Here is a 144,179-nt window from a genome sequence, read left to right as displayed (position 1 = left end):
GAGAATAAGGCAAAATTAAAGGTTAAAGCCAGGTTAAAGGTTAAAGTTACGTCACATTCTCAAAAATGAGAGTTAGAGTGGTGAAACGGAATTACTAGGTATATCAACAAACAGATGAGAGTTAGGGTGATGACAAAGGAACTACTAGGTATATCAACAAACAGATGAGAGCTAGGATGGTGACAAAGGAACTACTGGGTATATCAACAAACAGATGAGTGTTAGGGTGGTGACAAAGGAACTACTGGGTATATCAACAAACAGATGAGAGTTAGGGCGGTGACAAAGGAACTACTGGGTATATCAACAAACAGATGAGAGTTAGGGTGGTGACAAAGGAACTACTGGGTATATCAACAAACAGATGAGAGTTAGGGCGGTGACAAGGGAACTACTGGGTATATCCACAAATAGATGAGAGTTCGGGTGGTGACAAAGGAACTACTGGGTATATCAACAAACAGATGAGAGTTAGGGTGGTGACAAAGGAACTACTGGGTATATCAACAAACAGATGAGAGTTAGGGTGGTGACAAAGTTGTACATCCATGACGTAACAACTGAGATAATACTAAAATAACCGATGCAATATATTGTACAGGCTTTAAATAAAGGCTCTAAATAATAAGCTTCGCGTCTGCATTATAAACGAGTTACTCCAAATGTTGTTCAGTATTATAAATGTCAACTCCAACAGGTTATTCACAGAATTAGCCCTGTCGACTCCATCAAGTTGTACACAGAATTAACCCTGTCAACTCCAGCAGGGTTGTACACAGAATTAGCCCTGTCAACTCGAACAAGTTGTACACAGAATTAGCTTACCAGCTCGAGATGTTGTACACAGAACTGACCTACCAACTCGAGATGTTGTACACAGAACTGACCTACCAACTCGAGATGTTGAACACAGAACTGACCTACCAACTCGAGATGTTGAACACAGAACTGACCTACCAACTCGAGATGTTGTACACAGAACTGACCTACCAACTCGAGATGTTGAACACAGAACTGACCTACCAACTCGAACAAGTTTTACACAGAACTGACCTACCAACTCGAGATGTTGTACACAGAACTGACCTACCAACTCGAGATGTTGTACACAGAACTGACCTACCAACTCGAGATGTTGTACACAGAACTAACCTACCAACTCGAGATGTTGTACACACAACTGACCTACCAACTCGAGATGTTGTACACAGAACTGACCTACCAACTCGAGATGTTGTACACAGAACTGACCTACCAACTCGAGATGTTGTACACAGAACTAACCTACCAACTCGAGATGTTGTACACAGAACTGACCTACCAACTCGAGATGTTGTACACAGAACTGACCTACCAACTCGAGATGTTGTACACAGAACTAACCTACCAACTCGAACAAGTTGTACACAGAACTGACCTACCAACTCGAGATGTTGAACACAGAACTGACCTACCAACTCGAGATGTTGAACACAGAACTGACCTACCAACTCGAACAAGTTGTACACAGAACTGACCTACCAACTCGAGATGTTGTACACAGAACTGACCTACCAACTCGAGAAGTTGTACACAGAACTGACCTACCAACTCGAACAAGTTGTACACAGAACTGACCTACCAACTCGAGATGTTGTACACAGAACTGACCTACCAACTCGAGATGTTGTACACAGAACTGACCTACCAACTCGAGATGTTGTACACAGAACTGACCTACCAACTCGAGATGTTGTACACTACTTGACTCCGTTTGCTTCAAATGTTGCTCACAATTTTAATTTAACTGCTACAAATATGTTTTTTTCACAATTTAAACAAAACCAAATAAAAAGAAAGCCGGCTAGGCTATAAATTAGCAAAATCGTTCCGTGGCCTGATTAAACCGAGAGCAATCGCATGTCAGGAACTGTTTTCATGTTTATCTTATATTGAATCATTCGGTGGACGCACTTTGGAAATATTGAGAAACTTCCCGAATAAAATCCCTCTATGTTCTCCCGTGTGGTAAAAATGATCATAGAAATCGCCTCATTGTTCCCGCAAGAATGTTTCCCTTTTTTCAAGATGTGTCATTAATGTAGAGACGCCTGTTTAATGGGCGAGCTGTTAGAACAAAAGCACGGGCAATACAACAATTCACTTTAACATTGATGATCGAATACAAAAGTTTTGGTTTTTTTAGTTATATTCTCTTTGCATTTTTAGAGATGCTTCTAATATTTGTCTTCGTGTTCGAGAAATATGGATGATACAGGTTAATATAGCAGTGTTCTAAAACTCGTTATAAATATATATATTTGTGAAAAAATGTACGATTCTAACGTGGAACTGACAATGTATATAATATAACATGTCATTCACTTCAATGAGTGGTTTACTGATTGTCGATTATTACTGACTATGTGAATTTCCTCGAAAATATAACGGCTTCCCATGGAGGATGATGTAACGCTTCCTTGTCTATAAAATATAACGGCTTCCCATGGAGGAGGATGCGTTTCAGTTGTAACACTTCCTTGTCTATAATATATAATGGCTGACGACCCGATTGGTTCATCTGCTTCATCAGACTGTTCCTGACTGATTTACCTTACCACCCTAACTCTCACAAGGTCGTGTCAAAGAAGTTTCTAGATCCAAATGTGGTTGAATCTGTGACTTATTAATATGATAGAGTACTCTCTGAGTATGTACACACTTAAACAACAGTTTAAACATAAACTGATGTCCACAGTTGGAATAATTGACAACCCATATGTATGCTGATGTGTTTTTGATGGTATCTCGGAACATGTCCTTATCGGGATTTCCAAGATCTGGGAATGTGATTTTTTTTTTAGGCCTGGCCCTGTGCAGCTCTAAGTTGTTTTTGCAAAATATTAAGTATTTTTTCATTGTAGTGTTGGTATTGCGGTATATACGGGGTTTTTTGTTTGGTTTTTTTTTTTCTGTTTTTTTTTTTTTTTTTTTTTCGCTTGACCCTCCCAGATCTTATCTGGGGACTGTTTCCTTAATACCTTAAAACCTTGTTCTCAATGGTACTATTAGAGTCTATAATTGTTTTCAATCGGTTGCCATGTTGTCTGGTGTACAGGAAAATATGGAGGTATGTGCTGCATGGTGGTAGATAACTTTGTTGGATTTCAGCACGATACAGCTTAGTTAAAATGTCTCTGCAATAATAACACTTTCTACTGTTGCGCTACATTTCAAGTTGGTACGAGTATTAAATCATAAAACATCTTTCAACTTGATTATCATATACTTATTATCAAGTAAACTAAACCTGCGTGTTATTGTAGCTATGGCAATATAAACTACGGGGTTTTATCGGGAGCATTGGATAAGTGACACCACCTTACGAGCTACTGTTGATCACTGTTCATAATGTCCGTTTCTATGTGTAAAACACAGCTACTAAAATAGTATCGTTCGTTTGTCGTAGTCTGCTTCCTTATAGAGCAGCTTCCTCTAACATATATTCTGGGTAATCACGTGTCATGGTGGTATTTCTCGACAATCGGGCGGTGTCGTGGGTGGGTTATTACCTACCATTTACTTGTACTGATTTAATAACAGTCTATTAATGTTCATGATTTATCGTCTGTTTGTGTGGATGAGGTTCTTTCGTCATCACTCTTAAATGGTTATCTAACACGTTCACCGACTGAACAGCAGACGTGGAATATCGGTTCCTTATTCTCTCGTCATTATGTCGGTATTAAACAGCACACGTGGAATAGCGGGTCCATTTTCCTTCGTGCCGGTATTAAAATTCTATGTCGTTTAGTACTTTGTCTGTGGTGAACTTCCAAACTGATATATGTTACTATAACGCTGATCCTATATATTTATAATTACTGTGGTGCTGATAAACTGGGGCTTTAACACATCATTAAACTCATTAATGATCATTATTGTTTTCCACGAATTGCAAACAATCGTAATTTGCGAGATGTAAAGCACATGCTGTCTACCAAATAGGATACAATCACTGTCGTGTACTCGTTAAGGAATCTTTTTAAGATGGCGGACCATCATGATTACAGAAGATAGCAGTGCACTATAACCTACAAAATCACATATTTATAATTACAATCTCACAGACAAGTACAAAGTCTAACCCAGAAATAATATTTGGCTGTTTTGATCATTTAATATGAGCAAAATCTCACGGCGAATCACGACTCGATGCCGAGCTTTGCAGTACGCCCAACTTTGTGAAGGATTCACATTTGTTTATGAACTAAACAACATCCAGTGAATGTTGTAATATAGAATTTTAACTAGTTCTGAGTTAAATGGAGCTCATGTTTTTGGCTCAGTCAGATTGTTCGTATAGATAAGTGAATCTGTAGTTTAAGGTGCATTTGTATCTTCTGTAATCACTTTGCCCCGCCACCCCCCCCCCCCCCCCCCCCCCCCCCCCCCCCCCCCCATCTTGATCAGACCAATCCACAATAAATATCCGAATCAGAAAAAGGCTAATGTTCAGATAAATACATAAAGCGTTAGAAATGGGTTAAAACATTTATGAAATTTCACAATTAACGGATGTTTCAATAGTAAATTAGAGGAGAAGACTAGCTGAGTATCCGGTGATACACAATTTATGTGTCATCTTTTGAGAAACGATATTCTTAAAGAAATGGCAATAACAGACCGTGCACGTGCAAGTGTTCGGGTGTTTTTACCTGAAATTATCAGATCGAAATTTATCGAGTGGACGAGAACGTCACCTGAACGAGAGACACAGAGGTCACCTCAAAGGGAGACACACAGGAGACTCATGGGAGTCACAGAGGAGATCACCTCAAAAGGAGGCACAGAGGAGCTCACCTCAAAGGGAGACACAGCTAGAGGAGACACAGAGGAGCTCACCTCAAAGGGAGACACAGCTAGAGGAGACACAGAGGAGCTCACCTCAAAGGGAGACACAGCTAGAGGAGCTCACCTCAAAGGGAGACAAAGCTAGAGGAGACACAGAGGAGACACAGAGGAGCTCGCCTCAAAGGGAGACACAGCTAGAGGAGCTCACCTCAAAGGGAGACACAGCTAGAGGAGACACAGATGAGCTCACCTCAAAGGGAGACACAGAGGAGCTCACCTTAAATGGAGACACAGAGGAGCTCACCTTAAATGGAGACACAGAGGAGATCACCTTAAAGGGAGACACAGGGGAGATCACCTCAAAGGGAGACACAAGCGGAGCTCACCTCAGAGGCGCGCGTTTGCCTTTCCTGTGGCTGAAGCGCTAAGTGACTATGATGTAAGCCAATCCCTTTTACATAGTGTGAGTGGATGTCAACTATATGAATTAAAGTAAGAGAGCTGTTATATTACATCATGGGTGACGTTAAAATTCCCAGAGGTTTGTACACTCAGAATTGTATTTAAATGGTTTCTCATGTTTCCGAGTACAACGAATCAGGTACTTAAAGCACTTGTACGAGATTGAAAGGACACTTCGTCGAGCTGAAGAAGAATTTTATCAAAGACAAGCACGTAGATACCACCATTATATAAGGGTTTAACAACAAATAATTCATATAAAATTACACCATAACAACTACCTTCCAGGACTAATCAGTGATGCAAAGGAGGACCAAAGTCCAGAAAGGAAGTCGGGGGAAAAGTGGACCAATATAGTAAAGGAAGTGCATTAACCCCATGATTTAATCCATTTTACATCTTTATATTGCATACATTTGTATTTCGTAAAAGCATGCAAGAAGTGCTGATGTTCTGAACCGTTGCCACAGTTTATAAGAATTAAAATCGTAACATATAATGAAACGACAAACCTTGAAGACTTAAATTCCAGTAGCAGAGCGTGCCGTCCTAGAGCGGTCCGTCCTAGAGCGGTCCGTCCTAGAGCGTACCGTCCTAGAGCGTGCCAACCTAGAGCGTGCCGTCCTAGAGGGTGCCGTCCTAGAGCGTGCCGTACTAGAGGGTGCCGTTCTAGAGCGTACCGTCCTAGAGCGTGCCAACCTAGAGCGTACCGTCCTAGAGCGTGCCTTACTAGAGCGTGCCGTCCTAGAGCGTGCCTTACTAGAGCGTGCCGTACTAGAGTGTACCGTCCTAGAGCGTGCCGTCCTAGAGCGTGCCAACCTAGAGTGTACCGTCCTAGAGCGTGCCTTACTAGAGCGTGCCGTACTAGAGTGTACCGTCCTAGAGCGTGCCAACCTAGAGCGTGCCGTCATAGAGCGTGTCGTACTAGATTGTACCTTCCTAGAGCGTGCCGTCCTAGAGTGTACCGTCCTAGAGCGTGCCGTCCTAGAGCGTGCCAACCTAGAGCGTACCGTCCTAGAGCGTGCCAACCTAGAGCGTACCGTCCTAGAGCGTGCCTTACTAGAGCGTGCCGTACTAGAGTGTACCGTCCTAGAGCGTACCGTCCTAGAGCGTGCCAACCTAGAGCGTGCCGTCCTAGAGCGTGCCGTACTAGAGTGTACCGTCCTAGAGCGTGCCGTCCTAGACGGTGCCGTCCTAGAGCGTGCCGTACTAGAGCGGTCCGTCCTAGAGCGTGCCGTACTAGAGCGTGCCAACCTAGAGCGTGCTAGAGCGTGCCGCACTAGAGTGTACCGTCCTAGAGCGTGCCGTACTAGAGTGTACCGTCCTAGAGCGTGCCGTACTAGAGCGGTCCGTCCTAGAGCGTACCGTCCTAGAGCGTGCCAACCTAGAGCGTGCCGTCCGAGAGGGTGCCGTCCTAGAGCGTGCCGTCCTAGAGCGTGCCGTACTAGAGTGTACCGTCCTAGAGCGTGCCGTACTAGAGTGTACCGTCCTAGAGCGTGCCGTACTAGAGCCTACCGTCCGAGAGGGTGCCGTCCTAGAGCGTGCCGTACTAGAGCGTGCCGTAATAGAGTTTGCCGTCCTAGAGCGTGCCGTCCTAGAGTGTGCCGTAATAGAGCGTGCCGTAATAGAGTTTGCCGTAATAGAGCGTGCCGTCCTAGAGTGTGCCGTACTAGAGTGTACCTTCCTAGAGCGTGCCGTCCTAGAGCCTACCGTACTAGAGTGTACCTTCCTACAGCGTGCCGTCCTAGAGGGTGCCGTCCTAGAGCGTGCTGTCCTAGAGCGTACCAACCTAGAGCGTGCCGTCCTAGAGCGTGCCAATCTAGAGCCGTGCCGTCCTAGAGGGTGCCGTCCTAGAGCGTGCCGTCCTGGAGCGTGCTGTCCTAGAGCCTGCCAACCTAGAGCCGTGCCGTCCTAAAGGGTACCGTCCTGCAATTGCCTGAAAGTCATTCTGTTTTGCGGTAAGTATTAAATTCATTATGAAATAAAAACCGCGAGAAAACTTCATTTGAAGCTTTGCAAAGATTCCAACTGTTATACCAAAGTGGGAAAGATTTCAGCAGTACTACCAAAGTGGGAAAGATTTCAGCAGTACTAGTACTACCAAGGTGGGAGATTTCAAGCAGTACTACCAAAGTTTCGAATAAATCGTTCTTTAGGACGTTAACATCCAGATTATCTGATCATACACAAAGAAATAGGATTTTTTACAAACTAACCGTGTGATAATCTTTGATAAGCGGTCCTTAAAAACTCAATGATTTAACGAGATGGTCGCTGTCAGCTACTTTTCTTACGGTCCACCTTAACATCAAAAAACAAGGGTCAACTGAGGCGAAATCCATAGTAGTAAGTTGTGAGTGCACGTCCTGAGAAAAGGTGTGCCAAGATACGATCTCGGATATTTTTGAAACCATTTGTGTTTACTGATCAGGTGTGCCAGGTACGTCTAGGGACTCAAGTGGGCATGCCTAGATGGTGCCTTAGAGAACGGTGTTAGACGGAATTAGCAGTAAAGGTAAAATGTAGGAATTAGAGGTAAGGTCCTAGAGGGTGACCGTCCTAGAGAAAGTACTAGGTTGGACTTTATAGGATGAGCAAAGCTGAGAGCGAGATGCCGTCCTAAAGGGTTCCGTCCTGCAATTGCCTGAAAGTCATTCTGTTTTGCGGTAAGTATTAAATTCATTATGAAATAAAAACCGCGAGAAAACTTCATTTGAAGCTTTGCAAAGATTCCAACTGTTATACCAAAATGGGAAAGATTTCAGCAGTACTACCAAAGTGGGAAAGATTTCAGCAGTACTATCAAAGTGGGAAAGATTTCAGCAGTACTACCAAAGTGGGAAAGATTTCAGCAGTACTATCAAAGTGGGAAAGATTTCAGCAGTACTACCAAAGTGGGAAAGATTTCAGCAGTACTATCAAAGTGGGAAAGATTTCAGCAGTACTACCAAAGTGGGAAAGATTTCAGCAGTACTATCAAAGTGGGAAAGATTTCAGCAGTACTACCAAAGTGGGAAAGATTTCAGCAGTACTACCAAGTGGGAAAGATTTCAGCAGTACTACCAAAGTGGGAAAGATTTCAGCAGTACTATCAAAGTGGGAAAGATTTCAGCAGTACTACCAAAGTGGGAAAGATTTCAGCAGTACTACCAAAGTGGGAAAGATTTCAGCAGTACTACCAAAGTGGGAAAGATTTCAGCAGTACTACCAAAGTATTTGAATAGAAATAAGTTCTTTAGGAAACGTTAACATCCAGATTATCATATCATACACAAAGAAATAGGATTTTTTTTACAAAATAACCGTGTGATAATTTTTGATAACAGGTCTTAAAAAAATCAAATGATTTAATCGAAGATGGGCGCCTGTCAGCTACTTTTTTCGGTCAACCTTAATATAAAAAACAAGGGGTCAATGGGGAAATACCAATAGTAGTAAGTTGTGAGGCACGTCCTGGAAAAAGATGTCCAAGATACCGGATCTCGGATATTTTTGAAAACCATTTTGTTTTACTGATCAGTGTGTGCATGTACAGCTAGGACTCAAGTGGGAAATGCATGGAATTAGAGAAAGGTAAACGGAATTAGAGAAAGGTAAATGGAATTAGAGTAAGGTAAACGGAATTAGAGAAAGGTATACGGAATTAGAGAAAGGTATACGGAATTAGAGAAATTTATACGGAATTAGAGAAAGGTAAATGGAATTAGAGAAAGGTAAACGGAATTAGAGAAAGGTATACGGAATTAGAGAAAGGTATACGGAATTAGAGAAAGGTATACGGAATTAGAGAAATTTATACGGAATTAGAGAAAGGTAAACGGAAGTAGAGAAAGGTATTCCGAATTAGAGAAAGGTATACAGAATTAGAGAAAGGTATACGGAATTAGAGAAAGGTATACAGAATTAAAGAAAGGTATACGGAATTAGAGAAAGGTATACGGAATTAGAGAAAGGTATACAGAATTAGAGAAAGGTAAACAGAATTAGAGAAAGGTAAACAGAATTAGAGAAAGGTAAACGGAATTAGAGAAAGGTATACAGAATTAGAGAAAGGTATACGGAATTAGAGAAAGGTAAACGGAATTAGAGAAAGGTATATGGAATTAGAGAAAGGTATACGGAATTAGAGAAAGGTATACGGAATGAGAGAAAGGTAAACGGAATTAGAGAAAGGTATACGGAATTAGAGAAAGGTAAACGGAATTAGAGAAAGGTAAACGGAATTAGAGAAAGGTATACGGAATTAGAGAAAGGTATACGGAATCAGAGAAAGGTATACGGAATTAGAGAAAGGTAAACGGAATGAGAGAAAGGTATACAGAATTAGAGAAAGTTCCGTGATATATCTGCTGAGAAAAAGTGATGACAATCTCCTCTGAAAAACAAAGATAGCGTCATATTCTAATGGAGTATAAGGCACTAGGGACCAACCGTGGGCGGTCGATAGGAGAGTGTCGTGTATCACACTCCGGAAACACAACAGACCTGTATCTAATATAGAATACAGACACACCTTAACTTAGATATATACCATCACTCTCTCACAACAGACCTGTATCTGATATAGAATCTGTACAGACGCACCTTAACTTGAATACTGTCTCTCGCATTGCACCTACGTAAGCAAGAGACCAAAAGGGCCTTAATGGTACTATAGTTATAATAATAATATTACTGGACGCAGGCAATATAAGTCTATATAGCCAGATCGAAGTTACAATGAGTTTTTTCCCGAATATAGATCAGTTGGTTATTGTCTATCTTATGATTATACAATCATTCAGTTTGCCCCAAAGGCTTATCCAATCGGGATTCAAACGTTTTGATCTTTGGTGACGTAACAACAGAACATAGAGTTCCAATGGTTAACAACCCGCTGACTGAAAGAATGTTTTCTAATATTTAGTCTTCTTCTTTTTAGTAGTGGCAGACTATGTCCTCTTGTTATCTTATTATTGTTTGGAAATAACAAACCCTCAGTGACAGCTTTATCGTATCCTCCATTTGTTAGTTTGTATACTTAGCTCATATCTCCTCTCAGTCTTAACTTAGATCTTTCATCCCCGGTATCTGCTTCGTTGCTCTCCTTTCCACGTTTTCTATCTCATTTATATCTTTTTGGAGATAAGGATTCCATACACAAACCCCATTTTCAAGATGTGGTCCCACAAGCGCCTTGAATGAAGGCAGAATGAAGTGCTATCTAAGTATGTGTACGTTCTTCGGATAGTTCCCATTATTCTATTAACTCTAATGACCGCATCGTGAATATGATCATTGAAATTTAGGTTGTTGTCAGTTATAATTCCCAGGCCTTTTTCTTTTGTCACGTGGTCTAATGTGACCTGGACTCTTTCATTTTCCTCATCTTTATATAAATGTAACGCCATATTCTTTTAGTTTTCTTCCCCGCGTGTATAACTTTGAATTTGTCCGGATAAAACTTCAGGAGCCATTTATCTGACCATTTTTGGTGCTTATCTAGATCTGCTTGTAAATGAGATTTACCATTATTTGTTTAAACCTTTGTGTCATCCGCGAATAGGTATGTTTTTGCGTTAAGAGTTGTCGGAAGGTCGTTGATGTAAAGTACAAAAAGGCACGGCCCTAAGACGCTTGAGGGATTCCACTTGTTACTGTCGCCCAATTTGACATCTTCCCGTTTACTGCTACGCTCTGTGTCCAGGTGGTTAAAAAACTTTGAATCCATTTGATTATTTCTGCTGATATTCTGTATGCCTTTAATTTTCTTATAAGCCGTATAGATGTGGGACAGTGTCAAAGGCTTTCATGAAGTATAGGTAAACTGTTTGGATTGATCCTCCCTTATCGATAATCTCTGTCCAATCATCAATAACTTTTAGCAACTGTAAAATAGTTGACCTTCGGCTAGCGAATCCATATTGCTGTTTACTTAAGAGATTATCATTTTCGAGATGGGTCATTGTTCTTTCCCTAACAATATTCTCCATAGTTTTGCATAGTACACTTGTCAAAATAACTGGCCTATAATTCACTGGCGTTTTCTTGTCCCCCTTTTTGTGTATTGCATTACCTGACCCTCCTTCCAGCTGTCAGGAAGATTTCCGAATTTTAAAGAACAGTTAAAGAGTTCCCCTTAAAGGGGTTTTCAGGATATCAACAGTTTGCTTAAGTACTTTTGAGTGAATATTATCCGGTCTAGGACACTTGGAGGGATTCAATGTCTTTAAGATATAAGAACTTGTAGCTCTGATATTTCATCAGTAATGCATGGACTCTTTATAGTAAAATCATTCAAAATTGGGATGCAACCTGGTGGTTCGACCGTGAAAACTATGTGTTCGTGTATATCTAAAACACGAACAAAAATATTCAAAGTGACAAAACAATACAGAAATTACGCACTACGTGTCCCGCTTTGTCTCTTAAATTCACTAAAATTTCTGTCTTCATCTTTAAAAACCTCTTCATTAATCCAATGATAAATTTGATCCACCCTTCTAGACATGTGTGTAAATATTGATGCATTTTGTGAATAATCACTAAATATCAAACTTTACCTAAACATGACATTGTCTTCCCCAAAAAGTTCTCTTCCCGTTTAGAAGAATACCACTCATATTTTTGAGAAACTGAGAGAAGCACAAAACTTCAAACTAAACTCCAGAGTCACTGGACCATACCTTCTCGGTGATATTCTGTAAATGAAGGGTGTGTTGAGATGTCCACAATGTGATATAAATATATATAGATTAATAAAAGTTGAAGTTATGTTTTAAGCAACGGATCTAAACATCAAACTTGAAAATGCGTGAAATGCTGACGACAAAAAAGCAAAATGCATAGTCTCGTGTTTGCGGCTTTCTTTGCAGTCGAGACACAAACCGCCTTATCTATTATACAGACTAGCAACCGTTGGTCTAAAAATAAAGATAAAGCCAACATTTTAGCTCATCTGCCTACTTTGTGCTGTTGTGATATTATAACAGAGGTCAGTCATATCATAATATTTTAACAAGTGTTTATTGACAAGTGATTGTTTACAAGACGTGTGTTAGTGAATTCCAGAAAATAGATGTTTGGATAATGTACTTGAAAGATTTGGCAAGATACAGTCAAACCTGCTCTAACGGCCACCTTGAATAAGTAGTATAAATACCACCAGAGACTGTTTTTCAGAACTGGTTTATAAAAGAGAGCTATATGAATTACATTTGATTATTAATACCTGGAACGGTGAACTGTTAGATTCATAAAACATTCTTTATTCTGGAGACACGGATAGGAAATGGTTACTCAAGGACAGATGTTATGAGATATCAAGCAATTAACAGTGTTGATTTAATATACCACCTTGTACACCACTTAATTGTGAATTATCTCTGTAACTTGCTGAGTTATATATATATCATTAAATTGTGTTTTTAACTTAGTTGCTGGGTTTCATCTTTCTGTTGTTATCACATAACAAAATCAACAGTATCAGTAAATCGTTCTTCTTCAGAAAATACAAAACATTCTCAGTGGAATTCCTCAAGGTAGCAGGACCAATTTTGATTGTTATAAACATTGATGACACGCTCAAAAACACGGTATCTCCGTGTCCACTATTTACATACGATACACAATCATATCGGAAGGTCAGAAACGACAAGAATAGAGAAATTCAGAAAGCAGATTTAATTAACGTCAAAAGTGGTCAGATGACTGTCTATTGAAATTCCATCCTAATAAAGCAAAGCACTGCAATTTATTCGTCTGTGAGAAGGACCTCATATCCCGAACTCTTTACATGAAACCAAGTCGCCTGAATCTTTTCCATATTTGGTAGAGACAATGTTTCAAACAGTTATAAAACCACCTTAAGAACCTACCACCTATGAAAAGCAATTAGCTCTAACATATATGGGTCTTGAGAAGGAGATGGAAGGTTCTGAAATTGGTTCATGGGTTTCTGAGAAGAAGTTTAAAATGTGAATAGTTTATGGACGCACGACAACAGACACAATGCGATTAGATTAGGATGACCTAAAATGACGGCAAAAACAGTTAGTACGGCGGGGACTGGTATTTTGGTTGATAACGTGAAGGAGAAAGGACAATTATCTCCGTCTACAACCCCTTGTTCTATAAAACTCTCGCAGGCTGAATGATATTTTAAAACAATTTAGATGAATGCCTCCACGAATCGAAAATATGAGAAACTTTGTAAATCCAGTCACTTCAGCAAAATTGATTAATACTACCAAATACCCTATTCAACAAAGTCTATTTTGTACCTTTAGGGATAGCTTTTCGTGCGTTATGGACAGACTTTTTCGACAATGGCTTAATTTTCAGCGAGACATGGTAAGATAGCATAGGTTGTGTACGTGATAAAACTGCTGAAAAGTGTATACTTAGTGAGAACAAACGTATTCTATATTGACCACATCTTTGTGATAAATGGGAACCACAAACACACTCGATTTATTTTTCTTGTAATGAATGAAACGAAAAAAAAACAATACAGAAACATTACAGCCAAAACAACGACCAACCACCAAACTAGAATTTTAGTAAACCAATCTGTCCTCGATTAGATGCCAGTAGTACGGCAATTAGGATAGTTATTCGTTAAAACAAGAGCCCAATAGACCTTAACGGTCATCTGACTCAAAGACCCTTGTATTATGCAGTATTCATACTCAGTAACAAGTATGGTGATTTCAGACAAACCCAGAAAATAAGTACACTTGGTCAGAACCATCTCAGGATCATAAGTGACAACTTTGTGCTGAATCTAACTGCTGGAACTTGAGAAGAAGTTTGAAATGTGTTTTTAAAAGTGACGGCTATGGCGGCCTTGGTGGCCATCTTGGATTTCTAACCGATCTGAAGCATCATTTCATGCTTTTAGCTGGATCCTATAGGAGAAAACCATGATTGCGCAATCATATTATCATACTAACGTCACAGGACCCCATTTGGTACAATTTTTACACATTTATTCTAATATAGAAAATACTCACGTGAGAATTTCAAATTAATGTTGATATTTTACTAAGACAACCTTTAGTACTTCCAACTGTATGATAAAAAAATAAATAGTACGTGATAGCTATTTATAGATCCGCGTTACAGATTCTTCAAAATGACCGCCAAAGCCGAGTGTAGAAGTTTTCTCTAGGCCGAAATGTAGCAGCACTTTGTTGGCTACCCACCAAATGACACCGTTAGAACTAGAAAAGGAGTTTAGAATGAGGTTTTTCTCCAAGATAAAGAGGCCATCTTGGATTTCGGCACGACCTGACCCGAAAAATAACTGCTAACAGGAAGCATTTTAAAATGAACATCAAACAACACTAATACATACATATTGACCATGTTTATTGGATATACCATGTAGAACTTGAAATCAATAACACTACAGACTCTACAGTGGTGAGTTGGCACAGTGAATCAATAACACTACAGACTCTACAGTGGCGAGTTGGCACAGTGAATCAATAACACTACAGACTCTACAGTGGCGAGTTGGCACAGTGAATCAATAACACTACAGACTCTACAGTGGCGAGTTGGCACAGTGAATCAATAACACTACAGACTCTACAGTGGCGAGTTGGCACAGTGAATCAATAACACTACAGACTCTACAGTGGTGAGTCGGCACAGTGAATCAATAACACTACATACTCTACAGTGGCGAGTTGGCACAGTGAATCAATAACACTACATACTCTACAGTGGCGAGTTGGCACAGTGAATCAATAACACTACAGACTCTACAGTGGTGAGTCGGCACAGTGAATCAATAACACTACAGACTCTACAGTGGCGAGTTGGCACAGTGAATCAATAACACTACATACTCTACAGTGGCGAGTTGGCACAGTGAATCAATAACACTACAGACTCTACAGTGGTGAGTTGGCACAGTGATAACACACTTGCCTTCCAACTAGGCGACCAGTTTTCGATTCCCCGATCGGACGTGAAAAGGTGTGGCCTTTACAACGTAACACAGAAGGACAGCTTACAACTAAGATTATGAAAAGAGTAATTATTTCAATTGCCTAATTGCTAATTTCCCATTTCTAGATTTTAACGTCCCTGCTTCCCCTACCTACTATTTAAGTTGATTCAGAGACTTTATCCTATTTTCACAATTTCCGGAACAGATGTCGACTGCTGACGGGACATTTACAACGTCAGGTTTCAGGTCGATTAAGACCATGAGAAAATATTATGGTCGACGTTATGGTACTTGTTGATACATAGTCTACCACCCTAACTCTCCTTTTGAAAATGTTTCTTAACCCGGATTTGACCTATATATGGATGGCGGGTGTCGTCGTGACCTAGGATTGTGTGGCGGGTGTCATCGTGATCTAGACTTGTATGGTGGGTGTCTCGCTGTAACATAGATTTGTATGGTGGATATCGTGGTGACCTAGATGTTATGGCGGCTGTCGCCGTGTCCTAGATTTTATGGCGGATGTCGTCGTGACCTAGATTAGTATGGCGGGTGTCGCCGTGACCTAGATTAGTATGACCGGCTGTCGTCGTGACCTAGATTTGTATGGTGGGGGTCGTAGTGACATAGATTAGTATGACGGGTGTCGCCGTGACCGAGATTAGTATCGCGGGTGTCGCTGTGACCTAGATATGTATGGCGGGTGTCGTCGTGACCTAGATTAGTATGGCAGGTGTCGCCGTGACCGAGATTAGTATCGCGGGTGTCGCTGTGACCTAGATATGTATGGTGGATGTCGTCATGACCTAGATTTCATGGCGGGTGTCGTAGTGACATAGATTATTATGGCGGGTGTCGCCGTGACCGATATTTATATGGCGGGTGTCGCCGTGACCTAGATTTCTATGCCGTGTGTCGCCGTGACCTAGATTTTTATGCCGGGTGTCGTCGATGAAGCAGAAGTCGCTTACCCTTCTATACCACCTGGTCTTATTCTTTACGTTTGTTATCATGGGTCTCATTTATTTTTGTTATACATATTCTATCCTCGTTTTATTGATTTTTACAATTATAGTTTCCTTATTATATCGGTATTGTCTGGCTATTATAGTCAATTTATTTTTTTAAAAGTTTGAACTGTAGTTTCGTTATTATAATATAATATACAGGATACTCATTAGTAATAACATATTCAGGATACTGGTCAGTAATTACATATACAGGATACTCGTAAGTAATAAACAGGATACTCGTCAGTAATTACATATAAAGGATACTCGTCAGTAATATACAGGATACTCGTCAGTAATATACAGGATACTCGTCAGTAATTACATATACAGGATACTCGTAAGTAATAAACATGATACTCGTCAGTAATATACAGGATACTCGTCAGTAATTATATATAAAGGATACTAGGCAGTAATATACAGGATACTCGTAAGTAATTATATATAAAGGATATTCGTAAGTTATAAACAGGATACTCGTCAGTAATAACATATAAAGGATACTCGGCAGTAATAACATATACAGGATACTCGTCTGTAATATACAGGATACTCGTCAGTAATATACAGGATACTCGTCAGTAATAACATATACAGGATACTCGTCAGTAATATACAGGATACTCGTCAGTAATATATAGAAAGGATACTCGGCAGTAATAACATATACAGGATACTCGGCAGTAATATACAGGATACTCGTCAGTAATATATAGAAAGGATACTCGTCAGTAATTACATATACAGGATACTCGTCAGTAATTACATATACATGATACTCGGCAGTAATAACATATACAGGATACTCGTCTGTAATATATAGAAAGGATACTCGGCAGTAATAACATATACAGGATACTCGTCTGTAATATACAGGATACTCGTCAGTAATATATAGGATACTCGTCAGTAATAACATATACAGGATACTCGTCAGTAATATACATGATACTCGTCAGTAATTATATATAAAAGATACTCGTAAGTTATAAACAGGATACTCGTCAGTAATAACATATAAAGGATACTCGTCAGTAATATACAGGATACTCGTCAGTAATTACATATACAGGATACTCGTCAGTAATACACAGGATACTCGTCAGTAATTACATATACAGGATACTCGTCAGTAATACACAGGATACTCGTCAGTAATTACATATAACTGATACTCGGCAGTAATTACATATACAGGATACTCGTCAGTAATAACTCGTCAGTAATTACATATACAGGATACCCGTCAGTAATTACATATAAAGGATACTCGGCAGTAATTACATATACAGGATACTCGTAATTAATTAAATATACAGGATACTCGTCAGTAATATACAGGATACTCGTCAGTAATAACATATAAAGAATACTCGTCAGTAATATACAGGATACTCGTCAGTAATATACAGGATACTCGTCAGTAATATACAGGATACTCGTCAGTAATTACATATAAAGAATACTCGTCAGTAATATACAGGATACTCGTCAGTAATATACAGGATACTCGTCAGTAATAACAATAACAGTAATTGATGTCTTTTATTGGAAGGGCTTATAAAGTCTCTTTCGTGTAGATATTCTTGTTATTTGACCAATATGTTTCAGTTTAACCCAGATTGACATAAAGTGTGAATGGGAGACGGAAAGATAATGCGTAAACTTGACGAAATGGAATTCAACACGAACAGAAAGCAATGCTGTAACATACCGCGTTACGTTTTGTGTCGAGATTAGAGCTAGGACAGGCTATCTATGATTAGGGTCAACAGTAAACAACCGGTTATCCCTTGGTCACGGGCGAGCCACTCATGGTCGGGAAGTACTCTTCATTTTAAGGTCGCCCTCAAGTCAAACTGTTCAGTGACAGATGGCGGTGCTCTCTTTCGTTTATCAAACTATTGACTAGACACAAATATAACAGCGACTCTAAAATTGCTAAATGGGGTTAGGTATCGGTAAACGTATCGAATCACAGGTACCTGGCTCGTTTTATATAATAATAACATGTAAGAGTACATATAAATGAGATGCTATTATTATATAAAACGGGTCAGGCACCTGTGATCGAATACAATGTATCGAGGGTCCCCTGTAGCTCGCTGTATTGTTCCCTGTATATCGCTGTACTGTTCCCCTATATATCGCTGTAGTGTTCCCTGTAGATTATTTTGGTGTTCCTCTGTAGTGTCGCTGTAGTGTTCCCCTATATATCGCTGTAGTGTTCCCCTATATATCGCTGTAGTGTTTCCCCATATCGCAGTAGTATCCTCCTGTGGATCGCTGGAGTGTTCCCTCCTCTATATCGTTGTAGTGTTCCCTCCTCTATATCGTTGTAGTGTTCCCTCCTCTATATATCGTTGTAGTGTTCCCATGAATATCGATATAGTGTTCCACTGTATATCACCGTTATATTCCCCTGTAGATCGCTGTAGTGTTTCCTGTAGATCGCTGGAGTGTTCCCTCCTCTATATCGTTGTAGTGTTCCCATGAATATCGATATAGTGTTCCACTGTATATCACCGTTATATTCCCCTGTAGATCGCTATATTTTCCTTCTACATTCTTCAGTTTTCCCCTCTATATCTCTGGAGTGTTTCTCTCTATATCTCTGGAGTGTTTTTCTCTATATCTCTGGAGTGTTTCTCTCTAGATCGCTGTGGTATTCCCCTCAATATCGCTGTAGTTTCCCCCTCTATATCGCTGTAGTTTCCCCCTCTATATCGCTGTAGTTTCCCCCTCTAGATCGCTGTAGTTTCCCCCTCTATATCGCTGTAGTTTCCCCCTCTATATCGCTGTAGCCCCCCCCCCTCTATATCGCTGTAGTTTCCCCCCTCTATATCGCTGTAGTTTCCCCCTCTATATCGCTGTAGTCCCCCCCCCCCCCCCTCTCTATATCGCTGTAGTTTCCCCCTCTTGATCGCTGTAGTTTTCCCCCCTATATCGCTGTAGTTCCCCCCCCCCCCCTCTATATCGCTGTAGTCCCCCCCTCTATATCGCTGTAGTTTCCCCCTCTATATCGCTGTAGTTTCCCCCTCTATATCGCTGTAGTTTCCCCCCTCTTGATCGCTGTTGTCCCCCTCTATAAACGCTTAGTTTTCCTCCCCCCCTATATCGCTGTAGTTCCTCCCCCTCTATAAACGCTGTAGTTTCCCCCTCTTGATCGCTGTTGTCCCCCTCTATATCGCTGTAGTTCCCCCCTCTATATCGCTGTAGTTTCCTCCCCCTCTGGTCGCTGTAGTTTCCCCCTCTAGATCGTTGTAGTTTCCCCCTCTAGGTCGCTGTAGTTTCCCCCTCTATATCGCTGTAGTCCCCCCCTCTATATCGCTGTAGTTTCCCCCTCTATATCGCTGTAGTTTCCCCCTCTAGGTCGTTGTAGTTTCCCCCTCTATATCGCTGTAGTTTCCCCCTCTTGATCGCTGTTGTCCCCCCCCCCTCTAGATCGCTGTAGTTGCCCCCTCTAGATCGCTGTAGTTTCCCCCTCTATATCGCTGTAGTTTTCCCCCTCTATATCGCTGTAGTTTCCCCTCTAGATCGCTGTAGTTTCCCCCTCTAGGTCGCTGTAGTTTCCCCCTCTATATCGCTGTAGTCCCCCCCCCCCCCTCTATATCGCTGTAGTTTCCCCCTCTATATCGCTGTAGTTTCCCCTCTAGATCGCTGTAGTTTCCCCCTCTAGATCGCTGTAGTTTCCCCCTCTAGGTCGCTGTAGTTTCCCCCTCTATATCGCTGTAGTCCCCCCCCCCCCCCTCTATATCGCTGTAGTTCCCCCTCTATATCGCTGTAGTTTCCCCCTCTAGATCGCTGTAGTTTCCCCCTCTAGATCGCTGTAGTTTCCCCCATCTATATCGCTGTAGTCCCCCCCCCCTTTAGATCGCTGTAGTTCCCCCCCCCCCCCTCTAGACCGCTGTAGTTTCCCCCTCTAGATCGCTGTAGTTTCCCCCCCTCTAGATCGCTGTAGTTTCCCACTGTAGACCGCTGTAGTTTCCCCCTCTAGATCGCTGTAGTTTCCCCCCTCTAGGTCGCTGTAGTTTCCCCCTCTAGATCGCTGTAGCGTCCCCCCCCCTAGATCGCTGTAGCCCCCCCCCCCCCCTCTATATCGCTGTAGTTTCCCCCCTCTATATCGCTGTAGTTTCCCCCTCTTGATCGCTGTAGTTTCCCCCCTCTATATCGCTGTAGTTTCCCCCTCTAGATCGCTGTAGTTTCCCCCCTCTAGATCGCTGTAGTCCCCCCCCCCTTTAGATCGCTGTAGTCCCCCCCCCCCTTTAGATCGCTGTAGTCCCCCCCCCCCTCTAGACCGCTGTAGTTTCCCCCTCTAGATCGCTGTAGTTTCCCCCCTCTAGATCGCTGTAGTTTCCCACTGTAGACCGCTGTAGTTTCCCCCTCTAGATCGCTGTAGTTTCCCCCCTCTAGGTCGCTGTAGTTTCCCCCTCTAGATCGCTGTAGTGTCCCCCCTCTAGATCGCTGTAGTCCCCCCCCCCCCCCCCCCCTCAAGACCGCTGTAGTTTTCCCCTCTAGATCGCTGTAGTGTACCCCTGTAGATCGCTGTAGTTTTCCCCCTGTAGATCGATGTAGTTTCCCCCCTCTAGATCGCTGTAGTTTCCCCCCTCTAGATCGCTTTAGTTTCCCCCTCTAGATCGCTATAGTTTCCCCCTCTAGATCGCTATAGTTTCCCCTTCTAGATCGCTGTAGTTTCCCCCTGTAGTGGCGCTGTAGTGTTCCCCCTCTAGATCGCTATAGTTTCCCCCTCTAGATCGCTATAGTTTCCCCTTCTAGATCGCTGTAGTTTCCCCCTCTATATCTCTGTATTTCCCCCTCTAGATCGCTGTAGTGTCCCCCTGTAGACCGCTGTAGTTTCCCCCTCTAGATCGCTATAGTTTCCCCTGTAGATCGCTGTAGTTTCCCCCTGTAGATCGCTGTAGTTTCCCCCTGTAGATCGCTGTAGTTTCCCCCTGTAGACCGCTGTAGTGTACCCCTGTAGTGGCGCTGTAGTGTTCCCCTCTATATCTCTGTATTTCCCCCTCTAGATCGCTGTAGTGTCCCCCTGTAGACCGCTGTAGTTTCCCCCTCTAGATCGCTGTAGTTTCCCCCTCTAGATCGCTGTAGTTTCCCCCTCTAGATCGCTGTAGTGTCCCCCTCTATATCGCTGTAGTCCCCCCCCCCCCCTCTATATCGCTGTAGTTTCCCCCTCTATATCGCTGTAGTCCCCCCCCCCCTCTAGATCGCTGTAGTTCCCCCCTCTATATCGCTGTAGTTTCCCCCTCTATATCGCTGTAGTTTTCCCCTCTATATCGCTGTAGTCCCCCCCCCCCTCTATATCGCTGTAGTCCCCCCCCTCTATATCGCTAAAGTTTCCCCCTCTATATCGCTGTAGTTCCCCCCTCTATAAACGCTTTTAGTTTCCCCCTCTATATCGCTGTAGTTTCCCCCTCTATATCGCTGTAGTTTCCCCCTCTTGATCGCTGTTGTCCCCCTCTATATCGCTGTAGTTTCCCCCTCTATATCGCTGTAGTTTCCCCCTCTATATCGCTGTAGTTTCCCCCTCTTGATCGCTGTTGTCCCCCTCTATATCGCTGTAGTTCCCCCCTCTATATCGCTGTAGTTTCCCCCCCTGGGTCGCTGTAGTTTCCCCCCTCTAGATCGTTGTAGTTTCCCCCTCTAGGTCGCTGTAGTTTCTCCCCTCTATATCGCTGTAGTCCCCCCCCTCTATATCGCTGTAGTTTCCCCCTCTATATCGCTGTAGTTTCCCCCTCTAGGTCGTTGTAGTTTCCCCCTCTATATCGCTGTAGTTTCCCCCTCTTGATCGCTGTTGTCCCCCCCCCCCTCTAGATCGCTGTAGTTGCCCCCTCTAGATCGCTGTAGTTTCCCCTCTATATCGCTGTAGTTTCCCCCTCTATATCGCTGTAGTTTCCCCCTCTAGATCGCTGTAGTTTCCCCCCTCTAGGTCGCTGTAGTTTCCCCCTCTATATCGCTGTAGTCCCCCCCCCTCTATATCGCTGTAGTTTCCCCCTCTATATCGCTGTAGTTTCCCCCTCTAGATCGCTGTAGTTTCCCCCCTCTAGATCGCTGTAGTTTTCCCTCTCGATCGCTGTAGTTTCCCCTCTATATCGCTGTAGTCCCCCCCCCCCTCTATAATCGCTGTAGTTTCCCCCTCTATATCGCTGTAGTTTCCCCCTCTAGATCGCTGTAGTTTCCCCCTCTAGATCGCTGTAGTTTCCCCCATCTATATCGCTGTAGTCCCCCCCCCCCCTTTAGATCGCTGTAGTTCCCCCCCCCCCCCCCCCTCTAGACCGCTGTAGTTTCCTCCCCCTCTAGATCGCTGTAGTTTCCCCCCCTCTAGATCGCTGTAGTTTCCCACTGTAGACCGCTGTAGTTTCCCCCCTCTAGATCGCTGTAGTTTCCCCCCTCTAGGTCGCTGTAGTTTCCCCCTCTAGATCGCTGTAGCGTCCCCCCCCCCTAGATCGCTGTAGCCCCCCCCCCCCCCCTCTATATCGCTGTAGTTTCCCCCTCTATATCGCTGTAGTTTCCCCCTCTTGATCGCTGTAGTTTCTCCCTCTATATCGCTGTAGTTTCCCCCTCTAGATCGCTGTAGTTTCCCCCCTCTAGATCGCTGTAGTCCCCCCCCCCTTTAGATCGCTGTAGTCCCCCCCCCTTTAGATCGCTGTAGTCCCCCCCCCCCCTCTAGACCGCTGTAGTTTCCCCCTCTAGATCGCTGTAGTTTCCCCCCTCTAGATCGCTGTAGTTTCCCACTGTAGACCGCTGTAGTTTCCCCCTCTAGATCGCTGTAGTTCCCCCCTCTAGGTCGCTGTAGTTTCCCCCCCTCTAGATCGCTGTAGTGTCCCCCCTCTAGATCGCTGTAGTCCCCCCCCCCCCCCCCCCCTCAAGACCGCTGTAGTTTTCCCCTCTAGATCGCTGTAGTGTACCCCTGTAGATCGCTGTAGTTTTCCCCCTGTAGATCGATGTAGTTTCCCCCTCTAGATCGCTGTAGTTTCCCCCTCTAGATCGCTTTAGTTTCCCCCTCTAGATCGCTATAGTTTCCCCCTCTAGATCGCTATAGTTTCCCCTTCTAGATCGCTGTAGTTTCCCCCTGTAGTGGCGCTGTAGTGTTCCCCCTCTAGATCGCTATAGTTTCCCCCTCTAGATCGCTATAGTTTCCCCTTCTAGATCGCTGTAGTTTCCCCCTCTATATCTCTGTATTTCCCCCTCTAGATCGCTGTAGTGTCCCCCTGTAGACCGCTGTAGTTTCCCCCTCTAGATCGCTATAGTTTCCCCTGTAGATCGCTGTAGTTTCCCCCTGTAGATCGCTGTAGTTTCCCCCTGTAGATCGCTGTAGTTTCCCCCTGTAGACCGCTGTAGTGTACCCCTGTAGTGGCGCTGTAGTTTTCCCCTCTATATCTCTGTATTTCCCCCTCTAGATCGCTGTAGTGTCCCCCCTGTAGACCGCTGTAGTTTCCCCCTCTAGATCGCTGTAGTTTCCCCCCTCTAGGTCGCTGTAGTTTCCCCCTCTAGATCGCTGTAGTGTCCCCCTCTATATCGCTGTAGTCCCCCCCCCCCCCCCTCTATATCGCTGTAGTTTCCCCCTCTATATCGCTGTAGTCCCCCCCCCCCTCTAGATCGCTGTAGTTCCCCCCTCTATATCGCTGTAGTTTCCCCCTCTATATCGCTGTAGTTTTCCCCCTCTATATCGCTGTAGTCTCCCCCCCCCCTCTATATCGCTGTAGTCCCCCCCCTCTATATCGCTAAAGTTTCCCCCTCTATATCGCTGTAGTTCCCCCTCTATATCGCTGTAGTTTCCCCCTCTATATCGCTGTAGTTTCCCCCTCTATATCGCTGTAGTTTCCCCCCTTGATCGCTGTTGTCCCCCTCTATATCGCTGTAGTTCCCCCCTCTATATCGCTGTAGTTTCCCCCTCTGGGTCGCTGTAGTTTCCCCCTCTAGATCGTTGTAGTTTCCCCCTCTAGGTCGCTGTAGTTTCCCCCTCTATATCGCTGTAGTCCCCCCCTCTATATCGCTGTAGTTTCCCCCTCTATATCGCTGTAGTTTCCCCCTCTAGGTCGTTGTAGTTTCCCCCTCTATATCGCTGTAGTTTTCCCCCTCTTGATCGCTGTTGTCCCCCCCCCCCCTCTAGATCGCTGTAGTTGCCCCCTCTAGATCGCTGTAGTTTCCCCTCTAGATCGCTGTAGTGTTCCCCCTCTAGATCGCTGTAGTGTTCCCCCTCTATATCGCTGTAGTGTTCTCATCTATATCGCTGTAGTTTCCCCCTCTAGATCGCTGTAGTTTCCCCCTCTAGGTCGCTGTAGTTTCCCCCTCTATATCGCTGTAGTTTCCCCCTGTAGACCGCTGTAGTGTACCCCTGTAGTGGCGCTGTAGTTTTCCCCTCTATATCTCTGTATTTCCCCCTCTAGATCGCTGTAGTGTCCCCCTGTAGACCGCTGTAGTTTCCCCCCTCTAGATCGCTGTAGTTTCCCCCCCCCCTAGGTCGCTGTATTTCCCCCTCTAGATCGCTGTAGGTCCCCCCTCTAACGCTGTGCCCCCCCCCCCCCCCCCCCCCCCCCCCCCCCTCAAGACCGCTGTAGTTTTCCCCTCTAGATCGCTGTAGTGTACCCCTGTAGATCGCTGTAGTCTTCCCTCTAGATCGCTGTAGTTTGCCCTCTTGATCTCTGTAGTTTCCCCCTCTAGATCGCTGTAGTTTCCCCCTCTAGATCGCTGTAGTTTCCCCCTCTAGTCGCTGTAGTGTTCCCCAGTATATCGCTGTAGTCTTCCCTCTAGATCGCTGTAGTTTCCCCCTCTAGATCGCTGTAGTTTTCCCCTCTAGATCACTGTAGTTTTCCCCTCTAGATCGCTGTAGTTTCCCCCTCTAGATCGCTGTAGTTTCCCCCTCTATATCTCTGTAGTTTCCCCCTCTAGATCGCTGTAGTGTTCCCTTGTATATCACGGTAGTGTTTCCGGAAACAAACGTCAATTTAATGAATGGTCATCATTATATGTACTACCAAATGAGTATTACTTTTTTCCCATTACATCAGATGAATCAAGTAATAATAGTATGTGACGCTATAGAAACAATAAAGACGGCGGCGCGCTCCTCTGTCTGGTAGTTACTATGTAACGTGATAATAACAGAGAGATGAAACCAAGCAGCTAAACACAATCTAATGATATATATAAAACTCAGCAAGTTACAGAGATAATTCACAATTAAAATTAAAATGGTGTACAAGGTGGTGTATTAAATCAACACTGTTAATTACTTATCTTATAACAGCTGCCCTTGAGTAATACTTTCCTATCTGTTTCTCCAAAATTTAAAATGTTTATAAAACCCACAATTCAAAGTTCCAGGCAATTGATAATCTCCAAAATTTAAAATGTTTATAAAACCCACAATTCAAAGTTCCAGGCAATTGATAATCTAACAGAATTTACAAAGCTCTCCTTAACAGTTGTAAATCATTTCTCAGTATCAGGCAATTAATAATTCAACAGCATTCATATGGTTCTCCTTGACAGTTGTAAATCAGTTATCAGTAGCAGGCAATTAATAATCCAACAGAATTCATATGGCTCTCCTTCTTGACAATTGTAAACCAGTTCTGAATAACAATTTTTCTCTCCTGTTATTTACACCATATTGCCAAATCTTCAAGTACATTCTCCAACCATGTCTTTACTAGAATACTTTGAACACACTTTTTGTAAACAACCACTTGTCAATAAATATTTGTAAACAAACAATTATGACACATCTCTCTTCCAGAACTTTCCAGAAAAATCTATTTACTTATAGGGTTGCAAGAGTTATATATGTCTGTAAGGATTGACTTATTTTAATCAGTGGTATATTAACTGTACCCCTCCTAAAAGAAAAGAAAGATTTCTTGAAAAGGACATTTTCTTTAATTATCAAATCACATCCTATGTATGAAGCATCAGCAAAAATATTGTCTTTATCTTTGATGTGTTTAATGTCAAGAACATAATCTTGCAATGCAAAACTCCACCTAAGAATTTTCTGATTTTTATTTTTATTTTCTCAATGAATGTCAAAGGGTTGTTGTCTGTTTAAACTACCACGGGCTTGATAGTAGTGCACATATAGAAATCAAATTTAGTCAGAGCTAAAATTAATACCAAACATTCCTTCTCAATGGTGGATTAACTTATTTGGTGTTCGTCAAACTTTTTTTGAGAAATAACAAATGGGGTGGTCAATTTGTTCACCATCTTCTTGCATCAAAACAGCACCAACACCAATATCGCTGGCGTCAACAAAACGTTTGAACTCCCTACCGAAATATCGAGCAGTTAGAACTGCCGAGCTTGATAGTATGGCTTTCGGTTTTTCGAATACAGACTAACATTTGTCTGTACAGATGAATTTTATATTTTTCTTTAGCTAACCAATAAGCGGAGCTGCTATAACAGAAATGCTTTAACAGAATTTTCGATAATATTCAGCCATATCAAGAAATCTCATCTGCTCTTTCTAATTTCCAGGAGTTGGGAAATCTAAGATTGCTATTACTTTGGCCTTGACAGGTTTTACCTTCCCTTTTCCTACGACATGCTAAACATTCTACTCTACAGGTGCTTGACAAAATGCACATTTAAGAAAATTCACAGTCCATTACATGATGGTGAGTATTCCGAAGAAATCGCGAGTTCCACGCAGATGTTCTTCCAAGGTGTCCTGGTAGATAATGAAATCATCAATGTATTTATCACAGCCTTCAAGACCTAATATCACGCTGTTCAGAAGACGTGGAATGTACACTTCCTTTGCTCTTTCTGTGAGAGGAACCTGCCAATATCCTTTCAACAGATCAGATTTACTCACATACTTGGCTTTGCCGACTTTATCAATACACGAGTCAATCCTAGGAATTCGATCTGAGTCTGTTTTACTGACAGAGCTCACGTTTCTATAGTCCGTACAGAATCGGTAGGACTTGTCTGGCTCGGGCACCAGAACACATGGAGAGCTCCATTATTGGAGTGTGTCCGAATACAAGTTCAAAGGGACTGAAACCAAGAGTTTCTTGGACAGACTCTGTAACACCAAACAACATGACGATGATTGGGTATACCTTCGTCCCAATATCTCCTGTTCTCAAAACAATCTCATCATGCTTTTCAAGGTCTGATGAAAACGATCTAAAGCACCCTGAGACTCTGGATAATATGCACTAGAGTTATAATGCTTGATCTGAAGCTGGTACATGAAAATACTAGACATTAAATTTGACCCTTGGTCAGATTGAATTAGGTGTCTACCTCGATTATATAGACTAGAAACCGTGACGAAAACACTATAGATCGTGGATATAGATAACAATAGGTGTCTACCTCGATTATATAGACTCGAAACCGTCACGAAAACACTATAGATCGTGGATATAGATAACAATAGGTGTCTACCTCGATTATATAAACTACAAACCGTCACGAAAACACTATAGATCGTGGATATAGATAACAATAGGTGTCTACCTCGATTATATAGACTAGAAACCGTGACGAAAACACTATAGATCGTAGATAACAATAGGTGTCTACCTCGATTATATAGACTAGAAACCGTGACGAAAACACTATAGATCGTAGATAACAATAGGTGTCTACCTCGATTATAAACTACAAACCATCACGAAAACACTATAGATCGTAGATAACAATAGGTATTGTGCCAGGGGAGGGCGAAGGCCGGGCCCTACTGATTAGGTTTGACCCCCTGATTATGTTTCATTCGACTGCAAAAACTAATACGTCGTATCTCAACACATCCCAGACTCATTCAGTTTTTGCAATATTAATCTCACAATCGTTTTCCAAACGTTTTAGTGGTGTAAAAATGTTTTTAACCTGTGACTATAAGCCCGTAATTATCAATGTCATTAAAAGTTGAAGTTTCAAAGCTAATCCATTGTATCTTTGTGCCAACGTCTTTGTTCGTAAATTCGTTTTCCATTTGTGTTAATACTCCTTGCTATTAAGCTTTCCCATTACTGCTCATGAACAATTACTCCGACGTTGCTACTCTTGATTAAGCACTGGGAGAAATTAGCAGCAAAGTTTTTGACATGTTGGTTTTCTTTGTTTTGTTTTAATTTCCCGGGCGTGTTATTTTGAAGAGTGCTGCCAAGGTTGGAGCCCGGGTTAACCATTATTACAAATTCATTTGGCACTTTTTTTCGATTCTTTTAACTTTCCAATGTATTTTTATGTTCGTGCTACTACCAATCGCTGGAATTCAAATCAGCATATCGTATTTGTATAATTCACCAAGCACTTAAATGCATCACAAAAACTTGGTTCTCAGCGGGGCATCACAAAATTGTACATTTCATTTTACGGAACATTCAATGAATAGTATGACCCTGCACGAGCTTATTTGTGGTTAGATTTCTTCAACATCTATCACAGAATAAAATATTCGATGTTACATAATGATGTCGTCATATCTATTAATAGATAAATATGGTCCCTAGTACCTGGTAACTCGTTACACAGAGGTTACACAACGAGTTGTTGTTGTATCACATTATACCAAAACATCTTACATGAATTTAACAATCATTTATTGATTGATTTTGTCCTTAATGGATGCGACCACTGCTGAAAAATAAAAACAAATACCGACTTCTTGCTTTATCGAATTTTGTTATTGTTTTAAACAGATTATGAGTTAAAATAAGTGTGTGCGTGCGTGTGTGCGTGTAATTAAATGTTTACTTTAGTATGTATAAGATAGTAACAGAAGTATAAGTATGTCAACATGTACCACTCGGTACATATTATATGTATAATTATCTTTATTAATGTCACTGTGGATATGGTCAAAAGAACAAAATCTTTTTAACTGGAAGGCATGTTCTTCTATACAAACTACTTCATAGATTAACACATGTACATTTATAAAGATAATATAATATTGGAACAGTACTTCAATCAAGGAAACTACATCAAATATTTACAAATGGTCCGTTTTTATATGCATATATTTCTTTGTTAAAATAGCTAAGAAGAGCCACTAGTGTAACAGTTTGTATAGGTGTTTACCCACAGGCCTCTTTACAATGGATTCTATTGTTATTTATTGTTGCCGATGTTTATGTTGATGTTGAATGTACTTTGCCTTGTACCACTGTGTTGTTGTTCTAGAGATGACTTGAATAAGACGTATCCGTTTCTACTACAATAGAAAAACTATCCTGAGAATGTATCGACCTCTTTAAGGTTAACTTTTTATTCGCGATATAAATCCTAGTGTAAGGGCCTAGAATGAAATGCCGCTAATTAATATACAAAACAGACAATTTCGAAAATGGTTAGAAAAATCACAATAAATCATAACTAATTACCAAGTTATAGATTTATAGAAAACCATATATTATACATAAAAATAATCACAAAATCAATTGCGAACTACTTTCTGTGTGTTATCATTTCCTTCAAGTGGTAGCCAATCAAAAAGCATTAAACAACATGATACAAAATTGCCCCGGTCAAAGGTCACTATATCAACTAATCAAAATTTAGTTCACGTGTGGTATAAACTGAACAATATTCAACAGTTGTAATGATCATTTGATGTCCCGGGAGTTTAATAGTATCCACTTATTGTGGTAGAAATTATGATTAATAATATGCTAAGGACTGAGATATACAGCCGAGTAGTGTGGGGAAGATAACTCTTCCTGTTGACAGTGGTATCCGAGTAGTGTGGGGAAGATAACTCTTCCTGTTGACAGTGGTATCCGAGTAGTGTGGGGAAGATAACTCTTCCTGTTGACAGTGGTATCCGAGTAGCGTGGGGAAGATAACTCTTCCTGTTGACAGTGGTATCCGAGTAGTGTGGGGAAGATAACTCTTCCTGTTGACAGTGGTATCCGAGTAGTGTGGGGAAGATAACTCTTCCTGTTGACAGTGGTATCCGAGTAGTGTGGGGAAGATAACTCTTCCTGTTGACAGTGGTATCCGAGTAGTGTGGGGAAGATAACTCTTCCTGTTGACAGTGGTATCCGAGTAGTGTGGGGAAGATAACTCTTCCTGTTGACAGTGGTATCAGAGTAGCGTGGGGAAGATAACTCTTCCTGTTGACAGTGGTATCCGAGTAGTGTGGGGAAGATAACTCTTCCTGTTGACAGTGGTATCCGAGTAGTGTGGGGAAGATAACTCTTCCTGTTGACAGTGGCATCCGAGTAGTGTGGGGAAGATAACTCTTCCTGTTGACAGTGGCATCCGAGTAGTGTGGGGAAGATAACTCTTCCTGTTGACAGTGGTATCCGAGTAGTGTGGGGAAGATCACTCTTACTGTTGATAGTGGTATCCGAGTAGTGTGGGGAAGATAACTCTTCCTGTTGACAGTGGTATCAGAGTAGTGTGGGGAAGATAACTCTTCCTGTTGACAGTGGTATCCGAGTAGTGTGGGGAAGATAACTCTTCCTGTTGAAAATGGTATCCGAGTAGTGTGGGGAAGATAACTCTTCCTGTTGACAGTGGTATCAGAGTAGTGTGGGGAAGATAACTCTTCCTGTTGACAGTGGTATCCGAGTAGCGTGGGGAAGATAACTCTTCCTGTTGACAGTGGTATCCGACAAGTGTGGCGAAGATAACTCTTCCTGTTGACAGTGGTATCCGAATAGTGTGGCGAAGATAACTCTTCCCGTTGACAGTGGTATCCGAGTAGTGTGGGGAAGATAACTCTTCCTGTTGACAGTGGTATCCCAATAGTGTGGGGAAGATAACTCTTCCTTCCTTTAGGAGTAAGTGACGTTATATACATATTTTCTTAATACAGATCAAAACAACTGAAGAATGTTTTACTCTTCGGTAAATGTGAGTAGACAATCGATGTGTGGCAAGTGTCTTGCCAAATGTTAGTAATGCCGTAAAGATGATGGTAAAATGATGTCCTCTAATTAATAACGTGTCTCCATTCATAATGCTGGGGATGAAGTTAGAATTGTCCTCGTCTTTTTGCATGAATGGCACGACGAATACCAATTCGTTTGGTTATTATGTGTTGGTCCAATTTTAGATACTGGTCGTCAGTATAGTTCCCGACTCCTTGTGGTATGGGAGAGGATGTATTCCAGTGAGGATATCAGAGAAGGCTAGTGTAATGTGATCCCTTCAGTATTTCACTGTTGTTTGATTTTCACTGCTGCCCTATGTAGTAGATCTTTGTTACATATTATCGCTATTGGAACGAACGAAGTGTTATACGCTTTCAGCCAGACGAGTCAATATTAGGACGATTGGGCAATTGTAGCAGTTCATTGTCAAGTCGCTATTTGAAATGCAAGTGATTTTTTCCTGTCTACTCTTTCCTTTGCACGTTTTATTTCCTTCCGATGGCTTCTCCTTTGACACCCTTTCTCATATGGCTGGCTGTTACGAGAGCGCTACTCATCGACCAGAATAAAACCCAACAGATGCCGAATCTGTGTAAAGATAATGCTTTCGCACCCCGTCATGATATTTTGAGACTTAGGATACGACAATCAAAAGTGTCTTTTTTTGTGACAAACCTGTTAGATCCCTCATCAAATACGATGTGAGTTTTGGATTCCGTGTAGGTAAATATCTCCTCCATAATACGACTTTCGTATAGGGTCATATAAATGTATATCGATAGGATTGTCTTGTTCAATAGGCCATACCTGCATGTTTATCCTACACGACTTTGGATAGTATCGTTGTATTTCGTAGAGCTTGGGATATCACATGTGGTGATGTGTGTATTTACAGAGGATTGGATACATCTGGCTTATTCTCTTTTCGGTTTTTTCTATACTTTCTGGGCGGTAATTCTTCACTGATTAGGAGTTCGGTTGTCACTCAAAGGATGGATGATAAAAGTGACCTGTCTTCCAGTCGTGACGTAACTTGAAATCGATGAAACAATGGTAATTAACAAAGAAAAAACGTAAAAGGAAAAGTGCTCCCGAAAGTGTTGGCATTCCGCGTCGTCGACTACACCCGTACATGTAGTTTAACGTTCTCGGTATGATAACGGGTTAAATAGATCTGAACCACCATAGTATTTTGAGAAAACTAGTTGATAGTTGCTTACGTTCATATCGATAGCTTTGAATAACGTGAGATGTGTCCAGAATGCCTTATTGTCTCTTGTATTATCTCTTCGGTCCTTTTCAGATTTTTGTTTTGATTTTTTACTTTTTCACTATTTATACAAATGTAGGTAGCTTCTCAACACAGCTGACGTGGGAATAAATTATCGCACTGAACTCACCGATTTCAAGTTATGGAAAACGTATATATCTTACAGACGGGTCGTCCTATCTATCATATTTCAATATTCGCATCATCTTGATTTATGACCAAGATACTGCTCTGTTACTATACAAATACACTTTGCAAAACTTGGCTTTTTGGTGCCATGTTAAAAACAAGCGGACCATCATCTTGATTTGTAGTTACGGCCTCTGCTTCTCGATCCTGCATTCATGCGTGTGTAAATAAAAAATAAGATGCTGAACATCATTTATATTTTTAATAATCAATGAAATAATTTTATAGAGGTTTACAATACTGGTGTATCCGTGTAAACATGGCACCCTGTGTTGGCGACTAGAAATTAATGTTCGGTTTTTGATAGAACCGTTGATAATTAAGGTAAAGGTTGCAGAAAAGACTTCCTACATGCACACGTTCGATACGTTCTTGTAACTTACATACCCGGTCTGGTGTCTCTCTCTTACAGTTATATATTTTATGTATTTAAGCATTGATGTCATTTTTTTTAGTTTCATGGGGGTATGAAAAACATTTTTTTTGCAAACTGTATGAATCCGCGTACAGAAGTTTGCAAACACATTTTTTTTATACCCCTATGAAACTAAAGATAATTGACATCAACGCTTATAATTAATTTTTGAAAATAATTTTCTAATTTAAAACATGTTTTATGTACAATTTTACTGGTTTTCTATGGGATTCTTTTTCTCAAATCAATACGAAACGTCAATTTTCGTATTGTGAGGTCACATTTTTCGCGCCATTCTCGGAATTTTTTTCATAGTTGTATATTTACACATGCTCCGCATTTCCCCTGGACACAATGCTAAGAGGCAGTTGCCACCATACGCCTATAACACCCAGTGCTTCAGGCTATAACACCCAGTGGGTCATGTGACATTAAAAAAGGCGGGATTTTTGGTTCCCATGCTACATTTGCCCACCATACATCTTGCTGCCATATCGACAATTACAACATTAAAACCAATGTTCATTGCTTAAATGAAAAAAAAAATCTCAACCAATCAGAAAGCCGCATTCTGCTTACAAACAATGGAAAATTAATTATATTATACATAATACTCAATGTTGATAAAACTTTACACCCTCTACATCAAGGGGTAAAACGCAATACATTACCAATTTATATGTATAATTAAAACAGGCAAAAACGCCTGTATGGAATGATATCCAAATTTTAATAAGTATACTCTATAGGAACAAGGCACAAATTCCTAAACCACAGTCCACAGACATATTCTATATGTACATATATTTGGACTGTGGACACTTCTCTGTTTAGTATAATAGGATAAATCATAATATAATCATCTTGTGTTTTTTTTTAAACTAACAAATATTATACTGGGATATCAAAAACACATTTTGAACAATATAAGACATCTATGGATGCTTATTGAGAAATTAATATATGTATAGACATATGTACCATGATTGTTTTTAAATATGCATTTAATTTATTTAAAAGTTCAAGTTGAAGTAAAAACTCCAATATGCAATATACAAGAACAAAGGTCAATGGTTCTGCTAGGACAAAGGCAGTCGCCTTAAGATTAATGTATGTAGCTAGTTAAATTGTACCGATCACATTTACAGGGTACTGATATAGTACTGAGAAGGCCAATGACAACTCACATGTCAATAATAAATAAAATATTTGACCTCAGTTAAATTACCTGGTTACATAATTTGATCCCCAGTTAGATGTTGCCTTGTTTGATTACTTCAGAATGCCATAATATTATATATGTGTACATTTGTATATGTATTTACCAGTTAAATGAACTAAAATTTGACCTCATTTATCTTTACCTTTGACTCCACGATTTTATTTACATAAAAATGTTATTTGAGAAAAGATACAATGTTTTAGCATATAATTGTGTCCAGCATCAAGACTGTAGAGCAATGACAAGCCAAATTCTAAAATATATATTCTAAACTATTTTGTGCATGTGACCTTGAACTTGTTCAAAGATATTTATCTTCTTAACACCTATACAATGACAGATAACAGACAGACGGAATAAATCTTACCATAACACTGCCTTTCAAGACAGACAATCCATTGGTCATTGTGCACTTATTGCCTGTTTGCTAATCACTGATAACCTTAATTTTCTTTCTGAAGTACCAAGCACCTCCAATTATGATCACAATTCCTAAGGTCCATTTGAGTGCTTTCTTACATGTTCTTTTCTTTGAGACTGGAAGATTTGGTTTGTCTGGACCATACACAGTGTCACAGAGGTCCAAGGCCGACACTGACTGTGGGCGGAGGTGGTATAGGACCTCGTTAGCTGCACGAAGTCCTGCCTGTACAGCCCCATTCATAAAACCACACCAAACAGTGGCGGACTCTGTCCCGGCAAAGTGAAGTCTACAACAGTCATTTTTAATGGTCAGATTATTTATACATGTTTTAAACATAGATTTAAGTTACTCTTGACAATTCTCACCTGGGTTTGTGTAATTACATTTGTAGTATCATCTGCAGTCTCAGTAAAAGGTGCCATACGCTGAAGTCATACCAGAGACGACCTCCAAGTCATTAACTAGTTTGTCAGCAGAAAGAAGTGGTTCGGTTTACTGGACTGACTGTGTTTGGTGCTAGCTGTTCCTTTATTGTTACTATAACTACCTTGTGATGTAACTATTTTGTAACCAAAATTAATGTATTCTGGTACTAAAGGTCATTTGAGCTATCTTGAGAATTAGATACAAAAATGTTATTGTTTTTTTCTTACACATAAAAGTTCTAAGCATTTTATACAATTTTAAAGTATTGCTGAACATATATTTGAAAACTGAGAAGCCTTATTTTAAAATACTAATTTTAAAAATTGAAGAAAAAATATGATGTCTTTTGATCAGACTCTTACACTGTCACTTCTGCTAGTCAAACACACAGAAGAACTGTGCTATCTAGTTATTTCTATTTATAACTTTATATACATTGTATGTCAAGATCACCTAAACACAGTAAAAAAAAATACTTGTCCTTATATAGTCGCTGTGTGATAATCTAACAAGCTGACAATAAGTTTTATAATCATTATGTGTTATCTAACAAGCTGACAATAAGTTTTATAATCATTGTGTGATAATCTAACAAGCTGACAATAAGTTTTATAATCACTGTGATAATCTAACAAGCTGACAATAAGTTTTATAATCACTGTGTAATAATCTAACAAGCTGACAATAAGTTTTATAATCATTGTGTGATAATCTAACAAGCTGACAATGAGTTTTATTATCACTGTGTGATAATCTAACAAGCTGACAATCAGTTTTATAATCATTATGTGATAATCTAACAAGCTGACAATAAGTTATATAATCACTGTGTGATAATCTAACAAGCTGACAATGAGTTTTATAATCACTGTGTAATAATCTAACAAGCTGACAATAAGTTTTATAATCATTGTGTGATAATCTAACAAGCTGACAATAAGTTTTATAATCACTGTGTGATAATCTAACAAGCTGACAATAAGTTTTATAATCATTGTGTGATAATCTAACAAGCTGACAATTAGTTTTATAATCATTGTGTGATAATCTAACAAGCTGACAATAAGTTTTATAAACATTGTGTGATAATCTAACAAGCTGACAATGAGTAATATAATCATTGTGTGATAATCTAACAAGCTGACAATAAGTTTTATAATCATTGTGTGATAATCTAACAAGCTGACAATCAGTTTTATAATCATTGTGTGATAATCTAACAAGCTGACAATAAGTTTTATAAGCACTGTGTGATAATCTAACAAGCTGACAATGAGTAATATAATCATTGTGTGATAATCTAACAAGCTGACAATGAGTAATATAATCATTGTGTGATAATCTAACAAGCTGACAATAAGTTTTATAATCACTGTGTGATAATCTAACAAGCTGACAATAAGTTTTATAATCATTGTGTGATAATCTAACAAGCTGACGATGAGTTTTATAATCATTGTGTGATAATCTAACAAACTGACAATAAGTTTTATAATCACTGTGTGATCATCTAACAAGCTGACAATAAGTTTTATAAACATTGTGTGATAATCTAACAAGCTGACAATGAGTAATATAATCATTGTGTGATAATCTAACAAGCTGACAATAAGTTTTATAATCACTGTGTGATCATCTAACAAGCTGACAATAAGTTTTATAAACATTGTGTGATAATCTAACAAGCTGACAATGAGTAATATAATCATTGTGTGATAATCTAACGAGCTGACAATAAGTTTTATAATCATTGTGTGATAATCTAACAAGCTGACAATAAGTTTTATAATCATTATGTGATAATCTAACAAGCTGACAATAAGTTTTATAATCATTGTGTGATAATCTAACAAGCTGACAATAAGTTTTATAATCATTGTGTGATAATCTAACAAGCTGACAATAAGTTTTATAATCATTATGTGATAATCTAACAAGCTGACAATAAGTTTTATAATCATTGTGTGATAATCTAACAAGCTGACAATCAGTTTTATAATCATTATGTGATAATCTAACAAGCTGGCAATAAGTTTTATAATCATTATGTGATAATCTAACAAGCTGAGAATGAGTTTTATATTCACCATAACATATCATACTTTTCTAAATATAATGTGCATTAAATTGCTTTTATATTTTGATTTTAATGTACATATTTTCTCTTCATAAGACTAAAATTAGATCAATATATATCCAAGTCATCTACATATGTGCTTGGTTCCTTGCTTACTTGAGGTAAGGATGTCGGAGCCCTTTGACAAGATAAGCCATAGCTCCTGGAGCTGCCGAGCTTGTGGGAGCCCCCTCAATGTAGGGCTCCGTTCCCCAGTCCTTCTCTATGTAGTCTACATAGGACCACACTTTGGGGCCAAAAAACTCTGACAGGGATTTTAACACTGCAGACTTTTCTCTCCAAGTCCTGGAAAATAAATATACCACTGATAATATCTATGAAGACTATTCCTTCTTGCTAAGAGTAGAATTTCATCATGTTAACAACTGAACTCATTGGTATTGAGATGTGAATTTTGTAATATCTAATTCATATGATACAATACTTGAACTTACTAACAGTAATTAAAATGTCCACTCATTCATATTATTAGAGATTGAGGTCATTCATGGAGAAATCAGAGCTTGTTATTTGTGACATTTTAATTAATTAATAGCCAGTTCCTTCACGACAAGCCAGATCCGATACCATTGGTTTAAACATATTTTATTGCTTTAGAATATCAAAGAGGATCAGACACAAGTTCTTTCAAATTAGTTAGCCATCTCCTAATTTCAATACATTTTACATACATCATGGATGTAGTTTTGAAATAAGTTTTACATACATCAGATAAGCTATCCTATATTTGGTCTGCCTATCAATTTCAATTTAAACAATTTTATTGTTATAAAACATGACGAAATGATTGGCCATCCAGCAGAGCTACAACACAGTGGTACAATAAGAATGTAGTGGAAGGGAGGCAACACCTATACAAACAGTATAAATATTGTTATAGAACAAAATATATGTGTAAAGTAGATCAATCATAACTATCTGGTATACTTGAATTCCCCACAGATAAAGGATACATCAATATATCCATTTCAAATTCTATAAGCATCCAAAATTCAGGATAAGAAATTCAATCACATCAAATAGTTTTCCTGAATTACAGAATAAAAATATTTTTGTATATGATTATGTGTAAACTAGTTTGTATAGAAGTTGATGCCTCTCAGACGTGTATCTAGAATGAGAAGGTGAAGTAACTTAATTAACTTCAACACCAGATTACATATCAACAACAGTAGAATAAGTTAGATACATGTTACATGTGATAACATTAACGTATAAGATATAAAACATCATACTCCACATTAACGTATAAGATATAAAACATCATACTCCACATTAACGTATAAGATATAAAACATCATACTCCACATTAACGTATAAGATATAAAACATCATAGCCTCTCCACATTAACGTATAAGATATAAAACATCACAGACTCTCCACATTAACGTATAAGATATAAAACATCATACTCCACATTAACGTATAAGATATAAAACATAGATTCTCCACATTAACGTATAAGATATAAAACATCATACTCCACATTAACATATCAGATATAAAACATCATAGACTCTCCACATTAACGTATAAGATATAAAACCTCATACTCCACATTAACGTATAAGATATAAAACATCATACTCCACATTAACGTATAAGATATAAAACATAGATTCTCCACATTAACGTATAAGATATAAAACATCATACTCCACATTAACATATCAGATATAAAACATCATAGACTCTCCACATTAACGTATAAGATATAAAACCTCATACTCCACATTAACGTATAAGATATAAAACATCATACTCCACATTAACATATAAGATATAAAACATCATACCCCACATTAACGTATAAGATATAAAACATCATACTCCACATTAACATATAAGATATAAAACATCATACCCCACATTAACGTATAAGATATAAAACATCATACTCCACATTAACGTATAAGATATAAAACATCATACTCCACATTAACGTATAAGATATAAAACATCATACTCCACATTAACGTATAAGATATAAAACCTCATACTCCACATTAACATATAAGATATAAAACATCATACTCCACATTAACGTATAAGATATAAAACATCATAGACTCTCCACATTAACGTATAAGATATAAAACATCATACTCCACATTAATGTATAAGATATAAAACATCATACTCCACATTAACGTATAAGATATAAAACATCATACTCCACATTAACGTATAAGATATAAAACATCATACTCCACATTAACGTATAAGATATAAAACATCATACTCCACATTAACGTATAAGATATAAAACATCATACTCCACATTAACGTATAAGATATAAAACACCATAGCCTCTCCACATTAACATATAAGATATAAAACATCATACTCCACATTAACGTATAAGATATAAAACATCATACTCCACATTAACGTATAAGATATAAAACATCATACTCCACATTAACGTATAAGATATAAAACATCATACTCCACATTAACGTATAAGATATAAAACATCATACTCCACATTAACGTATAAGATATAAAACATCATACTCCACATTAACGTATAAGATATAAAACATCATACTCCACATTAACGTATAAGATATAAAACACCATAGCCTCTCCACATTAACATATAAGATATAAAACATCATACTCCACATTAACGTATAAGATATAAAACATCATACTCCACATTAACGTATAAGATATAAAACATCATACTCCACATTAACGTATAAGATATAAAACCTCATACTCCACATTAACATATAAGATATAAAACATCATACTCCACATTAACGTATAAGATATAAAACATCATAGACTCTCCACATTAACTTATAAGATATAAAACATCATACTCCACATTAACGTATAAGATATAAAACATCATACTCCACATTAACGTATAAGATATAAAACATCATACTCCACATTAGCGTATAAGATATAAAACATCATACTCCACATTAACGTATAAGATATAAAACATCATACTCCACATTAACGTATAAGATATAAAACATCATACTCCACATTAACGTATAAGATATAAAACATCATACTCCACATTAACGTATAAGATATAAAACATCATAGACTCTCCACATTAACGTATCAGATATAAAACATCATACTCCACATTAACGTATAAGATATAAAACATCATACTCCACATTAACCAGCTTCACAGGTAGATGTTTACTTCTATGGTCCTACCTAAAATATGATCATACTATCTTATGATCCTACCTATGTATATTGGACCAGCGCCCCCACCCCTTTCAATGATTAATTTGCCACTTTTTTCCTAGAGCCCGTGCATCTTTGGAATCCACCAGATGAGTATTCTGAGTATGTCTCATGGACTGTCTAGCTAAGTTGCCTAACATTATAACAACCATATCATAGGCATTTAATTTTATAATACCTGAAGGAATCAACACAAATCAACAAAAACCGAGGAATAACAACCTCGAGGAAGAAAACGTAAACATTCCAGCAGATATTGTACCTTAGAAAGTAGACTATACAAACTTTTGATTTAAACACCTGAAAATTGTTGTATCTTTGCTCCGAAGAGTTGTAACTGGCGAAACTGGTTAGCATGTAATAAATTTACTTAACATGAGAAGTGGGACTTGATTATGAGAACACTCCTACCTACAATATTTAATTTTTCCTGTTGAGTAACTCCCTGTGTACCAATCAGGTATCCATTCTCCAGTGATCATACTACCTTAAGGTTTCAACTATATTCAACCAGCATTATAGCCCTTCATGTCCCCAACCTCACTTACAATATATTAGATTTTATATGATATATATGTAATACATGACTTCAATTCTGTTTGATATTCTGTTTGAAATAATAACAAAACTGGAAACAGCAAGAAAAAATCTTTTGTTTTCATTTCCATTACAATCTTCCCAACCATTAAGGAAAATATCTACCAAAACATGGTTGTATGTTTCGTGTATGATATTTTGGTATACTATGATATCTGTTGAGTAAAAACAATCAAAAAGGAAATGTTATGCTGTCCAAAGCCACGCGAGTATAAAACAAGAAATGTGATACTGTCCAAATCCATGTCAGTATAAAAAAAGAAATGTGATGCTGTCCAAAGTTAAGCGAGTATAAAACAGACTCTGCCAGGTGATCCCTATGGAGGTCATCATTTAAACTATAATTTCTTATGTGGCATATCATAATATTGATATCTTTAAACTTAAAAGACATCCTACAAAAGTTGTTTTATTTGAGTATTGGATTGGGGAATTTCTCAAATTGATAAACAGAGCAAACATTTAGTAGTTCTGAAAAAAATATATTGTTGAATTCATTAAACATTGTTGTGAAGAAACTATTGAAGAAGCTGACAGGTCGACAAAGTGGGAGATCAAATATGACAGTACCTATCTCATAGTTTGATCATGGAGATGTGCCTCAATAATTCCTTTCATAGCTTTGATATGTATCTAACTATAATGACACTTCTGCTGAATCAAAACTCCAGACAAAGGGGCATAACTCCCGAAGACCTGGCAATTCTGGATCATTATATAAGTAAGGCAATAATAATAGGGACCCATAAAAAAATAAACTTCACCCCCTCCAGCTCCAATGTTAGCCTGACAGAACAACTACACCCCCTCCAGCTCCAATGTTAGCCTGACAGAACAACTACACTCCCTCCAGCTCCAATGTTAGTCTGACAGAACAACTACATCCCCTCCAGCTCCAATGTTAGTCTGACAGAACAACTACACCCCTCCAGCTCCAATGTTAGCCTGACAGAACAACTACACCCCCTCCAGCTCCAATGTTAGTCAGACAGAACAACTACACCCCCTCCAGCTCCAATGTTAGCCTGACAGTACAACTACACACACCCTCCAGGTCCAATGTTAGTCTGACAGTACAACTGCAACCCCTCCAGCTCCAATGTTAGTCTGACAGTACAACTACACCCCCTCCAGCTCCAATGTTACCTGACAGAACAACTACACACCCCCTCCAGCTCCAATGTTAGTCAGACAGAACAACTACACCCCCTCCAGCTCCAATGCTAGCCTGACAGAACAACTACACCCCCTCCAGCTCCAATGTTAGCCTGACAGAACAACTACACCCCGTCCAGCTCCAATGTTAGCCTGACAGAACAACTACACACACCCTCCAGCTCCAATGTTAGCCTGACAGAACAACTACACCCCCTCAAGCTCCAATGTTAGCCTGACAGAACAACTACACCCCCTCCAGCTCCAATGTTAGTCCGACAGAACAACTACACCCCCTCCAGCTCCAATGTTAGCCTGACAGTACAACTACAACCCCTCCAACTCAAATGTTAGTCTGACAGAACAACTACACCCCCTCCAGCTCCAATGTTAGTCTGACACACCCTCCAGCTCCAATGTTAGTCAGACAGAACAACTACACCCCCTCCAGCTCCAATGTTAGCCTGACAGTACAACTACAACCCCTCCAACTCAAATGTTAGTCCGACAGAACAACTACACCCCCTCCAGCTCCAATGTTAGTCCGACGGAACAACTACACCCCCTCCAGCTCCAATGTTAGCCTGACAGTACAACTACACCCCCTCCAGCTCCAATGTTAGTCTGACAGAACAACTACACACCCCCTCCAGCTCCAATGTTAGTCTGACAGAACAACTACACCCCTCCAGCTCCAATGTTAGTCTGACAGTACAACTACACCCCCTCCAGCTCCAATGTTAGTCTGACAGAACAACTACACCCCCTCCAGCTCCAATGTTAGTCTGACAGTACAACTACACCCCCTCCAGCTCCAATGTTAGTCTGACAGTACAACTACAACCCCTCCAACTCAAATGTTAGTCCGACAGAACAACTACACCCCCTCCAGCTCCAATGTTAGTCCGACGGAACAACTACACCCCCTCCAGCTCCAATGGTAGCCTGACAGTATTACTGGGGTGAAATGGACTTTGCCTCTTTTCAGAGTAAATTCCATCAGATTACAAAAGAGGTTAAACACAAATGACTAAACAAAGTGTGATGGAGAGATGCTGACTAGGAACAGATGAATGGACTACAGTCCTAACTAGTCCCAAAGTGTGATGGAGAGATGCTGACTAGGAACAGATGAATGGAGAGATGCTGACTAGGAACAGATGAATGGAGAGATGCTGACTAGAAACAGATGAATGGAGAGATGCTCACTAGAAACAGATGAATGGAGAGATGCTCACTAGAAACAGATGAATGGACTACAGTCCCAACTAGTCCCAAAGTGTGATGGAGAGATGCTGACTAGAAACAGAATTTATGGACAGACTAGATATAGATAGTCTGTACATAAATGGTTTCCAGTTCCCTTCTTTTAACTTCCTTTCCCATATTTTCTGCCTCTTATTGTCTGCCTTTTTATGTCGAGTACACAAACTGGTCACCTTTTTTTTGGGCAACCTTTGGGATGTTGAACATCAACTTGTATTTTCAATGAGACCCACTTTTTATTAATTTTCATTTCTTTCAATTTTCCCAACCAAATGTTTCTTAAGAGATAGCACTCAGATGAAGTATGTTTTAGTAGACATTTTCCAAATGATGTGTATAATGTGGCTTTAATTAAGAATTTCACAAAATCAGGTGCCTTAATTAATTACCTCCTGGCTTCGCCACTGGATGGCTGCCTTGCCACCTATAAAGGCAAGGAGAGCAGGACTTCCTCTGCTGGAGGTGTTATCATACACAACACACAGGGGTCCTCGATCACATCCTAACACTCGGGTTGGCCCACCATCAGTCACTGCCTCTCCAGACTGACCTGCTAACCTCCAGAATACCTGTCAAATATGTTCATTTTAAACATCTTCATGTGTAACTGAAGCAGTTTTCTTTTTTATTTCAGAAAACCAGAACTGAAAGGAGTTTTCTTTGTAATTTCAGAAAACTAGAACTGAAAGGAGTTTTCTTTGTAATTTCAGAAAACTAGAACTGAAAGGAATTTTCTTTGTAATTTCAGAAAACTAGAACTGAAAGGAGTTTTCTTTGTAATTTCATAAAACCAGAACTGAAAGGAGTTTTCTTTGTAATTTCAGAAAACTAGAACTGAAAGGAGTTTTCTTTGTAATTTCAGAAAACTAGAACTGAAAGGAGTTTTCTTTGTAATTTCAGAAAACTAGAACTGAAAGGAGTTTTCTTTGTAATTTCAGAAAACTAGAACTGAAAGGAATTTTCTTTGTAATTTCAGAAAACTAGAACTGAAAGGAGTTTTCTTTGTAATTTCATAAAACCAGAACTGAAAGGAGTTTTCTTTGTAATTTCAGAAAACTAGAACTGAAAAGAGTTTTCTTTGTAATTTCAGAAAACTAGAATTGAAAGGAATTTTCTTTGTAATTTCAGAAAACTAGAACTTAAATGAGTTTTCTTTGTAATTTCATAAAACCAGAACTGAAAGGAGTTTTCTTTGTAATTTCAGAAAACTAGAACTGAAAGGAATTTTCTTTGTAATTTCAGAAAACTAGAACTGAAAGGAGTTTTCTTTGTAATTTCAGAAAACTAGAACTGAATAGAGTTTTCTTTGTAATTTCAGAAAACTAGAATTGAAAGGATTTTCTTTGTAATTTCAGAAAACTAGAACCGAAAGGAGTTTTCTTTGTAATTTCAGAAAACCAGAACTAAAAGGAGTTTTCTTTGTAATTTCAGAAAACTAGAACTGAAAGGAGTTTTCTTTGTAATTTCATAAAACCAGAACTGAAAGGAGTTTTCTTTGTAATTTCATAAAACCAGAACTGAAAGGAGTTTTCTTTTTTATTTCAATAAATCAGAACTGAAACACTTGTAACTGAGGTATATAAATCAACAATGTGACAGAACAAGGAAAATTACATTTCTGACCCGACAGGAATCGAACCTGGGCGTCCCATGTGATAACAACTAAGCCAGAAGCATGCTCAATCAGAGCATATGTAACACTATGTACAAGTCACACAGTTCCTTTTACAATACATCAGAACATCAGTGTTCAGAGTTATCACATAATATATGCATCAAATACATCCTAAATGTATCAACAGTAACCAAAATATTACTAACATTAAAATCAATTAATTCATTAATATGATAGCATAAAAAAAATATATAATTTACTGACCTATGACCTTGACATCATGGACACTGAACTAACTTCTATGTACTGCCTCTTTTGGAACAGAACAGTATCATATAAAGACAAGTACTTTCACTGGGAAGTATGTTAAGATGATCGTAAAATTTCAATAAGTATCATATAAAAAAACTACTTTCACTGGGAAGTATGTTACGATGATCGTAAAATTTCAATCCTACGTCCAGTACAGTCAGTTTCGTTTAGTATCTTACCTCCTTGTAAGTTACAATAACTTTGATTATGTCCCCCATTGGCATTCTCTTCATCATTTGCTGTTTTTCAGCGGGTAATGGTGGAGTGAATGTTATTTTTCCTATAAATATTAAAAACAAGAATATCAGTAGAATATATATATATGTACACCAAGTTTCATTACCTAGTTTATATATGTATACCAAGTTTCATTACCTAGTTTATATATATATATATGTACACCAAGTTTCATTACCTAGTTTATATATATATATATGTACACCAAGTTTAATTACCTGGTTTATATATCTATATGTATACCAAGTTTCATTACCTGGTTTATATATATATATGTATACCAAGTTTCATTACCTGGTTTATATATCTATATGTATACCAAGTTTCATTACCTGGTTTATATATCTGTATGTATACCAAGTTTCATTACCTAGTTTATATACATCTATATATATATATGTATACCAAGTTTCATTACCTAGTTTATATATCTGTATGTATACCAAGTTTCATTACCTGGTTTATATATCTATATGTATACCAAGTTTCATTACCAAGTTTATATATATCTATAGGTATACCAAGTTTCATTACCAAGTTTATATATATATATATCTATATGTATACCAAGTTTCATTACCTGGTTTATATATCTGTATGTATACCAAGTTTCCTTACCTAGTTTATATATGTACACCAAGTTTCATTACCTGGTTTATATATCTATATGTATACCAAGTTTCATTACCTAATTTAAATGTAAGCAAAGATATGATCCAGACACAAGATTTCACCAAGGGCAAAAACTGACCTTGCTAGAAAATGTTGGCAAAGTTATGTTCCAGACAACAGGGACTTAAGAATTTGTTACAGTCTACATGTATTTGGACCTTCCCTAGTGTGTATAGTACATTTTGAGACGTTTTGGAGGGCTAGATTAAAATTTTGGTTAAAATGACACCCCCAGTGTTCATATATACATATGAAAAGGGAGGAAAGCTCTCTGTGACAAAAAATCGACACCGCCTACATTTCTCGATGAAAAAAACATGTTTCTGCTGTGTGTAGAGAAATATGTTTATGATTGTTAAAAAGGTGGATATTTTTTCTTTCAATAACATCCCATATACATGTATTCTCGTTCCAATGCATGTACTTCTGTTTCCTCCAAAAACCACACCATTTCCGCGACTTGGAAAAACTCTGACCCATGATGGCACGGTTAACATGCATGAGTTAAAGCTGCAATGTCATTGGCGGGCTATTTTGAGGCCCTTCATTTTAATACTCTAGGGACACCTCGGGACTTACTGTCGAAGTCATCCACAAGCCAGAGGCACATCGAACGAAGGGAAATTTAGGAATCTATATATAGTTTCAGCGTACGGGAGGGAGGACGGACTGACGGATTAACGGACCATGGATGCAGGGTGATTTGAATAGTCCACCATCTGATGATGGTGGTCTAATAAAAAAAATCTCAGTTCGGTACAACAAAACAGTCAAAGCATGGAACTTTCAGGACAAAGCTTTTGTTCCCTCTAACAAAGTGAATAGACCTGAGGCCTCGTGTAAGAAGAGGCTAGTTATATCCCTCTCTATACTGTGTACTATTTCCCTGTTTCTGAAACAAGCTTCAAACCTGTATGTTTACTGTAATGCTTAGAAAAGTAACAGTACAGACTCGAGGAATACACAATATTGTTTAATGACTAAGATGATATTTGATGATTTCTACTTATGTGTGACCTTGTGACCTACCTGTAAGTTGTGGTGGAGTTGCCATGACAACTCGCTTAGCTTTCACACGGACTCCATTTTTACAAGAGATGAGAACACCATTCTCATCCTGAAATAGACAATACACAGTTTTGTAATAGTGTTTTATACCAAATTTTTGTTTTTGATTGATCTTGGAATGTTGGTGCTGTAGTTCTTAAAAGAATCAGGGTACTGAAATGGTGATTATAAAAAGTGTGCCAATTAAATTCTAAGTTGTAACATTGACCTTGACCTTTGGCAGATAGTACCTGTTTTCAAAGTTTTCTTTAGGATATGTCCAATGCAAGCCTGTGAAGATTTACCTGTCAATAGATATGCTAGAGTGATGATGAATAGTGTAGGACACTTCTGGAACTGGCACCTTGACCTTGACAATTCAAAACATCCTGTCCAAGGTAATCCAGTGTAAACATTGAGTGACAGTAAACTTCTAGACAGGGAAAATAGTGGGAAGACAAAGTTCTTTTTTGACAGCTATACCAATATCCCAACATGACATCAAACTCCATTAGTAAACACAAAGAGTGATGACAACAAAAATGTGTGACAGACAAACAAACAAATAGAGGAATATAGGAACATAAAAACATCCGCTGGAGACGTTTAACAGACATCATGTTTTTTTTCTTTTTGCATTTTATTCCTTGTCCAAGATATTAAAGTAACTCCATCAAAATTATAGTTTATTCCTTCCTCACACGTATAAATATTGATAGTTTATTCCTTCCTCACGTGTATAAATATTGATAGTTTATTCCTTCCTCACATGTATAAATATTGATCAATGAGAAATTTGTCCTAGTTGGGACTAATATTTTCAAAATATTAATGAATGAGAGTGTGCTGTCCACAGAAACTTGTCCCAGTTCTGACTCTTTCCTCACAGGCCCACATGCTAAACTGCACAAATATGTATAATAGTACATACCTGTGTGATAGTCCATACCTGTAATAGTACATACCTGTGTGACAGTACATACCTGTAACAGTACATACCTGTGATAGTACATACCTGTGTGATAGTACATACCTGTAATAGTACATACCTGTGATAGTACATACCTGTGTGATAGTACATACCTGTGTGATAGTACATACCTGTGTGATAGTACATACCTGTAATAGTACATACCTGTGTGGTAGTACATACCTGTGTGATAGTACATACCTGTAATAGTACATACCTGTAATAGTACATACCTGTGTGATAGTACATACCTGTAATAATACGTACCTGTGTGGTAGTACATACCTGTGTGATAGTACATACCTGTAATAGTACATACCTGTGTGATAGTACATACCTGTAATAATACGTACCTGTGTGGTAGTACATACCTGTGTGATAGTGCATACCTGTAATAGTACATACCTGTAATAGTACATACCTGTGTGATAATACATACCTGTGTGGTAGTACATACCTGTAATAGTACATACCTGTGTGGTAGTACATACCTGTGTGATAGTACATACCTGTGTGATAGTACATACCTGTGATAGTACATACCTGTGATAGTACATACCTGTGATAGTACATACCTGTGTGATAGTACATACCTGTGTGGTAGTACATACCTGTGTAATAGTACATACCTGTGCAATAGTACATACCTATGTGATAGTACATACCTGTGTAATAGTACATACCTGTGATAGTACATACCTGTGTGATAGTACATATCTGTGATAGTACATACCTGTGTAATAGTACATACCTGTGTAATAGAACATACCTGTGATAGTACATACCTGTGATAGTACATATCTGTGATAGTACATACCTGTGTGATAGTACATACCTGTGATAGTACATACCTGTAATAGTACATACCTGTGATAGTACATACCTGTGATAGTACATACCTGTAATAGTACATACCTGTGTGATAGTACATACCTGTGTAATAGTACATACCTGTGTGATAGTACATACCTGTGTGATAGTACATACCTGTGTAATGGTATCAACTGGATGCTCCAATAAAACATGCCTTTTTCCAACCTTCTCTGCCAACATATTTGATATTTGTTGAGAGCCTCCCTATTATAGGAATAAAATATCATATGTTATATGTCTGAATAAACTATAACAAACATTGTATGTCTGACTCAACATGGACCCTTCTGTTAGGAATACTATATGATATACCATACATCTGAATTGACATGAACCTCTCTGTTAGGAATACAATATTATAGAAAACATGTTTAAATCAATGTGAACTTCAAAGTTATTAATACAATATATATTGTATCTAAAAAAACTGCCCTCAAAATGTACAAATACTATACCTTAGTCCACTCAGTGACCTGATATATCATGTAAATCCCTATACCTTAGTCCACTCAGTGACCTGATATATCATGTATATCCCTATACTCTAGTCCACTCAGTGACCTGATATATCATGTATATCCCTATACCCTAGTCCACTCAGTGACCTGATATATCATGTATATCCCTATACTCTAGTCCACTCAGTGACCTGATATATCATGTATATCCCTATACCTAGTCTACTCAGTGACCTGATATATCATGTATATCCCTATACCCTAGTCCACTCAGTGACCTGATATATCATGTATATCCCTATACCCTAGTCTACTCAGTGACCGGATATATCATGTATATCCCTATACCCTACTCCATGGTGTTTTCTGATCGCGGATGACTTACTATCACTTTAGGCTCCTGTCCGGGTTTTTTGATCGCAGATGTCTAACTATAATTTTTGACTCCGTTTCAGTGTTTTTTTATCGCGGATGACTTACTATAATTTTAGACTCCTGTCTAGTGTTTTCTGATAGTGGGCGATTAACTATAATTTTAGACTCCGGTCCGTTTTTTTTTATCGCGGGTGACTTACTATAATTTTAGACTCCTGTCCGGTGTTTTCTGATTGCAGATGACTTACTATAATTTTAGACTCCTGTCTGTGTTTTTTTTATCGCAGGTGACTTACTATAATTTTAGACTCCTGTCCGGGTTTTTTGATCGCGGGCGACTTACTATAATTTAAGACTCCTATCCGGTTTTTTTTTATCGCGGGTGACTTACTATAATTTTAGACTCATGTCCAGTGTTTTCTGATCGCGGGTGACTTACTATAATTTTAGACTCCTGTCCGGTGTTTTCTGATCGCGAGTGACTTACTATCATTTTAGGCTCCTGTCCGATGTTTTCTAATCGTGGTTGACTTACTATAATTTTAGACTCCTGTCCAGGTTTTTTTATTGCGGGTGACTTACTATAATTTTAGATTCCTGTCCGGGTTTTTTTTATCGCGGGTGACTTACTATAATTTTAGATTCCTGTCCGGGTTTTTTTTATCGTGGGTGACTTACTATAATTTTAGACTCCTGTCCGATGTTTTCTGATCGCGGATGACTTACTATAATTTTAGACTCCTATCCGGGTTTTTTTGATCGCGGATGACTTACTATAATTTTAGACTCCTGTCCAGTGTTTTCTGATGCCTCCACTAAGGGTTGAATACCCCCTGCAGCAGACACATACATGAGATAGAAAAGTACAGAGACCTGTGATGCCTCCACTCCCAAAACTGTTCGGTTGGCAGCATCAATACAATCCTTAGCACCTGAAATATAAAGTGTCAATAACAGTATGTACTTCTATAACTATTTAACAAGAAATCTGCACTGTTATATGTCTTGAGTCCTTGCTTTCCCTCTATCAAAGTTGCAAACCACACAACAATTCATCAAACCAAAAAATTGATAAGCCTAAAAACACATATCATATGTTTAAGTTGATAATCTCAAAATTAAACATGGACTAAGGACCAAAGAGAACCTGAAAAATGTCATTAGAAATACCTACTGTGCTTTCTGAAAAATGTCACATGTCAGAAATTCAACATGGCTGCCTAATGGTCATCTTATTTTCCAAATAAGCTTCACATTAAACATTTACAACAGAGAGAGATCGAGAGATGAACTCACAGTCAACAACAGAGAGAGAACCAGAGATATTCTCCAGTCTTAGTCACTATTCTGTTTTCTAAAGATATATCCAACCTTAGTCACCATTCTGTTTTCTAGAGATATATCCAACCTTAGTCACCATTCTGTTTTCTAGAGATATATCCAACCTTAGTCACCATTCTGTTTTCTAGAGATACATCTAGTCTTAGTCACCATTCTGTTTTCTAAAGATATATCCAACATTAGTCACCATTCTGTTTTCTAGAGATACATCTAGTCTTAGTCACCATTCTGTTTTCTAGAGATACATCTAGTCTTAGTCACCATTCTGTTTCCTAAAGATATATCCAACATTAGTCACCATTCTGTTTTCTAGAGATACATCTAGTCTTAGTCACCATTCTGTTTTCTAGAGATACATCTAGTCTTAGTCACCATTCTGTTTTCCAAAGCTATCTCCAGTTCTATATTACAAAATATGGAACAAGGGGAACATGCAACCATGTTCCACCACTGACCACTCCCCTTTCAGTGTTTTCAGAGAATTAGCAGTAATCTAGTATAGCAATTTTACAATGGACGAAAAATCTGAGGGACAGACACACTTTGAGCAGCCAATCATCTACTGATGGTGTGATTAGTCACAGGTGTCTGCATCTGGTTAGTATTTACAGAAAAAAATATTAACTCCTACTATATCAGCAAGTGTAACACTTGAAAATCAGACGATGCATCGATTGTGTAATGGAAGTAGGCTATCTCTGTTGGAGATGTGTTAAAACAAGGAGTCTGATTGGTCAATAATCATAATTAGTATTGTTTACAGAGCTGCTGAATAATCAGATTGACCATTACAAAATTGCTCTGAAATGGACACCCTGCTTCCGTTCCACACCCAGCCGATGCATCGACCGCTGGCTCGACCACTCTTGGTCCATTTTCTCATCTTTAAATCATTGTCAAATGACAAAAGGATAACTATTCATATTTAAGGGTTCTTATCCAAAGTACGTTACTGAAGTTTGTGACCATTTGATACTTTAAGTCAGATTTAACTGAAATTCAAAGTGAATCAAAGCTCACCCCCACTTCCAACTTGATTTAGTAGTAGGGGCTAATATTTTTTCTATGAATACAAACCGGATGCAGACACCTGTGGATTAGTAGACTGAACATGTAGTAAGCATATACAAAACTTATTTTTGCGTCCACATGTAAGTAGACTGAACGTGTAGTAAGTATATACGAGACTTACTTTTCGTCCACTTGTAAGTAGACTGAACGTGTAGTAAGTATATACGAGACTTATTTTTCGTCCACTTGTAAGTAGACTGAACGTGTAGTAAGTATATACGAGACTTACTCTTCGTCCACTTGTAAGTAGACTGAACGTGTAGTAAGTATATACGAGACTTACTCTTCGTCCACTTGTAAGTAGACTGAACGTGTAGTAAGTATATACGAGACTTACTCTTCGTCCACTTGTAAGTAGACTAACATGTAGTAAGAATATACGAGACTTACTCTTCCTCCACATGTAAGTAGACTGAACGTGTAGTAAGTATATACGAGACTTACTCTTCGTCCACTTGTAAGTAGACTGAACGTGTAGTAAGTATATACGAGACTTACTCTTCGTCCACATGTAAGTAGACTGAACGTGTAGTAAGTATATACGAGACTTACTCTTCGTCCACTTGTAAGTAGACTGAACGTGTAGTAAGTATATACGAGACTTACTCTTCGTCCACATGTAAGTAGACTGAACGTGTAGTAAGTATATACGAGACTTACTCTTCGTCCACATGTAAGTAGACTGAACGTGTAGTAAGTATATACGAGACTTACTCTTCGTCCACATGTAAGTAGACTGAACGTGTAGTAAGTATATACGAGACTTACTCTTCGTCCACATGTAAGTAGACTGAACGTGTAGTAAGTATATACGAGACTTACTCTTCGTCCACTTGTAAGTAGACTGAACGTGTAGTAAGTATATACGAGACTTACTCTTCCTCCACATGTAAGTAGACTGAACATGTAGTAAGAATATACGAGACTTACTCTTCGTCCACTTGTAAGTAGACTGAACGTGTAGTAAGTATATACGAGACTTACTCTTCGTCCACTTGTAAGTAGACTGAACGTGTAGTAAGTATATACGAGACTTACTCTTCGTCCACATGTAAGTAGACTGAACGTGTAGTAAGTATATACGAGACTTACTCTTCGTCCACTTGTAAGTAGACTGAACGTGTAGTAAGTATATACGAGACTTACTCTTCGTCCACTTGTAAGTAGACTGAACGTGTAGTAAGTATATACGAGACTTACTCTTCGTCCACTTGTAAGTAGACTGAACGTGTAGTAAGTATATACGAGACTTACTCTTCGTCCACTTGTAAGTAGACTGAATGTGTAGTAAGTATATACGAGACTTATTCTTCGTCCACATGTAAGTAGACTGAACGTGTAGTAAGTATATACGAGACTTACTCTTCGTCCACATGTAAGTAGACTGAACGTGTAGTAAGTATATACGAGACTTACTTTTCGTCCACATGTAAGTAGACTGAACGTGTAGTAAGTATATACGAGACTTACTCTTCGTCCACATGTAAGTAGACTGAATGTGTAGTAAGTATATATGAGACTTACTCTTCGTCCACATGTAAGTAGACTGATCATGTAGTAAGTATATATACGAGACTTACTCTTCGTCCACATGTAAGTAGACTGAACGTGTAGTAAGTATATACGAGACTTACTCTTCGTCCAGTTGTAAGTAGACTGAACGTGTAGTAAGTATATATACGAGACTTACTTTTCGTCCACATGTAAGTAGACTGATCATGTAGTAAGTATATATACGAGACTTACTTTTCGTCCACATGTAAGTAGACTGAACATGTAGTAAGTATATACGAGACTTACTCTTCGTCCAGTTGTAAGTAGACTGAATGTGTAGTAAGTATATACGAGACTTACTTTTCGTCCACATGTAAGTAGACTGAACGTGTAGTAAGTATATACGAGACTTACTCTTCGTCCACATGTAAGTAGACTGAACGTGTAGTAAGTATATACGAGACTTACTCTTCGTCCACATGTAAGTAGACTGAACGTGTAGTAAGTATATACGAGACTTACTCTTCATCCACATGTAAGTAGACTGAACGTGTAGTAAGTATATACGAGACTTACTCTTCGTCCACATGTAAGTAGACTGAACGTGTAGTAAGTATATACGAGACTTACTCTTCGTCCACATGTAAGTAGACTGATCATGTAGTAAGTATATATACGAGACTTACTCTTCGTCCACTTGTAAGTAGACTGAACGTGTAGTAAGTATATACGAGACTTACTCTTCGTCCACATGTAAGTAGACTGAACGTGTAGTAAGTATATACGAGACTTACTCTTCGTCCACTTGTAAGTAGACTGAACGTGTAGTAAGTATATACGAGACTTACTTTTCGTCCACTTGTAAGTAGACTGATCATGTAGTAAGTATATATAAGACTTACTTTTCGTCCACATGTACTTTCTCATAAAGCTCTCCAGTGACATGCCATCCAACTCAGCAGCATAGTTATTAAGTTTGTATGGAGCACTGACATCCACCATTTTCCTCAGCTTCTCTAACTTGGACACAAAATCAACAATATCAAATAAACTACAGCTTTTAACAAGAAATTCCTGGGAGATCTTGGCACTCACTACCATCAGATTAGCAGTAGTTTGTTTCTGCATCTTTCTCTAAGATTCTATTAATTATTTGTGCTTTATACACATCTTCATCAAAAGTAAATCAATTGTGCAAATTCAAAAGTCTTATACTGCTGAGATTTAAATTATGTTGTATAAAAGTGAGGGCCAGTTTACTAAAAGAGCAAAGCCGATGTTATCTTCTGGTCAGTCTGAAGATTGCCTGGCAATCTGGCAGGCATTTTGTTCTTCTGATCAGCTAATCTCAAAATTCAGCATGCACAACAATAAAGGGAACCTTACATGAAATTTAGGAAAGATGCATCCACTTATTCTTGGGAAATGGTGTCGACAAATTTTAGATGCCAAAAAATTTCAAATAATGCTCCAAATCAAATCAAAGATGGCCACCTTTGGAGACCAAATATTGGTGAAGGGCGAGTTAACCAGTATTGGGTGGGTATTCAAACTCAATAAGCATTAACTTGATCAACAAGGCTTGAACATACAGCAAATTCTCACCCAATTTATCATACACTGTAAATTCTCACCCAATTTATCATGCACTTTAAATTCTCAACTAATTTATCATGCACTGTAAATTCTCACCCGATTTATCATACACTGTAAATTCTCACCCAATTTATCATACACTGTAAATTCTCACCCAATTCATCATGCACTGTAAATTATCACCCAATTTATCATGCACGGTAAATTCTCACCCAATTTATCATACACTGTAAATTCTCACCCGATTTATAATGCACTGTAAATTCTCACCCAATTTATCATGCACGGTAAATTCTCACCCAATTTATCATACACTGTAAATTCTCACCCGATTTATCATACACTGTAAATTCTCACCCAATTCATCATGCACTGTAAATTATCACCCAATTTATCATGCACGGTAAATTCTCACCCAATTTATCATACACTGTAAATTCTCACCCGATTTATAATGCACTGTAAATTCTCACACAATTTATCATGCACGGTAAATTCTCACCCAATTTATCATACACTGTAAATTCTCACCCGATTTATCATACACTGTAAATTCTCACCCGATTTATCATACTCTATAAATTCTCACCCAATTTATCAGGCACTGTAAATTCTCACCCAATTTATCATACACTGTAAATTCTCACCCAATTTATCATACACTGTAAATTCTCACCCAATTTATCATACACTGTAAATTCTCACCCAATTTATAATGTACTGTAAATTCTCACCCGATTTATCATACACTGTAAATTCTCACCCGATTTATCATACACTGTAAATTCTCACCTGATTTATAATGTACTGTAAATTCTCACCCGATTTATAATGCACTGTAAATTCTCACCCAATTTATCATGCACTGTAAATTCTCACCCTATTTATCATACACTGTAAATTCTCACCCGATTTATCATACACTGTAAATTCTCACCCAATTTATCATACACTGTAAATTCTCACCCGATTTATCATGAACTGTAAATTCTCACCCGATTTATAATGTACTGTAAATTCTCACCCAATTTATCATGCACTGTAAATTCTCACCTGATTTATAATGTACTGTAAATTCTGACCCGATTTATCATGCACTGTAAATTCTCACCCAATTTATCATGCACTGTAAATTCTCACCCTATTTATCATACACTGTAAATTCTCACCTGATTTATAATGTACTGTAAATTCTGACCCGATTTATCATGCACTGTAAATTCTCACCCAATTTATCATGCACTGTAAATTCTCACCCTATTTATCATACACTGTAAATTCTCACCCTATTTATCATACACTGTAAATTCTCACCCGATTTATCATACACTGTAAATTCTCACCTGATTTATCATGCACTGTAAATTCTCACCCAATTTATCATGCACTGTAAATTCTCACCCGATTTATCATACACTATAAATTCTCACCCGATTTATCATGCACTGTAAATTCTCACCTGATTTATCATGCACTGTAAATTCTCACCCGATTTATCATACACTGTAAATTCTCACCCGATTTATCATACACTGTAAATCAAGGAGAGCCAGTCCAGATAGAGATGGTATATCAGAGGTATAACTTGTAACTGTGTCTCCTCCAAACTGCATGAATTTTCTTCCCTGTATGTACTGTGGGTAAGTTTCCAGACCCAGCTCGGCCAACAGTTTTGTAATGTGAGGTTGACACCTGAATCAAGAGTACAGGATATAGATCTGGAGCACTGTGACAAGTAGATTTACATCAGAATCATATCTTTCATTTCACTTAAATATATCATAGGTAACGTATGAATTTATTCAAATGACTCAATATAATGCAGAAAAAATATTGTACTAAATACCAACCCATTGTCCTACACCTTTACTAATAATATACCAGCTCACCCATTCTCCTTCTACAGCATGTACCTGTACTATTATTATACCTGCTGACCCATTGTCTCCTACAGCATGTACCTGTACTATTATTATACCTGCTGACCCATTGTCTCCTACAACATGTACCTGTACTATTATTATACCTGCTGACCCATTGTCTCCTACAGCATGTACCTGTACTATTATTATACCTGCTGACCCATTGTCTACTACAGCATGTACCTGTATTATTATTATACCTGCTGACCCATTGTCTCCTACAACATGTACCTGTACTATTATTATACCTGCTGACCCATTGTCTCCTACAACATGTACCTGTACTATTATTATACCTGCTGACCCATTGTCTCCTACAGCATGTACCTGTACTATTGTTATACCTGCTGACCCATTGTCTCCTACAGCATGTACCTGTACTATTATTATACCTGCTGACCCATTGTCTCCTACAACATGTACCTGTACTATTATTATACCTGCTGACCCATTGTCTTCTACAGCATGTACCTGTACTATTAATATACCTGCTGACCCATTGCCCTCCAAGGTCCCATTTGTCTGTACTGTTACCATTGTCTAGTTCAACGGTTAGTGTTCTTCCTCCAACTCGATCTGTAATACAAAAAAATCATCTATCTAGATAATCAATCTAATACATTTTTTGTTCGACCATCTACCAAAATTTATCAAATCAACACCTTAAGTTTTTTGCTTTATCGTTTTTATTATTATTGCGTTATGATGTAATAGTTACTACAGTTATAGGAGTGAAAGTGCATCTGTATAACACATCACAATTTTAGATTTTAGCAGATTTGATTGATATCTTCACCTCTTGGTTCTTGTAACAACTTTTGTGTGCACATTTTTTTACAACTGTTGAGTGGTTTCATAATGACTATAATATAGGGTTCCATACTTTGACCCAGTTTTGAATATAGGATCACGTGATTATTGACGGTAGTTTGCTATATTGGTCTGTATTATTGTATTACCTTTGGCTTCCAGTACAACAACACTCAGGCCTGGATCTTTTCTGTGTAGATGATAAGCTGCTGTCAGTCCAGAAAGGCCACCGCCCACTATCGCGACGTCCACTTCCTGACCTTCTGCCATAGTTGTAGCGTAGATTCACCCGCTGACTTGTCGAGGCACCGCACTTTATGGAGTGCGTATCGAAGACATATCAGAAAAGCGTTCATAAATTGCGATATCCCCGAACAAAATGTTGTTTCTTTTGGATACCTGACGTTTTTCTAGCTCTTTTTATCTAAACAGTTTTGGTAATATGGGAAAAATTGATTTGCACAGCATAGCAGGACCTGGAGTTCTTATAGCTGTTGTGTGTCTCTGGTGCTATTATCGGAAAACAGAGAGTCACAGGAGGAAAGAAAGCAGGCATCGCATCACATTATACACTTATCCAAACTACAGATCTATGCGGTGCATTTGGTTAGCTACAGGTAAGTGTTCCGGTGAAGAGTGGGAAAAGTATACACAAAATAGTTCCGAAGTAAACATGTTACTTTGTTTAGTTGTCATAATTGTCTTTTAAAAGTTCATACTTCATTGGATGGACTTATTCCAAAGTAAATATTGTTTAGCTGTATTTATAGTTTTAAGGCATTCTGCTTTATCAAAATGGCCTCTGTTATATAACTCGAGTTTGTACAAGTTGAGGTATCTTCACTTGACGACCTGTTATTACAGATTACGGCATTTTAGCTGACGATAGTACAGCTTTTCAGTCCACACATTACACGTGTTGGGAAGTTCACACAAAGAATAGTCAACTCAACTAATAGGAGGACATGCCATGTTTGGTGCAAACTCTTCAAGCAGCATTTTTTTAATCAAGGGGGGCCGCGGTGGCCGAGTGGTTAAGGTGTACCGACACTTTATCACTAGCCCTCCACCACTGGGTTGCGAGTTCGAAACCTACGTGGGGCAGTTGCCAGGTACTGACCGTAGACCGGTGGTTTTTCTCCGGGTACTCCGGCTTTCCTCCACCTCCAAACCTGGCACGTCCTTAAATGACCCTCGCTGTTAATAGGACGTTAAACAAAAACAAACAAACATTTAATCAAGGCTAATTATATTTCATTAGTGGTGATAGATTATGGAATAAAAGTTATAGTGTTGCTTCACTCTGGTACGTTTAATTCAATTCAATCAATATAATTAATTTTCTTTGTTTTCATGGTAAATACTCAAATGTCATTGGTCGAAAAATTCTTTTCATTCTTCTATGAAAGAAATTCCGAGAATGGCGCGAAAAATGTGACGTCACAATACGACAATTGACGCTGCGTATTGATTTGAGAAAAAGAATCCCATTTAAAACCAGTAAAATTGTACATAAAACATGTTTTAAATTAGAAAATCATTTTCAAAAATTAATTATAAGCGTTGATGTCAATTTTTTTTTAGTTTCATCGGGGTATGAAACAAATTTTTTTTGCAAACTGTATGAATCCGCTACTAGGTGATAGACTATGGAATGAAAATGATGTCTCTCAGGGACGTACATAGACCTGTATATACGTCCCCGCTTCTCTGTAGCTGTGCACAAAATATGACATATCAAAATTGGTAATTGAATATTAATCATGTCAAATTAACATAAATGATGCGTCATCGACACACCCAGAATACCTTGAAATGGCTTTTTGTCTGATATTAGTATGATTTGGTCACATAGCTAGATTTTCAGTGCCATGATCGTATCACTTCTCTGTTTGATCTGCTTTTAGAGCTTGGGATTGACAACAATATAAAAATGATAGAAATGGATCCACACGACAAAAGAAAGTGCGAGTCCTACAAGACAGCGGTTCACCCTCACTGTACCATTCCCGCCCTGGTGCTGGAGGACGGCAACACCATTATCGAGTCCGGGGCTATCTGTTTGTACATGGCAGACTTCCATAAAAGCCTTGTTCCGGAGACACAATGGATTGCTGACTACTATAAGTATGCCCCGTTGACGTATAGGTTCACATTATCATTATCAAGTCCTAAATTCCGAATTGTATATGACTGTTGGGTGTTGCACTACACAAGTCACATGACAAAAGACTACACATACCCACTAGTCGAACTCGTCCGTATTTACGCCCGTCCGTCGTCCGGTAACGCTTCCTTTAAACGACTTCTTCCAAAGAACGGAAGGCCTTAGAGCCATGATGGCAGCTTCCTGAGTTTCATTACAGGTCACAGCTAGGGTCAAAGTTGAAACACTTAAATATCTTCATTTCTATAACCAAAAGGGCTAGGATCAAAATGTTTGGCAGTTAACTTTCTGCGATGAGCCCAAAAAAACAAATTGCAAAAAGAAATTTCCTCGACACATATTCAAGTTCACATGGGGCAAATTAATTGAAACACTTCAAGAACCCTTTCTTAATGATCAAGAATTTTTGTCTAGTAAGTTACTTGGGTCATGCCCAACAAAATTTGCGACAAAATTTGCGACAAGAAACGACATTGACCGGTATTCACATTGGTCTTTTATTTCAAACATTGCAATGCGTTCTTCTGGTTAACTGAAGACTTAGAATCAAGATGAGTAACTATTAGGTTCACGGGATTACGCCCGACAAAGTTTGCGAAAAGAAATGACATCGACCCATATTAAAGTCATAGGGGTCACATGTGCTGACATATTTAAACCATCTCTTTGCGTCCCAGTAACCAAGAGGCCCAGAGACCTGATGTTTGGCCTGAACGATGTGGCATCTTTTTAAATCTTATATGCCTTCTTAATAACAGAATCACGATATTGGACAAGTAGTACCTCGAGATAAAGGAGTGCCAAGTTTGTTCAAACAAACAACTTTGACTTACTTTATCAGGCAACAGTTGTCAAGTGCGTTTAATGTGTTGTAAGTAGGGTGGACGTGTACTTTTACGGGCGATAACCGCCCTTACACGTAACTCGTTCCCCCTATCTAAGTATTCGCGAAAGTTCCCAAAGTTTTTATATTTAATTACTTCAACAGATCCCACACTGGAATAGTTACACAAATCCCAAATAAAGTATTGATATGTCAATGTATAATCTCACTCCAGCTGGATAGTGTACGCCTGCAGCACCCTGGATGACATGATGGAAACCATCTATTTACAGTGGTATTTGACGGATTCAGAGGATCAAAATGAACAACTTGTTAAAAGGATGACCGACAAATTTCAGGTTTTTGCCGACTACTTTAATAACTACCTCAAAGGAAAATCGTTTATTTGTGGAGACAAGTAAGTACCCCTAAAATAAACTTGATATAATAGGTACAGTATATATCGGTATAGCCCCAGACTCATGGTGTCAGGGCCAGAGGAAACTCGGGCTACTATCGGTAATGCTCTATCGGTATAGCCCCAGACTTATGGTGTCAGGGCCAGAGGAAACTCGGGCTAATATCGGTAATGTGAATACCACTCTATCGTCCTTCTAGGACACGTCAGTGACACCAGTAGGGACTAAATATATAGATATCTAGGAGGGATTTTATCCTCGTCAGTGACACCAGTAGGGACTAAATATATAGATATCTAGGAGGGATTTTATCCTCGTCAGTGACACCAGTGGGGACTAAATATATAGATATCTAGGAGGGATTTTATCCTCGTCAGTGACACCAGTAGGGACTAATTAAATGTGTAGTAAACAAATTGATTAGAGAATGGGAGGTGCATTAACTCCTCTCACCATATTTTTGACAATCCACACTCTGATCTGTCGTTTGCTTTTTAGATACTTTTCAAAAAATAAAAAATGCGTATCTATATTCTGAATCAGTGCCCCTGTTCATAAGGTTTTTAACCTGGTGTTCTCGGAGAGTTAAATACTGGACACTATTATCTTTGAAGGGTTTAACGTCCAGTATTTCGGCCTGTAAGTGGGTAAGCTTTCACACAAAATTACAGGTCATATAAATCCTATATATAGACATACACCACACGGTCTATTATACAATCCCGAGTTATCACAAGAGAGATAGCTCGTGAGGTTATCATCTTTATGCGCAGTTTAACATATAATCCCGAGTTATCACGAGAGATAAATCAGAGAGATAAGCAGTGGCGTCCTCGTTTAAGCTTGTGAAGAATAGAACTCGTGGTAAAATGTTTAAAATGGTCAAACCTGTCATCTGATGTCATTGTTAAAGGTGTGTCACTGAAAATTTGATTGGTTACTATACCCACTTGACAACGTCGGGTCGCTTCGCGGGCTTTATAGTAAAGATGCACATTAAAACAAGGCTGGTTTCGCCAGTGATAAGACAAATTATCATTTATGTAGCCTGTAGCTTGTTTTGCTACTGCCACGGAATAGCCTACCTGCAATCAGAAGTCAACATCGCATAATTTAATTTAAATCTAAACGTAACTACATACAATGTATTGAGCTCTTGCCGTCCCCAATCCAAATCAGGATGATGACGCCCCTAATCATACAAAATATTTTATGTATTAGGGAAAGAAATAGCTGTTTACACGTCTGCTTTTTACAGATTCACCGCTGCTGACTGTATTATGGGATACAACATTTGGTGGGCATCAGGAATGAGAGAAGGATGTCTAATTGACCAGTACCCTGAAATCATCAGCTATCTCAGCAGATTACAGAGCAGGTACGCCTTCCAGAACACATTTCCTTCGTAGCCACTCTGTACCCTGAAATCATCAGTTATCTCAGCAGATTACAGAGCAGGTACGCCTTCCAGAACACATTTCCTTCGTAGCCACTCTGTACCCTGAAATCATCAGCTATCTCAGCAGATTACAGAACAGGTACGCCTTCCAGAACACATTTCCTTCGTAGCCGCTCTGTACCCTGAAATCATCAGTTATCTCAGCAGATTACAGAGCAGGTACGCCTTCAAGAACACATTTCCTTCGTAGTCGCTCCGTATTCTGAAAAAGTTCACTACCTCGACAGATTACAAACCAGAAACTCATTCAAACAAACATTTCCTTCATAACCGCTCTGCACCCTTTCATAGCCACCGCGTCCTTTTTCGTTATCTATTACTAATCATTATTTTTAAATTTTCGTTATCTCGGCAGTTTAAGAGCACAAAACCCTTACAGCAAACATTTCCTCCATAGCAAGGACGTATCTCCAACATGGATTGGTTAGAAGTAAAGGGTCGGATCTCAAATTTATCAATTTTTAGATTTTAATAAATCATAACTACGAGTGAGATTTTCTTATAGAATTTGTACATTATATCAATTGAAATGGTCTTATTCTGTTAAAATACTATGTGATTTAAAAGAATTAGACAATTTCCATTGATATAAAGCACATATTCTTTACGAAATGCTCAGTCGGAATTGTAATCTATCAAAATAAAAAAATTGATAAATTTGATATACGATCCCTTTACTCCTAAGCACTCCATGTTGGAGATATGTCCCTGTTCCTCTAAACAATCGCCATGTCAATCACTGACGCAAACCCATTACAGCCATGTCAATCACTTGACGCAAACCCCTTACAGCCATGTCAATTACCGATACAAACCCATTACAGCCATGTCAATTACTTGACACAACCCCATTACAGACATGTCAATCACTGACGCAAACCCATCACAGACATGTGAATCACCTGATACAAACCCATTACAGCCATGTCAATCACTGACGCAAACCCATTTCAGCCATGTCAATCACTGACACACATCCATTACAGCCATGTCAATCATCCGATACAAACCGCTTAAAGCCATGTCAATCACTTGACACCAACCACTTACAACCATGTCAATCACTGACGCAAACCCATTACAGCCATGTCAATCACTGACGCAAACCCATTACAGCCATGTCAATCACTTGATACAAACCCATTACAGCCATGTCAATCACTTGATACAAACCCATTACAACCATGTCAATCACTTGATACAAACCCATCACAGACATGTCAATCACTGACGCAAACCCATCACAGATATGTGAATCACCTGATACAAACCCATTACAGTCCATGTGAATCACTTGACATAAACCCATTACAGCCATGTCAATCACTTGACATAAACCCATTACAGCCATGTCAATCACTGACGCAAACCCATTACAGCCATGTCAATCACTTGATACAAACCTATTACAGCCATGTCAATCACTGACGCAAACCCATTACAGCCATGTCAATCACTTAACATCAATTACAGCCATGTCAATCACTTGATACAACGTAACGTAACGTTAAGGACACTCTTCCATATTTTACATGTTAGGTAGCAGTGTACAGTAAAAATGCCAAATTCTGAAAAATATGGCACATGTTTTAGATATGTAAACATTGCCAGTTAACCTTACACATAACCTCTAATACAGTATATATATTTGAAATCTGTACAACATTTGCAATTTTAATAGAGCTCTGAAGGATAAGTAAACTGATATTTTCTGTGATTTTTAGAGCTGTGAATACCATGGTAACAGCTTAAAAAATTCTCAAAAATTGCAAAATATTATGATATTTGACCCAAAATGGCCCAATTCTCTACACAATTTTTTTTCTGAAACCTATTTAAAATTAAATATCTCTATCCCAAAGACAGAATTAATCTTGTTTGGACATATGTTGTAAATTAAGTTTTTCCGCTATCTTACCTTTTCTGTGGGCTTCCATTTTGCGCTATAGGCAAAACTAAATTTCCTGTGTAAACACACGTTCGGAAAATCCGGATATTTAAAATCCGGAACCAATTTATTGATTTTTGTTTTAATAAATGTGAAGCCTGTATGTACTACTTCATACTGAATATACCAATTATAGTGTACATTTATTTTTTCATTTTTTATGCATATCATAATACAGGAGTTATTTGCTTAACAAAAAAATTGCCCATGGCCAGGCTGTCTTACTGTGGTGTGCTACCTTACTTTCATAGTAGACTGTTCCATATTTGTATGTAACGTTTAGTACATTGTTCCATATTTTGTATATAACTTTTAGTACACTCTTCCATATTTTGTATGTAACTTTTAGTACACTCTTCCATATTTTGTATGTAACTTTTAGTACACTCTTCCATATTTTGTATGTAACGCTAAGTGCATTGTTCCATATTTTGTATATAACTTTTAGTACACTCTTCCATATTTTGTATGTAACTTTTAGTACACTCTTCCATATTTTGTATGTAACGCTAAGTGCATTGTTCCATATTTTGTATGTAACTTTTAGTACACTCTCCCATATTTTGTATGTAACTTTTAGTACACTCTTCCATATTTTGTATGTAACTTTTAGTACACTCTTCCATATTTTGTATGTAACTTTTAGTACACTCTTCCATATTTTGTATGTAACTTTTAGTACACTCTCCCATATTTTGTATGTAACTTTTAGTACACTCTCCCATATTTTGTATATAACTTTTAGTACACTCTTCCATATTTTGTATATAACTTTTAGTACACTCTTCCATATTTTGTATGTAACGCTAAGTGCATTGTTCCATATTTTGTATGTAACTTTTAGTACACTCTTCCATATTTTGTATGTAACGCTAAGTACATTGTTCCATATTTTGTATATAACTTTTAGTACACTCTTCCATATTTTGTATGTAACTTTTAGTACACTCTTCCATATTTTGTATGTAACTTTTAGTACACTCTCCCATATTTTGTATGTAACTTTTAGTACACTCTCCCATATTTTGTATGTAACTTTTAGTACACTCTTCCATATTTTGTATGTAACTTTTAGTACACTCTCCCATATTTTGTATGTAATGCTAAGTGTATTGTTCAAAAATTTTGTATATAACTTTTAGTACACTCTCCCATATTTTGTATGTAACGTTTAGTACATTGTTCCATATCTTTTATGTAACGCTAAGAGCATTGTTCCATATTTTGTATGCTACTTTTAGTACATCGTCCAATACCTTGTATGTAACTTTTAAGTACTCAATTCCATATTTTGTATGTTACTTTCCTAGTAAATTGTTCCACATTTTGTATGTGACTTTCTTTGTAGAATGTTCCATATTGGTATGTAACGTTAATTACACTGTTCCATATTTTGTATGTTTCTTTACGTTGGGCCTGTTTAGTAAATTGTTCCATACTGAGATTTTAACCTTGTTATGAGCCCGGATATAGATTATGATAACTAACGGAATATCAATAATCGTACAACTAGAGAGAAAGTCTTAAAGCTGATATTAAATGTGGGATATTTACATAGATCATCGCCCGAACATTAAGAGATTTACTTGGCAGAAAAGGACCCCAAATCACAAGCCAGATTAGACTTGTCCCTTATGTTAGACTATTTACTTTCCTCTATTACCAAGTATTGTGTTGAACTTGGCTAAATATCTTACCTTTCGCCCCTATCATTACTATCAAATAATGACTTTGAAAAAGGTAAATGCCTTTGGAAATTTCACAATTCTTTGAGTACGAGTATTACGAAGTAGTTGAAACTATAATTGAAAATGTTAACCTGCAACACTGTGTTCCAGTATACGACCACCATTCTCCTTGCCTTGTTCCTGGTAGTCTAGTGCAATTTATGATTTATTACCGGTTGTTTTTGGAGGACTTGTGGGTGGAAATCGGGGGGGGGGGGGGGGGACTATTTTGTATGCTTCATATAGGAAAACACATCAGAACCTTAAAGACAGTGAATTTAAGATAACTAAAGGAACACTTCAAGTTTAAAAATAAATAAAAAGAAGCATTATTAGCGCTAGGGCAAACGGGTAGAGGAGGATGAAAACCCTACGTCATATTAGAAAATCGTACACTTCCAAAAATTTAAAGTTATGTTTTTTATTATTATGTTTTTTAATTTTTGAAATACTATAGTAGTATGTTATCAGTAATAAAGCTAGACAATAAACTATTGATATTCAAAAAATAAATCTCACAATACCAGACAAAATAGTAACGTAACAATGGTAAACCAAAGCATCATTCAGATCCATTCATGTCCAGTTCAGTTAAAATATGGAACAGTTAACCTGAGGATAAGTGGGCCAATCCATCTGTCAATGTACTAAACTCGTTTACTTAATAAAGACTTAAAACAATGAGCATGTGTATTTTTACTCAGGAAGTCCAAAAGGTAAAGAACTTTTAGGTTGATTAAAGTGTAGTCTGTTAACACAAGTCCTGTTTGCTGAAATCTTTGTATCTATCCGCACTGTTCATGTGGTCCTAATGTTGAGGAGAAATAGAGGATGCACAACGAGTGGTTGATATGGAATTTATTTCATTCGAGCAAGTTGTTTTTTTAAGTTGCAAAGACACGCGATTTAGGGATTTTAATTTAAAAAAATAGCTTTCACGAGTGTGAAATAAATTCTTTATCCAAAAATCACGTGTCGCGTGCAAATAAATTGTACAAGTGACGGCCGGGACCCGGTGATGTGATGTCTATCTATTATTGATGACGTTCATAACAATTGCAGTTCGGATCAAAGTTCGAATTCTTGACCAATCAAAAGACCGGAAAGGTCTAACAGTACGCACATTTATACAATGGTCTGAGAGTGGATTAACGCAGCGTGTTGTGGTAGAATATATATTATCTTATGTTTTTCAATTAATATTCCCTACAGCGCCAACAATCCGTCGAGCCTGTTTTTATCAAATAGGGGTTGCGCAATGTTGAATCGTTGTGGGGTGTGAACAACTCCATAATAAGGCAAATACAGACATGTTTGTAGCTGTCCAAAACTTTATTCTTAAAAGTGAATCTTTGATTAACGTACTAGTTAGATCTATACAAAAACAGTCTTCATCTATGTGAAATACCCTACCACCACTGGGTCTATCTACATTTATTGTTATTATTTGCCTAGAATTCCATTCAAATAATATGTATAAAGTATAATATAAGAAACACTTGTAAGTATACTTACCGCACACTGAGAACCAGAAAAGTAATGTATTTGATTCTCTGTCCGAAATGTGAGAGTTTCTATCTCATGAACGCTACAGACATCTTCCGGTAAATCGGCATCTTACACACTTCAACAACGGAGATTATATATACATTCATCAAGGAGTCTGATCGAGTCCAATGTGAAGCAAAGGAAAGTCAGATTATACGGGTTCATACCAGCCTAGCAAACATTCTGGTTAAACACCAGTCCACTCTTCCTTTCTATTTTCACACCTTGGTCAGAATTGGTTCATACCCGAGTGACCACCAGGTAAGTTCCAGGTAAAAAGTCGTCACTTACTTATATTTGGTAAATTTAAAATCTATCACTTCACACTTTACTATGGCCAATGTACAGATACAGGTGGATTTTCTGGAGAATGGAAGAGGGGGGCATTATCTCCTAAAAGCTGGCTACAAGTATTTCATTAAGACAAGAAGGGTTTACTGGAGATGTTTTAGAAGAGATATTAATTGTACTGCATCATTACCAACTGTAGGGAACTATGGACAGAATCATATCTATCAGCCTGACACTATTGACCAACTGTAGGGAACTATGGACAGAATCATATCCATCAGCCCGACACTATTGACCAACTGTAGGGAACCATGGGCAGAATCATATCCACCAGCCCGACACTATTGGCCTTGCTGCTGATACATTTGTAGTAAACCTGAAGAAAGATTTAGAGATGAAATTACACCAGTACCATCACTATATGATGAGGAACTTGGAATGTTGAGGAATAAGGAGTTTGATGGAGATGTCAAGACTTGATTGAGAAACAAGTATGACGTAACATGTAAACGATGTATGACGTCATAGATACTTTGCTTATATACACTTACCGAGGAGCAGCAAGGCTGCGAAAGCGCTTTACATTATGTAACCAAAATTCTTCGCGTGTCAATAATACTTTCTTTGTATAGGGTCTAGTAAGTAATAACGACGGTATGGTCCAATATAGGTACTGGATCCTAACAAAAGATATTTGGTCATGTAGTAATAACGACAGTACAGACAAGTAAATTGTTGAATTTTGGAGTCAATCCAGCCCTTTATCAAGACACAAGTGAATTACAAACAACCACATATATCCATAGAACATGGAACACGTACTTTTAGTGGATAAAGCCAATGTTTTTCACACATTTTTCTCCTCACAGTCTACTATCAACTCATATATAAAAGCAAATAAGTCAGAATGGTCTTCTGTGATATCAGCAAATGAAAGCGTTTGACCGAGTTTGGCATCGGGGCCTTCACAGGAAATCTTTTTGTTCTGTTCTAGAACTACATTTACTTACATAATTGCTGTCAACCTGTCCTTATAAATGGCAGGCAATCATACTTAGCATATATCATGGTAATGCATAGATATACAATAAAACAGTTACATGGTCGGAGAGTGTTCAACGTCATGATATTGTAAGCTTATGCATCTCATTAGTTTAACAAAATAATCTTTAACTATTAACTTTTTCTGCCCTTTTTCTAAAGGCTAAATGGATAAATTTACCAGTTTTATTTAGTTCTTTTACATTATTCACACTTAATAATTTGACTAATTTGAAAACACTTTCTGTAATAATAATTTTTGATATATTTTTGACGAAGATCAGAGTAAAATGAACATTGTAGTAAAAAATGATACTCGTCTTCAATTTCCTCTAAATTACAACAAGCGCACAATTTGTTAGCCCTAGGAACATTATGTTTTCTGCCATACTCTATATTTAAATTATGCGACGAAAGTCTCAATTTAGTTAGGCACTTTTTATAAATACTATCAATGAGCTTGCATAAATAAGGAGGGGCGAATCGGTTTATCAACATCACAGTAAGAGTTCTTCAGGGACCAATCTTGGGTCCATTACTATTTTTGATATTCATAAACGACATTGTTCAAGACATCATTTGCACTATAAAACTATTCGTTGATGATACATCTATGACAGTAAGCAAGAAACTTGATAAACCGATTCGTCCCTCTTTATTTATGAACAACATTTCAATAACAGAAGTCACGTGCCACAAACACCTCGGTATCACTATCTCAGCTAACGGAAGTTGGACCGAACATATACACGGTCTTATCAGTAAAGCCTCTAAAAACCTTAGTCTGCTGAAGAATCTTAAATTTGGTATTGACAGGAAGTGTCTTCAAACACGACATTTTACTTGTTTCAGACCTTTGTTAGAGTATGGCGATATTGTATGGGACAACATAACTTTATGCCAATGTCAGATGCTTTAAAATCTACCAACTCGAAGCAGCTAGAAGGTTTAATGATCAAGGTTTAATATCAACACTGATAAAGCACATGTCATATGGATTGGCAGTAAAAACATAACGAGGATTTGGTTTGTTTGTTTTTGTTTAACGTCCTATTAACAGCCAGGGTCATTTAAGGACGAGGAAACCTAATTGATAGATTTAAATTTACAATAGGGGAAAATAGGTTTTAGGTTTTGGGAAATGTCTTTTCGGTTTTCTTAACTGAAATGTACTGAATGACTTTTGAGAAGAAAATAGTGACACTCAAAACGCTAATTCATACTTAATAGAAGCTGCATCCGACTCCTATATGGTAAAATTAATGCTATAAAGACCTTACTTATCTCTCTCTTTCTGTTGACAACTAGATTTTTCATTATAGTTCGGCGTCTAAAAGATCATATGTACAAAACGATTTTTAGTTAGTTTGCTGCGTTTTCACTCAATATTGCATCATTCAAAATTGTGTATGGTATTTTTTTTCTTCTTCTTTTCTTACTCTGCTCTGAAACTACTTCCGGTTCCGGTATGAAGATGGCCGTCTTTTCTAGGATGGTGAAAATGATTTTTTAGTCTGCTCCCATCTGGTTACTCTTTCACAATTTAATCATATAAATGTGTGCAAAATGTGTGCTAGTTTTTCATGAGTTTGTCCAAGAAAATTAATAAAAGCATCGACCTAATCAAAAGGAATAAAGAAGAATATGGTGAGTACAATACCCAGACGCCTGTCCTGCTTATCGGTGACAGCAAATGTAGGTACCTGAAGCAAGTTTATCCTGTTCTGAGATAAAACTATGGAATTGCAAATATTAACTTTCTCCACAAGAGTGGTGCTTCATCCGCACAAAATGAAATTAAAAGACAGGCAGTGAAATTTGTTCGTGACAACACATCGCCAATTGTGTTTGTTTGGTTTGGGACATGCGAGCTTTCCAGGGGAAAAAACGACAATCATTCTTGGCGGACAATCTAGCGGAGGCGAGTAAAACCATAATTAGTAACTACCGTGATATCAAACGCATGTTGACGAAAGCCAGTCCATCATGCGTAGTTGTGTTTCTGGATATCCCTTACTATTCTGTGAGCAGATGGAATTATTCTAAGAGTAGTAATCACGCTAGCGACGATCAAGCAGAATGTAGTTCTGTTGATAACCGGTTAAATTATGAAATTGATGCCCTACATGAAGAACTGAAGGAGTTGAACGACGAATATTTAGGTCCTAGACTGTCTCAAGATATCATTCAATGTAGTAAAACCAAAGGAAATCAAACCAGGTTTAAAAAATGTTGGAAACTGTATTTAGATGGTATCCGCCCCAATACTGAACTCTCGAATGTGTGGTTGCTAAAGATTTTACAGCTAATACGTAGAATTCACCAGTGTACCTGAGGGAATAGGGATTGCCCTGTCCCCTTGGAGCATTACACATCAATTGCTACTACCTAAGTTGTATCAACCATGAGTCAAGGTAAACTACCCGACGTATATCCTGTTCAACTGAGCTCTACACCTAAGTCACACAACACTGTTAGCAATCCCCTTAAAAGGATGAGACTGAACAGTGAAACCTGCCCCGGATGTAGCATGAAAATCAACAAAAGGGATAGCTACTACAACTGCTCTATGTGCGAAAATAGTTTCTGTGCCCAGTGTCTTCAGCTAGCAGTTTTATGTTCACATGTACACGCTGCATGAATAGTTTACCAACCCTCAGGAACATGAGAGAAGCGTTGGCCACAATGGAAATTATCTCTAAAAAAAGATACAAGAAGCTGAAGACAAAGGTCGAGGGTATTGGAACTGGAATCAAGGAACAGATAAAAAATGACATAAAGGCTGAAGTACAAAGCATGCATGAAAAATGACCTAATGAGTGAAATAAGCACAACAGTAGGGACATCTATCCAAGACCAAGTGAGAACAGAAAAGGAGAACGCTGAATGTACTAGTGTTCAACATGGAAGAATCTAACAAGCTAGACTACAATGAGAAAAGAAGCGATGACACTCGACGATTCCAACATGTATTAGTCAGCCAAGCTTTCCGTCTGGGAAAACCACAGGGTAAAAACCGACCAAATAGAGTGGACAGATAGAAAAATAAAAGATAATGCCCCAGCTTGATTAAAGACCATAATTAATAGCAAGGATTTAACCCCGCAACAAAAAGAACTAGACAAAAAAAGGAGAGAACAGAAAAACAACTAGTCGCAATGTAACACGGTCTACTAGGTAACTCAAAATCCCTCCCCGGATTCCTCAGATGAAAGGGATTCAAACAGTTCTGAGGTGTTAAATGGGCACACAAACACAAACACAGAACAGTACATCAGCTAACCAGGGTCAGTCGACCTTCATCTACTCTGGGTTTGAAAATAGTACATTACTTGACTCTACTATATTGCCCAGGGCCAGAGATGGGGATAGTCCTGTTCCTGACTCTGGGCATGTTTTGAAAACAGATGTATCAATAATTACGACAGACCTGCCAACTGAAGAGGAGTAGTTATACAAGGAGTAGTTATACCAGGAGTAGTTATACCAGTAGTTATACCAGGAGTAGTTATACCAGGAGTAGTTATACCAGGAGTAGTTATACCAGGAGTAGTTATACCAGGAGTAGTTATACCAGGAGTTATACCAGGAGTAGTTATACCAGGAGTAGTCATACCAGGAGTAGTTATACCAGGAGTTATACCAGGAGTAGTTATACCAGGAGTAGTTATACCAGGAGTTATACCAGGAGTAGTTATACCAGGAGTAGTCATACCGGGAGTAGTTATACCAGGAGTAGTTATACCAGTAGTTATACCAGTAGTTATACCAGGAGTAGTTATACCAGGAGTAGTTATACCAGGAGTAGTTATACCAGTAGTTATACCAGGAGTAGTTATACCAGGAGTAGTTATACCAGGAGTAGTTATACCAGTAGTTATACCAGGAGTAGTTATACCAGGAGTAGTTATACCGGGAGTAGTTATACCAGGAGTAGTTATACCAGTAGTAGTTATACCAGGAGTAGTTATACCAATAGTTATACCAGGAGTTATACCAGGAGCAGTTATACCGGGAGTAGTTATACCAGGAGTAGTTATACCGGGAGTAGTTATACCAGGAGTAGTTATACCAGGAGTAGTTATACCAGGAGTAGTTATACCAGGAGTAGTTATACCAGGAGTAGTTATACCAGTAGTTATACCAGGAGTAGTTATACCAGTAGTTATACCAGGAGTAGTTATACCAGGAGTAGTTATACCAGTAGTTATACCAGGAGTAGTTATACCAGTAGTAGTTATACCAGGAGTAGTTATACCAATAGTTATACCAGGAGTTATACCAGGAGCAGTTATACCAGTAGTTATACCGGGAGTAGTTATACCAGGAGTAGTTATACCGGGAGTAGTTATACCAGGAGTAGTTATACCAGGAGTAGTTATACCGGGAGTAGTTATACCAGGAGTAGTTATACCAGTAGTAGTTATACCAGGAGTAGTTATACCAGTAGTTATACCAGGAGTAGTTATACCAGGAGCAGTTATACCAGTAGTTATACCAGGAGTAGTTATACCGGGAGTAGTTATACCAGGAGTAGTTATACCAGGAGCAGTTATACCAGTAGTTATACCAGGAGTAGTTATACCGGGAGTAGTTATACCAGGAGTAGTTATACCAGGAGTAGTTATACCAGGAGTAGTTATACCAGGAGTAGTTATACCGGGAGTAGTTATACCAGGAGCAGTTATACCAGTAGTTATACCAGGAGTAGTTATACCGGGAGTAGTTATACCAGGAGTTATACCAGGAGCAGTTATACCAGTAGTTATACCAGGAGTAGTTATACCAGGAGTAGTTATACCAGTAGTAGTTATACCAGGAGTAGTTATACCAGGAGTAGTTATACCAGGAGTAGTTATATACCAGGAGTAGTTATACCAGGAGTAGTTATACCAGGAGTAGTTATACCAGGAGTTATACCAGGAGCAGTTATACCAGTAGTTATACCGGGAGTAGTTATACCAGGAGTAGTTATACCGGGAGTAGTTATACCAGGAGTAGTTATACCAGGAGTAGTTATACCGGGAGTAGTTATACCAGGAGTAGTTATACCAGGAGCAGTTATACCAGTAGTTATACCAGGAGTAGTTATACCGGGAGTAGTTATACCAGGAGTAGTTATACCAGGAGTAGTTATACCAGGAGTAGTTATACCAGGAGTAGTTATACCGGGAGTAGTTATACCAGGAGTAGTTATACCAGGAGCAGTTATACCAGGAGCAGTTATACCAGGAGTAGTTATACCAGTAGTTATACCAGGAGTAGTTATACCAGGAGTAGTTATACCAGGAGTAGTTATACCAGGAGTAGTTATACCAGGAGTAGTTATACCAGGAGTAGTTATACCAGGAGTAGTTATACCGGGAGTAGTTATACCAGGAGTAGTTATACCAGGAGTAGTTATACCAGGAGTAGTTATACCAGGAGTAGTTATACCAGGAGTTATACCGGGAGTAGTTATACCAGGAGTAGTTATACCGGGAGTAGTTATACCAGGAGTAGTTATACCGGGAGTAGTTATACCAGGAGTAGTTATACCGGGAGTAGTTATACCAGGAGTAGTTATACCAGGAGTAGTTATACCAGGAGTAGTTATACCAGGAGTAGTTATACCAGGAGTAGTTATACCAGGAGTAGTTATACCGGAGTAGTTATACCAGGAGTAGTTATACCGGAGAGTAGTTATACCAGAGTAGTTATACCGGAGTAGTTATACCAGGCAGTTTATACCGAGGTTATACCAGGAGTAGTTATACCAGGAGTAGTTATACCAGGAGTAGTTATACCAGGAGTAGTTATACCAGGAGTAGTTATACCAGTAGTTATACCAGGAGTAGTTATACCAGGAGTAGTTATACCAGGAGTAGTTATACCAGGAGTAGTTATACCAGGAGTAGTTATACCAGGAGTAGTTATACCAGGAGTTATACCAGGAGTAGTTATACCAGGAGTAGTTATACCAGGAGTAGTTATACCAGGAGTAGTTATACCAGGAGTAGTTATACCAGGAGTAGTTATACCAGGAGTAGTTATACCAGGAGTAGTTATACCAGTAGTTATACCAGGAGTAGTTATACCAGGAGTAGTTATACCAGGAGTGGTTATACCAGGAGTAGTTATACCAGGAGTAGTTATACCAGGAGTAGTTATACCAGTAGTTATACCAGGAGTAGTTATACCAGAGATAGTTATACCAGGGGTAGTTATACCAGTAGTTATACCAGAGTAGTTATACCAGGAGTAGTTATACCAGGAGTAGTTATACCAGGAGTAGTTATACCAGGAGTAGTTATACCAGGAGTAGTTATACCAGTAGTAGTTATACCAGGAGTAGTTATACCAGGAGTAGTTATACCAGGAGTAGTTATACCAGGAGTTATACCAGTAGTTATACCAGGAGTAGTTATACCAGGAGTAGTTATACCAGGAGTAGTTATACCAGTAGTTATACCAGGAGTAGTTATACCAGGAGTAGTTATACCAGTAGTTATACCAGGAGTAGTTATACCAGGAGTAGTTATACCAGGAGTAGTTATACCAGGAGTAGTTATACCAGGAGTAGTTATACCAGGAGTAGTTATACCAGGAGTAGTTATACCAAGTAGTGTTATACCAGGTGTTAGTAGTTATACCAGGAGTAGTTATACCAGGAGTAGTTATACCAGGAGTAGTTATACCAGGAGTAGTTATACCAGAGTAGTTATACCAGATAGTTATACCAGATAGTTATACCAGGTTAGTAGTTATACCAGGAGTAGTTATACCAGGAGTAGTTATACCAGGAGTAGTTATACCAGGGAGTAGTTTATACCAGGGAGTAGTTATACCAGGAGTAGTTATACCAGTAGTCATAGTTATACCAGTAGTTATACCCAGGAGTAGTTATACCAGGATAGTATACCAGGAGTTTTATACCAGAGTAGTTATACCAGTAGTGATCCAAGGAGTTCCAGTAGTTATACCAGGAGTAGTATACCAGTGAGTAGTTATACCGGAGTAGTTATACCAGGAGTAGTTATACAGGAGTAGTATCCAGTAGTTATACCGGGAAGTAGGTTAACACAGGAGTAGTTATACCAGGGAGTAGGTTATACCGGAGTAGTTTATACCAGGAAGTAGTTATACCAGGAGTAGGTTATACCAGTAGTAGTCTATACCAGGAGTAGTTATACCGGGAGTAGTTATACCAGTAGGGTAAGTGTATACCAGGAGTTTATAACAGGAGTAGTTATACCAGGAGTAGTTATACCAGGAGTTATACCAGGAGTAGTTATACCAGTAGTTATACCAGTAGTTATACCAGTAGTAGTTATACCAGGAGTAGTTATACCAGTAGTAGTTATACCAGGAGTAGTATACCAGTAGTAGTTATACCAGGAGTTATACCAGGAGTAGTTATACCTGGAGTAGTTATACCAGTAGTTATACCAGGAGTAGTTATACCAGGAGTAGTCATACCAGGAGTTATACCAGGAGTAGTCATACCAGGAGTAGTTATACCAGGAGTAGTTATACCAGGAGTTATACAAGGAGTAGTTATACCAGTAGTTATACCAGGAGTAGTTATACCAGGAGCAGTCATACCAAGTCGGACAAGCTTCATTTATATCAATTAGGGATTTTCCTTCCCCAATGATGTTTCATACTAAATATTGTTGTAATCAATTAAGGTATTAAAGAGGAGTAGCATTTTAAAGCAATATATAACCTAAGTGCTCCTTTTGGGCGCCCTATCTTTCTTTCCCCAGGGCTCAGGCCACGGTGGCCGAGTGGTTAAGGTGTCCCGACACTTTATCACTAGCCCTCCACCTCTGGGTTGCGAGTTCGAAACATACGTAGGGCAGTTGCCAGGTACTGATCGTAGGCCGGTGGTTTTTCTCCGGGTACTCCGGCTTTCCTCCACCTCCAAAACCTGGCACGTCCTTAAATGACCCTGGCTGTTAATAGGACGTTAAACAAAAACAAACCAAACAAACCAAACTCAGACCGGTCTTATTTAAATAAATTATGATTGCTGTTCCATTAAAATGTTTCAAACCAAATTTGGTTGATATCAATAAAGCATTAAGAGGGAGTACGATTTTAAAGCAAAATTTTTGTTAAGTTCTCCTTTTGGAGCCTCGCCCTTCTGTCCCCAGGGCCCCCATAAGCATCACTTATAAAAAATGTGATTGCCATCCTCTTATAATACTTCAAACCAAATTTGGATGTAATCCAACCAAGGGTTAAAGAAGAGTAGGATTTTAAAGCAACAATTTATCAAAGTTACCCTTTCGGGACCCCGCCACTGTGGCCCCCAGGGTCAGACTTGCCTCATTTACATAAAATATGATTGCCTTCCCCCAATGATTTTTCACACAAAATTTGGATGAAATCCACCAAAGGGTTAAGGAGGAGTAGGATTTTAGAGCAAAAATTCACCAAAGTTCCCCTTTTAGGGCCCCTCCCCTCGGGCCCCAAGGCTCACACCACCCTCATTTATATAAAATATGACCGCCTCCCTCCCCAAATGATGTTTCACACCAAATTTTGTTGTAATCCACGCAAGAGTAAAGGAGGAGTAGGATTTTATAGAAAAAATTCACTAAAGTTCCCTTTTTGGGGCCCCGCCCCTCTGGCCCCAGGGCTCACACCAGCCTCATTAATATAAAATATGACCAACCTCTCCCAATGATGTTTAACACCAAATTTAGTTGTAATCCACCCAAGGGTAAAGGAGGAGTAAGATTTTATAGCAAACATTCACCAAAGTTCCCCTTTTGGGGCCACGCCCCTCGGGTCCTAGGGTTCAGACCAGCCTCATTTATAAAAATTATTATTGCCCTCCCCAATGATGTTTCACACCGAATTTGGATGAAATCCGCCAAAGGGTTGAGGAGGAGTAGGAATTTAAAGCAAAAATTTACCAAAGTTCCCCTTTTGGGGCCCCACCCCTCTGGCCCCAGGGCTCACACCAGCCTCATTTATATAAAATATGACTGCCCTCCCCCAATGATGTTTCACACCAAATTTAGTTGTAATCCACCCGAGGGTAAAGGACGAGTAGGATTTTATAGCAAATATTCACCAAAGTTCCCCTTTTGGGGCCCCGCCCCTCGGGTCCTAGGGTTCAGACCAGCCTCATTTATATAAATTATTATTACCCTCCCCCAATGATGTTTCACACCGAATTTGGACTAAATCCATCAAAGGGTTAAGGAGGAGTAGCGTTTTGAAAGAAAAAGTCTTACGAACGGCGGACGACGACGGACGGAACACGATGGCTATAGGTCATCCTGACACTTTGTGTCTACTTAACAGATTTTTCTCGAGCGTCTTCACAGAGGAGAACTTAGAACAGATCCCGGGATTTAGACAGCACATAAATAAAAAATTCGACCAGATCAATGCTGAAAAAACAAGGTGTACAAAATACTCAAAAACTTGAAACCCAACAAATCTTGTGGCCCAGATAACATCCCACCAGTCTTTTGAAATCTGCTGCAGAAGCTATTGCGGAACCTCTAACCAAATTATTTTAAAAATCCTTAAACGAGGGAATCATCCCACAAGAATGGAAAATTGCAGATGTGACGGCTATTCACAAAAAATGGTTCCAAAGAATTGCCAGAAAATTACAGGCCAATAAGCCTAACATCTGTGGTGTCTAAGGTCATGGGAAAAAAATCGTAAAAGATGAAATTTTGGACTACATGGAACGAAACAACCTGTTCACTATTTATCAACATGGGTTTCAAAAAGGCCACTCTTGTGTTACGTATTTGAAAAACTGGACAGAGGAACTAGATAATAAACATAACATTGTTGTTGTATACCTTTTCTTTCGAAAAGCTTTTGACACTGTACTGCACCAAAGATACTAAAAAAACTAGACAAGGTTATGGAATCTTGGGACAACTACTAGACTGGATAGAAGAGTTTCTTACAAACAGGAGACAAAGGGTAACCATCAACGGCGAATCGTCGATCTGACTGGATTGGTGTCAGAAGTGGGATACCCCAAGGAAGTGTACTTGGGCCTACACTCTTCTTAATCTACATCAATGACTTGCCCGATGTCGTCCGAAATACAGTATATATGTTTGCCCTAGGACATTTCGATGACCAAAATGCTTTCCAGCAAGATACCGATAGGCTTTACAAATGGTCAAATGACTGGCAACTCCAATTCAACTCTATCATATGTAAACACATGACCCAGGCATCTACACTATCAATGGTGAAAATATAACAGAGGTTGAGGATGAAAAGGATTTGGGAGTAACTGTCGATAATGAACTAAAATTTCGTAAACATGTAGAGAACCGTGTATTAGGAGTAATAAGGAGAACCTTTAAATTCATGGACAAAACTATGTTTATAAATCTATACAAATCTCTGGTTCGGCCCCATTTGGAATACGCAAAACACTCGCATTAATAATATCTACAAAGGACAGTGCTACTCTCGAAAAAATTCAAATGAGAGCTAGTAAACTAGTAAAAACAATAAAGGACAAACCCAATCAACAACGATTAAAAGAGCTGAGAATTCCATCACTAGAATACCGACGCTTGCGGGCCGACATGGTGGAAGTACATAGACACTTGTGATAAGGATAAACTATTTCCGCCAAATAACAATACCAGAGGGAATAGTAAAATGATTTAGAAGAATCATTGCAGAACTTTTCGAAGGAAAAATGATTTATCACAAAGAGTATGGCGCGGGAAGGATGTCATAATTAAATATTTTTGCCTAGGCAAAAATCGAATATTGCTTAGGCAAAAATATTTCAGCCTAGGCAATATTCGATTTATGCTTAGGCAAAATTATTCCTGCCTAGGCAAAAATCATTTTGCCTAGGCAACATATTTAATTATGACATCCGTCCCGCGCCATAAAAGAGTGGTCAGTTACTGGAATGCCTTACCAAATGAAGTGGTCTGTGTCAAAACTCCAAAATTAATGTTCACTGGAAAGGACTCGATTTAGGTAACCATCAAATTCCTACCCAACTGCTTCTCAGCTGAATATATACGGAACTTGAAAGTAATAGAGAAGACAACCAAATGGCTCAGAGAGGCTCCCACGCCTAATAGCAAAACTCGATGACAAGTAGCATATAACAAGTAAGTAGTTGCAGCCAAGTTGTTTTAAAATCTCTGGTAACCTCAATCGGATAAGTGAATAAGGGGAGATCACTCCGGTTCAGTTCTTATAGGGGAGAAAATTGCCAGTGCACCGCTTTGGAAGGTCATTCGTATCAAAATGGCTGCAATGTTGAAAAACGTGCGGCTTGCGGTCTCTGTGAATCGGGTATGCCTCAGAAGTCAGATATGTAAACTTACGACAGCTGCATATTCACACAAATGTCATCGAAGAATATCTCCAAATTCCAACATGCAGAGCATCTTGTCTAACACGAAGGTGAAGTTCATGATCGACAGCCATGTTACACAAAAGTTCTGCAACTGACGTCGACGTTCTGATTAACACTCCTAACACAGTAATATATATACAGTATATATAAATACGTTAAAGTGACAATTGCTAAAAACATCAATTGTAATTAGAATTCATTTTTGTGTATCTTATGTTTTATCATAACCATATGCATGTAGGATCGAAATGGCAATTACAATGTCATGTTGATAAACATCTTTCTTCAAAATGAAATTCAAAAACCCAAGAATCATCTCGTCTGTGTGTAGGACTATAACTATATAAAATGTTTTTTTTTTTTTGTGAGACAGTTACATTGATAACATTGTTTTAGTATTTATCTATGTCTTGCCAAATAGATATAATGCCAAAAAGACCAAATTAAACAGTTAATATGGTTTTAAATGAGTGTAAATAGCCGTTTTTATCATGAAATTTATTAAAACAACACTATTTTGATAATTTCACCAAAAACAAGCCTGGCACAACATAGATAAACACTAGTACAAAGATATTATTGTAACTGTTTCACAAAAAATGTGTTTAGATAAGCTCTCTGAATTTTAATTATAAATTAGTTTATATTATCTAATTCAATAATTTTATATTGAAACAGAGACATATATACAGAGAGATTAGTAACATCGCTATTTCCCCGTACAGATAGTGGCTCCCTTTATTCGTGACCACTCAAGCATATCCCTTATCGAGAGCGTCCTGTCTCCTATCAAACACACGCGAGCGCAGGTAAATCGGGCTATGCGCATGTGTGTATCGTAGTATTGGAACTTATTCGACATGTTCTGGTTAATCCGCCATTACGTCAGACCAAAACATCGTCATTTTAAATACACACAGAAAGCACATCGTTTTATTTTGGCCACTACAAAAGTTACCACTTTAACCAAAAACTATCAAACTTATGGGATATAGTCTTATTGATCATGCATATTGTTGTCATTTGTCCGTATTTTCGAAAATCCATTGGGTCCTATTCGACATGTCCAAGTTTGTAATTAAGCCGCCATTACGTCAGACCAAAACATTGTCAATTTTAAACGAACACAAAAAGCACATCGTTTTATTTAGGCCACTACAAAAGTTACCACATTAACCAAAAACTATCATACTTATGGGATATAGTCTTATTGATCATGCACATTGTTGCCATTTATCCGTATTTTCTAAAATCCATTGGGTCCTATTCGACATGTCCAAGTTTGTAAATAGCCGCCATTACGTCAGACCAAAACATCGTCAATTTTAAACGCACACAAAAAGCACATCGTTTTATTTTGGTCACTACAAAAGTTACCACATTAACCAAAAACTATCAAACTTATGGGATATAGTCTTATTGATCATGCATTTTGTTGTCATTTATCCGTATTTTCGAAAATCCATTGGGTCCTATTCGACATGTCCAAGTTCGTAAATAGCCGCCATTACGTCAGACCAAAACATCGTCAATTTTAAACGCACACAAAAAGCACATTGTTTTATGTAGGCCACTACAAAAGTTACCACATTAACCAAAAACTATCATACTTATGGAATGTGGTCTTGATTATCATGCACATTGTTGTCATTTATCCGTATTCTCGAAAACCCCATAGGGACTTTTCGAAAATTGGAGATTCCCGCCGATCTTTCCTGCGTTGTGCTTGACTTTCATACTCAAAATACAAACACTTGGACAGCAAATTGTGATATATTTCATATTGATGACACTTCTGCACTTTGATATTAATAAAATTAAAGCACATAATTGGATCTTGGTGATGATTTCAAATAGAAATTATCGATAATTATGTGTCTGGTTTTCAAGTTTTCTCCAATATGGCGTCTAGTGAAGACTGAACCGAGTGACCGCAAAGGATTGTGGGAAGGTCAGGGGCCACTATGTAAACACAAGGGCAAATAGAGAGCTGCCAATCTCTCTGTATATATGTCTCTGATTGAAACGTCAGTTTTTAGGTCATCTGACCCGAAGGGTCAGGATGACCTATAGTCATCATGCTTCGTCCGTCGTCGTGCGCCGTGCGTCGTGCGCCGTGCGTAAACTTTTCACATTTCAATCTTCTTCTCAAGTTCCACCAGTGGGATTGAGCTGAAACTTGCCTGAAATGATCCTGAGATGGTCCTGACCAAGTGTTGTTATTTTTCGGGTCAGTCCGAAATCCAAGATGGCCGCCATAGCCGCCATTTTGGAAACACATTTTAAACTTCTTCTCAAGTTCCACCAGTGCTGTTGGGCTGAAACTTGCCAGAAATGATCCTGTGATGATCCCGACCAAGTGTTGTTATTTTTCGGGTCGGTCCGAAATCCAAGATGGCCGCCATAGCCGCCATCTTGAAAAACACATTTTAAACTTCTTCTCAAGTTCCACCAGTGCTATTGAGCTGAAACTTGCCTGAAATGATCCTGAGATGATCCCGACCAAGTGTTGTTATTTTTCGGGTCGGTCCGAAATCCAAGATGGCCGCCATAGCCGCCATCTTGAAAAACACATTTTAAACTTCTTCTCAAGTTCCACCAGTGCTATTGAGCTGAAACTTGCCTGAAATGATCCTGAGATGATCCCGACCAAGTGTTGTTATTTTTCGGGTCGGTCCGAAATCCAAGATGGCCGCCATACCTGCCATCTTGAAAAACACATTTTAAACTTCTTCTCAAGTTCCACCAGTCCTATTGAGATGAAACTTGCCTGAAATGATCCTGATATGATCTCGACCAAGTGTTGTTATTTTTCGGGTCGGTCCGAAATCCAAGATGGCCGCCATAGCTGCCATTTTGAAAACACATTTTATACTTCTTCTCAGGTTCCACCAGTGATATTGAGCTGAAACTTGCCTGAAATGATCCTGATATGATCGTGACCAAGTGTTGTTATTTTTCGGGTCGGTCCGAAATCCAGGATGGCCGCCATAGGCGCCATCTTGAAAAACACATTTTAAACTTCTTCTCAAGTTCCAGCAGTGCTATTGAGCTGAAACTTGCCTGAAATGATCCTGATATGATCCCGACCAATTGTTGTTATTTTTCGGGTCGGTCCGAAATCCAAGATGGCCCCCATAGCCGCCATTTTGAAAACACATTTTAAACTTCTTCTCTGGTTCCACCAGTGCTATTGAGCTGAAAATTGCCTGAAATGATCCTGATATGGTCCCGACCAAGTGATGTTATTTTTCGGGTCGGTCCGAAATCCAAGATGGCCACCATAACCACCATCTTCAAAAACACATTTTAAACTTCTTCTCAAGTTCCACCAGTGCTGTTGGGCTGAAACTTGCCCGAAATGTTCCTGAGATGATCCCGACCAAGTGTTGTTATTTTTTAGATTGGTCTGAAATGCAAGATGGCCGCCATATCCACCATCTTAAAAAACACATTTTAAACTTCTTCTCCAGTTCCACTGGTGCCATTGAGCTCGAAATTGGTGAGGATGTTAAGGAAGGAGTGTCAACAAAGTTTTGTTATTTTTTCAGCCTTGTAAAAACTTTGGCATGGCAGCAATGGCGGCCATTTTGTAACATGATTGCACAATCATGGTTTTCCTGAACAACACCTATTTCAAACTTCTTCTCAAATTCCACCGGTGGGATTCAGCTCTAACTTACCAGAAATGATCCTTAGATGGTCCAGACCAAGTGTTATTATTTATTGGGTCGGTCAGATATCCAAGATGGCCACCATGGCCAACAGTGCCACTATATACTTGCTACAGAGAATGCATACTACAATAATATAAGGGTTTTAATTTAGAGTCAGATGACCGTTAAGGCCCCTGGGCCTCTTGTTAATGTTTCTGTAACTATCCCATAACAAATATATCACATCAAAACATTAGTGGAGGGGTTCATCATAAATAACAAACCGTTTGGTTATTTCTCAAATCTTACTTGGCACAAGTGTACTGAAGCAAAATGGTTATTTCTCAAATCTTACTTGGCACAAGTGTACTGAAGCAAAATGGCTATTTCTCAAATCTTACTCGACACAAGTGTACTGAAGCAAAATGGCTATTTCTCAAATCTTACTCGGCACAAGTGTACTGAAGCAAAATGGCTATTTCTCAAATCTTACTCGGCACAAGTGTACTGAAGCAAAATGGTTATTTCTCAAATCTTACTCGGCACAAGTGTACTGAAGCAAAATGGTTATTTCTCAAATCTTACTCAGCACAAGTGTACTGAAGCAAAATGGTTATTTCTCAAATCTTACTCGGCACAAGTGTACTGAAGCAAAATGGTTATTTCTCAAATCTTACTCGGCACAAGTGTACTGAAGCAAAATGGTTATTTCTCAAATCTTACTTGGCACAAGTGTACTGAAGCAAAATGGTTATTTCTCAAATCTTACTCGGCACAAGTGTACGCATGTACTGAAACGAAAATCGAATGCCCGAACAGTTTCATCTTGAGGATTTTGTGCCATGATAACTGCATAGAATTTGTGATGTAAGCAGCTAATCATGTCACATGACTGTTAAATAATTTCAAGATTTTATACAAATTTTGTAGCTATGGTAGTAAATAATACTACAAGGGTATCTTGATGATTTAAACATTTTTGCATGGCAATGAAAAATTGAAGTCCTGCTTTATGTTTTCTACTGTTTGTCAGGGATGTATGTCTCTCGTACAACAGCTAAGGTCAGACAGGCTGTCCACAGATCAATGTGTGATGACCACTGATAAATGTTAATAAGTTGCTGTATGTTAGTCATGCTTCAAAATTTGAAATTGTTTGAAAAGTCACAGTTGTCATTATTGCAATATTAGTAATTGTTGAAATATATTTCACAGATTGCAGCGACTACTCAGAGGTTTTGTACATCCAGGGTTTCAATTACAATAGAAGAAATTCAAGAGAGAGTGCTGAAAGTTATCAAGGCACATGATACAATTAATGCAGAAAAGGTACATACTTTTGTTTCACACTTATGCATTACAGGTGAATAGTTTCCCCTTGCTCAGGACATACGGCAAGATTGGTCCTCCTCTTACATTGAAACTCATCGAGGACAGAATATTACTCACTCTCAAGCTCTATGATAAAATTAGTCCAGAAAAGGTAATTTATTGGTTTCAGATTTTCTAAAATAAATGTCATGAGTCTGTATTTAATTTCAAAGTCAACTTGGAGTTCAATTCTGACAGTTTTAGGTGGTTTGAAGTAATTTACTGTTTTAAACTTTTGATTTACCGATAGGATAATTTTACTTCATTCTTTATAAGTCTCTTTTTGAGTTATGATGTTGATAAGTTAAGTACTTAGTATTACTGCATGATTTCTGCTTTGAATTTGAGTGAAATTGTTAATATGTGAAGGTTTCTAATGTATATATCCTTATGGCCTTGGATCTAGAATGTATGATAGATCTTTTATTATACATCGTTTCATTTTGAACCTTGCAAATCAGAATTGATTTTTTATTTTTTGTTACTCTCAAGTTTACATGAAACTAAGATTTGCTTTAGACATAACTTTGACAAATTGTTGAAATATGGTTTGGTCAAGGCCACCTTTACTGAAAATAAGATGTTACTGGAAAATTTATTGAAATCAGTTTAGAAGCTCTATAGCTTTGCAAATTTCCATTAAAGGAATACTTGCTTAATTCTTTGGCAAACCGCAATTACCTTTGAGAAGGTTGAAAAGTGAAGACTGAGGATGGTTGTCAGTTTGTGATAAAATTATTGCTACTACTAATAGAATTTCACATTGTTAAATTTTCTGTTATGATTTTTCAGTAAGCATATTTTAATGAAAAAAACAACAAGAACTTTTACATTAGTTTCTAAGTTTGGTTACCATTTCTAACAATACAATTTTACTGAAAGTTGTTTGTGATCTATTTCTAACAAACAAATGCTATTTCATTTGCAGCTTGAACTTAGTTCACATTTTATGAATGATCTTGGACTTGACAGTTTGGATCATGTGGAGATCGTTATGGCTATTGAAGATGAATTTGGTAGGTATCAAATAAATACTAGTCTTTTCACCTCTGGATTATGTTTAGATTTCAAAGGTGGATATTAAGATATTAAATTACCATTTGCTTTGTGACAATATTAAGAAAAAAGCTAAAATACCAAATAAGTCCAGAATGTAAAACCATTGGTATTTGTAATTATTTGAAAAAAGTCATTAAAGTAAAATCAGGGGAATTAACTTGGAAAATTGACATATTCCTTTTGATGCATTTCACTCCAATTTTTTTTCTATGTTGTTTATTTTTTCCTTTAGGTTTTGAAATTCCTGATATTGATTCTGAACGACTTCTAACCCCACAAGATTTAATTCGTTATGTGGCAGACAAAGAGGATATTTATGATTGAACAAGTTATTTCTAGGTAATTATCTCTCATCCAATCACTTGCATGTTATTAGAACTTAATTTGATTTCATTTTTCTTGTTTGCTACACTCCAGTGGAGTAATTACAGAGCAACCCGCTTATTTGCATAGCCCTTTTTCCATGACAAAATATGCAAATAACCGGAGTATTCGTATAGGCGGAGTTGAGTTTTGGCCCCTCTTATACACATGAAGATCGTCGGGTAGATACTCAAAATGGGCGCTATATGATTGTTTACGTTATTTGCATTAAAAATATATTTAAAAAAAAACGTTATTCAAAATATAAGAGTAAATACGAAATACATGGGTTGTTATTCTTTGTAAATGTACAAATAAAAATATTTGCATACACTTCATTGTTTAGGCCTAAGCTTACTACTTGTCACTCTGGGTCCGATATCGGTCATACACACGTGGGTTGGCACTACGATGTACAATGTCATCGTTTCAATTAACATTCATTATCGTCTCGAGATGCGTTGTGTTCCTGCTATGAGTATATTAGTTGTTTGATCATAGATGATGAACTGCTGAAGCAATAGGCTGTCTTAAATGACCGTGACATGTGTATTGTTGTTTGGGTTTGTTTTGGAAAATGGCGCACACACAAAAAGAGTTGTCGTTCATTACACATATGCCCCCACAATGCAACGCGCCTAATAAACAATCATGGCGATCGCAACCTGCCTCAGCGAGTGTTCAAGTGCACAGAACACAGGTTTGGATCGATGCTATAATAAATAAACAGATCTCATCAAAAGATGAGACATAAAAATATTTTATTCAGTAATTCTTCTGCACAATGCTACTGATAGTGATATGGTATGGATAATAACTAAATGTCGATATCGATGCATGGAACGTAACCTGTAATGACGAAGTGTGAACCAATGATTAGATAACGTACATCGTGTCAAATCAATATGCCAGTTTAAAACACATTTCATAAAACTTTTATTACGGGAAAATCACAAAAATACCTTAAAATCAATTAAAATTTTTCGATTTTTTGGAATTTTTATATGCATATGAGCGGGAGTCGGTGTTTTAGTCGATGCAAATACACGGGATTAAAACACAAAGATAAAGAAGAAGAAAATCGGGGACTGAGAATTTTATGCAAATAAACGGGTTATTCAAATAACCGATATGCAAATAAATGGGCTCCTCTGTATTTAGTGAAGGTGTTTAGTAAAAGACTGGTATGTACAGGTGTCCTTGTCATTAGACAAAGGACTGGTATGTACAGGTGTCCCTGTCGTTAGACAAAGGACTGGTATGTACAGGTGTCCCTGTCGTTAGACAAAGGACTGGTATGTACAGGTGTCCCTGTCGTTAGACAAAGGACTGGTATGTACAGGTGTCCCTGTCGTTAGACAAAGGACTGGTATGTACAGGTGTCCCTGTCGTTAGACAAAGGACTGGTATGTACAGGTGTCCCTGTCGTTAGACAAAGGACTGGTATGTACAGGTGTCCCTGTCGTTAGACAAAGGACTGGTATGTACAGGTGTCCCTGTCGTTAGACAAAGGACTGGTATGTACAGGTGTCCCTGTCGTTAGACAAAGGACTGGTATGTACAGGTGTCCCTGTCGTTAGACAAAGGACTGGTATGTACAGGTGTCCCTGTCGTTAGACAAAGGACTGGTATGTACAGGTGTCCTTGTCGTTAGACAAAGGACTGGTATGTACATGTACAGGTGTCCTTGTCGTTAGACAAAGGACTGGTATGTACAGGTACCGGTGTCTCCATTATAAGATAAAAACCGGAGTAGCATTTGTCCATGCCACTGGACCATAATCTTAGAAAAGGATTTGCTTAGATTTTAAGACACATGAAAAGCAAGGATACATAAACAATTTAAACATTAAGGTTAATTAGGGACATGTTGAGAGAAGCTTATGTTTTGGTAGCAGGATTTTAACCATCTCTGACAGACTTGTATAAAATTCAAATAAGCAGTACCAATACCAAATCAGCATCTGTTCATATCTAGATACATTAGGACTATTCCAAAATTATCTCTGGGAGGGGTTGGAGGCACTTGTATTAGAATTTATTGGGAGGATAGGGGAAACCCCTTTTACCAATGCATCAATTTATTGGATCGCAGAGTGGTGCATCAGTGCATTGTCTGTCCTTGATTTGTATTGTGATACCTGAAAAGTTGAAGTTATCTACATGGCTGCCGGTCCACTCTAGCTTCTTACAAAGCTTCCTGTTAAAAATATATCAAATCCAAATCATCTAAATTCAAGAATGGTTTGTAGGAAACAGTTAAAACGTATGGTTTTTGTAATGAATGTGGACAAAGACTCGGATATTACGGAAATACCACAAACATGACTACTATACACATTTACAATGACATTACAAAATAATTACTTCATAATACATTAATGCGAATTGGATCTAAATCACAATTGACTTTTAGTGCTGATTCCACAGCAACGACAGGATTTAGGGAAATCTTTTAATTTGACAGCACTCATGCAAAATCAATCACATCAGTTGCTAATTTTATTTTGCATGATTTTAGTAGTTGTGCTTGGAGGGACTTATAAGGAGTGTTTATGTTGTTCATGAAGAAAACCGTCATAAATCTCCTGAAAAAACCTGAAACGAAAAAAATAAGTCAAGAAACCTCTGCCATTGTTGACTATTTATTTGATAATTATTTCATATTGATATCGCAGATAGCTTTCAAATAAATGCGACATCAACTTGCAGAAACTACATATATCGTGTCAGCAATGGAATACCGGATATCTGATAGGTCTTTGGTTTCTCATATATATCGTGATATGTATCATATCGTGATACTTATTGATCGTGACCCCTATATCGTGATACGTATAGTATCAAGACCCCTGTATCGTCATATTGCCACCTACCTAGTGATACACAGCTCTAGTTTTAATGTTTGATAGATAGTGGGGTCTCTGTGAAAATGCCTCCCACCCCTTCCAAATGGATAATAAATAGGAACAGCCCATTAGCTATAGGTGGCAATTGAATGTCGGTACAAAACTTCCCTCCGCCTGCTCACAATGATTTTGCTCCTTGCCTTTAACATGTAACAAGATGTTTTGGTATTTCCTGTAAAATACTGCTTAGATTTAAGTCCCCATTGTACACTTGATCTTTACACAGGAAATAATAGATTGATAGACTGATCCAAAGCCTTCTCCATACCTCCCATACAAAACAGGGATTTTATCACCATGACCTGATAGTTGGATATTTTTGTCAACAACATGGATATTTTTGTCAACAACAACAATCAATGACTACCTTGTAGTTTTACCTCTCCCCTCTTTATCCTTAGATGTGCATGTTTGTTAGATTGATTAAAAGAATGGCAGTTTCAGCTTCTTTCCGATTTTTACATGGTACACTTTATCTTCATTATTTACTTAGCTTGTTGATTACATACTTGTTACCATGTTGGTAGAATAATTGTTGCTGTCACATTGAAGAACCCACATGTATGTGATGTGATATATGTTTTGAAAATGCTTTAATTTTCCATTGCAGACAAGATAAAAGAAGCATGTGGCTGTGTAGTGTACCATCAGAACAGACAGAGACTTGTATACCAGACCGATCGTAGTGTTTCTCGTTGTTAATGCGATGGATTTGTGTGGATTTTATTATGATCGCAGTAAAAGACTCATAATTAGTATTGAAAGATGAATCTGAAATGGATGAATGACAGAATAAACGGGGGTCTAATAACTTTTTCACTGTAATGTGTGCATAAGTTTAATTATGTATTAAATCTTTCAAGAGTAGGAATGTTTTTTTATTGTATTTCAAGGCTGATCTCGTGAGTTTCTCACTGCAGCTGTTCTTCTCACCAGGCCAAACTGGCAGAGAACAGCATTAACAGGGTGATGCCCACACATCGCTACAGCAATGCCCACACATCGCTACAGCAAAACAAGTGATGCAGCTGCATGGCTAGACTTGCTGTAGACAGAAAATGGCTGCTGAACAATTGCTTCCATTGACGATAAGCGTGAAGGCTTATATTACCAGACACTCCATGAAATTATATCAAATGAATGCCATGCTAACAACTTGACCATGCCTATTGCTTTTAACATGAAAAACATTAGGATGAATCATGCTCCTCAAAAATCACATAGGATTTAAGTGAAATAGAATTAAGTCAGGCCGATGTAAATGATAATTCAAAGCGTAAGCGGCACACATACTGTGGCATCCAGTGTTGCCCGTTATATATTTCATCCTTGATTGGAACGAAGCTTAATTTGACTAGGAGCATCCCTAGGTAGTAAGAGATTCAAAATTGTACAAAGGTGGGACTGACCCCTCGGTGGCTGAGGGGCGGTGCTGAATGGGCAATTAGGCTATATTGCTAAAATGACTTCTTCTCTGGAACTGAGGAAATGCATATAACTTACATTTGACTGATAGCATCACTAAGTGGTAGGAATTCAAACTTGTACACATGATGGGGCTTACACACCTCGCCAAAGGGGCAGAGGGGTGGGCATAATGAGGAAAATATGGCAAATTCTGTAAAATCGTTTTTTCTTCTGCAGGAATGAAATGATTTGATCTATATTTGATTTTTAGCATCGTTAAGTGAAGAGGGACCATTTTGGTATAAATGGTGGGTCCGGATTGATAGGTAGGTCCCCATAGGCAAAATTATTTATTTTTGTAGAAATAACTGGATTTTGTCAAAATTTGGTGCAAAGCCCTCTTTGGGGAAAGGGATTATTAACCTTTGACCTTGATGTAACCTTTATGTTGGGCTAAAAGACATGTATTTTGTATGATACACGCCACTTTACTTCCCTACATATATACATATCAATTTGTAACAATTTTTGTCTTGTCTGCGACAAAGTTTAAAGCGAGACTCAGATGTTTCTTTTCCAACTGCAACAGCGTCATCAACACTTCACAAAGCTTTGCGTTTAGATCTGTTCCTCAAAAGTATATGTCCAACTCTAACCAAACTGGGGGACATCTGAAGACGGCCTTCATTTACAGAATATCAACCATACTTTATGGTCCAGTGACTCTGGAAATTAGAGATGATGGGAATCTAGACTTTCAAAGTTTGGTGTTCAGCTCAGTTTCTCAAAAAGTATGGATGTAATTTCAACCAAACCGTGAATATAGTTGCAATGTAGTATGGACATCAGAACACACCCTTCAGATTACACGAATTTTAATTTTTTTACTTTATTTTTGTGTGAAAAACATTAGATTATGAGAAATTTATATAAAATCTTTATTGCTCCTCCCATTGGTTTAGAAATGAGTTTATGGCAAAATTGGAATTCTATATTATATCTGTATTTCCTCTCATTTTTCAGAGTGATTTTTGGGGTAAAAAATGACATATTTGGTTGAATTTTGAGGATATATGATTAGCAATGTATCGCATGCCTATAATGTATTTTTTTTGGTTGTTTTTAGAAAAACTACTGTAGTTGTAGTGAATTTGGGACTTACTTCAAACTTACTATACTTACAAAGTGTGACAGGTGATACATAACTACCTGTAATTCTTGTCAATGTTACACTGACAAATTTATTGGAACCAGTTAACAGAAAATTATAGTCTAGCTACCCAGATGACATTCTGATCTACCGGAGTTATTTCCCTTTGTTTATCAGTACACACCTACATGTGTATCGGTATTGGATGGTATAGCAATATACTTGACTGTTGATGGGCCGAGAATGCCAAGATAAAGGTCTAAGCTCGTTTGGGTTTGAAAGCTATACATATATTAGATTATTTTAATACGCAGTCCTCTTTACCTATCTGGATGCTCCAGATTAAATTTTATTTAAATTATATGATCCATAAGGAAGGAGATCTATATATTTTAAATCTGTTCCTCTACTGGGGGTACCAATTGGTTCAACGTTAATAATTGGAATCATCATACTTATATTTCAAGTGTGCAGTTGTGCTAGCAGCCCATGTTGTGAGAAAGAAGCAGAGTGTGTTAAGTTTTCCCTGCAAGTTATAGCCTCTAATACACCAGACCAATATGGCCAGATTTTGGACCCCCTCAATATGGCCAGCAGAAACATCCGAGTGCTTCAATTCACTGCTCCCAGCAGAGTCATATGGTCTTGGACGAGTTATTGTATGAATGGCCCACCTGTATGTGGGTATGCCCTGATGAATGCAAACCTAGTCTCCAGCTATGGAGAAAATAGCCCCACCGCCTTGTAGGTCGCTGTGAAAAAGTTGAAGGCCACCGGAGAAAATTCAAACAGAAAATCCAGAAGGAGGTACATGTATTCCGTTTACAGGATAAATGCAGTCATCTATGGAAAAGACAGGCCAGAAAGAAAACCTGGTCCAACAGGGTGGAGGTTATGCTTTGTATCAACAACCAAATTCTGTAAAAACTTCATACAGAACAAGAGGTCCAGAGGGCCAGAATTACTCACATGACCTGTTAAGAAGAGTATTGTGAAAATTACCGATACTACATTCTGTACTTGTATTTCCAATTATCATGTTGACCGTAATATGTTGGTGATGTTTAAGAAATTAGATTACAATATTTCTAGTTTTCAATATGGTGTCTTTGGGAGAAAAAGCTTCAGAGCAGTATTTGAAACGTTAATACCTCCTGAACGCACAAAAATCCCCCGAATCCCAAATTATGTTGAAGACATACTTCCACAATGCAATGACAGGGAAACGCATGCAGTTCTAGCAGACTTTCTTTCAAACACAAGGGAAAACTGTCATACCAATGGGAAAACAATTATTAATATTTATAATTTATATTTTATTTGTCCAGTCAAATGACACTACAAGCCATAGCTGGCAAGTTTGGAGCACGTAGCGCACTTCAAGAGTACATTCTGCATGTGTGTTGACAACATTCGCCATCTTGTTTTCAGAAACGAAACCTTCCAAACCACAACCGGTGGTGGTTTGAATGGTTTAATAAACTAGTCTAGGTTTATCAGAAACAAATGAATGAACCGGTTTCAGTTTAAATGTGGTTTGAAACTGGTTTACTCAACAAATGGAAAGTTAACAGAACCGGTTCGAAACTAAAACTGGTTTTAGGAGAACAAATTCGCCCATAGTGTTGGTTTTTGCATAGATGCATTGTCCAAGTAACCTCCATTACTCTGTTAAATCAACAATACCAATGCAAAACCCATTATGTGCAGCAATGTGAAGTTTGATGTGAAGCATTGCTGTATATTTCATAAAAATTAACCTTGAAAAGAGGCCAAGATCATTTGTATGTCAAATCTTTATAGCTCTCAATCCTTTTACCTAAAATATCGGGTATATGGGTCTTCTGAAACTTGAAAAGAATATCATTGAATGTTATAACATATCTGACCCCTGTGACTTTGAAAATCGCTCAAGGTCATTGTATGAGGAAATTTCACAGCGCTCCATAGCAGGTACGTAACTGTCCAGAGATGAGTACCCCAGGTCTTGTAAAACATGAAGAGATGATTTGCAAGGGACCTCATCTTTTTGGCTCCTGTGACTTTGAAAATAGATCAAGGTCATTCATTTGAGGAATCTTCATACCAATGTCCTTGTACATGCTGGTAAATCATCAGGCCTCGAGGCCTTCTGGAATTTGTGAAGGTTCCTGAAGTTTTTAATGTATTTGACCATACGAGGACATTTTATTGTACCGCCTGACCAAATACCAATTCTAAGATGCTCGTAAAAGCTAGAAGTTGAATGATAATTTCGCTAACCTTGACATAAAATTTACTATTCTCTGACATCAGGCTGATGAATTGTACAAAGTTATTATGTACACCTTAATTTTCATATCGGTGTTCCCAGCTAGGGACAAGAAACGATATAAATCAAACAATGAAATTAGCAAGTATCATTTTATTACATAAAGAGCTGAAATTTAACATTTGTATGTTACACATGGTATTATCTACACAATCTCCCCAATGATTGTTTGAAAGCAATATGTCTGGAATCATGCTTAACTAACACTATATTCCATGGAAGAATCCATAGAATGTATACCAGCTAAATCATAACCTAATACAATGCCAATAATTAGTTACATCAAGATACTTAAAAAAAAAAAGAAAGAAAGAAATAATGTCAAAAGCTAACAGTGTGCTACATAGCCCATTTATAAAGACTACAAAAGGTATAAAAAAATTAAGAACTAAAGCATTAACTTAAACATAATTTAAAATTAAACTGAATACAGTATCATCAGTCACACTGACAAACAATGAAGTGACGACTGTATGTTGATAGCAGCAGTTATACTCTTTGGGTGTTTCATTTGTCAAGTCTGAAACATTTACAGGTTTAAAGGCTCTTTTAATACCTCAAATAAAGACAAGCACCAATAAGATATACAGCTAAAACACACTTTTATACTTTTTCTTAATAATAGTAATTTGTTAAATATTAGGAGGGGGGTTAGAAGTCCTCTATAGATTATCTAAAGTTGCCATTAATGGAAATAAGTCTTTAAATAATCCCAGATATTGAATCATTAGAATATTGATGAGGATTAGATAGTATATTGGTACATATGCCCATTTACAATTCTGATAACATTATAGGGTTTATACACTCCAGCCCTACACATAATCCACTTCTTCACCCTGGATCACCTAACAACAGATACTGGGAAAAATAACATTTCTGTCAATGTTAGTTTTTCTTATATTACAGTAATAAATTTTCACACACTTTCTGTGAAAAAGGTTCTGTATGTTTAACATAACTAAACACTGTCACAAGAAGGGATTGAAAAAAAGAAACCTTTGGATCGAAATGCCTAACAGAAAACTCATCTCCAGGATGAAACAATACACTGCTTGCTTTTACTTTAACCTTATAAAGATATACAGTACATATACAATAGTAGTAACTATACAAACATGACACTTGTAGTGTGGTATAATGTAAAACCAAGCACTTTAATCATAAACAAAAGCTGAACAGTACACACAAAACAACGGGTCTCACAGACAGCTGTAAACATCAGCTCACCACAAGTTTACTGCTGTGTTTGTCTATATCCATTGATAGAACAACAAAACAAACAAATTACCGGTGTAGAAATTATTCCTAGTCACCGTCAAACACCATCATTCCAAAATATAGTACAGTATGCAGTAATGCAGTTTAAACAAAAAATTAACTGGCAACAACAAAAACAGGGACCATGGGTTGAGTTATTTTTACTTGAACTTAATCGAAGTGCCAGGTGATTATCAGTTTTTAGTGATCACACGTGATTGTTGACCTTCCATGTATGGACAAGTTATTTAAAGTTATTTGAAAATATACTTAAGTTATTCTGACCACATTCATATGTATACTGTTCACTCGATCTATAACATCTTCACCACAATTTAACATGCACATTGTAAATATATTGGTACACACCATGTACTTTTATAATCTAATAAAAGTTTGTTTATATAATGTAAGAGATACAAGAGATTTTATAGGACGAAAATTCTTAAAAAGTAAAATTTTATTTACAATGTGAAACATAACAAGTACATTCTATCTATAGATCTAAAACATCTGTAAGATGATTAAATGGAATCAAAATAAGTAGGAATATATGGTGAAATCCCTTTCTTCATACATGCTTGTGTTTGCAACAATTAAGCTGAATTGTTAAGATGCTAAGCAGGTTTTAGACATTACTTCACATGGAGAGGTGCAAGTAACAAAGTATGTACTGTAAGGGAGATAACCAAGATATTCTGGAGAAAAATGTTGACCACATCTTGCCCTAACACTGATAGAATTTTAAAGTGTAATACAAAAGCAATGCTACTTATTTAACCATGTACAAAGGCAATGCCACAGTTATACATACAGTTTACAAAAAGCAACATACCTGCTTCTAAAAAGCTAGAATTTGTTTTCAATATATATATATATATATATACCTTCCAAAATATGTAATTAATCAAGTTTTCTATTATAATTAATACATGTTTAATTTCTTAGTATAAATGGCTACCAATAAAATTGTGCTAAAATACAACAATCTACCCTCGGAAATCATTTTCAGGTGTGGATATCAAAGAAACCAAGATGATTTTAACACATACTAAATCTATAAAATAAGTAGCTTTGTATATTAGAATCACAAAAGAAATATTCAAGGGCCAATCAGAGTACATCCATGCACTGAATAGCTATAAGCAGAACTCTCATCAAAAGATTTTAAAAGGAATAATATGAGCAAATGTATGATCTAACGAGAGCAGCACACTAAGATGAAAGCTGAGCGAGGACACAAGGGCACTTTAACATTGTTTACAGATCCACAACATGTACAACAAGTAACCGCTGGTATGTTAATCCTGCATCAGGAGAACGCTCCACTCACCATTAACATCCTACAACTCCTACCAAGGCAAGTTAACTTTCATTGCATACAATGCTGCATATTATATCATACTTGTGATTATATCTTATATATAAAAACTGATAAAGGATTTATACAGATTTTACCAGATGATTACCGAGGAACATCTAATCATGCATCCTGTTCATACCATTTGCTCATCCATGTAACCATTTCTTCTGGTTTCCTTCATTGAACTTGTATCCTATTCGATAGCACAGTTAGAAACTATCAAGTTTCACTCTTGTCTTCCCGTTCAGTTTGTGTTTTGATATCCCTCCCTTATAATTCTTTGAAATAAATGTTTATGTGATTAAAGGAGTATACATTTCTTTTTGTTTTTCGGCTTCGGTTTTGGACATAAGACCGCTCGGATTGCCTCATCAAATACTGTTTTGAGGCCTTTCTGGGTGAGAGCTGAGCATTCGAGGTACTTGACAGCGCTGATTTCCTTGGCCATGGCCAAGCCCTGAGGATAGGTAATTGGCGACAACTTCTTCTCCTTCAGCTTCTCAATGGTCTCCTTGTCTTCCCTCAAATCGAGCTTTGTTCCTACTAGAATGATGGGTGTGTTTGGACAGTGATGACTGACTTCTGGATACCACTAAAATAGTCAAATGAATACCATTTAGTTTTATAATGTACATTGTAATAAAAAAAAAACACACAGGTTAGTATTTTACTTGTGATCCATACATGACAGTACATGAAAATTCATGCTGAAAGTTTTGATAAATAAACAAAATCTAGGCCCATCACATATCAACATAAACCATATATATGTATGTATTTTTGGTGAGCGAAACACAACCTACAAAGAGGGGACAATTAATTACCCTATATTAACAACTAAAGTGATAACCCCAAACTATCAACTGAAGTAATAATCCCACACTATCAATTGAAGTAATTACCCCACACTATCAATTGAAGTAATTACCCCACACTATCAACTGAAATAATAACCCAACACTCTAAATTTAAGTATTTACCCCACACTACCGATAGAAGTAATTATCCCACACTACCCATTTAAATAATTACCACACACTCTCAACTGAAGAAATTACCCCACACTACCAATTTAAGTAATTACCCCACACTACCAATATAAATAATTACCCCACACTACCAATTTAAGTAATTACCCCACACTACCAATATAAGTAATTACCCCACACTACCAATATAAGTAATTACCCCACACTACCAATATAAGTAATTACCCCACACTACCAATATAAGTAATTACCCCAAACTACCAATATAAGTAATTACCCCACACTACCAATTTAAGTAATTACCCCATACTACCAATATAAGTATTTACCCCCACACTACCAATATAAGTAATTACCCCACACTACCAATATAAGTAATTACCCCACACTACCAATTTAAGTAATTACCCCATACTACCAATATAAGTATTTACCCCCACACTACCAATATAAGTAATTACCCCACACTATCAATATAAGTAATTACCCCACACTACCCATTTAAATAATTACCACACACTCTCAACTGAAGAAATTACCCCACACTACCAATTTAAGTAATTACCCCACACTACCAATATAAGTAATTACCTCACAATATCAATAGAAGTAATTACCCCACACTATCAATAGAAGTAATTACCCCACACTATCAAAATAAGTAATTACCCCACACTACCAATATAAGTAATTACCCCACACTATCAAAATAAGTAATTACCCCACACTACCAATATAAGTAATTACCCCACACTATCAATATAAGTAATTATCCTACAATATCAATATAAGTATTTACCCCCACACTACCAATATAAGTATTTACCCCACACTACCAATTTAAGTAATTACCCCATACTACCAATATAAGTATTTACCCCCACACTACCAATATAAGTAATTACCCCACACTACCAATTTAAGTAATTACCCCACACTACCAATTTAAGTAATTACCCCACACTACCAATATAAGTAATTACCCCACACTACCAATAAAAGTAATTACCCCACACTACCAATTTAAGTAATTACCCCACACTACCAATTTAAGTAATAACCCCACACTACCAATAGAAGTAATTACCCCACACTACCAATAGAAGTAATTACCCCACATACACTACCAATATAAGTAATTACCCCACACTACCAATATAAGTAATCACCCCACACTACCAATAGAAGTAATTACCCCATACTACCAATAGAAGTAATTACCCCACACTACCAATATAAGTAATTACCCCACAATATCAATATAAGTAATTACCCCACATACACTACCAATATAAGTAATTACCCCACATACACTACCAATAGAAGTAATTACCCCACACTACCAATTTAAGTAATTACCCCACACTACCAATATAAGTAATTACCCCACAATATCAATATAAGTAATTACCCCACACTACCAATATAAGTTATTACCCCACACTACCAATAAAAGTAATTACCCCACACTACCAATATAAGTAATTACCCCACACTACCAATATAAGTAATTACCCCACACTACCAATATAAGTAATTACCCCGCACTACCAATATAAGTAATTACCCCACACTACCAATATAAGTAATTACCCCACACTACCAATATAAGTAATTACCCCACACTACCAATAGAAGTATTAACCCCACACTACCAATATAAGTAATTACCCCACACTACCGATAGAAGTAATAACCCCACACTATCAATATAAGTAATTACCTCACAATATCAATAGAAGTAATTACCCCACACTACCAATAGAAGTAATTACCCCACACTATCAATATAAGTAATTACCCCACACTACCAATATAAGTAATTACCCCACAATATCAATATAAGTAATTACCCCACACTATCAATATAAGTAATAACCCCACACTATCAATAGAAGTAATTACCCCACACTATCAATATAAGTATTTACCCCACACTACCAATATAAGTAATTACCTCACACTACCAATAGAAGTAATTACCCCACACTACCAATTTAAGTAATTACCCCATACTAACAATATAAGTATTTACCCCACACTACCAATATAAGTAATTACCCCACACTACCAATATAAGTAATTACCCCACACTACCAATATAAGTAATTACCCCACACTACCAATATAAGTAATTACCCCACACTACCAATTTAAGTAATTACCCCATACTACCAATATAAGTATTTACCCCCACACTACCAATATAAGTAATTACCCCACACTACCAATATAAGTAATTACCTCACAATATCAATATAAGTAATTACCCCACACTATCAATATAAGTAATTACCCCACACTACCAATATAAGTAATTACCCCACACTACCAATATAAGTAATTACCCCACACTACCAATATAAGTAATTACCCCACACTACCAATTTAAGTAATTACCCCACACTACCAATATAAGTAATTACCCCACACTACCAATTTAAGTAATTACCCCACACTACCAATAGAAGTAATTACCCCACACTACCAATAGAAGTAATTACCCCACACTACCAATATAAGTAATTACCCCACACTATCAAAATAAGTAATTACCCCACACTACCAATAGAAGTAATTACCCCACACTACCAATATAAGTAATTACCCCACACTACCAATATAAGTAATTACCCCACACTACCAATATAAGTAATTACCCCACACTACCAATTTAAGTAATTACCCCACACTACCAATATAAGTAATTACCCCACACTACCAATATAAGTAATTACCCCACACTACCAATATAAGTAATTACCCCACACTATCAAAATAAGTAATTACCCCACACTACCAATAGAAGTAATTACCCCACACTACCAATATAAGTAATTACCCCACACTATCAAAATAAGTAATTACCCCACACTATCAAAGTAAGTAATTACCCCACACTACCAATATAAGTAATTACCCCACACTATCAAAATAAGTAATTACCCCACACTACCAATAGAAGTAATTACCACACACTACCAATATAAGTAATTACCCCACACTATCAAAATAAGTAATTACCCCACACTATCAAAATAAGTAATTACCCCACACTACCAATATAAGTAATTACCCCACACTACCAATATAAGTAATTACCCCACACTATCAAAATAAGTAATTACCCCACACTACCAAAATAAGTAATTACCCCACACTACCAATATAAGTAATTACCCCACACTATCAAAATAAGTAATTACCCCACACTATCAAAATAAGTAATTACCCCACACTACCAATTTAAGTATTAACCCCCACACTACCAATTTAAGTAACTTCCCCAAACTATCAATTTAAGTAATTATCAATGAAATAGTTAATACTATCAGTGACACAGTTAGCTTTATAAATCAATTCAGAAGAGTACTAAATCGACTTTATAAGACCTCACTTACCTTTGCTCGGACATTTTCAAAACTTGCAGGACTTATAAGAGAGAAACAGATCAGGAAGACATCCTACAATAAGTAAAACATGAAATTATTGCGCTGTATATAGTTGAATTCTTACGTGAAGAAATACAGGAGAGGATCATTGACAATTTTTTAGATTTTTTTTTTTTAAGATCTACGGTACTCGTGTGTAAAATATATGTCCAGATTACAGGGAAACTAATTACAAGCTGAACAAATCAATTAATTAATAAATATAATAAACTACTGATTTTCAAAGTACAACTCGCATTTCCTGCGTAATATTCAAGGTAAAAGAAATGTTACACTTTTTTCTGCATAATACATTATTTCGTAAAGTTTATTAATTAAAACAGACAATTATAACAGAGCACATGATTAATTTCAATTCAAATCACTGCCTCTGCTAGGTATCGAACCTGGGACCTGTTGCATACTAGTCTTACTCTCAATTCATGCAAATGAGCAAGCTAAAGAGAAGATCTTTCTAGCCAAGCAGTGTATTGGGGCCAGGGTAACAATGCTTTTGTGAAGCCCATATATATCTATAACAAGGATTGCATATATATACAGCCCGGAGTCTATTAATACAAAATGGGAAAAAGACTGAAGAGTCAACTAGATGCTTTCCACAGAATGGGACATTTACCCTAAGTAAACCTTAATTCATGTGAAGACATCAAATAATAATATGGCTAGGACAATGGTATAAAGTTGATGGTGACTTACAGTCTGAGAGTAGGACAATGGTATAAAGTTGATGGTGACTTACAGTCTGAGGGTAGGACAATGGTATAAAGTTGATGGTGACTTACAGTCTGAGGGTAGGACAATGGTATAAAGTTGATGGTGACTTACAGTCTGAGGGTAGGACAATGGTATAAAGTTGACCATGACTTACAGTCTGAGGGTAGGACAATGGTAAAAAGTTGATGGTGACTTACAGTCTGAGGGTAGGACAACGGTATAAAGTTGATGGTGACTTACAGTCTGAGGGTAGGACAATGGTATAAAGTTGATGGTGACTTACAGTCTGAGGGTAGGACAATGGTATAAAGTTGATGGTGACTTACAGTCTGAGGGTAGGACAATGGTATAAAGTTGATGGTGACTTACAGTCTGAGGGTAGGACAATGGTATAAAGTTGATGGTGACTTACAGTCTGAGGGTAGGACAATGGTATAAAGTTGATGGTGACTTACAGTCTGAGGGTAGGACAATGGTATAAAGTTGATGGTGACTTACAGTCCGAGGGTAGGACAATGGTATAAAGTTGATGACTTACAGTCTGAGGGTAGGACAATGGTATAAAGTTGATGGTGACTTACAGTCTGAGGGTAGGACAATGGTATAAAGTTGATGGTGACTTACAGTCTGAGGGTAGGACGATGGTATAAAGTTGATGGTGACTTACAGTCTGAGGGTAGGACAATGGTATAAAGTTGATGGTGACTTACAGTCTGAGGGTAGGACAATGGTATAAAGTTGATGACTTACAGTCTGAGGGTAGGACAATGGTAAAAAGTTGATGACTTACAGTCTGAGGGTAGGACAATGGTATAAAGTTGGTGACTTACAGTCTGAGGGTAGGACAATGGTATACAGTTGATGGTGACTTAGAGTCCGAGGGTAGGACAATGGTATAAAGTTGATGGTGACTTACAGTCTGAGGGTAGGACAATGGTATAAAGTTGATGGTGACTTACAGTCTGAGGGTAGGACAATGGTATAAAGTTGATGGTGACTTACAGTCTGAGGGTAGGACAATGGTATAAAGTTGGTGACTTACAGTCTGAGGGTAGGACAATGGTATAAAGTTGATGGTGACTTACAGTCTGAGGGTAGGACAATGGTATAAAGTTGATGGTGACTTACAGTCTGAGGGTAGGACAATGGTATACAGTTGATGGTGACTTACAGTCTGAGGGTAGGACAATGGTATAAAGTTGATGGTGACTTAACTTACAGTCTGAGGGTAGGACAATGGTATAAAGTTGATGGTGACTTACAGTCCGAGGGTAGGACAATGGTATAAAGTTGATGGTGACTTACAGTCCGAGGGTAGGACAATGGTATAAAGTTGATGGTGACTTACAGTCTGAGGGTAGGACAATGGTATAAAGTTGATGGTGACTTACAGTCTGAGGGTAGGACAATGGCCTTAATCTGTCATAATCTTCCTGCCCAGCTGTATCCCAGAGTCCCAAGTTGATTGGTTTACCATCTACCATAACATTCGCAGAATAGTTGTCAAACCTGCAAATTCAAAATTAACATTTCTGATCAAGGATTGAGTAGAACAGATTTTTTATTTCTATTTCACAACTACAGACGGACCTGATGTCCTTCAGCACGTTCAAGTCCCATAGATAAACATCAATATATACAGACCAGCACTGATTTCTCTAATTTGATCAGTTATGCATGACTCATATAAACTTGGGATATAACAATTTATATTATTTTGACAAATATACATTTATTGATGTTACATGTAAGAGTGTCCATGTTAATATTGGTAAGCTTCAGATTCAGGTTTTGGTTATCAATACAAAGTACAAGTTAAAGCCGTAATTCAATGTGTATGTTAATTTTCTGGGTGCTCCTTGTTGAGGCTGAGGTGTCTAAACAGATGTGTATAATTGAGTGAAGCATGTGCTAGCCTATCACAAACCAGCTCTACACTATACAATACAGCTGTGTTTAAGTAGCAATACACGACTCAGCTGTTTCCACCATAATCATTAGACTGATTAGAAGCCAGCCTAAACGTATATATATAAAATATTCATAGCTAAAAAGCATGAGTGAACTTTCTGAAGTCCATTTTTTTGTGTGTCTGAACCCAAATGAAAACAATTCACATTTAAAAAACAAATTAAGTAGTAAATATGTAACCAAACCATAACCTTATGAACCGTCTCCCAGACAAACCATTGTAAGAAATACAATAAAATTTATAACAATCATTACCTATGTACCGTCTCCAAGACAAGCCATTGATAGGAATACAATAAAATTTATAACAATCATTACCTATGTACCGTCTCCAAGACAAGCCATTGATAGGAATACAATAAAATTTATAACAATCATTACCTATGTACCGTCTCCAAGACAAGCCATTGATAGGAATACAATAAAATTTATAACAATCATTACCTATGTACCGTCTCCAAGACAAGCCATTGATAGGAATACAATAAAATTTATAACAATCATTACCTATGTACCGTCTCCAAGACAAGCCATTGATAGGAATACAATAAAATTTATAACAATCATTACCTATGTACCGTCTCCAAGACAAGCCATTGATAGGAATACAATAAAATTTATAACATCATTAAGAGAAAGTCAAAGACCATACTCGTATAATATATAACCTCTGTAGTCTGACAGATAGAAGCTATCAGTATTAACCATGTACAATCAGTGCCGCCACTTTTCATCTTTTGTCATGACCCTCAGGTACGGACATGGGCACAGCATTACAAAGACTTGGTCTTTGACCATTTTTATGACCTTTAAGTTATGGACCTGTGTAGCTGAGGTACGGAAGAACGTGATATTTCTTTTAGTAGACATATAATATTTTGATTCAGACAACCAATGGCGTTCATCAAACTTTACCTTAGGTACTATGTGCAGACCTGATCCTGAGAGCATTACTTCAAGTTCTGCTGTGGTGTCAAGTTTATTGTTTAAAGGTTGTATATTTAATTAATTATTGTTTGTAACTTATGTTGTGGTATATTGTTAAATATGAAATCATCACTTTCTGAGTTGTGTATATGTAGCTATCATGATCATGTCAACATTGATTCATCATTAGAGTTACTTCCCTTCATTTATAATAAAAGTGATAAATATAAGAGATCAAACATTCTTCCCCTGGCACTGTGCACGGTGGGTATAAAAATTGGTGTTTTATCTCATCTTACAAAAGTAGCTTGAATCTTGCGCAGATTGTATGTGTCATTTAGATATATGTACAATCTATATATATTACAGTAGATAAACCAGCTTGCTGATTTTGTATGTAAACAATTAAACAGATTTACAATTCTGAATACTATCTATATATATTACAGTAGATAAACCAGCTTGCTGATTTTGTATGTAAACAATTAAACAGATTTACAATTCTGAATACTAATGTGATATTTCATATGCGATCCAAGAGGGATCTAAGCACCCACCAATGAATGATCTTTATGAAAGACTGATCTTTTCTCCACTTTCCCCTTCATTCCCATATATTCCTCTTAATCAAATAGATAACATGTGTCTACATACGAAGTCTAAGAAAGATGCAAGAGCTTTCTGAGATATAATAACAATTTCAACTGTCAAAATCTAAGATGGCCACCTTTCAGTCATTTTGATTTCCAGATCTGACTCTGAAATTGAATTGGCACATCTAGGGCCCAACAGGAACCTACATACTGGTACCCCAATTAAAAAAGGTTATTCCAGTATTCAAAGAAAAAGCATGCGCAATAACAACACTTCTACAGTCAAAATCAATGTTGTCTGCCTTTCAGTCATTTTGTTTTCCTGATCAGACTCAGAAATAGGGACCAATAATTATAAGGAGATGTGAAGTTTGAGAAAAATCCTCCCAGTACGTCTGAAGAAATAGCAAGAACACAGATTGTTTAAGGACATATACAGAGCATGACTATGTGATTCCACAAGCCCTGGATCTTCGTCAGACAGTGAGATCAAAGTGTAATTTAAACAGTCCTAATTGATATCCAGGTAGTCTCATATATTGCTATAGCTACACAATTAATACTTTAACATTTTCCCCTAATGAATCATAATTTATCTTGAAATTTCAATATTATCGCATATCTTCAGTTGCCTAATGTATCAATTTTTACAAAATTGAAAAAGGGGAGATATTTTCTCACTTACTTCACAGGGTTATCCCGCAGTTACCAGGGAAAAGATAAATCGATCTCGCACAGATGGGTAATATCAGCTGACAAGCTATATATGACGCTGCTCACACTAACGTAACGTCATCATTTTACAATGAGTAAATAACCATGTCATAAATGATGACGTCACTGGCTGGCCAAACTCTTACACTCGGGTGGAGATATCCCTGTCCACGGAACAGACCCGTGTTATATTCTAGGTATCTATTGTCTCAATGCCTATCAAAAATTACACATTTGAAAAAGGAAAGATATTTACAGTTGCCTATTAAGTTGAATTTTACAGACTTTAAATAGAGGATCTGGAGAAATCTTCAGTTGATAGCTAACTTTACACAATGGATATATGGGAGGTTCACAGTTTGGTTAAAAGTTTGTACTTGTTATATTTATAATTAGCATGCAGTTCTGGTTCCTAATCTAACCACGTGAATTCCAGTTTGGGCAATTAATATTTCAGAATAATTATTATTTAAGCATAATACATGTATGGTAGGATATGTACTTCATCACTGGGGTTGGGATGAATAGTGTTTTATTTTATCAATTACATAATGTCTTCTGTTCAATCTAATTCAACTACATTTGTAATTATGAATATATAATCAGTGGATATTCAATTATTTTTCATTTTGATATTTTGGTAATACATGTACATACATATTACACATCTTATTTTTTTGTATTCTTTATATAACAAAGAGTCCCACGATAAGTATATACATGTATGTGTATAGTATACGGTAGTAGACAACAAACAAGAACTTCCTGGTGGATTGTGTACATGTATTACAATGATAAAGTTTTATCAATACATTCCTTACTATATATAGAGTACCATTCTGTTATTTTGTCAAACACCAGCCCTTGAATTACAATAGACATTTAACGAGACATATTCATCATCTTGATGGAATTTAAAACTATATCTGTTAATCAGAAAAAAGACATAATCTTTTGTTTTTATTTATGTGGTCACACAAAAAAAGAAACAATTTTTACAAGAATAATCACACAGATGAGCCATACAACAGACAATGAATATGGACGAAGTCAATCTATCGGTCCAATTTAATCCTATAGGCTATGGTAAACTAAATGGTTCATTAATCAAAAGATATAATAGTACATTAATAAGTTCTATATAGGTTAAACATGTTAATTGAAGTGTTGGCACGATAGGGAAAAAAGTTTGTAACATTTAAGTCTGTTAGATTTAAGTTGACATACTCTACATGGAAACAGTAAAGCAGTGAGTCTTCAATATTTATATCTATTTTCAGTCTGAAGTCACTATTACATTCATCTAGGATGTGCGACACAAACTGATAAAAACAGGAAGTGAATTTCAGGCCCATGTGCAGTATATCATGTATATATATATATGTTTCACCATATACAAAATGCTTTAACAGTTGTTTTTCGAACTGATCCACTGACCACATCCTATGTTATAGTCTACGTTCACCTCAAGCTCCAACACAGGCCATATTCTATATTCACTGTATACTAGTTACACACTATACTAGTACTTTCCCTGTCAATTTCAAGTTTAAATTTGCTCTTCAGATTGTCAATTTCAAATTACATGTCCACAATATTAATGTTTTGTGTTAGACATTAACATGATTATTTACTTAAGGTCTACAATACAATGTTTTTATGTCAAGTAAAATTTTGTTTATCTTTTGGCAGCGACCAGCTGATAAATTAGGAAATCCAGCTCATTAAAAAATGAATATTGTACAATAAATTATTACTGTAAACCATGCCAGTAAATTGGAAACAGTAATTTATTATTTTATATTACTTAAGATTACAGAAACGGCATGAAAACATGTCAGGGGAGGATCTCCGGTACACACTATGCCTTTATCCAATTAAATAACATGAGATTAGGATAACATCACAATTCATTGTACTCTTACTTGAGTTGTGGGGGAATTAAAGTGGGATAAAGTACAAACAAATGATACTTGTACCAAGACATTGTTACGTTAATATGACTTATTTCAATATTAGTATAAACTTATTATTATCTATTTCTTGGACTAAATAGACATATCTGAACTGTAGTAGATACACAGCTTTGTCACTTATTTTCAGAAAAAGGAACCTTTACAATTAATTTTACAATGATTGCGAACATATCATCAGTGTTTTAACACAAAATGACCATTCAATATATCCACAAAATTTTCAGAAAATTCTGAATAATGAACAATATGTGTAACATAGATCAAACACATATATATCTGGTTTATTTACAGCAACACGTTAGCTTTGGGCTTCTCTACAACAATGTCTAAAAGTGTCTTTTTTTATTACACAACTGCATGGATTGAAAAAATGTATATCATAATATAGGAAAAAAGAGTTAATTGTCATCAGGAGTTAGTCCTTTTATGAAACCTATTTATAACACCTTGCAATATATCCCCATACACAACAGAGTACTCATGATCAGAGTACTAGTACGTTTGGTTTGTTTTGTTTTTGTTTAACGTCCTATTAACAGCCAGGGTCATTTAAGGACATGCCAGGTTTTGGAGGTGGAGGAAAGCCTGAAGACCCGGAGAAAAACAACCGGCCTACGGTCAGTACCTGGCAACTGCCCCATGTAGGTTTCGAACTCGCAACCCAGAGGTGGAGGGCTAGTGATAAAGTGTCGGTACACCTTAACCACTCGGCCACCACGGGGGTAGAGGGCTAGTGATAAAGTGTCGGTACACCTTAACCACTCGGCCACCACGGGGGTAGAGGGCTAGTGATAAAGTGTCGGTACACCTTAACCACTCGGCCACCACGGGGGTAGAGGGCTAGTGATAAAGTGTCGGGACACCTTAACCACTCGGCCACCGCGGGGGTAGAGGGCTAGTGATAAAGTGTCGGGACACCTTAACCACTCGGCCACCACGGGGGTAGAGGGCTAGTGATAAAGTGTCGGGACACCTTAACCACTCGGCCACCAAGGGGGTAGAGGGCTAGTGATAAAGTGTCGGTACACCTTAACCACTCGGCCACCACGGGGGTAGAGGGCTAGTGATAAAGTGTCGGTACACCTTAACCACTCGGCCACCACGGGGGTAGAGGGCTAGTGATAAAGTGTCGGTACACCTTAACCACTCGGCCACCGCGGCCTTCTGTACTTGTATGTAATATACAGGTAAATTACAGAGTCTTATAAGGCAGGGTGTGAAAAAAGCACTCGTCCTGGATGAGTTAAATTTGACTGGGGACCAGTGAATGTCGTTGTGCACTCTTCCCCGGTGACGAGTTAATTTCAAAAGAAAAAAATAAATAAATCACGTTTATAAATATTGTCTTCAGGGTTTATTCCATGAAACCTATTGAATTTTCAAAACAAATTAGGATTAAATCATACTCAAAGTAATTAATTTCCATCGAGCAGTATAACCCGTTCTCTGTCATTGCTCTGCAGAAGCATCTACATGAAACTGATGCGTTTATGTGATCAAGAAGGGAGAGACTAATACAGGTAAATGACAGAAATAAATCCGGACCCGGTATCATATCAATCACGAAGATTTTTAAAGGCACTGATCATGAGAATGACATTATTTGAACACTAGCGAGTCACTCTTCTATACACTTGTATATCTCTTTTTTTATGTATTCTAATACCTGATATAGAAAAGTGATCACAGGCGAATACATTATTAAACTTCAAGTCCGTAGAAAGGTTTTACTGCTTAGAACTGACTTGTTAGTTCCTGTTAGGCCTATAGACATCAGTTTATATGTCTTTTTGGCGAAGCGAACGATAGACTCGTTTTTTATGAAAGGTTAACAAAACTGCAGTTCAAATTGTATAATTACAAGAAGTAATGATTATCACATTGAAAACATATTAACACAGGTTTTGTGTGTGTTTTTATTTATTTTCTAATTAAAAATTAGAAGACAGAGGGACAAGTGGTTCTCATTTGGCACACCTTGGACGATTTCAAAAATATTTTTCTCACCCTGTAAGGTTTAGGTTTGTAAGAAATATATATATACCCAGGTGCATATCATCGAGACATGTATTTTATACTTGGAATTTCTTTGTCTAGTAATTCTCTATACATATATGTAGAGATCTATATAATACAGTGTATTAGATTTTCATTCTTGTAACAGATAGAGATTAACATGTTTTTAGGTAATATTAGTGAAAGGGGCAATATAAGTCAAATGACCAACATTAGATATATTATTTGTTAAGTCAAAGCAACCCAACATTTGACACATTGGTAAGGTCGAAGCAACCAACATTTGACATATCGGTTACGTCGAAGTGACCAACATCTGACATATTGGTTACGTCAAAGCAACCATCATCTGGCATATTGGCTAGGTCAAAGCAACCAACATTTGACATATTGGCTAGGTCGAAGCAACCAACATCTGACGTATTGGCTAGGTCGAAGCAAGCAACATTTGACATATTGGTTAATAATTCTTTTTGATGACTGCTGGGATTAGCACAGTTTTGGTTTGGTTTATTTTGTTTAACGTCCTATTAACAGCATTTAAGTACGGCCTCCCGTGCGTGCAACATGAATGCGTGTGGTGAGTGCGTATGTGTGTTTTGGGAGGCTGCGGTATGTTCATGTTAAGTCTCCTTGTGTTAGGCCGGAACTTTTGCTGATTTATAGTGCTACCTCACTGAAGCATACTGCCGAAGACACCCAGCAGGACACCCCACCTGGTCACATTATACTGACAACGGCTAACCAGTCGTCCAGTATGCTGAGCGCTAAGCAGGAGTAGCAACTGCCATTTTTAAAGACTTGATGGTTCATTTTATCTATTACATGCTTTTTGATTAGCACAGTACTGAAAGCATGTAATAGATAAAAGAACCATGATGATGATGTATGTGATGGCAGGAATACCACAACAACCTGCAAATGAATGTGGAGTTAGTAATTAAAGCATACTCACACTGTGGGGATGTACTCTCCAGGGAAGGCATTTGTTGTGTAACTGATCAGGAGACATGTTTTACCAACAGCTCTGAAAAGTAACCAATTTACATCAATTTGTAATTTTGTATACATAAACATGAACAGATGATTTATAATGTATTTTAGTTACATTTGTGAAATTTCTAAATTTCTCTTAAATCATTTCTGATACAAAGACAATGATTTAGAATCAATGGGGTAAACTCTAATTGACAAAATGTTATTTCAACCCTAAAAAACAACCTAGGCTATAAATTAGGAACCGGATAGCTATAAATAAGGAACCGGATATATATTACTGTAATACTTGTATTGTATGCTTATTTAGTCGCATTCCATTATCAATACATCTTCAAAACACAAATATAGAACATATAGGTAAAAACAAAACAATGAGACTTAACAAGGTGATTAACCAGGACAAGCACGACACTGTCAAACCACAGGTTCTAACCCTGTCACATATAACATAATTAAGAGAAAGACAAGGTTAGTACATGTGGTTAAACTGTACAGGACAGCTGATGTGATATATATCAGTAGAACGGTTTGACAACCAGTATACAGATGCATTTCAGACCACATGGTTGGATAATATCAATTTCTTCTGAAAGATAAAAATCTAAGACATTTGGAAATGTGAATGACATGTTTTCAATAGCATGTTCTGAAATTAAAGATCATGCTACATCACCGACAGCACACACTACTTCTCACACAAATGCATGAAATGGTACCTATGGTATATATAGAATGTTCTAATTAACACCAACAAATAATGCGTCAAGTGTCCTAATCAATGACTGTTTATATGGCTGAAAGTTACAAAATGTTAAGACAGAGAGCATGATTTCTTCCGGATGCAATTAAATATTTATCTGCTATAAAAGATAAAATAAGCAGCTTCTAGAGTAAAGTATGTAAAATTTGGTAAAAAAAATATACAGCAGTCAATGCTTATTATTAACTGATCTGTATCATTTCAATTACTCTTTATCAGATCTTTAGCATGTTCTCTTAGTTTTGATGATGCATTCAGATACCAGTCCTGTAAAGGTGACAGACAATACAATATATATAATGAAGCCTAACGTTCGAGTAATGTCACATGTGGAATTAAAAAAATCAACCTTGTGGACAGGTTAGAGAAACACAAAACCTAATTTATAGTTTATAAGGCAATGATTAAATCCACTGGCATAAACATGGAAGTTAGAGCTCGTCACACTTGTGTAAACAGAATACATATGTACAAATATATGAGTAACGAGTCTGTACCATGTGTCTGGGGAGGGCTTTCGGGCTTAGTCATTGACCCCATTATATTCCTCAGCTATAAACAACGTATTTCCTTACTGTTGGTGAATCTGTTTTACTGGTCATTGCTATGAAACGGATAAGCTGCTTGATGTCATTAGACCCTATCCAGTCCTGACCCACACACAAGTTACAGGAAGTGATTACTAAGAGTGACTATTGTCCATAACTTGGCAAAGTTCACACTGGCACAAACTCATCAAACTCACGCTAATTGGTCTCTAATATGTTTATCCTATCTAATATATGTTCATATTTACTGATCAATTCGACAAACTGTACAAATTACGACTTAGTCAGAGGTTATTTAAGTCATAACTACTTGATATTTTTTGAGAGTCCAAAGCATTTTTGAGGCCAGTGCATTTTTTAGCTCATGACAGACGGAAGAGAAAAAGTTCGAGCATTTAGTTAGTCTATCTATTCCATTTCAACTCACCCGTCTCCCACTACAACACATTTGATGGCCTGCATATTCTGTTGTAAACAATGGCTATTCGACGTCCAGTTCTGATGTCAAGTATCACGGCCTTATTATGGGCCGACCTCTCCCAGTTTAATACCTATAGAAAATATGGCTGTCGCCTCTTATATAGGAACGATTAAACGTGAACTATTTATAGTATTTCCGGATATTCACGATCTTTGCCGAATAATAATTTATGCAGATGACGCCGGTGCGTGTATCTTTTCGACGCTTAACTTTCGAACACGTTAACACAAACGTTTTAAAGATCCATTATGTGTTACTATTTAAAGGCATTCGATCAAGTTATTTTTGGAATGTCTATTTCTGCACAGGTTATATTATGAATGACAGGGAACTTTCAAGCCAATACTTTACAAAATAGCACTAAGTATGTATCAACTTTAAAAATAAACTCCAATAAAAAAAAATTATTAACTGATAATTATAATTTTGTTACGTTATTTTGTTATTTCACCACATACCTTCATTTAAATAGTCCTTATATACCATTTTTTATTGCTTACATTTTTCTCAATATAAGTTCTGTTCAACACACCATTCTTTCTTTTCATTAAAATGTAAACGCAAAATTATTTTGATATCCGGGTATTATAGGCCGGTTATGTGCATCTTTTAGAAACTTCCCTTTTCATTTATGATCTAAGCGGCCTTTCTTTCCAAAATGTAAACATGGCAGCAGTTTGGCAGCAAGCACTAGCCTTAGATGCAAAATACAACGCTTACAGGACTCCTAACAACCCACAGTTTAGTAAGAACTCGATATTCTATACACACACATAATGAATAAACACACACTTCTTCTGTAAAAGGACCTATACCTTCTGAGTCAGTTTCGATGTCTAAAGAAGGAACTATCACTCCCACAGTTATATCAGTCATCGGCCTTTTATCAGTTTTACGCTTTTGGACCTCCTTGAATATGTTTTTCCACACTCAGACGGATCTCCCTGATTCGTTTTCCACTGTTATAAATTGAAGTGACCAAAGCTACATACATCGATTACTGTAACTCTGTCTATACAGTCACCACCTTGGCTTCTATATATCAGTCAGTGTAACTGTTATAGGTTACAAAACGTGACGCATTGCATAAATTGTACCCGACTGTTATCAATATAAGCACACATATACATATGTCTGTGATATTGGGGATTGATAGTGCTCAACTTGGGAAAGCCTAGACTCTTTTTTTGTGTGAGTGTATTGTGCATCAGTCAAGGGAATTAAAATCTCAACCAAAAGATTCGGACTTTATATTTAATCAGTAGAATGCTGGGATGAAGTCTAAAGGGCTGACAAATTGTTCAAATAAATGACTTTGATCCACTTTAAAGGTCACAGTTGTCAAATTATTAAAATATTTAAACACAAATTCCTCTAAGAAATGAAAGCCCTAAGGTGGTGATATTTGACAGGTTTGTAGCGGAACTGGACCGGGTCGATCATCAGCGACCAGGTAGTTCAATCGGTAGAGCATCTGGCTAGTGTTCGGAGGCCACGGGTTCGAACCCCGGTCTGGCTGTGCATTTTTCCACTCCTACTACAGGTTGATGAGCTATCAATTAAAATTTGTTAAAATAAATGACTTGATTTATAGCACTTTCAAAGTTAAAATGGTCACATATGTCAGACCTTTCAAAAAGACTGGGCCTAGTTTCATCTATATTCCTTAATTAAAATTCCCACAGGAAAGCATTACAGATTTAAAAGAAAGCTCCTTAACCAAGTCCTATGGCAAAATCTTCATTAAGGAATCTCCCTAAGTTAAAGAATGTTGATGAAACAGGGAACAAGACATTAGACCTACAAATGAATGACCTTGACCCACTTTCAAGAACACAGGGGTCAGACACAAAAGGCTCAGTCTTTATACACCTGCATATCTCTTAAATGTCATCCAACCATTCATAAATACAAATAATAATTATAATTTTAGAAATGAAAGATTCTTCAATGTACCTCCGGCTAGCTAGAACTAACAATTATAACAGTTTTTCCCCTCCACTATGAATTACTGGAACTTTCTTGAGGACTCTTAAAGAAACTCTGTTTCAATTTCTAGCTTTAAATCCAATCTAAAAACTGTATTTCTAACTACTCTGATATTTTTATTAATTGCAGCCCTCACAGTCTTAATATTGTTTTATGTCAATTACGAAACAAAGCTAGTGATTTGAATTTTGATACATGTATGGATCATTTCGTTGATGATGGTTCTTATACATGTGGTGCTAATATTGAAAATGCAATTCATTTCTTCTTCCAATGTCCACTTTACTTGAATATTCAACATCACATCATAACAGTTTATAACCTTCTAGGATATGTTAATCATCATGTTCTCTTATATAGTGTCGTTGACTTGCCAACTGATTTAAATAGAATCATACTTTCCAACACTAGTTCTTATCTAAAAAAAGTAAATGCTTTCAAATGTTCATTAAACTGGACATCTATAGGAAAGGACTAATATAGGCTGAGCCTGTTGTCCAATCCCTTTTGCCAACACCAAATCTTGATGATATTCTATGTAAAAATACCTTGTTTTTATACTTGTTGTGTTGATAATAAAATATTTTGAAAATAAAAATTATATTTGGCTTAATTTTAAATTATTCAGCAATTTCTCGCAGACATGTTTACACATTATACAAGTGTACATCCTAATATTTGTTGAAAACTGGAATAAGGGGAACTGAGTTTGATATCCACATGGATAAATCAGACCAACTTTGAAAGACAACATACATTTATGTAACTCTGGTAAATACTATCGCCAATATGCCACTTTGCCAGAGAGAACTTCCCTTTGGCTTAATCGTTTGCACGTCAGACTAGTAAGCTTGAGGTCCCGGGTTTGATCCCTAGCAAAGGCATCAAATCAAAATCAGGCTTTCTCTTACATTGACACCCATGTAGGGAAATTATTTCAACATCAGACTTTCATCTATTTATTACAAAAAGTCCATATAGTAACACTTCCACAACATTGGATTATATTTTGCAGGAACAGTATACATCAGAAGAAGGAGCCAGTTGCTCAGAGAGAATGCGAAATCAGGTGTAAGTATATTATTATCCCAGTTATATACTATACATTGCTGATCATTTATCACGATATTGTGTATAAAGATCCAAATTAACAAATTCGAGGCATGAGGAAAGAAAGTCCACTAGAGATAACTTGTAAATCCAGTTTTCAAATGTTTTAGCAACGAGATCCAGCTGTTCGAAAGGAATACCTTCACCAAAGGGCACAGTTACTGACATCCCGCTACGGAAGTCCAGCATTTTCTGATCAGGGGTATTCATTTTGATAAAAAAATCATTTAAAGCTTAAATGTGTTTGAATCTTTTCCAAATAATTTAGTGTATAACTTGTTACTCGTTACAGAACTTATTACTGGTCATTGTTTTTTAATCATTTATGGTCATTATTCCCAATCTGAAGTAAAAGAGTAAAGAAACCTATCATTTTAACAAGTACTAATGTACTGATTTAGATTCAATACAGCTTAAGAAACATGTGATCCTCATTATATAAGTACAGTTATCTTTGGAAATAATCAGAATATTACTAAAGACAGTTGGAAAAAAGATTGAAGTGTTCATGATTCAGACATATCAACTAGAGTGTATTTGTCATACAAAGATGATTTGACTATTGTCTGTGTAATTATTTTACATTTCAGGAGTATCCGGAGCAGATCGTTCAGTATTAGGAGTATTAGTAGGAATACTATGGAGGTATTATTGTTTCTGATATTACCATTCTGTTTTATCAGTTATCGCCGCTGTCATTATAATGCAAATTAACTTATTGCCAAGATTAAAAGTTCTAAGGAATTATATCTCTTAGTTAATTAACACAATGGGTTCTTGGGTAATGTGTTCTCAGGCTTATTATTTCAGTGTTCTGTTGAACTTTATGTTGATTACTCCATTAATCAGAGTTTTGACAACCTAGCCATTGGAGTAGATGGGAAGAAGCATCACAGACGCCATCAGAGTGGTGGGTCATTCAAACACATGTATGAGGGGCCAATGAAGCGGGTGTATGACAGTATAGAGGTGGTACCTACCCGAGAGGCTGAAGCCAGCAGGTATCAATATGTTACCATCAATAATGAGATAGATTTTATTTGTGCAACTGATCAGTTCCTTCAATGTAATAGTTCTTTTGTTTTAGCTGGATGTAAATAGTCTAAATACAGTCCACATGTACTAGCCTTTTTCTCAGTTTACTAACATGAATGCTGTAATAAAATCACCCAGAAAATCTGTAGTTGTTACATAAGCTCTTGCTATGGTAAGTTTGGATCAGTAGTCCAATCAAATAGGCAAATATCTTTTCTTCAACTTTGTGTAGAAATTTACTTAACATCACATATGTGGGTTAATGTTTTGCCCCATTCTGTTGCTCATTAGTGTATTCACGTTAAATTTACATTGTTGTACTTTGTTGCAACTTCAACATTCCAATGACGTGACATTGTTTACAGGTTGGGTCTGCACTGCCTGACACGAAGACTGCATTTTGTAGTTTTTATTGTTTTTGTTAGTTTTCGATGTTTAAATTGATGAGATATAGTACAGCAACATCAAATAACACCCACTAGGGATTGATTTTTATAAAAAATGGCAAGTTATGCGTCAGTATTCTACTTTCATTTTCTCACCAAATTTCTGATCGAAGCCAGGATCGACACTCATGGCAACGATGGAGGCGTAGTTCTAACACAATATCAAATCTACCTATGTGTGCGTAGAACTGAAAACTTTCTACATAATACACTGTGTGTTTGAAAATTATCTGCAAATAATAGATTTAATTAGTCAACATTTGTTGCATTCAAGTAGTGACATTTTTTCATTTCTATGCTGTCGTTTGACAATAAAAACACTGAAGAGTTCCAATATTGGGACATCAACATTAACATCGATCGTAGTTATTATAAAAGTGCAACCTTGTATCCAACCTAAAAAATTATGAATGGGACTTTTTGGAAATTAACTCGTTTATGTAGATTTTACTGTGCATCTGAATGATTTCTGTAACAAATAGGAAACAGTTCAATTTTCAATAGACTTCACGAAACAAATGCAGTCAACTTTCAGCTGGTCAGGTACTAGTACTATCCCAAGTATAGCAGTCCCTAGTAAATAGCTTCAAACATAGACATGTATTTGAGCCAAGTGCCAGGTTACTTTAAGTACTCATGTAGTAATATTGACATGGAACACTTGATCAAGTTACAGATTTTACTTGCTTTGCTTACAGAGCGATGGCCGGCGGCAAAACAGTATCAGAAAACTATGCTTTTACAGGGATGCATCATATATTTGATCAGCACAAAGAGTCAGGTATTAGTCTTGTGTTACAGAAAAGAGTTAGATATTTGTCACTACACTGCACATGTACATTGAGAATTTTGACAATAATAACAGAGTTAACATTATTTAGTTGTGTAGCATTTGTTTTTCTGCTCACTACTGTTTATTACAACCATTTGAGAAGAGCAAAAATCACTTGATTGATATGCAAAATTTCTTTTGGAATTGTTAAAAACACTTTAATTGTAATTATTATGCCCTCACAATGAAACGGCTGGGGCACATGCTCAGTCCATCTGTCACATAAAGTAGACTTTGTGCTCAAGTATGTTTTTCAGTCAGTTGATAGCTTTATGATAAAGAAATTTGGCTCATCTGTTCATTCGTCAGACATCTGCTTTTTCTTTCAAATTACTTCTTTAAAACCAAGAGGCTTTGAGTCATGATATAGGGCAAGTAGTTTCCTTGGATGAAGCCCAATAATTGCAACAATGTTTGCAAAAAGAAGTGACCTTAATACATATTCAAGGTCACAGGTGTCCTCTTTATTAAACCACTCAAAAAACTTCCTCAAAGGCTTCTAGTCATGGTATTTGCCTAGTAGCTTCCTGATGTGATGAACCTTTATAAATTTTGTGAAAAGGAATGACCTTGACTCATATTCAAGGTATGAGAGATCAACTATGTTAAAAACAACTAAAAACAGTAAAATGATATTCTATAAGAATGAATACTGATATTACATTATTTCATTTGTGACTATTCAGACTAGAGTATTTACATTTCAGTGACAAGTGTCAAGTTTGCTAATGATGATAAATCCCGTGTAGCCTGCTCATCATTGGATGGTACACTGTCCATCTGCCAAGTGATTCCTCCCCCGGCCACGGTCATCTGTATGTTGAATGGTCACTCAGCTGGGGTAACAGGTAAAAACTGTACTTGTTATACTCCCACTATAAACAGGTTGTTGGCAGATTTGTTTTTACTGTTGAGTTTTGATAGATCCAGTATTACAGTAGTAACGCTATAATTAACACTGAAAATCCTTGTAGAGCATGCATGACTACACAACGTCGGGCTTTATTCTCAGCGAATGTAATAAATATAAAACTAGTATACAGTAGAACCAGTAAACTAGTTTACTGATATTATATATCACACATATAAACTTATCTGTGAACATTCCATTTCTCAATTGTATCTCAATTTCTTTGGAGACATTCTGAGAATTATACACATCTTGTGTATCTTTGTATTTCTCTGGAGACAATGTGATATTGTATTTCAAATTTTGTTTGGTCTCTGTCCAGTGATGTAATTCTGTTTGTGTCGTTGTACTTCAGATTTTGTTTGGTCTCTGTCCAATGATGTGATCCTGTCCGTGTCATTGTATTTCAGATTTTGTTTGGTCTCTGTCCAATGATGTAATCCTGTCTGTGTCGTTGTTTTTCAGATTTTGTTTGGTCTCTGTCCAATGATGTGATCCTGTCCGTGTCGTTGTATTTCAGATTTTGTTTGGTAACCGTCCAGTGATGTAATTCTGTTCGTGTCGTTGTTTTTCAGATTTTGTTTGGTCTCTGTCCAATGATGTGATCCTGTCTGTGTCGTTGTTTTTCAGATTTTGTTTGGTCTCTGTCCAATGATGTTATCCTGTTCGTGTCGTTGTATTTCAGATTTTGTTTGGTCTCTGTCCAATGATGTGATCCTGTCCGTGTCGTTGTATTTCAGATTTTGTTTGGTCTCTGTCCAATGATGTGATCCTGTCCGTGTCATTAGATGGTACAGCCAGACTATGGGATGTTGCTGCGGGGAAGTGTATGCGAGTTATCAATGACAACACAGGGGCAGAACTGCACTGCTGTGTGTTCCAACCCCTCAACAACAACATGTTTGTTGTATCCTTTTACTAATTCTATCATATATGACTTGAATGATTCTTGTCTCAGTACATAAATTTTAGCTCGAAGAGAGGTGTTTACTCAAATGAGTAGGTATGTTGCATGCCAAAAGTAGGTCACTCTGACCTACATTGTGACCTTTGACCTACATCAAAGAAAAAGGCTCTACCTCCTACACTTCTTAACACTGGCACTTCATACCTGGGGCATGGGGCATGGTCACTTTAACCCACATTGTGACCTTTGACCTTCATCAATGACAGACTTAAGAAGAAGAAAAAAAAAGCCAGATTCTTTCTGCCATGTATGATTGTAATACTTCAGATATTTGGTTTCCGTAAAGTTTGATCCTGATGCATCTGTATAAATATTCAAGGTGTAATATTTTTTTTAATACAATTTACCCAATTGGGATATCAAATATTTCTAATTCCGGAAGCAGCATCAACATAATATTTAAATTGTAAGATACCAAATTTGCCTTTCTGAATTTTTTTTTTTCAAATCTGAAACCCGATATAAAATTAGTGATAATACTAAAATTCATACCACAAAATGCAATCAAATAATGAATAGGTGTCACCAGATCCAATTGCACGGTAAAAGGACGCCTCATATCAGTAAATATCCATCAGATTTATTTATCATCTGTACATTCTTGGCATATAACTTCACACATTTTTGCTAAATTGTCTTGATTTAAATATTTTGGACTTAGACATTTTATGTCAAATCTCGCAATATATGTTCTAGTTGGTGAACTCAACCTCTAATTCTAACAGGAGGTATTAGGGGCAAGCTTTGTACCGATGACTGTACTTTTGTGACCTTCACCTCTGTGACTTTGTTTTAAATGTAGGAATGAGACATTGTGTCTTAAATATCCATTTCTAGTTATTTACCATTAAAACATTGATTCTCATTCATAGGAAATATAAATACTTTATATAAAACAATAGTTATATAAAACAATAGTTATATAAAACAATAGTTATATAAAACAATAGTTATATAAAACAATAGTTGTCCCACTGAAAAGTAATATCACTTCAGTCTCAGATGATTTGGCCTATCACAGGTGGATATTTCACACCAGTGATGGACCAACTGCATTTAAAGGTCAAATTTAATTTATCTTGCCTGTCAAAGATTGATTTTAATAATTATATATCATGTTTTCAAAAAGCACTCACCAAACATGAAGGAATATTGATGTACTGCTTTAGTGACAAACGTCCGTGTGTTGTATTGGCCTTAACCAGTTTAAGACCGGTAACAGTAAAGGCCAGGTACAGATGATGAATGTATCTACAGGCAAAGGAAACAAGGTAAATACTCTACATTTCTGTAAGTATAGTTAATTTTGTATTTTGGAGCCTAAAACAATTCATGCAATGCCATATAAGGTACCCTAAAAGTTCAGACATTCACTATGAGTAATGTTCATTTTGTTACAGTATTATGTTCACACTTGTTTTTATGTCTCGCCATAATACAGGGAGGAAGCAGTAAAGTCATTGGAAAGGCAATGGCTTTGGCCTTTGACACCACCGGTCGCATACTCTGGGCGGGGGATGACAAGGGTTCCATCTTCTCTTTCACTGTAGATGTTGCTACAGGGAAACTAACAAAAACACGAAGGTCAGTTAAACTTGGAAAGATCCAGTCAAGACTTCTACTATAAGGTGTTTATAGATAGATCTTATGAGCTAAATATAGGTCTAATATAGGTGATTATTACAACTCATAGGCTAAATATAGGTCTAATATAGGTGATTATTACAGCTCATAGGCTAAATATAGGTCTAATATAGGTGATTATTACAGCTCATAGGCTAAATATAGGTCTAATATAGGTGATTATTACATCTTATAGGCTAAATATAGGTCTAATATAGGTGATTATTACAGCTCATAGGCTAAATATAGCTCTAATATAGGTGATTATTACAGCTTATAGGCTAAATATAGGTCTAATATAGGTGATTATTACAGCTCATAGGCTAAATATAGGTCTAATATAGGTGATTATTACAGCTCATAGGCTAAATATAGGTCTAATATAGGTGATTATTACATCTTATAGGCTAAATATAGCTCTAATATAGGTGATTATTACAGCTCATAGGCTAAATATAGGTCTAATATAGGTGATTATTACAGCTCATAGGCTAAATATAGCTCTAATATAGGTGATTATTACAGCTTATAGGCTAAATATAGGTCTAATATAGGTGATTATTACAGCTCATAGGCTAAATATAGGTCTAATATAGGTGATTATTACAGCTTATAGGCTAAATATAGGTCTAATATAGGTGATTATTACAGCTCATAGGCTAAATATAGGTCTAATATAGGTGATTATTACAGCTCATAGGCTAAATATAGGTCTAATATAGGTGATTATTACATCTTATAGGCTAAATATAGCTCTAATATAGGTGATTATTACAGCTTATAGGCTAAATATAGGTCTAATATAGGTGATTATTACATCTTATAGGCTAAATATAGGTCTAATATAGGTGATTATTACAGCTTATAGGCTAAATATAGGTCTAATATAGGTGATTATTACAGCTTATAGGCTAAATATAGGTCTAATATAGGTGAATATTACAGCTCAGCTGAAGATCTGAGGTGCAGAGTTTATTACTCCTTACCCATGTCATAACGGGCTGGTCCCTGCTGTCATTGTTGTGTCCTTGGGCAAGACTCTTTACACTAACTGCTCTAGATGGCATGCCACGAGCCTCCCTTATGTTGTTCAGTGAAGTAGCCAACAACTGCTACAAGGAGACCCTGCCTCAAAATGTTCATTGGGTGATAAACCCAGCAAACAAACAAACAAATATAAGCATGATATGTGTACCTGTTTTGCAATCGATTTTGTGAAACTTTGTCTGGTAAATTCAACTTGACAATAATGTTGTATTATCTAATCAGGTATAATTTGATACTGAGTTTAACAGATACTGTTACAGTTACTGAGTAAGAGTTATCAGACACTGTTACAGTTACTGAGTTAAAGTTAACAGATACTGTTACAGTTACTGAGTAAGAGTTAACAGATACTGATACAGTTACTGAGTAAGAGTTAACAGATACTGTTACAGTTACTGAGTAAGAGTTAACAGATACTGATACAGTTACTGAGTAAGAGTTAACAGATACTGTTACAGTTACTGAGTAAGAGTTAACAGATACTGATACAGTTACTGAGTAAGAGTTATCAGATACTGTTACAGTTACTGAGTAAGAGTTAACAGATACTGTTACAGTTACTGAGTAAGAGTTAACAGACACTGTTACAGTTACTGAGTAAGAGTTAACAGATACTGTTACAGTTACTGAGTAAGAGTTAACAGATACTGTTACAGTTACTGAGTAAGAGTTAACAGATACTGATACAGTTACTGAGTAAGAGTTAACAGATACTGTTACAGTTACTGAGTAAGAGTTAACAGATACTGATACAGTTACTGAGTAAGAGTTAACAGATACTGATACAGTTACTGAGTAAGAGTTAACAGATACTGATACAGTTACTGAGTAAGAGTTAACAGATACTGTTACAGTTACTGAGTAAGAGTTATCAGATACTGATACAGTTACTGAGTAAGAGTTAACAGATACTGATACAGTTACTGAGTAAGAGTTAACAGATACTGTTACAGTTACTGAGTAAGAGTTAACAGATACTGTTACAGTTACTGAGTAAGAGTTATCAGACACTGTTACAGTTATTGAGTAAGAGTTAACAGATACTGATACGTTTACTGAGTAAGAGTTATCAGATACTGTTACAGTTACTGAGTAAGAGTTAACAGATACTGATACAGTTACTGAGTAAGAGTTAACAGATACTGTTACAGTTACTGAGTTAGAGTTAACAGATACTGTAACAGTTACTGAGTAAGAGTTAACAGATACTGTTACAGTTACTGAGTAAGAGTTATCAGATACTGTTACAGTTACTGAGTAAGAGTTAACAGATACTGTTACAGTTACTGAGTAAGAGTTAACAGATACGGATACAGTTACTGAGTAAGAGTTAACAGATACTGTTACAGTTACTGAGTAAGAGTTAACAGATACTGATACAGTTACTGAGTAAGAGTTAACAGATACTGATACAGTTACTGAGTAAGAGTTAACAGATACTGTTACAGTTACTGAGTAAGAGTTAACAGATACTGATACAGTTACTGAGTAAGAGTTAACAGATACTGTTACAGTTACTGAGTAAGAGTTAACAGATACTGATACAGTTACTGAGTAAGAGTTAACAGACACTGTTACAGTTACTGAGTAAGAGTTAACAGATACTGATACAGTTACTGAGTAAGAGTTAACAGATACTGTTACAGTTACTGAGTAAGAGTTAACAGATACTGATACAGTTACTGAGTAAGAGTTATCAGATACTGATACAGTTACTGAGTAAGAGTTAACAGATACTGTTACAGTTACTGAGTAAGAGTTAACAGATACTGATACAGTTACTGAGTAAGAGTTAACAGATACTGATACAGTTACTGAGTAAGAGTTAACAGATACTGATACAGTTACTGAGTAAGAGTTAACAGATACTGATACATTTACTGAGTAAGAGTTAACACATACTGATACAGTTACTGAGTAAGAGTTAACAGATACTGTTACAGTTACTGAGTAAGAGTTAACAGATACTGATACAGTTACTGAGTAAGAGTTAACAGATACTGATACAGTTACTGAGTAAGAGTTAACAGATACTGATACAGTTACTGAGTAAGAGTTATCAGATACTGATACAGTTACTGAGTAAGAGTTAACAGATACTGATACAGTTACTGAGTAAGAGTTATCAGATACTGTTACCGTTACTGAGTAAGAGTTATCAGATACTGTTACAGTTACTGAGTAAGAGTTAACAGATACTGTTACCGTTACTGAGTAAGAGTTAACAGATACTGTTACAGTTACTGAGTAAGAGTTATCAGATACTGTTACCGTTACTGAGTAAGAGTTATCAGATACTGTTACAGTTACTGAGTAAGAGTTAACAGATACTGTTACAGTTACTGAGTAAGAGTTAACAGTATTATAACTTATTGTAACACTGATTTTCTTGTTTTGTTATAGAATCACAGTAAGTGATGGAAGTGCTATCACTAGTATATCCGCACGCTCCTGGATCAGTCGAGAGGCACGCGATCCCTCACTTCTAGTCAACAGCTGTATCAGTGCTATGTGCCTTTTCAAGTAAGATACCGCCTTATCGTACAAATGTGCCCTTACTTTTAATGTCTTTAGAGTTATTAAGACTGCCTCAAAGATACTTGTGCCCTATTGTAATCAGCTTGTCTGTCCATCTGTCTGTTTTTTTCTTTTGCATAATTTTGATGGAAGTATATGAAGTGTGTTTTTAAAGTTGTACATGATGATGTCTTATGCATCTTAATTCTGCTTGGTAATATTTGGAACCAACAGGATTCAAAATGGCTGATAATCAGCATTCATGGATTTTAACATTAAGAAATTTAAATTTCTTTGCTCTTAACTAGTAAACATTTTGTTATGACGTTACGAAGCAAAATTTGTCACAATACAACTAAAAGTCAGTTGATAGAAAGTCTAGGTCATTGGATCAAAGGTCAAGGTCAGATTTGGTATCTTTTCATTGGTTAACATTTTACTATGACCTCTTTTGTTTCATATATAGGTTCCCCTTGGTCCTTATAATAGTGGTGCACATTCATTTTTGAGATTACCCCGGTAATCAGAGCACAATATGGCCAACAGGCGGTTATTTTGAATTTTGACTGTTGAATTTGGTTATTACTATTTCTTAGTTCTTCATGGATCTTTCTCGAATATCATAATCATGTTGGTTCCCTTTGTTCCCTAGTTGTGCATGTTCAATTTTGAGACATCTAAAAACAATGGTGAGTGCCAAGATCCCTCCGGAATCTCTTGTCCATATCTGATTGTATATGAAGCACGTTCTTGTGGAATTCAACATTATACAAAGTATTCCTGTTAGCCGATTCACCTAAGGTATTGTCCAATCCAGTTGTTGTAATCCTTGAATAACGGTCAGTGTTTCTGTCTTTACCAGGGTGGTGACAGATGATGGCGGCTTACAGCTGAAGAAGACATTCCCAGTGAAACAAAAGAATTGTCACATCCGAAGTACATTCTGTCCTCTCATGTCGTTCCGACAGGGAGCCTGTGTAGGCAAGTATTAACTAAACTCAATTAAACTCATGAAGATAGTAAGTTGTGGTTGTAAAGAATTAATTGTGTTAAGTGGTTTAACATTGTGTCAAAACAGAACCCATTTCTAACTTGTATTGAGGGTTCAACATTCTATCAGCAGTGAACTGATTCCTAGTTTGTTACACGGAGCGGTAAGTTATTTTCTTACTTAGCCAGTGACAGGTTAGTAACAGACTTAATCTATAGTGTACCTATAAACTGTTCTATTGTGTACATGAGCTGTAAATTGTTCTATAGTTTGACTGAGCAGTAAACTGTTCTAAAATGTACATGATCAGTAAACTGTTCTATAATGTACATGATCAGTAACCTGTTCTATAATGTACATGAGCAGTAATCCGTTCTATAATGTACCTGAGCAGTAATCCGTTCTATAATGTACATGAGCAGTAAACTGTTCTATTTATTTGTTTATTTATTTCCAATTCAACAGACCCGGGGGTCCACTTACAGAATGGATAACAAATAAAACATAAGTATAAAATATCACAGTTCGTTATGAATGTAACACAGACATATATGTACAAAAGTATTGAACTAGTGGAAAAAAATATGCTGTAATCGAACTTTGAACCCAGTGAGAGACAAATAAAACATATCACAGTCTGTAACAAGATCAAAAGTATTAAAATTACATTGAATCCTGTTTAAAACACTATACTTTCTAATATTTATTCGACTTTTCTGACAGTAAAACTGAATAAAACGGGATGATCGTAGATTACGACCGGGTACTAAAAGACACATTTGCTCAACTAAATAAGGACAGTCAAATACACTATTTACACATTTGAAAAGAAAAACACCGTCTAAATATGCTCGCCTTTGTCTGAGGCTTAGAAGTTTAAAATACTTACAAGTTTCAGCGTAAGACATAGAATTAAAATCGACATGTGCCTTAAAACAGAAAAATTTCAAAAATTTGCGCTGAACAACTTCGATCTTGTGGATAAGTGAGGTTGTACCTGAGCAGTAAACTGTTCTATAATGTACATGATCAGTAAACTGTTCTATAATGTACATGATCAGTAAACTGTTCTATAATGTACATGATCAGTAACCTGTTCTATAATGTACATGATCAGTAAACTGTTCTATAATGTACATGATCAGTAAACTGTTCTATAATGTACATGATCAGTAAACTGTTCTATAATGTACCTGAGCAGTAATCTGTTCTATAATGTACATGATCAGTAAACTGTTCTATAATGTACATGATCAGTAAACTGTTCTATAATGTACATGAGCAGTAAACTGTTCTACAGTGTACATGAGCCCACCAATCTGCCAACACATTACATTTGTAAACAAATCATGGTAGAGGTATAACTTACTTCAAGGTTAACTTTTTATTTACAGTGTCTGGCAGTGAAGATATGTGTGTGTACTTCTTTGATGTTGGAAAAGATAACAAGCCCTGCGTGAACAAACTCCTTGGACACTCTGCCCCTGTGTTAGATGTATGCTTCAACTGTGATGAAAGTCTGCTTGCCTCTTGTGATGAACTTGGTATGGTCATCATCTGGAAACGAGAGGGAAAGCAGGGAATGCTTTAATGTGACGGAAACAAGAGGGAAATCAGGGAATGCTATAGTGTGATGGAAACGAGAGGGAAATCAGGGAATGCTATAGTGTGATGGAGACGAGAGGGAAATCAGGGAATGAATGGTTTAGTGTGATGGAGACGAGAGGGAAATCAGGGAATGGTTTAATGTGACGGAAATGAGAGGGAAATCAGGGAATGGTTTAGTGTGACAGAAAGGAGAGGGAAATCAGGGAATGCTTTAATGTGACGGAAACAAGAGGGAAATCAGGGAATGGTTTAATGTGACGGAAATGAGAGGGAAATCAGGGAATGCTATAGTATGATGGAGACGAGAGAGAAATCAGGGAATGGTTTAGTGTGACAGAAACGAGAGGGAAATCAGGGAATGGTTTAGTGTGACAGAAACGAGAGGGAAATCAGGGAATGCTATAGTGTGATGGAAACGAGAGGGAAATCAGGGAATGCTATAGTGTGATGGAAACGAGAGGGAAATCAGGGAATGCTATAGTGTGATGGAAACGAGAGGGAAATTAGGGAATGCTATAGTGTGATGGAAACGAGAGGGAAATCAGGGAATGCTATAGTGTGATGGAAACGAGAGGGAAATCAGGGAATGAATGGTTTAGTGTGATGGAGACAAGAGGGAAATCAGGGAATGCTATAGTGTGACAGAAACGAGAGGGAAATCAGGGAATGGTTAAGTGTGACAGAAACGAGAGGGAAATCAGGGAATGGTTTAGTGTGACAGAAACGAGAGGGAAATCAGGGAATGGTTTAGTGTGACAGAAACGAGAGGGAAATCAGGGAATGGTTTAGTGTGACAGAAACGAGAGGGAAATCAGGGAATGGTTAAGTGTGATGGAGACAAGAGGGAAATCAAAGAATGCTTCATTGTGATGGAATGAATGACCTTGAGCATGATTTAAGTTTGAAAGAGCCCGGAGATATTAATCTGGTCTCTGATATACTTGTTCTTAATTATGATTATGTATGAAAGTGTATGTATGAAAGGATCACTGGATAGCAGATGAGCTATTCAGGCCCATTTATAAAAAATGAAAAAGAATGGTTCGTGTTACTTGGAGATGGAATAGCTAATGAAGAGACAGAAGTTGGCATAGGTTCGTCCATTGGTAAATGAGTGTGACAGTGTCTCAGTATGTTCCATAATTGGATGTGGCGATTGTTGCATATGCCAAATGTTCCATTTACCAGTCCGCATGTTGCTGTGTCATCCAGGCGACTATAGATTTCAGGTTTGTATTGTCAATATGTTTCTCCAGTGAGACAAAGTGTGACGTTTGTAATAGTGACGTAATAACATAGAGTGGTGATTGGCATATCTGGAGATGACATAAGAGTATTGTGTCTAAGACAGAGCTGTAGTGGAACGGAGGAGTGATATGTTGGTGTATGGTGAATACCTTTGTTGGTGTATTCTATCAGAGGTGGTTCTAGTGGCCCTGTTCATGTATATCTGTTGTCACGTGCAGTCCAATTGGTAAATGTGCATAGGAAAAATAAATAATAATATGACTGATTTATCCAGGAAGAAGTTTGGTAATTTGTGCATTTTCAATTATTTTGATATCTCTTACCTGGGGTTTAAATATTTTTGTGATCTACAGAAACACTGGTGATAGTGATATGACTAGTACCTGTCTAGACAAGTGTACCTGTCTAGATTAGTACCTGTCTAGATTAGTACCTGTCTAGACAAGTGTACCTGTCTAGATTAGTACCTGTCTAGATTAGTAAATGTACCTGTCTAGATTAGTACTTGTCTAGATTAGTACCTGTCTAGACAAGTGTACCTGTCTAATGGTGAAGTTGTTTTCCCTGTATAATAAGCACACTCCCAAATATTTCTGGCATGCTGTCCTATTAAGTAACCAAGTCTGTGATGAGAAACTGATTTTCCCTTGTGTCTCAATGTGATGATTCTCTACATTCCTGAATATGTCCAGCTCTGCATTCCACTCAAATTACCAAAGTATTTTATAGATATTAATAGATTGTGTTTATATACTGCTTCTAGAGGTCTTAAGATATGCTAGGAACATCTCAGGCAATCCAATATATACTGTATGCATACCTATTCATTGCCTTTAATTTAATAGCTCTTTTTGTGTTTTTAAGACAAGAGAAAACTATTGATCTGATAAAGACTTCTCTGACAGTTTTAGACTTACTGTGTTTAAAATCCTATTCACTATTAAAGTGCTCAGATTATAGGGCTTCACTCAACTTTTACATCTTTGGCTGTGTATGTTTTCATTATGGATAGAGGTTTAATTTAAAAGACATCATTTGTGAAATAGTTTTGTTCTCTTTATTTTTTTAATTGGATCTATGTGATGTTATTGAATAATTATGACAATACAGATGTAAGCAGATTGTCTTGTTAGCTCACCTGGTCCAAAGGACCAAGGTGAGATTAGCCATACAGTGGCGTCCGTCTGTCCATCAGTCAACAATTACCTTGTGAACATGATAACTGAAGTAAATATATTTGGCTCACCTGGTCTGAAAAGGAAATCTTTTTAAGATGCTACTTGTCTTAAACAACTAAATAGATTTTGATGAAATTTAGTCTGGAGAATTATGTGGCAATGTTGTATGTTGCATAAATGAAGAATGTGACAGCCTTGGGGCAGGAGAAGGGGGCCAAATAACGGAAATACAACAAGAAGAAAAAGAACTTTAAAATCCTTTTAAAGTGGGCAGGATTTAGTCCACCTGTAGTTTGAACCATTATTGGGAGAGGCAGTTAAAAAGTAGGAAATGTTTCCAGGTGAGCGATGCAGGCCCCCTGGGCCTCATGTTTTTAGTTATGGGTTTTGTGTAGAGTTGGTAAGTTGTTGTGATACATAGATATGTATATTATAATAATATGTGCAATATTAGTATTCTTATTTGGGGCCATGTGTTGCGATTTTTCTATTTCATGCAAAGCATTGGAGTGTCTGTGCTACTACAATTTTCTACTTAGTAAGTGAGCATGCTCTGCAGAAAAATGTAGCTACCTGTGTGGTATATATGTGATAAGTTGAATATGTCCATTTGATGGTTCATTGTGTGTTGTTATATTGAAAATCATATCAATGACTTAGCTCAATATTATAGAAAACATTATATTTCTACATGAGAAAAGTTGAGGAAATATCCAAAAAACAGTTTCCAATATAATTCCTTTACTGAAGATAATCTTCTTAGACTCGCAAGTATATTTCTGGAAATCAGATCAGGAATTGTTTCTTTTCTGCTTACCGACAACATCAGATGTTTGGTTGCTCAAGTAGTCTTTCATCTGTGTTCCATGATCTGTATGTCATCTATTTCTCTAAAGGTACTGGACAGATCTTTCTACAATTTCATATTTCAGTACCACTTCGTCCTTTGACATATGTGATCCTTTTTAAGCCGTTATTGATGTTGATGACAAAATAGAGATATACATTTTGTTAGATTTTTTGTTTCGTTTTGGATGCAAGGTGTTATCTCAAGAAAAGTTATCAAATTATACTTTACTCTGTTAACACAGCAATTGATTGAAAGCATTAACAGAAAGAAAATATCAGTTTTTCGGAGAACTAATCAGACGGTTGATACTTCAGACACATTGCTACAATGTTGTGACACGTGTGGGACTACAATGTTGTGACACGTGGGACTACAATGTTGTGACACGTGTGGGACTACAATGTTGTGACACGTGTGGGACTACAATGATGTGACACGTGTGGGACTACAATGTTGTGACACGTGTGGGACTACAATGGTGTGACACGTGTGGGACTACAATGTTGTGACACGTGGGACTACAATGTTGTGACACGTGTGGGACTACAATGTTGTGACACGTGTGGGACTACAATGTTGTGACACGTGTGATACGACAATGGTGTGACACGTGTGGGACTACAATGTTGTGACACGTGTGGGACTACAATGTTGTGACACGTGTGATACTACAATGTTGTGACACGTGTGGGACTACAATGTTGTGACACGTGTGGGACTACAATGTTGTGACACGTGTGGGACTACAATGTTGTGACACGTGGGACTACAATGTTGTGACACGTGTGGGACTACAATGTTGTGACACGTGTGGGACTACAATGTTGTGACACGTGGGACTACAATGTTGTGACACGTGTGGGACTACAATGTTGTGACACGTGTGGGACTTCAATGTTGTGACACGTGTGATACTACAATGGTGTGACACGTGTGATACTACAATGTTGTGACACGTGGGACTACGATGTTGTGACACGTGTGGGACTACAATGTTGTGACACGTGTGGGACTACAATGTTGTGACACGTGTGGGACTACAATGTTGTGACACGTGTGGGACTACAATGTTGTGACACGTGGGACTACAATGTTGTGACACGTGTGGGACTACAATGTTGTGACACGTGTGGGACTACAATGTTGTGACACGTGCGGGACTACAATGTTGTGATACGTGAGACTACAATGTTGTGACACGTGTGGGACTACAATGTTCTGACACGTGTGATACTACAATGGTGTGACACGTGTGGGATTACAATGTTGTGACACGTGTGGGACTACAATGTTGTGACACATGTGGGACTACAATGTTGTGACACGTGTGGGACTACAATGTTGTGACACGTGAGACTACAATGTTGTGACACGTGAGACTACAATGTTGTGACACGTGTGGGACTACAATGTTGTGACACGTGTGGGACTACAATGTTGTGACACGTGCGGGACTACAATGTTGTGACACATGTGGGACTACAATGTTGTGACACGTGTGGTACTACGATGTTGTGACACGTGTGGGACTACGATGTTGTGACACGTGTTGGACTACGATGCTGTGACACGTGTGGGACTACAATGCTGTGACACGTGTGGGACTACAATGTTGTGACACGTGTGGGACTACAATGTTGTGACACGTGTGGGACTACAATGTTGTGACACGTGTGGGACTACAATGTTGTGACACGTGGGACTACAATGTTGTGACACGTGGGACTACAATGTTGTGACACGTGGGACTACAATGTTGTGACACGTGTGGGACTACAATGTTGTGACACGTGTGGGACTACAATGTTGTGACACGTGGGACTACAATGTTGTGACACGTGTGGGACTACAATGTTGTGACACGTGTGGGACTACAATGTTGTGACACGTGTGGGACTACGATGTTGTGACACGTGTGGGACTACGATGTTGTGACACGTGGGACTACAATGTTGTGACACGTGTGGGACTACAATGTTGTGACACGTGTGGGACTACAATGTTGTGACACGTGTGGTACTACGATGTTGTGACACATGTGGGACTACAATGTTGTGACACGTGTGGGACTACAATGTTGTGACACGTGTGATACTACAATGGTGTGACACGTGGGACTACAATGTTGTGACACGTGTGGGACTACAATGTTGTGACACGTGTGATACTACAATGTTGTGACACGTGTGGGACTACAATGTTGTGACACGTGTGGGACTACAATGTTGTGACACGTGTGGGACTACAATGTTGTGACACGTGGGACTACAATGTTGTGACACGTGTGGGACTACAATGTTGTGACACGTGTGGGACTACAATGTTGTGACACGTGGGACTACAATGTTGTGACACGTGTGATACTACAATGGTGTGACACGTGTGATACTACAATGTTGTGACACGTGGGACTACGATGTTGTGACACGTGTGGGACTACAATGTTGTGACACGTGTGGGACTACAATGTTGTGACACGTGTGGGACTACAATGTTGTGACACGTGTGGGACTACAATGTTGTGACACGTGTGGGACTACAATGTTGTGACACGTGTGGGACTACAATGTTGTGACACGTGTGGGACTACAATGTTGTGACATGTGGGACTACGATGTTCTGACACGTGTGGGACTACAATGTTGTGACACGTGTGGGACTACAATGTTGTGACACGTGTGGGACTACAATGTTGTGACACGTGTGGGACTACAATGGTGTGACACGTGTGGGACTACAATGTTGTGACACGTGTGACTACAATGTTGTGACACGTGTGATACTACAATGTTGTGACACGTGTGGGACTACAATGTTGTGACACGTGTGATACTACAATGTTGTGACACGTGTGGGACTACAATGTTGTGACACGTGTGATACTACAATGTTGTGACACGTGGGACTACAATGTTGTGACACGTGTGGGACTACAATGTTGTGACACGTGTGGGACTACAATGTTGTGACACGTGTGATACTACAATGTTGTGACACGTGGGACTACAATGTTGTGACACGTGTGGGACTACAATGTTGTGACACGTGTGGGACTACAATGGTGTGACACGTGTGATACTACAATGGTGTGACACGTGTGATACTACAATGTTGTGACACGTGGGACTACAATGTTGTGACACGTGTGGGACTACAATGTTGTGACACGTGTGGGACTACAATGTTGTGACACGTGCGGGACTACAATGTTGTGATACGTGAGACTACAATGTTGTGACACGTGTGGGACTACAATGTTGTGACACGTGTGATACTACAATGGTGTGACACGTGTGGGATTACAATGTTGTGACACGTGTGGGACTACAATGTTGTGACACGTGTGGGACTACAAGGTGTGACACGTGTGATACTACAATGTTGTGACACGTGTGGGACTACAATGTTGTGACACGTGTGGGACTACAATGTTGTGACACGTGTGGGACTACAATGTTGTGACATGTGGGACTACAATGTTGTGACACGTGTGGGACTACAATGTTGTGACACGTGTGGGACTACAATGTTGTGACACGTGTGGGACTACAATGTTGTGACACGTGTGGGATTACAATGTTGTGACACGTGTGGGACTACAATGTTGTGACACGTGTGGGACTACAGTGTTGTGACACGTGTGGGACTACAATGTGACACGTGTGGGACTACAATGTTGTGACACGTGTGGGACTACAATGTTGTGACACGTGTGGGACTACAATGTTGTGACACGTGGGACTACAATGTTGTGACATGACACGTGTGATACTACAATGTTGTGACATGACACGTGTGGGACTACAATGTTGTGACACGTGTGGGACTACAATGTTGTGACACGTGTGGTACTACGATGTTGTGACACATGTGGGACTACAATGTTGTGACACGTGTGGGACTACAATGTTGTGACACGTGTGATACTACAATGGTGTGACACGTGGGACTACAATGTTGTGACACGTGTGGGACTACAATGTTGTGACACGTGTGATACTACAATGTTGTGACACGTGTGGGACTACAATGTTGTGACACGTGTGGGACTACAATGTTGTGACACGTGTGGGACTACAATGTTGTGACACGTGGGACTACAATGTTGTGACACGTGTGGGACTACAATGTTGTGACACGTGTGGGACTACAATGTTGTGACACGTGGGACTACAATGTTGTGACACGTGTGGGACTACAATGTTGTGACACGTGTGGGACTACAATGTTGTGACACGTGTGATACTACAATGGTGTGACACGTGTGATACTACAATGTTGTGACACGTGGGACTACGATGTTGTGACACGTGTGGGACTACAATGTTGTGACACGTGTGGGACTACAATGTTGTGACACGTGTGGGACTACAATGTTGTGACATGTGGGACTACGATGTTGTGACACGTGTGGTACTACGATGTTGTGACACGTGTGGTACTACGATGTTGTGACACATGTGGGACTACAATGTTGTGACACGTGTGGGACTACAATGTTGTGACACGTGGGACTACAATGTTGTGACATGACACGTGTGATACTACAATGTTGTGACACGTGTGGGACTACAATGTTGTGACACGTGTGGGACTACAATGTTGTGACACGTGTGGTACTACGATGTTGTGACACATGTGGGACTACAATGTTGTGACACGTGTGGGACTACAATGTTGTGACACGTGTGATACTACAATGGTGTGACACGTGGGACTACAATGTTGTGACACGTGTGGGACTACAATGTTGTGACACGTGTGATACTACAATGTTGTGACACGTGTGGGACTACAATGTTGTGACACGTGTGGGACTACAATGTTGTGACACGTGTGGGACTACAATGTTGTGACACGTGGGACTACAATGTTGTGACACGTGTGGGACTACAATGTTGTGACACGTGTGGGACTACAATGTTGTGACACGTGGGACTACAATGTTGTGACACGTGTGGGACTACAATGTTGTGACACGTGTGGGACTACAATGTTGTGACACGTGTGATACTACAATGGTGTGACACGTGTGATACTACAATGTTGTGACACGTGGGACTACGATGTTGTGACACGTGTGGGACTACAATGTTGTGACACGTGTGGGACTACAATGTTGTGACACGTGTGGGACTACAATGTTGTGACACGTGTGGGACTACAATGTTGTGACACGTGTGGGACTACAATGTTGTGACACGTGTGGGACTACAATGTTGTGACACGTGTGGGACTACAATGTTGTGACATGTGGGACTACGATGTTGTGACACGTGTGGGACTACAATGTTGTGACACGTGTGGGACTACAATGTTGTGACACGTGTGGGACTACAATGTTGTGACACGTGTGGGACTACAATGGTGTGACACGTGTGGGACTACAATGTTGTGACACGTGTGACTACAATGTTGTGACACGTGTGATACTACAATGTTGTGACACGTGTGGGACTACAATGTTGTGACACGTGTGATACTACAATGTTGTGACACGTGTGGGACTACAATGTTGTGACACGTGTGATACTACAATGTTGTGACACGTGGGACTACAATGTTGTGACACGTGTGGGACTACAATGTTGTGACACGTGTGGGACTACAATGTTGTGACACGTGTGATACTACAATGTTGTGACACGTGGGACTACAATGTTGTGACACGTGTGGGACTACAATGTTGTGACACGTGTGGGACTACAATGGTGTGACACGTGTGATACTACAATGGTGTGACACGTGTGATACTACAATGTTGTGACACGTGGGACTACAATGTTGTGACACGTGTGGGACTACAATGTTGTGACACGTGTGGGACTACAATGTTGTGACACGTGCGGGACTACAATGTTGTGATACGTGAGACTACAATGTTGTGACACGTGTGGGACTACAATGTTGTGACACGTGTGATACTACAATGGTGTGACACGTGTGGGATTACAATGTTGTGACACGTGTGGGACTACAATGTTGTGACACATGTGGGACTACAATGTTGTGACACGTGTGGGACTACAATGTTGTGACACGTGAGACTACAATGTTGTGACACGTGAGACTACAATGTTGTGACACGTGTGGGACTACAATGTTGTGACACGTGTGGGACTACAATGTTGTGACACGTGCGGGACTACAATGTTGTGACACATGTGGGACTACAATGTTGTGACACGTGTGGTACTACGATGTTGTGACACGTGTGGGACTACGATGTTGTGACACGTGTTGGACTACGATGCTGTGACACGTGTGGGACTACAATGCTGTGACACGTGTGGGACTACAATGTTGTGACACGTGTGGGACTACAATGTTGTGACACGTGTGGGACTACAATGTTGTGACACGTGTGGGACTACAATGTTGTGACACGTGGGACTACAATGTTGTGACACGTGGGACTACAATGTTGTGACACGTGGGACTACAATGTTGTGACACGTGTGGGACTACAATGTTGTGACACGTGTGGGACTACAATGTTGTGACACGTGGGACTACAATGTTGTGACACGTGTGGGACTACAATGTTGTGACACGTGTGGGACTACAATGTTGTGACACGTGTGGGACTACGATGTTGTGACACGTGTGGGACTACGATGTTGTGACACGTGGGACTACAATGTTGTGACACGTGTGGGACTACAATGTTGTGACACGTGTGGGACTACAATGTTGTGACACGTGTGGTACTACGATGTTGTGACACATGTGGGACTACAATGTTGTGACACGTGTGGGACTACAATGTTGTGACACGTGTGATACTACAATGGTGTGACACGTGGGACTACAATGTTGTGACACGTGTGGGACTACAATGTTGTGACACGTGTGATACTACAATGTTGTGACACGTGTGGGACTACAATGTTGTGACACGTGTGGGACTACAATGTTGTGACACGTGTGGGACTACAATGTTGTGACACGTGGGACTACAATGTTGTGACACGTGTGGGACTACAATGTTGTGACACGTGTGGGACTACAATGTTGTGACACGTGGGACTACAATGTTGTGACACGTGTGGGACTACAATGTTGTGACACGTGTGGGACTACAATGTTGTGACACGTGGGACTACAATGTTGTGACACGTGGGACTACAATGTTGTGACACGTGTGGGACTACAATGTTGTGACACGTGTGGGACTACAATGTTGTGACACGTGGGACTACAATGTTGTGACACGTGTGGGACTACAATGTTGTGACACGTGTGGGACTACAATGTTGTGACACGTGTGGGACTACGATGTTGTGACACGTGTGGGACTACGATGTTGTGACACGTGGGACTACAATGTTGTGACACGTGTGGGACTACAATGTTGTGACACGTGTGGGACTACGATGTTGTGACACGTGTGGGACTACGATGTTGTGACACGTGGGACTACAATGTTGTGACACGTGTGGGACTACAATGTTGTGACACGTGTGGGACTACAATGTTGTGACACGTGTGGGACTACAATGTTGTGACACGTGTGGGACTACAATGTGACACGTGGGACTACAATGTTGTGACACGTGTGGGACTACAGTGTTGTGACACGTGTGGGACTACAATGTTGTGACACGTGTGGGACTACAATGTTGTGACACGTGTGGGACTACAATGGTGTGATACGTGTGATACTACAATGTTGTGACACGTGTGGGACTACAATGTTGTGACACGTGTGGGACTACAATGTTGTGACACGTGTGGGACTACAATGTTGTGACATGTGGGACTACAATGTTGTGACACGTGTGGGACTACAATGTTGTGACACGTGTGGGACTACAATGTTGTGACACGTGTGGGATTACAATGTTGTGACACGTGTGGGACTACAATGTTGTGACACGTGTGGGACTACAATGTTGTGACACGTGTGGGACTACAGTGTTGTGACACGTGTGGGACTACAATGTGACACGTGTGGGACTACAATGTTGTGACACGTGTGGGACTACAATGTTGTGACATGTGGGACTACGATGTTGTGACACGTGTGGTACTACGATGTTGTGACACGTGTGGTACTACGATGTTGTGACACATGTGGGACTACAATGTTGTGACACGTGTGGGACTACAATGTTGTGACACGTGGGACTACAATGTTGTGACATGACACGTGTGATACTACAATGTTGTGACACGTGTGGGACTACAATGTTGTGACACGTGTGGGACTACAATGTTGTGACACGTGTGGTACTACGATGTTGTGACACATGTGGGACTACAATGTTGTGACACGTGTGGGACTACAATGCTGTGACACGTGTGGGACTACAATGTTGTGACACTTGTGAGACTACAATGTTGTGACACGTGTGGGACTACAATGTTGTGACACGTGTGGGACTACAATGTTGTGACACGTGGGACTTCAGTGTTGTGACACGTGTGATACTACAATGTTGTGACACGTGGGACTACAATGTTGTGACACGTATGGGACTACAATGTTGTGACACGTGTGGGACTACAATGTTGTGACACGTGTGGGACTACAATGTTGTGACACGTGGGACTACAATGTTGTGACACGTGGGACTACAATGTTGTGACACGTGTGGGACTACAATGTTGTGACACGTGTGACTACAATGTTGTGACACGTGGGACTACAATGATGTGACACGTGTGGGACTACAATGTTGTGACACGTGTGGGACTACAATGTTGTGACACGTGTGAGACTACAATGTTGTGACACATTTGAGGCTTAAATTGTAGCTAAACATGTAATATTGCTACATTGTTGTGACATGACACATGTGTGACTACATTGTTGTGACATGTGTGACTACATTGTTGGGACACATGTAGCTTTGCTACGTTTTTTGCAACATTCAATAGCATTTAAGAGCACATATGATGGACGCAGGCTGAAAGCAAGCCTATACATATGTATATCCATTTCATGTATAATAATATAAAACATCATTAGAAATATAAATACTTTGGTGGAGTTAGCTTAATGTTAGGCATTGGAATTGTTAATGCTTTTAGATGAAACACTTATTATACCCCCGCAACGAAGTTAGGGGGGGGTATACTGAAATCAGGTTGTCCGTCCGTCTGTCTGTAGACACATTTTGTCTGGACAACTCCTCCTAAACCGATGGGCCAATTCCAATGAAACTTCACACACATATTCATGATCATGTGTAGATGTGCATGCCACTTTCTTTTTCTCAAAATCATGGTTGCTATGGCAACTGGTCACTATAAACAGGTTTTCCGAAAAGAACCATAACTTTAAAGTTTGTCCGGATAACTCCTCCTAAACCGAAGGGCCGATTTCAATGAAACTTCACACAAATATAGAGGACCATGTGTAGATGTGCATGCCACTTTCTTTTTCTCAAAATTATGGTTGCTATGGCAACTGGTCACTATAAACAGGTTTTTCGAAAAGAACCATAACTTTAAGTTTGTCCGGACAACTCCTCCTAAACCAAAGGGCCAATTTCAATGAAACTTCACACAAATATAGAGGACGTACCATATGCAGATGTGCATCTCACTTTCTTTTCCTCAAAATTATGGTTGCTATGGCAACTGGTGACTATATTACTGGGTTATCTGAGTTAGCCTCTAATTAAGAGTTCCAGTTCACCATTGACTCATGCAGATTGCGGGGGTATTAGTCAGCCATCCTGGCGACAGTTCTAGTTTTTCCAGTGTTCATGTATGGCTCACTTTTGTTACACATTTATACATATTTTATGCATATCCCAGACCGTCATTTAAATAGGAATGTATTTTTACATCATGTCATTATACACCTTATCCTGAAATGGGAATATATCATTGTTTTTTGTTTTAATATTGAGGTACATTAAACAGAATGTGGTCAACATTTAAATGAGTGGGAAAATGTTATTTTATTAAAGACATGTTTTGAATAATTATCTTTGTGTACCATATAATGATTTGTCAAATTGTCAGTTTCTTCAGACTTAATCATTTCTGTGAAGTATTGGGTTTATTTAATGGTAGTCCTATCTAGACAACAGTCATCTGAAAATAAAGTGTAACAGAGATGTTCTCAAGTATTCTAAACTTATTACAACTGATCTAGATATGTTAAACCATTATTTAATATTTCTGTTTTGTTTAACATTGAATGTATCATTGTGTTGATAAAAATAAATGTTTTAATCAGGTTTATCCATGTTTTTGCAGTATTTCATAAATCATCCATAGTTTGCCCATCTAGCCATATATAATCACTTATCAGTATTACGATTTCAGTAGAGATTTCTGTTGAATCCAAGTTATACAATATCATGCTCTTGTTTATATAACAAGATGGAGGCCATCTTGGATTCTATCTTTAAGGCTTGTTACCCCTATCTCAGTAATTAGTGACATTATGAAGTATTGGAAAGTAAGAGAGCTACAAGACACTCGACTGAAGCTCACCGATGTTTATATCATTTATTAGCTCACCTGGTCCGAAGGACCAAGGTGAGCTTATGCCATACCGTGGCGTCCGTCCGTCTGTCGTCCGTCCGTCCGTTAACAATTGACTTATTTGACTTCTTCTTCATAACCGCTGATCGGAATTTGAACAAATTTGGTCATAAGCATCCCTATGGGTAGGGGACTCCAAATTGTACAAATGATGGGGCTGACCCCCTGAGGGCCTCTGAGGCGGGGCCAAAAGGGGTTAATTTGGCGCTATTGATATAAACGACTTCTTCTCTGAAACCAAGCAATGACTATCGCTCATATTTGCCTGGTAGTATCACTATGGGGTGGGGATTCAAAATTGTACAAATGATGAGGCTGACCCCCTGGGGGCCTGAGGGGCGGGGCCAAATGTGGTCAATCCGGCTATATTGATATAAACAACTTCTTCTCTGAAACTGAGCAATGGCTGTCGCTCATATTTGACTGGTAGCATCACTATGGGGTGGGAATTTGAAATTGTACAAATGATGGGGCTGACCCTCCTGGTGGCTGAGGGGCGGGGCCAAAAGGGGTCAGTTTTGCAGAATTGATATAAACGACTTCTGCACTGAAACTACAAGAGGCCCAGAGGGCCTGTATCGCTCACCTGGTTTCATGAGATATGAAACAAGAATGATGCTTGAGTATATTTGTTGCTGGTATTGCTATATTGTATGTCAATATATATCAAAAGCATATGGGTACATGTACATTGGTTTTATTTTAATACTAAAAATGCCACAAAGTGCATTAATCCATGAAATGAAATTGACTTTTGGCGGGACCCATAGGGATGCTTCCACACAAATGTGAGTGATATCCATTGCTTAGTTTCAGAGGAAAATTTGTTTAGACCAATTGACCCCGTTTGACCCTGCCCTCTGCCCCCTGGGGGGTCAGCTCCTTCCTTTATACAATTTTGAATCCCTGCTTCAATCCAATAGGATGATACCAGTCAAACCATTGCTAAGTTTCAGAGAATAAGTTGTTTAAATCAATTTAGCCAAATTGACCACATTTGGCCCCGCCCCTTAGGCCCCTGGGGGGTCAGCCCCATCATTTGTACAATTTTGAATCCCCACCCCATAGTGATGCTACCAGGCAAATATGAGTGATAGCCATTGCTTGGTTTCAGAGAAGAAGTCGTTTATATCAATAGCGCAAAAATGACCCCTTTTGGCCCCGCCCCAGAGGCCCCCAGGGGGTCAGCCCCATCATTTGTACAATTCTGAGTCCCATACCCATAGGGTTGCTTCTGACCAAATTTGGTCAAATTCTGATGTGTGGTTATGAAGAAGAAGTGAATTGTTGACGGACGGACGGACGACGGACGACAGACGGACGG

The 144,179-nt window shown here is 38.0% G+C and overlaps 5 protein-coding genes across 6 annotated transcripts; 3 read left to right on the top strand and 2 right to left on the bottom strand.

Moving 5' to 3' along the window:
• Positions 1 to 33,488: 33,488 nt before the first annotated feature.
• Positions 33,489 to 58,782, bottom strand: LOC117334576 (probable flavin-containing monoamine oxidase A). Its single transcript, XM_033894658.1, has 12 exons — positions 58,374 to 58,782; positions 57,903 to 57,990; positions 57,010 to 57,184; positions 54,799 to 54,916; positions 50,765 to 50,922; positions 49,272 to 49,361; positions 47,297 to 47,384; positions 45,538 to 45,638; positions 43,821 to 44,000; positions 38,204 to 38,217; positions 37,286 to 37,474; positions 33,489 to 34,912 (listed from the first exon to the last, which is right to left on the bottom strand). Exons 1-12 carry the CDS (start codon positions 58,492 to 58,494, stop codon positions 34,630 to 34,632), a joined length of 1,605 nt encoding a protein of 534 aa, XP_033750549.1. The 5' UTR covers positions 58,495 to 58,782; the 3' UTR covers positions 33,489 to 34,629.
• On the top strand, positions 58,635 to 64,726 carry LOC117323763 (glutathione S-transferase 3-like). The gene is made up of 4 exons (XM_033879200.1): positions 58,635 to 58,841; positions 60,132 to 60,351; positions 61,450 to 61,632; positions 62,892 to 64,726. The coding sequence occupies exons 1-4, from the start codon at positions 58,667 to 58,669 to the stop codon at positions 63,040 to 63,042; spliced, it is 729 nt and encodes a 242-aa protein (XP_033735091.1). The 5' UTR covers positions 58,635 to 58,666; the 3' UTR covers positions 63,043 to 64,726.
• A 16,109-nt stretch (positions 64,727 to 80,835) lies between these two features.
• Positions 80,836 to 91,234, top strand: LOC117323752 (acyl carrier protein, mitochondrial-like). 2 transcript variants are annotated; one of them, XM_033879183.1, is made up of 5 exons: positions 80,836 to 81,056; positions 86,029 to 86,148; positions 86,965 to 87,052; positions 87,328 to 87,434; positions 90,978 to 91,234. In XM_033879183.1, the coding sequence occupies exons 1-4, from the start codon at positions 80,898 to 80,900 to the stop codon at positions 87,417 to 87,419; spliced, it is 459 nt and encodes a 152-aa protein (XP_033735074.1). In that variant the 5' UTR covers positions 80,836 to 80,897; the 3' UTR covers positions 87,420 to 87,434; positions 90,978 to 91,234. The 2 variants fall into 2 exon arrangements, with proteins under 2 accessions (XP_033735074.1, XP_033735082.1); XM_033879191.1 differs by lacking the exon at positions 86,029 to 86,148 and adding an exon at positions 85,881 to 85,994 and having other exon boundaries at positions 80,841 to 81,056.
• A 4,074-nt stretch (positions 91,235 to 95,308) lies between these two features.
• On the bottom strand, positions 95,309 to 114,112 carry LOC117323741 (ras-related C3 botulinum toxin substrate 1). Its single transcript, XM_033879172.1, has 5 exons — positions 113,945 to 114,112; positions 112,166 to 112,237; positions 104,405 to 104,522; positions 102,249 to 102,311; positions 95,309 to 98,450 (listed from the first exon to the last, which is right to left on the bottom strand). Exons 1-5 carry the CDS (start codon positions 113,977 to 113,979, stop codon positions 98,160 to 98,162), a joined length of 579 nt encoding a protein of 192 aa, XP_033735063.1. The 5' UTR covers positions 113,980 to 114,112; the 3' UTR covers positions 95,309 to 98,159.
• A 510-nt stretch (positions 114,113 to 114,622) lies between these two features.
• On the top strand, positions 114,623 to 132,510 carry LOC117323734 (WD repeat-containing protein 13-like). Its single transcript, XM_033879160.1, has 13 exons — positions 114,623 to 114,743; positions 117,003 to 117,058; positions 117,208 to 117,299; positions 117,688 to 117,742; positions 117,947 to 118,098; positions 119,277 to 119,359; positions 120,118 to 120,258; positions 121,061 to 121,227; positions 122,499 to 122,558; positions 122,729 to 122,871; positions 126,361 to 126,480; positions 127,337 to 127,455; positions 128,860 to 132,510. Exons 1-13 carry the CDS (start codon positions 114,665 to 114,667, stop codon positions 129,054 to 129,056), a joined length of 1,464 nt encoding a protein of 487 aa, XP_033735051.1. The 5' UTR covers positions 114,623 to 114,664; the 3' UTR covers positions 129,057 to 132,510.
• Positions 132,511 to 144,179: the final 11,669 nt, after the last annotated feature.

Source organism: Pecten maximus, chromosome 1, assembly GCF_902652985.1.
Source record: "Pecten maximus chromosome 1, xPecMax1.1, whole genome shotgun sequence".
In the NCBI taxonomy this organism is placed as follows: domain Eukaryota; kingdom Metazoa; phylum Mollusca; class Bivalvia; order Pectinida; family Pectinidae; genus Pecten; species Pecten maximus.
Note: the sequence above shows the minus strand (reverse complement) of the source record. Positions and strands in the feature narration are given on the sequence as shown.

Bases quoted from the DNA above. Each gene is read 5' to 3' on its own strand.
- LOC117323752 (XM_033879183.1), top strand. From the start codon at position 80,898: ATGGCTGCAATGTTGAAAAACGTGCGGCTTGCGGTCTCTGTGAATCGG. The intron at 81,057-86,028 runs GTGAAGTTCATG...TATGCATTACAG, and splicing joins GCATCTTGTCTAACACGAAG to GTGAATAGTTTCCCCTTGCT. The intron at 87,053-87,327 runs GTAGGTATCAAA...TTTTTCCTTTAG, and splicing joins GGCTATTGAAGATGAATTTG to GTTTTGAAATTCCTGATATT.
- LOC117323741 (XM_033879172.1), bottom strand. From the start codon at position 113,979: ATGCAGGCCATCAAATGTGTTGTAGTGGGAGACGG. The intron at 112,238-113,944 runs GTGAGTTGAAAT...GTTACTTTTCAG, and splicing joins TGTGTTGTAGTGGGAGACGG to AGCTGTTGGTAAAACATGTC. The intron at 104,523-112,165 runs GTGAGTATGCTT...TTGAATTTGCAG, and splicing joins GGAGAGTACATCCCCACAGT to GTTTGACAACTATTCTGCGA.
- LOC117323763 (XM_033879200.1), top strand. From the start codon at position 58,667: ATGGGAAAAATTGATTTGCACAGCATAGCAGGACCTGGAGTTCTTATA. The intron at 60,352-61,449 runs GTATGCCCCGTT...ATCTCACTCCAG, and splicing joins TGGATTGCTGACTACTATAA to CTGGATAGTGTACGCCTGCA. The intron at 61,633-62,891 runs GTAAGTACCCCT...TGCTTTTTACAG, and splicing joins TCGTTTATTTGTGGAGACAA to ATTCACCGCTGCTGACTGTA.
- LOC117323734 (XM_033879160.1), top strand. From the start codon at position 114,665: ATGGCAGCAGTTTGGCAGCAAGCACTAGCCTTAGATGCAAAATACAAC. The intron at 117,300-117,687 runs GTATTCATTTTG...TTTACATTTCAG, and splicing joins CCAGCATTTTCTGATCAGGG to GAGTATCCGGAGCAGATCGT. The intron at 127,456-128,859 runs GCAAGTATTAAC...TTTTATTTACAG, and splicing joins CCGACAGGGAGCCTGTGTAG to TGTCTGGCAGTGAAGATATG.
- LOC117334576 (XM_033894658.1), bottom strand. From the start codon at position 58,494: ATGGCAGAAGGTCAGGAAGTGGACGTCGCGATAGTGGGCGGTGGCCTT. The intron at 57,991-58,373 runs GTAATACAATAA...TTTGTATTACAG, and splicing joins TGTTGTACTGGAAGCCAAAG to ATCGAGTTGGAGGAAGAACA. The intron at 49,362-50,764 runs GTAAGTCATCCG...TTCCTATAATAG, and splicing joins GACAGGAGTCTAAAATTATA to GGAGGCTCTCAACAAATATC.